The 132,734-nt window shown below is 41.0% G+C and overlaps 1 protein-coding gene and 1 non-coding gene across 8 annotated transcripts; both read right to left on the bottom strand.

Annotated features, from left to right (window-relative positions):
- Positions 1-54,585: 54,585 nt before the first annotated feature.
- Taf1 (TATA-box binding protein associated factor 1) lies at positions 54,586-130,144 on the bottom strand. Of its 7 annotated transcripts, NM_001191723.1 has the most exons (39): positions 129,953-130,144; positions 129,249-129,363; positions 128,873-128,989; positions 124,233-124,352; positions 121,947-122,188; positions 120,267-120,485; positions 119,679-119,897; positions 118,960-119,167; positions 113,971-114,147; positions 112,886-113,013; positions 112,685-112,792; positions 112,420-112,593; positions 111,734-111,907; positions 111,184-111,288; positions 101,310-101,510; positions 101,037-101,178; positions 100,265-100,395; positions 98,746-98,826; positions 96,378-96,527; positions 96,110-96,229; positions 95,686-95,861; positions 93,598-93,776; positions 91,555-91,768; positions 90,895-91,060; positions 90,391-90,602; positions 88,216-88,324; positions 86,798-86,896; positions 85,359-85,536; positions 80,345-80,412; positions 78,162-78,284; positions 76,935-77,027; positions 76,765-76,849; positions 66,812-66,879; positions 66,213-66,329; positions 66,062-66,067; positions 62,649-62,774; positions 61,475-61,631; positions 60,637-60,814; positions 54,586-56,368 (listed from the first exon to the last, which is right to left on the bottom strand). In NM_001191723.1, the coding sequence occupies exons 1-39, from the start codon at positions 130,130-130,132 to the stop codon at positions 56,152-56,154; spliced, it is 5,682 nt and encodes a 1,893-aa protein (NP_001178652.1). In that variant the 5' UTR covers positions 130,133-130,144; the 3' UTR covers positions 54,586-56,151. The 7 variants fall into 7 exon arrangements, 6 of the variants coding, with proteins under 6 accessions (NP_001178652.1, XP_087456059.1, XP_087456060.1 ...); XR_015646289.1 differs by lacking the exon at positions 66,062-66,067 and having other exon boundaries at positions 54,587-56,368; positions 66,213-66,669; positions 129,953-130,143; XM_087599933.1 differs by lacking the exon at positions 66,062-66,067 and having other exon boundaries at positions 54,587-56,368; positions 129,953-130,143.
- On the bottom strand, positions 99,377-99,501 carry LOC120099518 (small nucleolar RNA SNORA26). The gene has a single exon (XR_015647200.1). It is a non-coding gene; the product is annotated as a small nucleolar RNA SNORA26 (small nucleolar RNA).
- Positions 130,145-132,734: the final 2,590 nt, after the last annotated feature.

Genomic DNA, 132,734 nt, shown 5'->3' with positions numbered 1-132,734 from the left:
GAGCAAGGCGGAAGGGCAAAAAATGCCCGTCGATTACATTTTTTTTTTTTTTTTTGGCAAGCGCTAAAGTAGGAGACTACTACCTGGTCAAGGATGTCGATGTTATTTGGAATGTCAGAGCGTCTAGAAAAGTTTAATTAACTACATTCGAAAGAAAATGGGTAGTTTACATGGCCAACGTGTTAGTTCTAAGCAAATAAATGCGAATATTTGCGTTTCAGAGACAGAGCCGTTCAAAACGATGGTGGAGCCGGTTGCGATTTGAATGCTTTTTGATTCAGACTCCACCCATGAATTTAAGTACTTTGATGAGAAAAACCGATACTCTCCATGAACTGAGTGAACCCAAAAGTGTTCGACATATAGCCCGAAAATTCAAAATCATTTGTGAGATTCGGGAGAATAACCGGGTAAATGCTCAATTATTCAGGGACCGGCTAAGAGTTTGCATGCCAAAAGCAACCACAGAAATGTTAAAGAGGATTCGTTCTCCTCAAAATTCCTGATTCTGAATTGTGATTTTGTTTCCCCAGAATCGTTAAGGTATGTGAGTGCTGCTAAGCGTAAGGCAACTCAACAATGCTAAATGTGTTACTTTGCTTTCTGCCTAAAACACACATCTACATTGAATTTCAAATAGCCTTCCTTTGGCAAAACAGCTCTTAGGATTCTCTTGTGGTTTCAAGTCCACCGTTAGGACATTTTTGTCATATTGTTATTAATTTACATCTCCTGCCTTGTTCCTAGAAAATTTTACAATAGCTCATCACATCACTAAGTGATTATTACAAACCACTGGGGACTACAGTTAGATCTCTTAGAGCCTTTCTGTTTCAAAACTCTTTGATCTAGGGAAAATTAATGAGCTTGTGGAAAAATTTCTGCTGTCTAGCCCCTTGGTGAAATAAGAAATAAGAAACAAGTCCTCAAAAGCTGCTTCAATTTCTTGAAATCACCAAACAACCGATGAACTACGGATTATGAATGCAGAGAAAGTAGATAATATTGTTAATTTCTTCTGCTCCCACAGAATCACAACTTCTAGTAAAAACGAAAGTTCACCATACAAACTCTCCTGGACATTGATTGGCCTTATCTTTTCATTTGCTATACCTGGCAAGCCCCTCACCCACCAAGTGCTCCCGCCTTTGGTGAATTCCCTCAGTTTTTCCACATTAAGAGCAGGTGTCTCCGATTCTACTAGCAGATGTTTAGGCCTTCTTGATTAGTGCATGACAGTTAATTAGGAAAACTCGTTCAATGTCAGGTCAGGCTCCCAGTCCGACAGCTTTGACGCATACAACACTGGTCTGAGTCCCTCATCTGAAAGAGAAGTCTCCTGCTGCTTTGAAAGACTTGATAGTGAGGCTCACATAGTGCAGGAAGAAAGCCTCCAATAATAGTACCTTCCAGCATACCTTCTTCAGCCAATAAATTAACACTTACTAAAATCTCTTTATTCAAGGTACTGTGGCAAACATAAAATAAAAAAGACAAAATCTTTGCCCTCGAGGAATTTCAAGTCTGCTTAGGTAGACCCAAAATGTTGCTTAAGAATAATACAGAGGATTATTTTAATGGAGACCACTGGACTCTATTGTCTGGAAAGGGAACTTCAGACTAGAGGGGGTCTGACCATGGCATAGACTGGGCATTGCGGAGAGCCTGGTGCTTTTGTGCTCCTTTTAATTTTTAACTTCTAGTTACTCCTGTTTTCTTTTCCTTTTTTATGCAGCAATTTGAAATGTGGAGTCCTTAGTAAAACACACCAACTGCTTCCCTTCTGATTCCAAACTCTGCTACCCTAATACCATTTACTGTGTAATAGTTTCCCATTCCTTGTAGCATCCCCCAGAAACCCGTTCATTTAAAGCGCACTTTTTGCAACAATGCCATGAGCGCTGGAGATGTGCACCCAGTTGCAAACAGTGGAAGATTGTCCCAAAGGAGAAATGAAGCTGAACAAAGTACATTGACACAGCAGCCCCAGGCTCTCCAGATGCGTGGGGATAATATTCTAAAGCCTCTTGGATTCGGTAACCAGTCACAATAAAGAAAACTGGTCTTGAAACCTCTCAGAAAGAAAGAAAAAAATCTTCCAAAAATATTTTAATATATTTATTAGTTAGGTGGGGGAGAGGGGCGGCAAGTGTGCCACAGTGTGCATGTGACCATATGCGTGTGGAAGTCAAAGGAAAACTTTGTGGAATTCTCTCCACACGTGGGGGTTGAAGGCAGGCCACTAGGCTTGCACAGCAAGCTCCTTTGCCAGCTGAACCATCTCACTGGCCTCCCCCATTTTTTTAACTTGGAATAACATTAAAGAAAGTCAAACTGGTCTGTGGTAGTATAACCAACATAGCCAGTAAACTTGGGAAATGAGAGTTTCCAATTTGGCGGCTGCGGGGAAGAAAACCGTGGCCAGCTGGAAAAACAACAGGGAAACCGGGAGGAAAAAACAACACAGCTGTAACTTCTAAAGCCTTATAGATACATTAGGAAAGGTAACTTTCTGCAAAACAAAAGCGGAAAGGCCTGGGGAAGGCACCCTCCTGAGCTCAGCCCAGGGGGGAGTACTTTTCCTTTCAGGCGCCAGTAGTCTTTAAAGCTGTGAGAAAAATAAAAGATGTCAGGGCTCAAAGGCCAGTTAGGTCTTCCCTCTTCAATTTATCACTTGTTTTCTTGATCTATAACCTCTATGATAAGGCGCATAAAAATGAAGGCAAAACAGCACCTGATCTTGGTCCTTTGGGCCTGGAATCCCAGCACTTCCGAGGTTCAGGTGATCCTCCTGTCTCCACCTAGGGCTACATAAATGAGTTCCAGATTAGGCTGGATTTCAATGTGGGATCCTTTTCAAAAAGAGAACAAAACAAAAAGTGAGAAATCAAGACCTTGACTAGTCCTTCCAATCCAAGTCTACCATGTAATCTTGTCCAAAAAAAGATGTTCACAGTCTACAGCCTGAAACTGTTTACAAAGGGGCGGGGGGAGGGGGACTAAATCCACTGAGAGCTCGGGATCTCAAAATAGAGACTTGAGTCTTCCCCTTAAGGATTATGTGCCTGTGGTACTATTTTCTGTGCTTATGGATAAGAGGCTATTGTCTGCTCAGTTCGTCTCTTCCTGGTTCTTCTCAAGTGGGAGCAAGCTCTTCCCTCAAAAAGAGAATCATGGTATATTTATTTGCAACAAGAATTGTACTGCAGAGCCCTGAAGTGAGTCATGCTGGCCCACTAATCTACCTCCCACTACCTCCAATGCAGAATGGCAAATCCAAAGGAGCTCTGAGGGCTCTCCAGCCCAAAGTCTGTATGTTTGAAAGTAGGTGTTAACCTTTTAATTTTGAGCCTGCTCTCTTCCTGTGATTTCAGTGGAGAGGGGTGATCATATGACACTTCCTGAGGGGCTGAAACTTGTAGAGAAAAGAATAGACGTGGGGACAAATGGCACTAGAAGACAGAGGACAATAGCACAGATGCTAGATAGTTCTTTTGTTATTGTTCTTTCTGGGTGGCTCTGATGAATATTAGTTTTTAAGCTTGAGCTTTAGTGTCCATGGTAAGCACTTCACAGTAGAATGGAACGCTCAAATGGCAGATTTGGTTTTTATGAACAACCAGATGTAGGACAATTGGTTAATCTAATTGAACATTCAACAAGGGGCTCTAGAAATAGGGCTTTTTGTTATTCAAGATCTACTTTGTCTGAATGTAAAATTCCTCTGTTGAATTGACCGATGCAATATCACCGTTCATTTGCATTCTATCAACATATCCTAATAGACTTATTTCCGAAACTACCTCACCAAAGTGAAGGATTTTCTAGCACTGCTGAAAGATTATGGGGGGGGGGGGAACCCCTGTACCTTTCACTTTACGATTTTAAAAAAAGAGATTGAAGCAGAGGTAACAAACTTTCCGTGCTCTAGAAACCTTTTGCTGCTATACCTATTTCAGTTTTATCTGGGAAATTTTAATCGATGTCTCGAGGAACACATTGCTTTGATATGGTTTCGGCTCTTTTTTTCCTGAGACCTGTTCCCTCTGTGTAGCCTGGAACTCACTCTGTAGACCAGGCTAGCCTCCAACTCCAACTACCTCTGTCTCCCAAGCGCTGGCAATAAAGTTATGTGCCACCATACCCAGCTGGCTGTTTTGGCTCTTTACGGAGGAAAGTCTTACGATATTAGAAGTATGAACTATCATTCAGGAATATGCAGAACAAATGATACAGATCACTATATTCTCCTTTATTCACCCTCCTGGTCCTTTCCTCCTCCACCATGATATTTTTTAATTTGTTGAAAGCACATTTCATGGGTATCCAACCAGAAGTTGAATAAAAAATTTAAACGAAACATTGTCTCTTTTAGGTAGCCATATTTATTTATGTATTTTGAGACAGTGTTTCTCTATGTAGTCCTGGCTGTTTAAGAACTTGCTATGTAGCCCTGACTTGCCTCAAACTCAAAGAGATCCTCCCGGTACTGACATTAAAAACTTGTGCAACCACACCAGGCTATAGCCTCTTTTTGTTTTGTTGGGGAGTTGTTTGTTTGTTTATTTGAGACAGGGTTTCTCTGTGTAGCACTGGCTGTTCTAGAACTAGCTCTGTAGATCAGGCTGGCCTAGAACTGTAGATTTTTATCTGCCTACCTCTGCCTCCTGAGTGTTTTTAATATACAGAGCCTAGGCAGGTAGTGGTGGTGCACACTTTTGATCCCAGCACTCAAGAGGCAGAGGCAAGTGGATCTCTGAGTTCGAGACCAGCCAGCCCGGGTTACTGAGTGAGTTCTAGGACAACTAGAGCTACACAGAGGAACCCTGTCTTGAAAAAACAAAAATTAATTAACTAAATTGAATTTAAAAAATAAACAGAATGTTAGTACATACTTGTAATCCTAGTACTTAGGAGGCAGAGGCAGGAGGATCAGGAAATCAAGGTCTTTATCTATGAAAAGCCAGCCTGAGCTACACAGACAGATCCAGTCTCAAAAATAAATAACATGCTTTGAAAAGTTGAATTTTGCTGTACTTTCATTTTCATCTATGTTTTGTGCATTTTTAAAAATAGCTCTACATTTTAAAATCTTGCCAATATGATAAGAAGTATCAGTGATTCCAGAGTTAAAGGACAGAGGCAGTAAGTTAATTGCAAGTTCAAGGCCAGCCTAGCCTTCTAGTGAGTTACAGGCCAGCCCTGGTACACTGCAAGATATTGTCTCAAAAGATATAAATGTATGCCAACAAAATAGCAAATGCTGCTTTTTCTGCTGTTAAACTGAAACAAATGAGCCCAAGGCAGAAAAACAACATGAATTACCTCCCAAGAAACCTGAGATAGCTCTACAGACTGAGGCAATGATGGAGGGGGATTCCAGACTAGCCTGAGCTATGGTGCATGCCTTTAATCCCAACACACAGAAGGTAAAAGCAGGCTCTGAGAGTTCAAGGGTAACTAACCTGGTCTATATAGCAAGTTTCAGGCAAGCCTGGGCTACACAATGAGAGTATTTCAAAAGGGGGCTGGGGAGTAACGGTGGCATTGAAGAAGTGGCTCAGTGGTTATGAGCATGTACTGCTTTTCCAGAGGTCTTGAGTTCAATTCCCAGCCCCCACATCAGGTAGCTCACAGCCATCTGTGTAGCTCCAGCCCCATGGGCTCCAACTCCTCCAGCCTTCATGAACACCTGCACACACATGCACACTTGCATACACAGAATATTTTAAATGTAAATGCATACGTAGATTAAAATTTTAAAAAATAGTTCCTGTTTTTTTTTTCTTTTTTCTGGAGCTGGGAACCGAACCCAGGGCCTTGCGCTTGCTAGGCAAGCGCTCTACCACTGAGCTAAATCCCCAACCAGTTCCTGTTTTTTTAAATTTATTTATCTATTTTAAATACGAATGTAGAAGAGGGCATACAGATGGTTGTGAACCACCATGTGGTTGCTGGGAATTGAACTCAGGACCTCTGGAAGAACAGCCAATGCTCTTAACTGCTGAGTCATCTCTCCAGCCCCCTCCTTTTTTTTTTTAAAGATTTATTTATTTATTATATATAAATACACTGTAGCTGTCTCCAGGTACACCAGAAGAGGGCATCGGATCTCTTTACAGATGGTTGTGAGCCACCGTGTGGTTGCTGGGAATTGAACTAATGACCTCTGGAAGAGCAGTTGGGTGCTCTTAAGCACTGAGCCATCTCTCCAGCCCCCCCCCTTTTTTTAAAGATTTATTCATTATATGTAAGTACACTGTAGCTGTCTTAAGACACACCAGAAGAGGGCATCAGATCTTATTACAGATGGTTGTGAGCCACCATGTGGTTGCTGGGATTTGAACTCAGAACCTCTGGAAGAGAAGTCTGTGCTCTTAAGCACTGAGCCATTTCTCCAGCCCCCCTTTTTTTTAATTTAGTAATTTGAGGTCATTTTTTCCCCCTGAATCAATCATCAGGAGGACAATCAGTTGTTATTTTCAAAAGCGCAGCCTTGCAATTTAGCACTTCGGGAGGCCTTGCCCAGAAATGGTTCTAGTTGCACAGCTTCAAAGCAAAATGTTTCCTTTTTCAGATGGAAAAAATAACTCTGCGATATTTCTTTCCATTCTTCTCCCCCTCCAATCCCTCCCACCCCTCACTCCCAAATCCCAACATAAAAGACTTCTAAGAGGCTAGCTTCCATGAAATGCGATTAAAAAATAATTAACAAAACAGTAACAACAAAAACCCACAACACAGTACTCTAGGTTCTGCTTTATTGTCCTGCAATCCTCTATGTGAGGACGAGCAGACGCTACAGCTGCACTGCCATTGCAGATTTTCCCAAAAGCTATTTAGTATTCCTAGCAATTAATTTGGATAGCCCTTAAGTGAAGAGTCTGAAACACACTCAGGTGGTCCTATTTACTAGCAACAAAAGGAATTTTCTACCAGAAGCCGACTTCTCTGTTCTTTGTTGTATAGTCTGTTATAGTACTTTAATTGTCCATCTGACAATACTGCCTCTTTTATGCTGTGGTCGGAAATTAATCCACTTACAAAATTAAGATTGAATAGCCAAACTTGAATTCTAGCTTTAAAACCGACTGTGAGTTTTACTTCCCCTATATTTACACTCTCCACACCTCAGCTAGGCGGAAAAGGAGTTGATTATATGCCTCTTGTGGTTAAACGCTGGTGATTTAAACAAAAATGTCCGGGTCTATCTTTGCTGTATTTCTAACTTTTAATTTTCAGAGTGTCTCGGGAATTTGGATGCTCCTTCTTTTGGTCTGATTGTCCAAGAACCAGCCCACAATCTTATCATCTCTTCAGAAAGGACCATGCAAACTTAAAAAAATAAAAATAAAATAATAAAAACAGAAAACATTAACCGTTTTTTAATTACTTTCTTAAGATTTAGTTGTATTTTTAATTCAACTGTGTGTGTGTGTGTGCACGCGCGCACGCGCGCGCGCACGCACGCGTGCACACATGTGGCTGTGCCATTTCTTAGAGCTGGTTTTACAGGTGCTTATGAGTCACTTTAGGCTACCGAGAATCGAACCTGGTTCCTCCAAACTCTAGTCCTCTCAAGAGTAGTTCTGTCTGTTAACTGCTGAGTGCTGAGTATCTTTCCACACCCAAAACAAAATCTTTTTTTTTTCAGGCAGTGTCTCACAGTGTAACCCTGGCTGTCCTAGAATTCACTATGCAGACCAGGCTGTCCCGGAACTCATAGTCATCAGCCTGCTTTGGCTTCCTGAGTATGTAAAGAGACTGATAGTCTCTATATAGCAAGGGAATTTGTAGATGACTTACAGTCTGTAGTCCAACTCCCCAACAATGGTCATCTGTGAATGGGATAGCCAAGGACCTAGTAGTTGCTCAGTCCCACTAGGCTAATTGTTTGAGCTGGTCTTCTGTAGAAGTAGATTCCAACAGATGTTCTGGCGAGTAAAATGCAAGCAGATAAAGGAGGGCAAATCTTCCTTCTTCGACTGTCCTCATATTGGCCTCCAGCAGAAGGTGTGGCCCAGATTAAAGGTGTGTACTACCACGCCTAAATCTGGGACTTATTTTGTCCCAGGCAGATCTTGAACTCAGAAATCTCCTAGCCTTAGTCTCCTGAGATTTATAGCCTCTATACCTCAAGATCTCCATGCCAAGATCCAGGTCAGAAACTGTCTTCCAGCCTCAAGATCAGGATCACAGGTGGGCCTTCCAATTCTGGATCGTAGTTCATTCCAGATATAGTCAAGTTGACAACCAGGAATAGCCATTACAGCTGGTTTAGCCATTCTAAATTACATCTACTTATTTCTTTATGAGGGCAGGGGGACACAAGCCACAGTATACTTGTGAAGGTCAGAGGACAACTTTGGGAAGTTAGTTATCTCCCTTCACCATGTGGATCGCAGGGAATCAAACTCAAGCTATGGGTTTAGCTGAAATAGCCTTTACTACCTAAGCCACTTTACCAGACCTTCTTTAAAGATTTTATTTATTTACTGTATGTATGTGAGTACACTGTCACTGTTTTCAGACACACCAGAAGAGGGCATCAGATCTCATTACAGATGGTTGTGAGCCACCATGTGGTTGCTGGGAATTGAACTCAGGACCTCTGGAAGAGCAGACAGTGCTCTTAACCACTGAGCCATCTCTCCAGCCCCCTTTACCAGACCTTCTTAACCTAATTTTGTTTGCTTGTATTTTGAGACAGGGTCTCACTGATTAGTCTTGGCTGGCTTGGAGCTCTCTATGTAGACCATGCTGGCCTCAAACACACAGAGATCTGCCTTACTCTGCCTTCTGAATGCTGGGATAAAAGGCGTGCACTACCACCCCTGACATCTTAACCCTTTTAAGTGTACAGTTCAGGTCTGAGAGATGGCTCAATTGGGTAAAAACAGTCCTCATGGGAATCCAATGACCAGAGTTGTACCCCAGAAACCACAGTTCGGGGAGAAAATTAATCTCACAAATTACCCTCTGACATATGCTGTCACCATGTTTCTCTTGCGGTACTGGCTGGTTTTGTGTGTCAACTTGACACAAGCTGGAGTTAACACAGAGAAAGGAGCCTCCCTTGAGGAAATGTCTCCATGAGATCCAGCTGTAAGGCATTTTCTCAACTAGTGATCAAGCAGGGAGGACCGAGACCATTGCGGGTGGAGCCATCCCTGGGCTGGTAGTCCTAGGTTCTATAAGACAGCAAGCTGAAGGACTGGAGAGATGGCTCTTAAGCACCAACTGCTCTTCCAGAGATCCTGAGTTCAGTTCCCAGCACCTACATGGTGGCTCACAACCATCTGTAATGGGATCTGATGCCCTCTTCTGATGTGTGTCTGAAGACAGTGTACTCATATACATAAAAAATAAATGAAAAGTTGTTGGGGATTTAGCTCAGTGGTAGAGTGCTTGCCTAGCAAACACAAGGCCCTGGGTTCAGTCCTCAGCTCCAAAAAAAAAAAAAAAAAAGAAAAGAAAAGAAAAAGAAAAAAGAAAAAAGGGCTGGGGATTTAGCTCAGTGGTAGAGCGCTTACCTAGGAAGCGCAAGGCCCTGGGTTCGGTCCCCAGCTCCGAAAAAAAGAACCAAAAAAAAAAAAAGAAAAAGAAAAAAGAAAAAAAAAAGCAAGAGGGGCTGGGGATTTAGCTCAGTGGTAGAGCGCTTACCTAGCAAGCACAAGGCCCTGGGTTCGGTCCCCAGGTCCGAAAAAAAAAAAAAGAAAAAAAGAAAAAAAAAAGCAAGCTGAGCAAGCCAGGGGAAGCAATCCAGTAAGTAACCTCCCTCCATGGCCTCTGCATCAGCTCCTGCACCCTGACCTGCTTGAGTTCCAGTCCTGACTTCCTTTGGTGATGAACAGCAACATGGAAGTGTAAGCTGAATAAACCCTTTCCTCCCCAGCTTGCTTCTTGGTCCTGATGTTTGTGCAGGAATAGAAACCCTGACTAAGACATTCACCCAGTATGCTGTGTCTTACACACACACACACACACACACACACACACACACACACACACACACACGAGGTCCAATCTGGGCCAGTTTCCAGGTTGTTGACCTCTTATCCCAAGAACTGAAAATAGGGCTCACCCAGGCTTGCAAAAATTAACAGCATAACTTTATTCAGAGTAAACCTATAGTGTAGATTACAGAGGGCCGCCAAGTGCTAGATTTTGAGGGCCCCAAGCCTGGAGTCTCTTCTTCTGGGATCTCTGGTTACTGGGGCATGCCATTTGGGTTGTTGTCTACCTCGATATGCACGCCCAATTATACAGAGGCAGAAGATGGCATGATAGTTTTGTCAACTTGACACAACCTAGAGTCACCTGGGAAGAATTCCCATGAGGGACTGTCCACATTGAGTTGGCCTGGAGGTATGCCTTTGGGGGGACTGTCTTAGCTAATTGATGAAGAAAGAGCTGGTCCTACACTATATGCAAAGGGAGAAACCAAGTTGAGCAAGCAGGAGACTGTTGATATTCAGGCATTCATTTCTTTCTGCTCCTGATTGTGAGTGGGATGGACTAGTGAAAGATAAAAGTTTTAAAGTTGCCCCCCTAGACACAAAGTTTAGAGCAGAAAAAAAAAAAAAACAGGTTAGGCCCCAGAATTGTATGTTCCAAAAAGCCTCTCCTAGGGTTATAGAATGGATAATTACATTGGCCAGCTCAACAGCTTTCTCCCAGAAACTAGCTGACCATAAATCTTAGAGAACAATCTTGAGAAACAAGGAACAACTTCTCCTAGGAACTAGCGGACCATGAAGTTAAACAATCTGAGAAGTAGGAGACAGCTTCTCCTAGGAAACAATCTTGGGGGACAGAGAGTTCTTCCTTGTGATTTTTCACTGTTATTCTACACACTTTCCAATGACGCCATCCCTGCCCCCTCGGGTTGTGGTTTCTCCCTTTAAATACCTCTTCTCTCAGCCTCTCGGGGTCGAACTCCACTGCCCCTGCGTGGGATACGAGTCTCAACCCCAGTGCACTGGTTGCTATCGATAAACCTCATGTGATTACAACAAGGACGGTCTTGTGTGAGTTCTTGGGGGGTTGCGTCATCCCGAGACTTGAGTGAGGGTCTCCCCACCCCGGGGGTCTTTCACTAGTTGTTTGAAAGTTCCTGCCTTGACTTTCCCACCACAACAGTAGACTGCCACGTGGAATTGTAAACAAACATAAGCCCCATTTACCCCTAAGTCACCTTTGTCAGTCTTTTATTTGTTTTTGAAACGGAGTCCCTCTATGTGGTCCTGGCTGTCCTAGAACTCAATGTAGATCAGGCTGGCCTTGAACTTACAGAGATCTGCCTGTCTCTGTCTCTGGAGTGCTAGAATTTGCCTGGCTTTTAAAACAAATCTGTCACAGCAACAGAGATGAGACTGGAATAGATGGTGAAGAACAGAGGCTGCTCTCTAAACAGTTCTTAAAGAATACAGTTTTGTGTTACTGCACAAGCACCCGAAACAGTCTTTTTATTCTTCCTGCTTGGGAATATACATTTCAATTGAAACTACCTAAATTTCAGCCAGGCGTAGTGGTACCTTTAGTCCCAGTACTCAGGAGCCAAAGGCAGGCAGATCTCTAAGTTTGAGGTCAGCCTGGTCTACATACAGAGCAAATTCCAGGACAGCTTAGGCTATACAGAGAAACCCTGTCCCAGAAAACTAAAATAAATAAATACATACTTTTTGTAAAGAAACATAAGCTGTTGTTTAGAGACACGGAGTATTAGTAGCCTGCTGAGGAACGGGATTCCAAGAGTTCTGAAGTTGCTAGGTGCATTGTTTGGAGAGGTGAATGTGATTAGAGATCTTTTTTTGTCTTTTCTTTTTTGTTTTCTTCCTTTTCTCTTTTCTTTTCTCTTCTTTCTTTCTTTGGAGTTGGGGGGTGGGGTTGGGGTGGGTGGGTAGGGTTCAAGACAGGGTTTCTCTATGTAGCCTTAGGTCCTGGAACTCTGTTTGTAGTCCAGGCTGGCCTCAAACTCAAAGATTCACTTGCCTCTGCCTCCTCAGTGCTTGGATTAAAGGTGTGCACCACCACCATCTAGCTAGCACTTGAAGATCTTTGATGTCAGTATTAGAGACCCCATTCCTAAAGATCCTAACAGCTGCTTCTCGGTAAAGAGCTGGACCATAAAATAGCATCAATGGAAGGAAAAACATACCAGGCTTCATATTGCATGCCGAAAATAGGTGAAAGGGTGTAGAGCCAGAAGAACATGTGGGGTATCAAAATAGCTCTGGAATTCAGCCTGGGCTTCCATCTCAGTGCTGCTCCCTGTGGTCTTCAACTACAACTGCTCTTTATCTCTGGGCACTAGTACCACCTGACAGTTCTTCCACACTTGACCTTAGGCCACCTAAAGTGTGAGCCAAAATGAAGTCGATACCCTGGTGTAGAAGCCCTCCATGGTCATATATCATCTGCTTCATGCACAGATGTCAGCCCTCCTCCTGCTTATGCAGCTGCAGCTGCTGCCACATGTCCTTGTGCTTACACTTAGCATCACTCATGCACATTGCACCTCCCTAAAAAGATCATGCTACTTTCGCTACCTTGTCCTCAAGCCAGAAAGCCCATCCCCTCCGTCCTAGCCTGCTTGACAAATTCTTTAATTTCATTTCTTTTGTTGAGACATGGTTTCCATGCATCCCAAGCTAGCCTCAAACTCGATGGCTTTGAACTTCTGATTCTCCTGTCTTTACCTCCCTAGTTCTTAGATTTTTATAGGTTTAGTCACCACTGTACCTAGTCTTTTTTTATTTTCTTTTTTTAAGTTTTATTTTATTATTTTGTGTGTATGGGTGCTTTGCCTGCATGTATATGTATACACCATAAGAATACAATGTCCTCAGGGCTGGAAAGATGGCTCAGTGGTTTAGAGCACTGACTGCTCTTCCAGAGGTCCTGAGTTCAAGCCCCAGCAACCACATGGTGGCTCACAACCATCTGTAATGAGATCTGACGCCCTCTTCTGGTGTGTCTGAAGACAGCTACAGTGTGCTCATATACATAAAATAAATAAATAAATCTTTTAACAAAAAAAAGAATACAATGTCCCTAGATGCCAGAAAAGAACATATAGTTTTACTGCTGTGAGCCGACACCATGATCAAGACAACATTTAAATGGGGCTGGCTCACAGGTTCAGAGGTTCAAAGGTTCAGTCCATTATCATCAACTCAGGAATCTGGAAGCATCCAGGCAGGCATGGAGCAGGAGGAACTGAGAGTTCTACATCTTCATCTGAAGGCTGCTAGCAGAATATTGGCTTCCAGGCAGCTAGGGTGAGAGATTTATTACCCAGAAGTCAAATAGGATGACCCACACACAGTGACACACATACTCCAACAAGGCCACAACTTCTAATCCTGCCATTCCCTGGGCCAAGCATGTACAAACCATTATCCATACCCTGGAGCTGGAGTTACAGTTGTGAGCTGCCTTGTGGCTACAAGAGCAGTAAGTGCTCTTAACCACTGAGCCATCTCTCCATCTCTCTCTCACAACAGGGTCTCTCTGTGTAATTCTGGCTGTCATGGCTCTCAAGGCTGGCCCCAGAGATCCACCTGCCTTTGCTTCCCAAGTGCTGGGACTAAAGTTGTGCACCACCATTACCTAGCTCTCCTCTGTTTCTTTTTCTTTATTTCAAATATTTATTTAGTTATATAAGTACCCTGTCACTGTCTTCAGACACACCAGAAGAGGGCGTCAGATCTCATTACAGATGGTTGTGAGCCACCATGTGGTTGCTGGGATTTGAACTCAGGACCTCTGTTAGAGCAGTCAATGCTCTTAACCACTGAGCCATCTCTCCAGCCCCCCTCCTCTGTTTCTTAATGTCAGCTCATGCAGTACTTTTTAAATTTCAGAATGGAATTTGCCAATGCAATTAATTTTGAACATAAATATCCATAGTTTTCTCTTAATGAAAAAATATTGTCTGTAATCATTGTTTCTTTTTTTTAACAATAGAAAGAATTTTATTTATAACCATAAGTCATACAGCATTTATAATAGTCTTTCTACTATTTCATAAACATTATTTAAGTATGAAAGTAATGACTGAAGATGTCAGAATCTCATGAGTTATTATGAATTTGCATGATCTAAAGAATCAAAAGAGAGCACAGGGATACTTCTGAATATTTCAAGAGAAGAGATCAGGAGGGAGAAGGTAAAAACTTAATATGTCTTGTGGCCATCTTTCCCAGATCCTGCCCTCTTATATTTGTTATACACTATCATATCATAAAAGCCAGAGGCTCATGAAAAAAATCCCAGCAGATTGTTTGCTGGTTTGGCAAATAATGATTCTTTGTAAATTTTTAGATTCAAATATTTTCTCATTCTCTGAAGATGAATTTTCTCTTTTAACAATGTTTATAGCATTAGCTCTCTGTATTTGTATATGAAGATAGCCTATAAAGCTTCCACCAAGGAAAACTTAAATTCAAAGGTAACCTGCGATTTGGGAAATACTCTCTTGGCTATCTTGTTTCTGAAGATTATGGCATGGAGATCTGAGAACCAGAAAGTAAACAGCATTCGGATTGCACTTCAAGAGAAGTACATTTAAGAGGTAGCTGTACACTCTGTGACCTCTAAAGCTCTTGATAAGGCATGGCCCTCCCAGTGATGTCCAGACCTGCCCTGCCTTTTAAATATACCAAACTGTTTAATATAGTTTTTTCTCTTTTCCAAGTAAAAGAAACCTAGAAGTCCATGTTAATCTCTGCTCTTCATCATTGCTCTTCTCTTCTAGCAACTCCAGGGTTTAGTTTTAGCTGCGCTGGGTGTAGCATGTAATATTGTGAATTAGTGAAAATGACTTAAAATTGACAATAATAATGAATGGGACTTCAGCAGTTTCAAAACAATTGCTAATGATGTTGACTCTCAGTAAATAATATATTTTTGCTTTACTAACAAAAACAAATGATTGTAACCTTTGAGTTTTTAGTATGTACACATTGTCAACTTAAATGTAATTTGTTTAATTATATTTTAATTCAGGCTGTAACTAATAATTATAATTGTTAGACACAGATATATCATTCAAGCCAGAAGTTCACAAATGAACCCTGACAGTCTGTTCCTATAGTCTTACTGAGAATTATTTTTAAAGGGTAAACAAAGGTAATCCTCTTCCATATAAGCAGCTGGAGCCATGGGTCCCTCCATGTGTAGTCTTTAGGTGATAGTTTAGTCCCTGGGAGCTCTGGGGAGTCTGGTTGGTTGATACTGTTGTTCTTCCTATGAGGTGGCAAACCCCTTCAGATACTTCATTCATTCCCTTAACTCCACCATTGCAGTCCCAGTGCTCAGTCTGATAGCTGGCTGCAAGCATCCACATCTGTATTGGTCAGGCTCTGGCAAAGCCTCTCAGGGGACAGCCATACCAGGCTTCTGTCAGCAAGTGCTTCTTGGCATCAGCAATAGTGTCTGCTGTGTTTGGTGTCTGCAGATGAGATGGATCACCAGGTGGGGAAGTCTCGAAATATCATTTTCTTCAGTCTCTGCTCCTTTGTTCCTGCATTTTCATTCAAAGCCAACTGAAGACAGGGTCCCTCAGGCTTAAGTGCTGTACCAGTGTTTTTGGGAACCGGATAAACAGTTCTCTGCACCCAAGTCCCGTGGGAGGGAGAGCTGAACCTTCAGAGAGGCAGACAAGCCTGGGAAACCAGAAGAGACTGCTCTCTGTACATACATCTCGGACGCCAGAGGAAAACACCAAAGGCCATCTGGAACCCTGGTGCACTGAAGCTCCCGGAAGGGGCGGCACAGGTCTTCCTGGTTGCTGCCACCGCAGAGAGCCCTTGGGCAGCACCCCGCGAGCAAACTTGAGCCTCGGGACCACAGGTAAGACCAACTTGTCTGCTGCAAGAGAGCTGCCAGGTGAGATCGGGACACACAGAGGCAGAGTTCATCTAGGACCAGGCACGTCCTGTGTTTGCCGGAGGTCCCACACCCGCGGATCCCGGGCCCGCAGCAGCTCTCTGCTCCCAGACCCTGTGGGAAAGACACCTCACCGCCTGATCAGGTGGGCACTCCTGAGGCTGCAGAGCGGAAGAGACCACCAACACTGCCCACCCCTGCCCACATCCCTGGCCCAAGACGTAATCATTGTTTCTTGAATAGCTGATCAAGTTATTACTATGGAGCATTTTCTAAAATATTTTTACTAGAAAAATATTGTATAAATTGATATTCAAAGTATTAAAACATTGTTATATAACACTGGGCCATTTAAATACAAATGTTTTGTTTTTATATTGCCATTAAGATATTGAGCATTGCTCTTGCTCTTTGCTCTGTTCTTTTCCCTTCTTCCCCTTTGTCCCTTCTCTCCTCATTCCCCTCCCCCCTTCCCTCCATGTGTTCATGGCACGCCTTTACTCCTCTCCTCTTCTACTCTTTTTCTCTCATTAAACCTCTCCAGGTGGAAAAAAACATATTGAGCATTGCCAAGTGTGGCAAATGCCTTTGATTCCTACCTTTAAACCCAGCATTCAGGACACAGAGGCTTGCAGATCTCTGAGAGTTTGAGGCTAGCCTGTATATATAGAGAATTCTAGAAGAGCCAGAGCTACATAGTAGAAAGACCCTGTCTCTGAAAAGAAGATGATATTGAGTATTAGGGGACTCAGTGGTCAAAAGCACTTACTCTTCCAGAAGACCTGACTTCGTTTTGAAGAACACACATGGTGGCTGACAACCATCTTTAACCCCATGTCGTAGTTAGGGTTTTACTGCTGTGAACAGGCACCATGGCCATGGCAAGTCTTATAAAGGACAACATTTAATTGAGTCTGGCTTACAGGTTCAGACTCAAGTTCATTATCATCAAGGTGGGAACAGGGCAGCATTCAGGCAGGCATGGTGTAGGCAGAGCTGAGAGTTCTACATCTGCATCTGAAGGCTGCTAGCAGACTACTGACTCCCAGGCAGCTAGTACTAGGATATTACAGCCCAAGCCCACAGTGACACACCTGTTCCAACAAGGTCACACCTCCAATAGTGTCACTCCCTGGGCTAAGTATATACAAACCATCACATTTCACTCCCTGGCCTCCATAGGCTTGTTCAAACATATGAGTTTATGGGGGCCATACCTAAACTTAGCATAATACATAATACATAATACATTTAACCCAACAAAAAGTCTCCATAGTGTGGAGCACTTTGGGGGCCACTTCTAGGAATTTGGCAGGAATTTGATATCAGGCTGGGACAATGAAGCAGGCTCAAGGCAAATACAGCTGAGGAATGTATTGTATTCCTTGTATCTGGATCATCCTGATAAACCCCTAAACCTGGTGATCTTGGGACTTTGTTTATTGCTTTGGTTTTTGCCCTGATTGTTCCTTGACTACTTTATTTATGCTTTGTTTGTTCCTTAACTGCTTTGTTTATGCCTTGAGGACTGACCATATTCTTTGTATGTACTCGGAATGAAATAAAAGTGGATTGGAAAAAAATTAAACTTGCCTTCAGCCTCAGAACTGGCTGGGGTCATGATACAGTGTTGTCTAAGTGTCTTACTTTCTTTTTTTGGTTCTTTTTTTTTTTCCGGAGCTGGGGACCGAACCCAGGGCCTTGCGCTTCCTAGGCAAGCGCTCTACCACTGTGCTAAATCCCCAACCCCCTTATTTTCTTTTTAATCCTCGATCCTGCCCTGGAAAATCTGTTGACTTACAGAGCTGGCTTGGTCACCGTAGTCTATAACAGTCTTAACAATGTTAAAAGTCCAAAGTTCAAAGTCTCTTCTAAGACTCATTCAGTCACTTAACCGTAATCCCCAAATCAAGACAGGAAAGCAGCTGGGCAAACTCCAAATTGCATCTCTATCTGATGTCAAAAGGAGTCTTCAGACTCCTTTTTCATCTTTATTGACTACAACAAACTCCTTTCACCTGGGCAGGTTCCACTCCCTGTTAGCAGCGCTCCTCAGGAAATATCCTGGGGTTCGAACATCTCAAACATCTTGGGGTCTCCAAGGCAACTCCAAAGTTACAGCTTCTTGTTTCAATGTCTGGGATCCACACATGATCTTCTGAGCTCCTCCAAAGGGCTGGTGCCACTCCTCCAGCTCTGCCCTCTGTAGCACTCTAAACTCAGGTCGATCCCCTCCACTGTTGTTGCTATTCTTGGTGATCATCCCATGTACTGGCATCTCCAAAAACTGCGGCTGGCTTACAGGTTCACTGCTACTAGGCTTCACCAATAGCCAGCCATAGGCCCTCTTCATGGTGCCAAGCCTCAACTCCTTTGCATGACCCCTTCAAGTCCTGGGCCATCAACTACAACTGAGGTGCACCTTCACTAATGGCTTACCACAGCTTCTAACAGTGCCAAGCCTCAGCTGCTCTTCATGATCCCTCCACGCCTTCAAAACCAGTACCACCTGGGTGATTCTTCACAATACCAAGTGCAGCTGCAGTGAGGTACAACCTTGGCTATCTCTGGAACACAGCTTCTTTGTGCTCTCAGAAAACACTTCCCAGAAGATTTCACCTCAGTGATGCTGGTCTTTTCTTAATCACCACTAATTGTCCTAGTAGTCTCCTCCTCTTGACTATAAAGCCAGAGACACATGGTCTAAGCTGCTGTGTTCTGCTGCTTGCTGGGTATGGAGCATGGGCCCCTTGTTCTATTACATTAGCACTTGCTTTCTGTTTTCCAACATCTTTACTGCTTAAACGTAGCTGTCCTAGATCTTGCTCTGTAGATTGACCTTGAACTCATCACCTGGGATTCAAGGTGTGTACCATCATGCCTGGATCTAAATTTAGCTGGGTAGGATCTTGCCCCAAAATCCCACTCCCTTAATTTGTTATCTCCTAGAACACAGGATTCAGGTCCATTTCACTTCCTGGTGCCCCTTTAATACTCAAATCACATGTTTTATATTTTTCCTTTCTTTTTTTCAAAGATTTATTTATTATATATGAGTACACTGTAGCTGTCTTCAGACACACCAGAAGAGGGCATCAGATCGCATTACAGGTGGTTGTGAGCCACCATGTGGTTGCTGGGATTTCAACTCAGGGCCTCTGGAAGAGCAGTCAGTGCTCTTAATCACTGAGCCATCTCTCCAGACCCATATTTTTCCTTTCTATGTTTGCTACACTTGCTCAAAATGCTCATCAGGAGACTTAACCAGAGAACAGTCTCTGATGGGCATTTCTGGGACTTCCTTTGTCAATGTAATTAATCTGAGTCTCTTCACCTTAGCCTCAGGCAGACTCTTCAGACAAGAGCAAATTAGCCACATTCTTTACCAAAATACCACAAAAATGTCTCTAGGCCACAAATTGAAATTCTCCACTGAAACCTCTTAGGCTAGGTCCCCATAATTCAAATCACTCTCAGTAACACAGTCTTCCATATTCCTACTAGGATAGCCCATTAAGCCCCATTTAAAGCACTCCACAGCTTTCTAAATCCAAAGTCCCCAAATCCACATTCTTCCAAACAAAAGCATGGTCAGGCCTATCAAATCAATACCCCATTCCTGGTACCAATTTCTATCTTAGGGTTTTAGTGCTGTGAACAAACACCATGACCATGGCAAGTCTTATAAAAGACAATCAACTGGGCCTGGCTTACAGGTTCAGAGGTTTAGGCCATAATAATCAAGGCAGGAACATGGCAGCATCCAGGCAGGCCTGGTGCAGGAGCAGTTGAGAATTCTACAGTTTCATTTGAAGACTGCTAGCAGAATACTGGCTTCCAGGTAGCTAGGATTAGAGTATTAAAACCTAAGCTCATGGGCTGGAGAGATTGCTCAGTGGTTAAGAGCACTGACTGCTTTTCCAGGGGTCCTGAGTTCAATTCCCAGCAACCACATGGTAGCTCACAACCACCTGTAATGGGATTCAATGACCCTTCTGGTGTGTCTGAAGAGAATGACAGTGTACTCACATAAAATAAACAAATAAAAAAACCCCAAGCCCACAGTGATACACCTACTCCAATAAGGCCACACCAGTTCTGACGAGGTCATACCTCCATATAGTGTCACTCCCTGGGCTAAACATATAAAAACTATCACATTTCAGTTAACCTCTGTGTAAAAAAAAGTTGCCCCAGTGAACTCAGGTTACTCTAAGAAGTGCCAGCTCACACTGCTGAGTGTCCCTGTTAGCATGGTGGTTACTCCCCAAATTATCCTGGCTCGGATGGATGCCTGGGATGAGGTCATTGTCAGTTTGATTGGGAGGTAGGTTTGGAGGAAAGAGAAAAAAGACAACCAGCAAAGAGAAATGCTCACCTGTTGAAGAAAGTGTATTTGAGAATAGCTAAGATCAAAAACTCAGGTGACAGCAGATGCTGGCGAGGATGTGGAGAAAGAGGAACACTCCTCCATTGTTGGTGGGATTGCAGACTGGTAAAACCATTCTGGAAATCAGTCTGGAGGTTCCTCAGAAAATTGGACATTGAACTGCCTGAGGATCCAGCTATACCTCTCTTGGGCATATACCCAAAAGATGCCTCAACATATAAAAGAGACACGTGCTCCACTATGTTCATCGCAGCCTTATTTATAATAGCCAGAAGCTGGAAAGAACCCAGATGCCCTTCAACAGAGGAATGGATACAGAAAATGTAGTACATCTACACAATGGAATACTACTCAGCTATCAAAAACAACGAGTTTATGAAATTCATAGGCAAGTGGAGGGAACTGGAAAATATCATCCTGAGTGAGGTAACCCAGACCCAAGATGACATACATGGAAAAGCAGGGACAAAAGTGGAGCAGAGACTGAAGGAAAGGCCATCCAGAGACTGCCTCTCTTTGCAATCCATTCCATCTGAGTCACTAGACCCTGACACTATTGCTGAGGCCAAGATGTGCTTGCAGACAGGAGCCTTGAATGGCTGTCCTCTGAGAGGCTGTACCAGGACCTGACTAAGATAGATGCAGATATAGTCAACCATTGGACTGAGCCCGGCAACCCCAATAGAAGAGCTAGGGGAAGGACTAAAGGAGCTGAAGGGGTTTGCAACCCCACAGGAAGAACAAAAGTATCAACTGGACCCCACAGAGCTCCCAGGGACTAAACCACCAGCCAAAGAGTATACATGGGCTGCTCCATGGCTCCTGCTATGTATGTAGCAGAGGATGGCCTTATCTGGCATCAGTGGGAGGGGAGGCTCAATGCTCCAGCATAGGGTGAGTTGGGAGTAGGTGGGTCGGTGGAGGAGCACCCTCTTAGAGGCAAAGGAAAAGGAGATGTGGTGGGGGATTCATAAAGGAGAGACCCAGAAGGGAGATAATATTTGAGATGTAAAAGAATAAAATAATTAATAAATAAAAAAGAAGGTGGATTTGTAAGAATAATTGTTCTATCCTCCAACATGATCTGCAACGTTTACCTGGTATTCAAGAGAGAGCCAGCAGGATATTCGAATGTTCACTGCCATTCCAGGTGAGTCCTTCCTCTTCCTCCCTTACCTCTTGCTCCTGCAGCCTACAGGCTCAAAGGCCAGGCAGGACCCAGTGAGAATGTCCCCAGGCCTCCTGCACTCCTAGCCCTACTTAAGGAAGTCATATATCTGACACTTCCTGCTCCTTAAAGAGAGTGGACCTGACCCAGTCTTCTTTGCTGTAATCTAAGGCCATGGATTTAGGTCTAAGGATTTCATTATTCATGGAGATGATAGATGAACAATTTTTCAGTCCTGTTTCACACAGACCCAAAGCACTAGGTCTTGAACTTTCCCATGATCCATAACTGCTCAGCTCTAACACCTCCCAACTCCAGCATACCATCTGACCTGTTTCTTCTCCTTCCCACATTTGCCTGTGCATTAGTGTACACATGCCCTCCAAGGTAAGATGGCGCTGGATCTCAAGACTGGAGTTACGGGCAGTTTTGAACACCTGATGTGGAATCTGAACTCCAGTCCTGTGCAAAAGCTGTACATGTTGTTAACTGGTGAGTCATTTCCTGATGCTGGGGATTGAATTCAAGAGCTCTTTACAGCTAAACTACACCCTCACCTCTTTTCTTTTATATTTTAAATTCCAAAACTAAGTCTGGGTAAATCACCCAGGACAGACTTAAATTTGCCGTATAGGCCAGACAGACTCTAAACTCGCAGTCTTCAGTCTCCCAAGTAGCTGGGATTGCAGGCCTGGGACACCACGTAGCTAACCCCATGCTTGATTGTGGAGAGCTTTCAGGGCTGCTTCTAGGAATTTGGCAGGAATTTGATATCAGGCTGGGACAATGAAGCAGGCTCAAGGCAAATACAGCTGAGGAATGTATTGTATTCCTTGTATCTGGATCATCCTGACAAACCCCTAAACATGGTGTGACCTTGGGACTTTTGTTTATTGCCTTGGTTTTTGCCCTGATTGTTCCTTGACTGCTTTGTTTATGCCTTAAGGACTGGCTATATTCTTTGTATGTACTCGGAATGAAATAAAAGCGGACTGGAAAAAAAATTAAACTCGCCTTCAGCCTCAGAACTGGCTGGGGTCATGATACAGTGTTGTCTAAGTGTCTTTTTTCTTTTTAATCCTCAATCCTGCCCTGGAAAACCTGTTGACTGACTTGAGTGTCGGTCACTTGATTGCCTCAACTACTCTCTTCCCAGCTTCTCCTGTTCCTTCTGCATCCCTGTGCAGCCCACAAACATCAGACTCTGGGTTCACACAACAAATCCCACTCCCTGTTTTCATCTGAATTCTTATATCCCTCTAGAGAAAATTCACCACAGCCTGGAGAGACAGGGTGCTTGCCTAGCTTGCATAAGCCCTTAGGTTCCACTCTGAGTACTACAAAAACTGTTAAGCTACAAACCTAAGCCAAATATTTGGTCACCAACCTCAGCTGAACATCCTCTGTAAACATCATTGCGTGTATGTCCATCCCATTCTCTGTGTTATCTTCCCGTTCAAGTCTCCCGATTTACCCAAGTCTGTCATGCTGTGCCTCCTCAGGACCCTGCTCTATTAGGTATCCTTGCTCTCTCTTGTCTCCACCTGTGACCCCAAACTCAACACACCACCACGATCCTGAATGTTCATTGTCATAAATTGTTCTCCTTACCATCCCATCTTGACTATCTTCAAATCATAGCCTCTTAAACCCAGAGTCATGAATGTGAACAGGTGGGTCACAAAAAGAAAAAAAAATAGCAATGGTAAAAAATGTCGGAGTTTCTCACAACTACAAGTTAACTGAAAAATCAAACCTGAAACAAATCCCAGGTGTTTCTGACGGCACTTGTGGGGGTCACCTCCTGGGACTTGTCTGTATACTTGGTTCTGAATACTGTGCATGCCTGAATTCACACCAAAGGCAACAAATGTTCCCAGAAGCCTGTTAGCCCAGAGTCAGGAATATCATGCTTTGTGATGATGGCACAGGCCTTTAATATCAGCACATGGAGAGGCAGAGATAGGCAGATCTCTGAGTTTGAGGCCAGCCTGGTCTACAGAATAAGGTCCAGGACAGCCAGGGCTGCACAGAGAAATCCTGTCTCAACTCCTTCCCCAAAACACCTCCTCCCCGCAAAATACCGTGAATGGCAGTGTTTTAACTGTTATTTACGTGGTTTTCTGCTCTGTTTCATTATAGAAAACAATGACCTTTACTACTTTTATTCATCATTCCTCAGCATATATCAGATTAGCATATCCTTGTATTGTTAGAAAGTTTGGTTTTAATAACTACTGTTTTGAGTTGCTGATCTAAGTTTTATAAGCAGATTGTTAAATGACTTTTAGCTTAGGACAGTATTTCTAACAATCTCTCAAATTGCCCTAAACATACTGCTGCCATTTTGTACTATGTGTTTATTTATATAAAGTGCTTTCAGCATTAATGATTCTAAAATCAAAATATTGTTCAACTCTGAAGAATGTGGGGGATGCTTTATAGTCTGCAGTATTAAATATTCAGCCAAAGGGCTGGAGGGGGGGCTCACTGATTAATGGTATATTCTGTTCTTGCAGAGGACCTGAATTCAGCTCCCAGCACCTACATAGGGCAGCTCACAACTGCCTGTAACACCAGCTCCGGGAGCTCTGATGATGTTTTCTGGCCTCCTTGGGCATCTTTGCAGGTATGTACATACGTATATAAGTACACACAAGCTTGAAGGCATGCAAGCACACATGCAGGCACGCAGACATGCAGACACGCAGGCACGCAGACACACAGGTACGCAGACACGGAGGCACGCAGACACGCAGGCACGCAGACACGCAGGCACGCAGACACGCAGGCATACAGACACGCAGGCATACAGACACGCAGGCACGCAGACACGGAGGCACGCAGACACGGAGGCACGCAGACACGCAGGCACGCAGACACGCAGGCATACAGACACGCAGGCACGCAGACACGCAGGCACGCAGACGCACTGACACGCTGACACGCAGGCACGCAGGCACGCTGACACATAGGCACGTAGACACGTAGGCACGCAGGCACACACGCAGACACGCAAGCACGTAGGCAAACACGCAGGCACGCAGGCACGCAGACACGCAGGCACGCAGACGCACTGACACGCAGACGCACTGACAGGCACGCAGGCAGGCACGCAGGCAGGCACGCAGGCAGGCACGCAGGCAGGCACGCAGGCAGGCACGCAGGCAGGCACGCAGGCAGGCACGCAGGCAGGCACGCAGGCAGGCACGCAGGCAGGCACGCAGGCAGGCACGCAGGCAGGCACGCAGGCACACAGGCAGGCACGCAGGCACATAGGTGCACAGACACGCAGGCATGCAAGCATGCAGACACGCTGACACGTAGGCGCGCAGACACGCAGGCACACACACAGACATGCAGCAAGTAGGCAGACACGCTAACACGCAGGCACACACGGAGGTGCGCAGGCACTCTGTGTAGCCCTGGCTATCCTGGAACTTGCCTTATAGACCAGGCTATCTTCAAACTCGCAGAGATCCACCTGCCTCTGCCTCCTGAATGCTAGGATTAAAGCCAAGTACCACTATCACCCAACGATGATGGAAAACTTTCTGAGTGACAAATTTTAGCTCATATGAGAGATAGAGGACAATTTCCTCAATTTTATAGAAAAGATAGCCACCCTCCTCCCTTAGGAAAAAGAAAATATTTTGCTCCTTGGAGATGGAACTTAGAGGATCCTCTCTCTGTGTCTCTGTCTCTTTCTGTCCCCACCCCTCACCCCCATCCCTGATTCCAGAGGTCTTATGACTCAGGATTTTACAATTAGAGGTGGAAAGGCTTTGCTCCTCAAGAGTGTGAACACCTAAGGAAACAGCACTAAAGCCTTTCTGTCATAGGAGGGCGTGGTACTCACTGCAACAGTTTGGAGAGCTTTACTGTTGTTTTTCTTTCACGGTGGGGTTTTTCCCTTTGTTTTGCTTTGTGTAGCCCTGGGTGGCCTAGAAGTAGCTATGCAGACCAGACTGGCCTGGAATTTAAGAGATCTGCCTGCCTCTGCTTCCTAGGTGCTAGAAGGAAACATACATGCTACCACACCTGGCCAGTTTTTTTTTTTTTTTTGGTTCTTTTTTTTAGGAGCTGGAGATTGAACCCAGGGCCTTGCGCTTCCTAGGCAAGCGCTCTACCACTGAGCTAAATCCCCAACCCCCAGTTTTTCCTGTTTTATTAGTCGTTTTTCTTGTTGCTTCGACAAAAATTGCCAACAAGAGCAACGTAAGGAAAGAACAGTCCATTTGGCTCACAGTTTGAAGATAAGGTCCATGGTGCTGGGGAAGTTATGGTGGTGGGAACAGGCTAGCCATGGTGGCCACAGCATGAAGCAGCTGTCAGGAAGAAGAGGGGTGGGAGCTACTGCTCTGACTTCTTCTTTCCTTTCTTTTTTTTGTATGTATGTGTCTGTCTGCATGAGTGTGTGTGTGTGTGTGTGTGTGTGTGTGTGTGTGTGTGTGTGTGTGGGTGCATATGTGTGGGGGTGATGGTGGAAGGCTGGAGGTCCGAGTCAGATGCCCTTTTCAATTGTTTACCCCTTATTTGTTTTTTTTCTTTTTTTTAAAGATTTATTTATTTTATTTATATAAGTGCACTGTAGCTGTCTTCAGACACACCAGAAGAGGGCATCAGATCTCATTACAGATGGTTGTGAGCCACCATGTGGTTGCTGGGAATTGAACTCAGGACCTCTGGAAGAGCAGTCAGTGCTCTTAACCACTGAGCCATCTCTCCAGCCCTACCCCTTATTTGTTTATTCATTCAGTTCTTTTGAGACAAGGTCTTTCACTGAACCTGAAGTTCACCAATTCAGCCAAATTGAATGGACAGCAAGCCCCTGGGAACCTTCCTGTTTCCATCTTCCCAGGATTGAGATTACAGGAGCTCATGCTAGATCTGGTTTTTGCATGACCGCAGGGGATCTGAGTCATGTTCTTACCCTAGCAAGAACTTCCTTGACTGGAAACATCTTCCCAGCACTTTTTTTTTGTATGTGTGTATTGTTCTTGTTCACTTTCTGTTGCTGTGATAAAACACTGAATTGGAGAGGAAGGAGTTTATTTTTTTAAGATTTATTTATTTATTTATTTATTATATGTAAGTACACTGTAGCTATCTTCAGACACACCAGAAGAGGGCATCAGATCTCATTACAAATGGTTGTAAGCCACCATGTGGTTGCTGGGATTTGAACTCAGGACCTCTGGAAGAGCAGTCAGTGCTCTTAACCTCTGAGCCATCTCTCCAGCCTGGAAGAGTTTATTTTAGCCTATGATTACAGTATGTCATCAAGGGAAACCTGGGCAGGAACTCAAACCAGGAACCCAAAGGCAGGACCTGAAGTCGAACCATGGAGTGAGTGCTACTTACTGGCTTGCTTGCCATAGTTTACTGTTTGCTTTCTTACATAGCCAAGGACCACTTCCCCAGGGGTGCTACTGCCCACACGCAGTAGGCTGAGCCCTCCCACATCAGTCATTAGTCAAGCAAATGCACCACAGACATGCCCACAGGCCAATCTCACTTCAGATTCTTTCTTCCTGGGCATCTCTAACCTCATCCTATGGGATGAGTGCTGCCCATATTCATGAAGGGTCTTTTTTGTCTCAGTTACATCTCTCTGGAAACAAATTCATGGCAGGCCCAGAGTGGGTCTCCTAGGTGATTCTTTTTTTTTTTTTTATAAAATTGTTTTATATATAATTTTGTGTCTATGAGTATATGGATGTTGTGAATACTGCTGCCCAGGACTCCAGCAGAGGAAACTGGCTCTCCTGGAGTTAGAATAACAGGAGGCTGTGAGCTGCCTGAAATGTGTACTTGGAGTCTAAATTGAGTCCTCTGCAAGAGCACGGAGTACTCTTAGCTGCCAAGCCACCTCGACATCCCTACCTAGGGGGATCTCAATCCAGTGAAGTTGACAATAAAGGTTAACCATCAGAGTTATCCCTTTAGATCTGGACAAATCAATAGAAACAGGACTAGACATGTTGTTCCTTTGGTCAATGAATGTGAAATAGGACTAGAGATTTTTTTCTTTTATTTGATATTTTGTTTATTTACATTTCAAATGTTATTCCCTTTCCCAGTTTCCCAGACATACACCCCCTATCCCATCCCCTCCCTTCTTCTATAAAGGTGTTCCCCCTCCCCAACCACCCCTTCCTGCCTCCCAGATTCCCCTACATTGGGGGGTCCAGCCTTGGCAGGACCAAGGGCTTCTCCTTCCCCTTCTTTTTTTTTTTTTTTTGGTTCTTTTTTTTCGGAGCTGGGGACCGAACCCAGGGCCTTGCGCTTCCTAGGTAAGCGCTCTACCACTGAGCTAAATCCCCAGTCCCTCTCCTTCCCCTTCTTATGGTGTATAAACAGTGAAATGTACCTGAGCAAAGTGAAAGAAAACATTGGCTAGATTATGCATGTGAGCAACTAGGGCTTTTTACAGGGGCACAGAGAATTCCAGGTAACTTTTCTTTCCAAAGTCAGTCTGTCTGTCTGTCTGTCTGTCTGTCTCTCTCTCTCTCTCTCTCTCTCTCTCTCTGATTTATTCATTTATTCTATATAAGTACACTATAGCTGTCTTCAGACACACCAGAAGAGGGCATCAGATCCCATTACAGATGGTTGTGAGCCACCATGTGGTTGCTGGGAATTGAACGCCGGACCTCTGGAAGAGCAGTCAGCCACTGCCATCTGAGCCATTCCTCCAGCTCCAAAGTTGGGATTCTCTTTTCTGTCTTCCCATCTCATCTGTCATGCTAGCCCTGACTCACCCCACATATTCTTGTCTTAACTGCTACCTGAATGCTAAGAACTTCAAATACACTACCACCTGCTAGACATCTGTATTAGTTCTTCAGACTAGTTCTTCAGAAAGAGTACGTGTTTCAAATGAACTCTACACACACACACACACACACACACACACACACACACACACTCCCCAATACAAGGAAAATGCTCTTTGAGAGGGAGATTCTTCTGTCCTCCTCATCCTCCCGCTTCATCAATGAGGAAATTTTGAGTGTTTTCTGTCAGCAACCGAATCAGCAGTTCCCTGCTGTTCTTTGTGTGGGCAAATGTGTGTCATCCATTTTGCCGCCTGCTTCTGCAATGCTTGAGAGCATTCTTCCTGGAAGCTGAGCCTCCAACATGGTTCTCCACAGCTCCCTGCATCCTAGGAACCCACTCACACTCTTTAAAAAATGTCTTTCCTGGTTAGTCAGCCTTTGTCTTTGTTGCTGATAACAAAAAGCTGTGACAAATGTAGATCTCTTCATGAAACAGGAATCTGGACACATTCTCACATATAACCAGTGAGGCCTGGAGCTGTTATTTTTATTTCCCAATCACTTGATTCTTATCCTTCCTGTTTATGTCAATTACCACTTCCCTGCCAGTTTCCTTAGTACTGGAGTCTATGTAGGGCATTAGACAAGCTAAGAAACTTCTCTACCACTAAGCAATATCCATAGATCTCTCCGTTTGCTATTTTCATTATGTTTCTTTGTGCTGGATGTGTGTGCACACACACACTCGTGTGTGTATGTATGTACACCTGTGTATATGTGTGAGTATGCACATGCTGTGGTCCAAATGTGTAAGTTGAAGGACAACCTACAGGAGCTCATTCTCTCGTTCCCCTTATGTGAGTCCCAGGGAAGGAACCCAAATTATCAGGTATATTGATAACTTTTCTGTTGCTGTGCTAAAATAGCATGACTAAGACAACTTATGGAAGAAAGAAAGGCTTATTGGGGCTTACAGTTTCGGAAGGATTGGAGTCAGTCACCATCAGAGCAGGGAGCACACATCAGCCAGGCAGTCATGGCACTGGAGCAGCAGCTAAGAACCCACATCCTGATCCAGAGATGGAAAGCAGAAAGCAGACTGAAAATAGCTCATTTCTTTTGAAACTTGAAAGCCCAACTCCCAGATCCCAGATCCAATTCCAGATCCCCCAGAATTGGAGTTAGAGATGCTTTTGAGCTGCCCTGTGGGTGCTGAGAATCGAAACCAGCTCTCCAAGTCAAATCTCTGGAAAAGCAGCCAGTGCTCTCAACTTCTGAGCCATCTTGCCAGCCTTTAGAATTACAAATTTCCGAGCTACTGTCTGTGTCTGGCTTTTACCTGTATTCTTTGGATCCCAACTCAGGTCAGCAGACACACGTGTCATTTGCTCACTAACTTAGCTCCCTAGCCCAGTAATACTCCTTCTCACAGTTTTTTTTTCAAGGAATTTCAATGCTGCCTTCTACACAGGCTGCTTCTTCTTACATACCCTGCAGCAAAGCATGGACGTGTGGGCTTTCATTTCTCCACACCGTCACCCACACTACCTCGTTTTCTTTCTTCCTCCTCCTGTTTGATTTTTTGCTTTGTTTGCTATGTAGCCCAGGCCAAATTCAAACTGTTACCAGTTCTCCTGTCTCAGCCTCCTGAATAATTTTTTTTTCTTTTTTTCGGAGATGGGGACTGAACCCAGGGCCTTGCGCTCGCTAGGCAAGCGCTGTACCGCTGAGCTAAATCCCCAACCCCCTGAATAATGTTTTAAATTACATTTTAAAATTTTGTGTGTGTGTGTGAGTGAGTGTGTTTGTGTGTGTGTTTGTGCATACATGTGTAGGTCAGAGGACAATTGTCCAGTTTGTTCTTGCTTTCTTTCTGGGTCCTTTGCAGAAATAACAAGTATTTTAACCTCTAGGACATCCCTCTAGCCCTTCTGGTTTTTTGTTTATTTCTTTTGTTTTTGTTTTTTTTTTCAGCATTGTGAACTAAATCTTGATTCTTGCTTAGCATGTGCTCTACCACTGAACTACACCCAGAGCCCTTGTTCCTGGCTGTTTAGTTCTTATTACTGTTGTTTTGTTTTGAAATTGGCATCTTGTTATGGTGCTTGATTTGCCCTCAAACTCCTAGGCTCCAGTAATCCTCTTGCCGTTGTCCCTTGAACAGCTGGGCTTTAGGTGTGTGTCACCATATCCAGCTCAGAAAGGTTAAGCAAATTTTCATGTTGATCATCTGTCTGTCTTCTTTGGAGAAATATCTAGTCAGCCCTTTGTCTATATATTTTAATAAATTTAAGTTTTAAAGCAAAATTTTAGACTTACAGAATAACAAAACAGATATTTTATAGACTCCAGTATACTCAAATAATACGGTATGGAGCAAAGGAAGCAGACTCTGGCAGAGAAACTCTCCTCTATTCAAACAAACAAACAGTAAGTTATTAGGGCTGGAGAGATGGTTTAGAACACACATGTTGGCTCACAACTATCTGTAACTCCAGTTCTAGGGGAACTGCTAATCTCTGTGAGCACTGCACACACGTAGTGCACAGAAAGACATGTTAACAGAACACCTATCTAAATAAATCTTTTAAAATTAAAAGCACACATGCACACATCAAATAGAAAGACATCTGTCATGGTGGCTCACATTTGAGAGGCTGAGGCAAGAGAATTGTTTCAAATTCAAGAGCTATCTGGGCTAAATAATAAGTTCTAGGCTAATCTTAGCTATGGAATAAGACAAGACAAAAGCGCTGTCCCTGGGGACAGGTGTATTGTTGCATTCCTTTAATCCAAGCAGAGGCAGGTGGATGGATCTCTTTGAGTCTGAGGCAAGTGTGGTCTATATAGAAGGTTCTAGGCCAGTTGGGGATACATAGTGAGATACTGTCTCAAAGTGGGGAGGGTTATAAAAACAGAGAGAAAAATCACTTTTCCTGGTTATTAGAGCAACACAATCCAAATTCACAGTGAGACACAACTTCATAACCATTAGAATGGATACACTTTTCAAAAATCATTCAGGGGGTTGGGGATTTAGCTCAGTGGTAGAGCACTTGCCTAGGAAGCGCAAGGCCCTGGGTTCGGTCCCCAGCTCCGAAAAAAAGAACCAAAAAAAAAAAAATCATTCAGGTGCTAGAGGAATGACTCCATGGGGGATATACATGCTCCCAAGCCTGGTGCCCTCGGGTTGATTTCTGGAATTCACGTGTGGGAAGGAGAGCACTGATCTCTAACCTCTCCCTCACATTGCAGCATGCATGCCCCACCACACTAAATAAGTGTTTTAGTGTGTGTGTGTGTGTGTGTGTATCACATGCATGCCAGGAGGAGGGCAGGAGGTCAGAAGAGGATGTCACATTCATTGAGACTGGAGTTAACACCACATAGTTGTTGAGAACTAAACCCAGATCTTCTGCAAGAGAAGCCTGTGCTCTTAAATGCTGGGTCACCTCTCCAGCCCCGATAAATAATTGGTTTTTTTTTTCTTTTTTCTTTTTTCTTTTTTTTTTTTTTCGGAGCTGGGGACCGAACCCAGGGCCTTGCGCTTCCTAGGTAAGCGCTCTACCACTGAGCTAAATCCCCAGCCCCAAATAATTGTTTTAAATGGAGGAAAGTTTCTCTATGAAATGAAGTACTCTCCTTCTGGAGTACTATTTTAAGGGAAGTCACCGTATGCAGCACAGACCTTACGGTCAGTCTCCACAGTTACTTGGAATACCTTTGAATCAGAGATTGTGTCCTTTCTCTCTCTCTCTCTCTCTCTCTCTCTCTCTCTCTCTCTCTCTCTCTCTCTCTGTGTGTGTGTGTGTGTGTGTGTGTGTGTATTAGTTTGGACTCAGATATATTGTTTATTCTCATCAACCAATCAGCTTACAAAGTGGTTCCCTGTGGTAGTGCTGGTACATTGTTCCTGACACTGGAAAACCCTTCCTGGGACCTCCACAAAGTTTTCCTTCTTGTTGGAGTGTTAGAGGCAATGACAGTTCAAGTGCTCCCAAGTACTCATTAAGACTGCTCAGATAAACAGAGTAGATGACATGTTTGAAGAGTGCCACCCCACGCTTATCAGGAGAATAACTGCAGGTTAGATGGTGCAAATGCTTTGAAAGGTGTGTCAGAGGTCTTTCAGAGAAATGAAACTGGCAGAAGACATGCACACATATCCGTGTGTGTGTGTGTGTGTGTGTGTGTGTGTGTGTGCAGGGGCTAGCAGGATGAGTTCCAAGAGCACAGGACAGGGTTAAAAGGGCAGTCTGGAATTCACAGACACAGACTAATGAGGCCATTTACAGGGAGAATATGTCTATTTTTTTTTGGTTCTTTTTTTTTTTTTCAGAGCTGGGAACCGAACCCAGGGCCTTGCGCTTCCTAGGTAAGCGCTCTACCACTGAGCTAAATCCCCAGCCCGAGAATATGTCTTATAAGGCAAACCTTAGCCGGGCTCCAATTTGTAATCCCAGTACTTGGAGGGTATGGCAGGAGCATTGTCACAAGTTTGAGACCAGCCTGAGCTACAGTGTGGATACCCTTGTCTCAAAACAGAAGGAAGAAAGGGAGGATTTGTTCTACAATTCAAGTCTTTCTATAGATTGAGTCAGACACACAGGCATATTCCCAAATAATTTTCTTTACTTAAAATTAACTAGTTAGGAACCAATAACACCTGAAAACTACTCAGGTTTGGAGGTGTAGCTCAGAGATGAGGACAGGACTGAAGCAACAACCAACAATGTCATAGCGAGACCATGCATCACAACTTAAAACAGGCAAGCAAACTACAGAGCAATACCTAGCTTCACTTGATTGAATAGCTTCATCAAGTTGAATCCCAAAGGTGTCAGAAAAGAAGGCAGGCAGGGTTGGGGATTTAGCTCAGTGGTAGAGCGCTTGCCTAGCAAGCACAAGGCCCTGGGTTCGGTCCCCAGCTCTGGACAAAAGAAAGAAAAAAAAAGGCAGGAAAAAAGAAAGGAAAAAAAAAGCAGGCAACGGGAGGAAAGCAAAGAAAAGGTGTGCACGAGGAAGAGAAAAAGGAAAAAGAAGAAAGGCAGAAGGAAGTTACCGTGCAGAAGGTTGGGCGGGGATCAGGGTGAGGACTAGTAGAACAACTGAATTGGAACAGTGTGCTACGACACACAAAGCACTCTCTGTAGAAGATTCGTGCAGCCCCACTACACAAAGGCTGGTCACACTCCAGAGAAAGGGCATGTTCTTCAAGTGGAAAGATTCATCTTCTGCTGCCGAGGGAAGAACTAGTTTCAAGTGTTATGTCAACAATGTCTAAGAGATTATTGGAAGCCTGAAGAGATGACTCATCCAGCAAGAGCACTCCTTGCTCTTACAGAGGAAATGGGCTGGGTTTCTAGCAGCCACATGTTGGCTCACCTGTATTCATAACTCCAGTTCCAGAAGATCCTTCTTTTGACTTCTGCCAGCACTCGTCATGAACCATACTACATAAACATACATGCAGGCAAAATCACTCATTCACACAAAATTGCATCTTAAAAAAGTGGAAAGGAGCAAGATTACCAAATACAGCCACAATCAAAAGTGAATAGTGTTGGTGCTGGAGAGATGGTTCAGCAGGTGTGAGCTTTTTTTTTTTTTTTTTTTACCTTTCTTGCAGACCCAGCACCCATATTAGGCAATTTTCAACATCTTTAACTCCAGCTCCAGAGAATTCAGCACCCTTTTTTTTTCTTCTTTTTTTTCCGGAGCTGGGGACCGAACCCAGGGCCTTGCGCTTGCTAGGCAAGTGCTCTACCACTGAGCTAAATCCCCAACCCCTCAGCAGCACCCTTTTCCAGATTCCATGGGCACCTCTACTCACATAAACACACGTACCACACCCCCAAAAGGACACAGTTAATAAAATAAAGAAAGTAATGGTGTTATGTTCTTCAGTGTAGAAATTCCATATTAACAAATGGGTTTTTCTGGGGCTGGAGAGATGGCTCAGTGTTAAGAGGACTGGCTGCTCTTCCAGAGGTCCTGGCTTCAGTTCTCAGCAACCACATGACAGTTCACAATTGTCTGTACCTACAGTTCCAGTGGGCCTGATGCCCTCTCCTGGCTCCTGAAGGCACTTCATGAACATGACATATATGTGAACAAAACATACATACATACAAAATAAAAGGAAATACTAAAAAATCATTAGTAATAAAGAAAACTCATAACCACAGGGAGGATTTTTGAAAGAGAGCAGTTATCTATTCTATATTTGAAAACAAAACCCCACCATACTGGCATGGTGACTCATATCTGTGATCTTAAGAGACCCAAAGACAGGAACATCTTCTGCGAGCTAGAGGCCAGCCCTGATGTACATTCTGAATCCCAGGTCCATCAGAGCCACACAGTGAGACTTTGTCTCAAAAAGTAACCCCCCCAACCCAAAAGTGTTTAAATCTATCCTATGTGGTGTAAAAGTTATTCTTTTTTTTTTTTTTTTTTGGTTCTTTTTTTCGAAGCTGGGGACCGAACCCAGGGCCTTGCAAAAGTTATTCTTTTACATCTATTCTATATAATCTATGTTATTCTCCATATAGTTTGTAAATAAGTGCTTGAAATGGCACATATACAAAAGTATCCAGTGAACCCTTGTTTTTGACAGTAAACATCTAGCCTCTAAGCTGCAGATTTATAACATTTACATTTTCTTTCTTTCTTTATTAAAGAGTTTGGTAGTAGGAAAGAGAAGGGAGAAAAATTGGCACTGTAAATTAAATTTAAATTAAATTAAATTTATTGAGGGGGGGAAGAGTAACTTGCCTTGAACTTGGATTATAAGAGTGAGATCTTGACTTAAAAATAGTATGTGGGACTGGTTAAGAGCACTAGCTGCTCTTCCAAAGATCATGAGTTCAATTCCCAGCAACCACATGGTACCTCACAATCATCTGTAATGAGATCTGATGCCCTCTTCTGGTGTGTCTGAAGACAGCTACAGTGTGCTTACATATAGTAAATAAGTAAATCTTTAAAAAATAGTTTGTGGGGGCTGGAGAGATGGCTCAGTGGTTAAGAGCACTGACTGCTCTTCCAGAGGTCCTGAGTTCAATTCCCAGCAACCACATGGTGGCTCACAACCATCTGTAATAGGATCTGATGCCTCTTCTGGTGTGTCTGAGGAGAGGAATAGTGTACTCATATATATATAAAATACATAAATAATAATTAAAAATAGTTTGTGACTTATCATCAGTAAACATTTCATTTGTATATGTATTTTATATTTTTAAAAGTTGTTCCAGGACGGTCAAGGATGCACAGAAAGTCTGACTGAAAAACAAAGTTTATTTTAAATTTGAAAATTTGAGGCTAGAGAGGTGGCTCAGCAGTTAGGAGCACTGACTGTTCACTTCCAGAGGTCCTGAGTTAAATTCTCAGCAACCACATGGTGGCTCACAACCATCTATAATAGGATACCATGCATTCTTCTGGCGTGTTTCTGAAGACAGCTACATTATACTCATACAAATAAATGGTATTTTTAAAAATTTTTTGAAAATTTGCTTTATTTTCATGTTGCATGAGTGCTTTGCTTGCATATATGTATATACACCACACTGATGCTTGGTGTCCACAGAGGTCAGAAGAGGGTAACAGATCCACTGGAGCTACAGATGGTTGTGAGCCACCCTGTGGGTGCTTGGAATTGAACCTGAATTCTCTGCAGAAGCAACAAGTGCTCTTAACCATTGAGCCATCTCTCCAGCATGATGTCTTTATATTTTACATCTCAAAAACAGCTAGTCATCAAATGTGTGCAAATCTACTTCCTAAAATCTTCCAAATCCATCCCATCCTCTCCAACCCCACTGCTGTCACTTCAGTTGAATTTCTTGTCAGTTTTCATCTGGACTAACCCAATAACCTAGGAACATATTTTCTTCCCTCAAACTGGATCCCTTTTGTGTATCACCAATTCAACATATACTCTAAAGACAGAGTTAATCTCTCTTAACCTGACTAAATCTAATGGCAGCCTACATCTGTTTACAATTCTGCATAATCCAACAAGATCAAGATAAATTCCAGACTCCTCACTACAGTCTCTGTGGATCTATGGCATGATGTGCTTGCTCTGCCTTCCTTCCCAACGCCTCTCTGCCCTTCCTTATTCAAATATTCAATATTCTAGTTACACTGGGCCCTTTGCACCGTGCATACATTCCATGCTGGGTCTTAGCTTTGAGTTTTACACATATATTTTCTGCCTAGTTTTATACAGGTGTGCTGGGGCTAAACCCATGGCCTTTGACTTGCTAAATACAAGCTTAATCACTGAACTGCATGCCTGACCCTGTACAGTAAACTTGACAAATAAAAACTGAGAAAAGACAGCTGTATTCATGAAAGTCATTACTGTGTTATTTAACATTGAAAGCTCAGCGTAATGACGACTCAGACCTGTAATGCTCAGCACTTGGAGAATGAGACAGGATTCCCATGATTGAGTCTAGCTGAGTCACATGGTGAGCTTTATATTTACATGGTGAGTTGCTTATCCATGTATTACCATGTGTGCATGATGTACACACATAGAGGTTAGAGGGCAAATTTATAATATTAGGTCCAGAGACTAAACTTGGCTCATTAGGCTTTAAGATTTATTTATTTAATGTTTATGAGCATCCTGTCTCTGACACACCAGAAGAGGGCATCAGATCCCGTTACAGATGGTTGTGAGCCACCATGTGGTTGCTGGGAATTAAAATCAGGTCCTCTGGAAGAGCAGACAGGGCTCTTAACCACTGAGCTATCTCTCCAACCCCTCATTAGGCTTTCGAGGCAAGTGCCCTTACCCAGTGAGCCATCTCGCCAGCCTTTAGGCCACTATTAAAAGTGACCATTTGGGAAGGGGTGGGTGGATGGGTGGGGGAACACCCTCATAGAAGAAGGGGGAGGAAGGATGCGATAGGGGGTTTATGGACAGGAAACCAGGAAAGGGGATAACACTTGAATGTAAATAAATAAAAATATATCCAAGCCCTGTGGCAGCACATGCCTTTAATCCCAGCACATGGGAGGCAGAAGCAGGAAGATCTCTAAATTTGAAGACAGCCTGGTGTACAGAGTGAGTTCCAGGACATCCAGGTCTACACAGAGAAACCCTGTCTTGGAAAAAAAGGTGACCATTTGGAGGTTGGAAAGATGGCTGAGCAGGTAAGAGCACTGGCTTCTCCTGCAGTGGACCAGGTTTCTATTCTTAACAACCACATGGTGGCTCACAACTATCTGTAACTCCAGTTCCAGGGCATCAAAAGCACTCATCAGGTTTTGTCTTAGTCAAGGTTTCTATTCCTGCACAAACATCAGAACCAAGAAGCAGTTGGGGAGGAAAGAGTTTATTCAGCTTACACTGTCCACATTGATGTTCAATCACCAAAGGAAGTCAGGACTGGAACTCAAGCAGGTCAGGAAGCAGGAGCTGCTGCAGAGGCCATGGAGAGATGTTACTGGCTTGCTTCCCCTGGTTTGTTCAGCTTGCTGTCTTATAGAACCCAGGACTACCAGCCCAGGGACGGCACCACCCACAATGGGCCGGGTCCTCCCTTGATCACTAATTGAGAAAATGCCTTACAGCTGGGTCTCATGGAGGCATTTCCTCAACTGAGACTCTTTTCTCTGTGATAACTCCATCTTGTGTCAAGTTGACACACAAAACTAGCCAGTACAGACTTCCTTTGACACTGTACATTCAGGGTAACACTCATTCTTGTAACTTTTTTTTTTGAGACAGGACCTCACTATGCATATAGTTTTGGTTAACCTGGAGTTTGCTATACAGACCAAGCTGGCCTTGAACTCACAGAGATTCACCTGCCTCTGCCCTACAAGTAAGTGCCTGGTTAGAGAAGAGTTTTTTGGAGTTTTTGCTTTTGCTGTTTTGTTTTAGAATTTTTTTTCTTTTTTTCGGAGCTGAGGACCGAACCCAGGGCCTTGTCCTTGCTAGGCAAGCACTCTACCACTGAGCTAAATCCCCAACCCCTGTTTTAGATTATTTTAAAGTGTATTGGGAAGCTGCTCTTGGGCGAGTTCACTGGCCCCAAGGATTGCGGCCAGGGGATCCATCATGGGGAGGGGGGAAAGGAGAAGAAAGAGAGAAAGGGCACATACAGAGAGAAGAGAAGGAAAAGGGGAGGAGGAGAGAGGGAGAGGGAAGGGGAGGGGGAGAGAGAGAAGAGAGAAGAGAGTTGCTTTTGCTTTTAATAACACATATATAACACAGGCTGTCTTTGAACTCAAAGTAGTCCTCCTGCCTCAGCCTTCAGAGTTCTGGGATTACACCTGTGCACCATAACATCTGGGTCACTAGGGAAGCTTTTAATACTAGTTCTGGGCAGGTGAGATGTCTTACCCAGTAAAGGTGTTTGCTACCATAGCCTGATGACCCGAGTCCAGTCCTCAGGACTTTGTGGAAGGAGGGAGCCAACTCCCAAAAGCTTTCCTTTGACCTTCACAAGTGTTCCCCTAAATGCATGTACAGCCATGCAATCAGTAAGTGTAAGCATTTTCAAAGATTACATGCCAGACACGCTAAATCTGATTTTCGAGAGGCCTAGAAATCTCAAACAAGTATCGTCACATGGAGTATGATACTCAGACGTGTTGGGGGACGACTCAACAAACGCCTGTGGCTTTCAGGATGTCCAAGACCAGCTAGAGTCCCGTCCATAAGAACTGTAAAGTGGACGTGGTACGTATGGTGTGAGGTCTCCTAGCATGGAAGAAAGACCCCTCCTGGCCGCCTTCAGACAGCTGCTCCAGGTCCACGTCTGCCTGCATGCTGCCATGCTTCCTACCAAGATAATGGGCTGAACCTCTGAACCTGTAAGCCTGACCCAACTAAATATTTGCTTTCTTTTTTCTTTTTTCTTTCTTTTTCTTTTTTTCCGGAGCTGGGGACCGAACCCAGGGCCTTGCGCTTGCTAGGCAAGCGCTCTACCACTGAGCTAAGTCCCCAACCCAAATATTTGCCTTTTGAAAAGTTTCCATGGTCATGGTGTCTCTCCATGCAATGGAACCTTAACTAAGACACCTACAAAATACTTGATATGGACCCTTCCAAAATAAACTAGTCATGAAAGACCCAGTAGATAATGTAATGTGAGATTCCGGATTGGATTCTGCAATAGAAAAGAAGACATTAGTACAAAAAGTAGTAAAACCTGAACAAAGAAACACAGCTCACAAGACTGCCATGGCTCACTTCCTGGCTTTAGTATGAATCATGATTATGTGAGGGGAAGACAGAAAGGGGCTATATAGCAACTCTCTGCTGTCCTTTGTGGGCTTGGTGCACACCCATAATCCTGGCACTTGGGAGGTGGAGGCAGGAAGATCAGGATTTAAAACCCACCCTTAGCGACATAGGAGTTCAAGGCCAGCCTGAACTACATGAAACCTTGTATCAAATGAAGAAGAAAATAAAAACTTCCCTGTGGATCTGAGATTCTTTAAAACTCTCTCTTTTTTTGTTCTTTGATTTATTTATGTATTTCTATGAATTGTTGTTATATCTGTGTAAGGGTGTTGGATCTCCTGGAACTGTAGTTACAGACAGTTGTGATTGTCATGTAAGTGCTGGGAATTGAACCTGGGTCCTCTAGAAGAGCATCCAGTGCTTTTAAAAGCTTGACCATCTTTCTAGCCTGCTGGGTTTTTTTTTTTAAAGAGAGGGTTTCTCTGTATAACAGCCCTGGAACTTGCTTTGTAGACTGAGCTGGCCTCTAACTCAGAGAGATCCACCTGCCTCTGCCTCCCACACACTGGGTTTAAAGGTGTGCAACTCCACACCCAGATTAAAATTACTTTTCTTTCAATAAAACTATTGACGAAAAATAATTTCTCAAAGCATGGTGCGCATCCAGGTTTAAAAATTCTGTTCTAGGCCTGGGGTTCATTGGTAAAGTAGATAAAGTAGATACTGAACATGCAAAGGTCAAAACATACTATAGAGATGACATGGTAGAAGGACTAGGTGCCAGTTTATACCCACCAGGACTGTATAAGAGCACATGTTGGGGATAGCTTGGAGGTAGCACAGTGTTCAGGAAGTCCTGGACTCCAAGCATGCATATGCACATGGAACATGCATGCACACACACAGACACACGCAGACACATAAAGAATCTTTATTGTAAACCAAACATTGTATATGCACTGCACATGCATCCCCCCTGTTTTTGTTTGAGACATGATCTCTATGCTGCCTAGGCTGGCAACTCAGATATTCACTCATTCCTGACTCAGCCTGCCCAAGTAGCTGCGACTATAGACACTCACCAAAGTGCCTTGGACATTCTTGTTTACTGATAAACTAAAGCCCAAGGAATTTGCTAGGTCAGAGTGTGAGAAGAGGCACTTCCCTCCAGGGACATGGCCTCAGGCAGGGAAGCCTAGGGCTTTTATAAAAAAGGTTTTTGGGGGGCTGGTGAGATGGCTCAGTGGTTAAGAGCACTGACTGCTCTTCCAGAGATCCTGAGTTCAATTCCCAGCAACCACATGGTGGCTCACATGGGATCTGACGTGCCCTCTTCTGGTGTGTCTTAAGATAATGACAGTATACAGTGTATTTCCACAAAACAAATAACTACTTCTTTAAGTTTTTTTTGTTGTTGTTGTTTTTGAGACAGGCTCTCTCCTGGCTATCCTAGAGCTTGAAGCTGTCCGGGGACTCACATAGTTGTCACCCTCTGCCGCCCCAAAACGCCTATTAAAATAAAGAATGTGAAGAGTGCCAGTATTTCTATGTTTAAGTGATTTGCTTGCATGTATGTATGTGCACTGCATTTGTGCCTGGTACCTGTGGAGGCCAGAGGGTGTCAGTTCCCCTGGAACTAGAATTAGAGACAGTTCTGAACTGCCATGTGGGTGCTGGGAACGAAACCTAAGTCCTCTGCTAGAGCAGCGAGTGTTCTTAAACATCCTTCTTCTCTTCTCTTTTCTTTCTTTCCCTTCTCCCTTCTTTGTTTTTGTATTTTGCTTTTGTGAGACAAGGCCTCTCTGTATAGCCCTGGCTAACCTGAAAGTTGCTCTGTAGACCAGGTTGGCATCAAACACAGAGTCCACTTGCCTCTGCCTCTGGGGAGCTGGGTAGGCCACTACATGTGACTTAAGTCTTTAAAATATTTCATGTTGATAATAGAATAGCTCCAAGCCAGGCATTATGGTATATAACTGTCATTACAGCATTTGAGGTTGAAAGCAGGAAGATCAGGAGTTCCAGGCCAGCCTCAGCTACATGAACTCTTATTTCAAACAAAACAAAACATGGATAAGCAAGAACAGACTAACTCCCACTGTTCTAAATCTATGAACTTCTGCTTATTCTGAAGAGATAAAAGTTGACAATTACTAGATGCTTACTATATGCCAGTATACTAATGACTAATCAATCTGTCATCACTGTAACAAAATGCATGAAGCTATCTAGTTTTCTAAGAAAACAAGTGTTTTAGTTAGGGTTTTGCTGTTGTGAACAGACACCATGACCAAGGCAACTCTTATAAAGGACAACATTTATTTGAGGCTGGCTTACAGGTTCAGAGGTTTAGTCCATTATCATCAAGGCAGGAACATGGCAGCATCCAGGCAGGCATGGTGCAGGAGGAGCTGAGAGTTCTATATCTTCATCTGGAAGTTGCTAGCAGAATACTGGCTTCCAGGCAGCAAGTATGAGTCTTAAAGCCCACACCCACAGTAACACACCCATTTCAACAAGGCCACACTTCCTAATAGTACTACTCCCTGGACCCAGCACATGCAAACCACCACAAGTTTACTTAGTTCTTTTTTTTTTCTTTTTCTTTTTTTCAGAGCTGGGGACCGAACCCAGGGCCTTGTGCTTGCTAGGCAAGTACACTACCACTGAGCTAAATCCCCAACCCCTACTTAGTTCTTAATTTTGGAAGAAAGGTCAAGCTTGGGTAAAAATATCAATTCCTTCGTTATAAAGGATGGTATCATGCTGACAGTTCATGTGAGAGGTAGAGATTGGTGAGAGAGTTAGTCTTACTCCTTTCTACAAATTCACCACATCAGGTTCTGCCTGGCACTCTAGATAATATTTGAGTCTCTTTTGGGGGCAGCACTCTTAATGAACTAGTAAGCCTCAGTTAAGAATCCACCATCTCCCAACCATGCCCCACTTGGAACCAAGCAGAGAACGTGAGCCCTTTGGGGGCACAAACAAACCACATCTAAATCACAGCAGCTTTAGTCACAGCCAGCTTTACTGACAGTCACCTCTGAAATACTGACCCTGACAGATAGCTGAGGAATGGAACCCCAAGCAAACTGTTCAAGGTCATCAATAGTGAGAGCCACTCAGTTAGACAAAGACTGCAACATCTCACAAGCCTCACATTTCTAAGGCATTTGGATCTGGAATGTGGACTTTTGCTAAAATGTTTTCTTCCTTCTGGTCCAGAAAACACAGGAAGCTGGCATTTCCCTTCCAAGGCTGGAGGAGGTAGAAAGAATGGAAAGGGTACTTCAAGCAAGAAAAATGTGTTGGCCCAGTCTGCAAATTGCTTATGATTCTTAATCTAAAAATACAGGACTATTTAACTATGAATATGTGTATATCTGTTTTTATGTTCACCTAGAACATTAATTCTTGTTTGTTTGTTTGTTTGTTTGTTTTTTTGAGTCAGGGTTTCTTTGTATAACCTTGGCTGTCATGGAACTAGTTCTGTAGACCAGGTTGGCCTTGAACTCAGAGATCTACCTGCCTCTGTCTTCTGAAAACAGGGCATGAAGGCATTCACCACCACTGCTTGGCAGAACATTTGTTCTTCAAATTTGAACAATATTAAGACTTCTGAAGAAAAATTTCTCTTTGTAAAAATATTTTTTAATTGGGCTGGAAAGGTGGTTCAGCGGTTAAGAGCACTGGCAGCTCTTCCAGAGGTTTGGAGTTCAATTCCCAGCAACCACATGGTGGCTCATAACTATTTATAATGAGATCTGGTGCCCTCTTCTGGGGTACAGACACACATGCCGGCAGAAACCTGCATACATAATAAATACATGTTTAAAAAGAGGATGCACTTAGTCCTGCTGCACCTTGATGTACTAGGGTGGGTTGGGACTGGGTGGGGGTACTCCCCTTCTCCGAGGAAAAGGGGAGGGGTTGGGGAAGGGGTGTGAAAATGGGACTGAGAGAAGAGGGAAGGGGCTTCCATCAGGCTGTAAAGTGAATGAATAAGTTTATTTAACTTTAGTTAATTAATTAAATGATTAATTAATGAGAAAATGTTTTTAAAATATTGATTCATTTATTTTATGTATGTGAGTACACTATAGCTGTCTTCAGACACACCAGAAGAGGGCATCAGATCCCATGACAGATGGTTGTGAGCCACCGTGTGGTTGCTGGGAATTGAACTCAGGGCCTCTGGAAGAGCAGTCAGTGCTCCTAACTGCTTAGCCATCTCTTCAGCCCCAGGAAAAAATTTAAACCTTTATTTTTATTTTATATGATGGGTCTTTTTGCCTACATGTGTATCTGTACACCATGGGTTGAATTCTCTGGAAGTGGAGTTACAGACAATGTGAGCTGCCATTTCAGTGCTGGGAATTGAACCCAGCGCCTCTGGAAGAGCAACCAGTATTTTTAACCCCTGAGCCATCTTTTCCTGAAGAAGAATTTCTAGTAACTATTTTTTGTTTGAGACAGGGTCTCTGTGTGTAGCCCTGGCTATCCTAGAACTGTAGGTCAGGCTGGCCTCAAACTCACAACCGCCTATCTTGGCTTCCCAAATGCTAGGATTAAAGACATGCACCGTTATGTCCAGCAATTTTTCTACTTTTGACCACGTATTTACTTCTACTTTTTCAATATAGCTATTTCCTTCTCTTAGGAATCCTAATTTCATAAGAAGATAATACAAGAGCAGGCAATTTTGTCATCATCTATATGATATCCCCCTAGTCACTAAAATGTAAATTAATTCCACTTATTTTGCTATTTAACCACTTCTGAAACATGTTACAGGATTACTGTAAGTAATTACATATGAATCAAGTTGGGCTATGTTCTTTTTTTTTTTTTTTTGAGACAAGGTCTCACTGTAACCATGGCTGGTCACACACACACAGCATACATTCATACAGACACACGAATAAAAATAATAAATTTATTAAAATCTTTAATATTATGAACCAAGACACAAAGGCTTAAATCTTCAGTAAAATGCATCTTACAATTTAAAAGTTATGAGTCTATGGTGCTACAGACCTGGCTTGGTGGGTAAGTGCATACACTGCTCTTCTGAGGATCTCAGTTCAACTTTTTACACCCACATCAGGCACCTTATGACTTCCTGTAACTCCAGTTCCAGGGACATCTAGCACCCCAGGTGTCCACAGAGACACATACATATAAATAAAAATAAACAAAAAGGTACACAAAAATTATGATCTTACATTTTGTTTACTTACCAAAGGGACATTTTTCATCCCACAATGCTTTAGGGATTATCAGCAGCAGAATAACAGGTGTGCATGTTACCAACCACACTCCAAGCCCCCACACACACACTCATGTATCACATCAACTTATGCCCATTGTGATGCCTACTAGAGAAAGAGCAACTTCTCTACAAGATAGTGCTCACTTGGGCGTGCTGCTAAATCAGTTCAGCAAAGTTCTCGAATCACAGTCACCTGGAAGGACATGTTTGCCCAGCAAATGGGAGGCTCTGAGCGTCTGGAACACACAGATCACCACCGTTTTCCCAGACATTCTGACTCAGGAGCTAAATTGGTGACTATCAGTCTCAGTTTCTATCTCTCTGTCTCTCTGTCTCTGTCTCTGTCTCTGTCTCTCTCTCTCTGTGTGTGTGTGTGTGTGTGTGTGTGTGTGTGTGTGTGTGTGTGTGTGTGTTTCTTGAGACAGGGTTGTGTGTACTCCAGGCTAGACTCAAACTTATTGTCCGCCTCAGCCTCCCCAGTGCTGGGATTCCAGGCAGAATCAGTGTTTTTTGTTTGTTTGGTTTTTTTTTTTTTTTTTAGCACAGAGATGAAGAGAGCTTAAGAAAAACAGCATAGGGGCTGGAGAGATGGCTCAGCGGTTAAGAGTACTGACTGCTCTTCCAGAGTTCAAATCCAGCAACCACATGGTGGCTCACAACCATCTTGAATGAGATCTAATGCCTTCTTCTGGTGTGTCTGAAGACAGTGACAGTGTACTTGTATATAATAAATTAATAAATCTTTAAAAAAAAAAGAAAAACAGCATAGATGTCTTTTACCTGCATGGTTAAAATTACCCAAAGATATTTTATATTATTTGAGGCGATTATGAAGGGTGTTGTTTCACTGATTTCTTTCTCAGTCTGATTGTCACTTGTATATAGGAGGGCTACCGATTTTTTTGGAGTTATTTTTGTATCCAGCTACTTTGCTTAACGTTTTTATCAGGTTTAGTAGTTCTCTGGTGGAATTTTTAGGGTCATTTATGTATACTATCATATCATCAGCAAATAAAGATACTTCAACATTTCCCCTTCCTATTTGTATCTCCTTGGTCTTCTTTAAGTTGTCTTATTGCTCTAGCTAAGACTTAAGTACGATTAGGTATGGGTAGAGTGGACAAGCTTGTCCTGTTCTTCACCTGGAGAACAACTGAGCAAAACTCATGAACCCACAGAGACTGAAGCAGCAAGCACAGGGCCCACACAGGTCTGCACTGGGCCCCCTGCATATATATATATATATATATATATATATATATATATATATATATATATATATATATATATTTAATTTTTAAAAGTGATTTCTTTTGGGATGGAAAGATTCTTTTTTTGTTGTTGTTTTTTGTTTTTTGTTTTTGTTTTTTTTGGAGCTGGGGACCGAGGAAAGATTCTTTTAAAAGAGAAAATAGGCTAAGGCTAAAGAGATGGCTCTGCAGTTAAGAACATTGACTGCTCTTCCAGAGGTCCTGAGTTCAATTTCCAGCAACCACATGGTGGCTCACAACCATCTGTAATGGGATCCAATGCCCTCTTCTGGTGTGTCTAAGACAGCTACAGCGTACTCATATATATTAAATAAATAATAAAAAACAAATAAAAATTATTTCTTTTTATTTTATGTACCCTGGTAACTGGTGTTTTGCCTGTATATACCCCTGTATGAGGGTGTTGGATCCCCTGAAACTGGAGTTACAGACAGCTGTGAGCTGCCATGTGGGTGTTGGAATTTGAACCTTGGTCCTCTGGAAGAGCAGTCAATGTTCTTAACTGCAGAGCCATGTCTTTAGCCTTAGCCTATTTTCTTAAAAAACAATTCTCTTTTAAAATGATATGTATGTGGGGGTGGGAAGTTATATGCAGGAAGGCACATGCCTGCAGAGCCAGAGTTACTTGGAGTTGTGAGCTGCCCCGCTGGGGAATCAAACTCTAGTCTTCTCCAAGAGCAAACTATTCTTTTAATCTAAGCCATTCTTCCAGCCCAACCACAGCCATTTCACATCAAATTGCCAACACAAGCTAAAGGTAACCTTTCCAGGTTCTATGCTACAGCTACTGGTTTACCCTTACTTTTAGGATAAAGACAAATCTTACTAGGATTCATAATGTCCAGGAAGCAGGGTTTGTTTCTAGTGAATACAATGTATGAATCTGTCTGTCTTGTCTGTTTCTCTCTCTGTCTCTGTCTCTGTCTCTGTCTCTCTCTGTCTCTGTCTCTGTCTCTCTCTCTGTCTCTCTCTCTGTCTCTGTCTCTGTCTCTCTCTCTCTCACACACATACATACATACATACATACATACATACATACATACATAAAAAAGTAATCCTCCAATCCAAGGCTAATTATTTCTCCTTGTGAAAACATAAATGAGTTTCCTTATTTGCAAAATGGAAATAGTTATTTTCATAAAAAAGTTCACTAATAAGTGGATAATAGCTCCCCACCAAAGGACAGAATACCCAAGATACAGACCACTGAACTCAAAAAGGTCAACAAGCTGATGGGCCCAAGTGAGGATACCTCAGTCCCACTTGGAAAGGAGAAGAAAGCAACCACAAGTGGGGGGAGGAGGGACCTTCGAGGGAAAGGGGATAGGGGGGAGAGGGGAACATGATCTGGTATTGGGGGGGACTGAAGGCCTGAGGGCCAGCAGAAAGAATGGAAACAGGTGACCTCAGGAGGAAGGAGGTTAGGAAGACCCTCTAGAATGTACCAGGGACCTGGAAAGTGAGAGACTCTCAGGACTCAAAGCAGGGGACCCTAGATGAAAGGCCCTCAGTGGGGAGAAGGAACTTGTTGAGCCTAACTCCAGCAGAAAGATTGGGCATCAAGTGAGAGATGGGATTGCTATCCCACAGCCATAGCTCTGACCCATAATTCTTCCTGTCTGAAGGAAATGTAGGGATGGAAATGGAGAAGAGCCTGAGGAAAAGAAGGTCCAGCGACAGGCCCAAAGGGGGATCCAGCTCAAGGGAAGGCCCCAAAACCTGACACCATTACTAAAGCTATGGGGCGCTCCAAAAAGGGACCTATCATACTACCTACCAAAAGATGCAACACGCAGCTGAAAGAGTCAGATGCAGATATGTGCACCCAACCAATGAACAGAAGCTGCTGACCCCTCTGGTTGAATTAGGGGAAAAGCAGGCAGAAGCTAGGGAGGAGGCCAACCCTGTAGGAGGACCAGCAGTCTCAATTAACCTGGACCCTCGAGATCTCTCAGACACTGGATCACCAACCATGCCTGGTGCATGCACACACCAGCTGAGATGAGGCCCCCACCACATATACAGCAGGACTCCTTGGTCTGGGTTCAGTCAGAGAAGATGCACCTGAGCTTCAAGAGACTGGAGGCCCCAGGAAGTTTAGAGGTCTGGTGGGGTAGGTAGGGTGGGGACACACTTATGGAGATGGGGCGGGGGAGAGAGGGGACAGGAAGGAGGTATGGGATGTGGAACTCTTGCGGGGTGGACCAGCAGTGGAATAAAATCTGGAGGGTAAAAAAAAAAAACAGTTCAGGATTGGGTTAGATCAAGTAAACACACCCAAACCAAGCTCCTAGAAATGATACTGCCATCTGGTTTCTGTACTCACAATTCCAAAGAAACTGCTTTCCCTAGGCTCTTCCATTTCCACATCCAAATCATAACTTTCAGGCCTTATGTGACTGGCCATTCATAAGTATCAGAAGCTGCGAACCATCTATCCTTTGAAAGACTCTTCCTTTGGCTTCCCTCAAAACAGTGAATCTTCATTTACACATACTTCTCTGGCCAGTTCCGAAAGTATTCTTTTCATTGCTTATCATAATTTCAAAAGTTGTTTTCCTAGCAGTGGAGAGATGAGATGCAGAGCTTCACATATACTAGGGCATGCATTCTATGGATGGCCATTGGGCTATACCAGTCCTACACCTTCTAATTGTAAAAAGTACTTTGATTTTGCCCAAGTTAATGCATATAGGCCAATGACAGCTATGCCGCAAAACATTAGCTGACCATTAACCTAACACCTTCATTCCCCTCACTTTCACAACACTTTGGACCCGTGTGATAGAAGAGACTCCTGCAGGTTGTCCTTTCATACATACACACGTGTGTAAATATCACAGTGCATATATATATATATATATATATATATATATATATATATATGTGTGTGTGTGTGTGTGTGTGTGTGTGTGTGTGTGTGTGTGTACATAAAACATACAAAATTATTTTTAAGAACGTTTGAGACAGGGAATTGCTAATATAACCCAGGGTAGCCTCAAAACTGCCATCAGTCTCAGAGATGGCTCAGGGGTTAAGAGAACTTATTGTTCTTGCAGAGGAGTTTGACTTGCTTCTAGCCATCCATAATTCCAGTTACAGGGGATCTTATGCCTTCTTCTGCCCATTGCAGGTTCACTTTCATACATAAAGACAAAATATTCATATATAAAAAATAAAATAAAATTGGTGCACTCTTTTAGTTCCAGCACTCAGGAAGCAGAGTCAGGACATCTCTGTGAGTTTGAAGTCAGCCTGGTCTGCATAGTGAGTTCTGGGAGAGCCAGTAGCCAGAGCTATATAGTGAGACCTTATCTCAAAAAAAAAAAAAAAAAAGAGGCAAAACCAAAGATGAATGTGATGTTCTTGCCCCAGACTGCCTTCCAAGTGGAGGTTCTTCACCAACCATCTCTTACGACCAGGAGGACCTTACACTATTTTTTTGACAGAGTCTCTCACTATGTAGCCCTGCCTGGTATTGGACTGAGAAAACTGCCTGCCTCTGTCTCTCCCTCTGCCTCCTGGGCACTGGGATCAAAGATGTGCACCACCTAGCCTGGTACACAATGTATTTTCTACTTCTATACTTTGACAACTGTCTTGCTAAGAACCTCTGGAGAGAAAAAAAAGCACAAATAAATTGTTATCATTTAAAATGAACACTGAGCTGACCCTGGTGGCAAATACCTGTAATCTTAGCACTTAGAAAGCTGGGGCAGGAAGGTAATTGAGTTTGAGGCTAGCCTTGGCTACTTAGTTTGCTCCAGGATAGCCCAGGACTATAAACAGAGTTCCTATCTCTCCTCAAGCCCAAAGATACCAAAATAAAATGAAACAGTACTTCTCTTGTATATCAAATGCCCATTGACTTTGTGATGGAGCTCTAGCCAGCTCTAGCTCCCCTATCCTCAGTGGTCATTTAAAAATATCAAGAAAACCAGGAAGATTGCAAGATGCTTCAGTGGCTAAAACACTTAAGGAGCAAACTGGATAGCCTGAGTTTATTCTCTATAACCCACATCAAGGTGGAAGGCAAGAAACAATTCTTTCCATAAAGTTGTTCTCTGACCTTTGCATAAGTGTGATATGTGTTCACATGTACAAATATCACACACACACACACACACACACACACACACACACACACACACACACTATTGCTGAGTATGATGGCACATTTCTTTAATCCTAGTACTCTAGAGGCAGAGGCAGGTAGATCAGAGTTCAAGGGTAGTCTGGTTTACAGAGAAAGTTCTAGGACAGCCAGGGCTACATAGAGAAACCCTGTCTCAAAACAAAAACAAACATACAAACCAAAACCAAAACTAAACCAACCAACCAACCAACTACAAGAGAGAACAAGCCAGCCTGGATTACCCAGAAATAAATTAGTCTTAACAGACACAACAGGACTGAGCAGATAGTTCTGGCAGTACCTACCTTGTCATCCTGAGGACCTGAGTTTTGATGCCCAGAACCATATTTATCTCACTGGTGTTCTCTTTCTTTCTTTTTTAAAAAAATTGGTTATTTTATTTATTTACATTTCAAATGTTGTCCCCCTTTTCAGTTTCCCCTCTGTAAACCCCCTATCCTATCCCCATCCCCCTGCCTCTATAAAGGGTGCTCCCCACCCACCCACCCAGTCCCACCTCACCACCCTAGCATCTCTATGCTGGGACAACAAGCCTCCACAGGACTAAGGGCCTGATAAGGCCAGATAAGGCAATCCTCTGCTACATATGCAACTGGAACCATGGGTCTATCCATGTGTACTGTCTGGGTGGTGGTTTAGTCCAGTTAGTTGATATTGTTCTTCCTATGGGGTTTCAAACCCCTTCAGCTTCTTCAGTCCTTCCCTGAATATGCATGCATGCCACACCATGTATGTGGAGGTCAAAGGACAACTTTGGGGAGCACTTTTCTCCTACCATTTAGGTGTCAGAGATTGAATTTAGGTCTTTAGGCTTGGCAGGCCCCAGAACCCAGGTAAAAAGCCAGGCATAAGTGGTGCATATCTTTAACCAAGGTGATGGTGGAAAATAGGGTAGAGACAGGAAGATCTTTGGAGTTTTCTGGCCAGCTAGTCTAGCCAAATCAGTGAGCCTCCATTTCACCAAGATACCTTGTCTCAAAAAAAAAAAATAATGTTGGAGCATGATTAGGTAAAGATATCAGACATCAATCTCTGGCCTCCACACAGATTTATACTTTCAAGTACATATAACAAACACACACCAAATTAAAACTAAAACTGAAAAGTTTAGAGTCAAGAATGAACCCTGCCCATTCCATCTCAATCTGAGGTGTCAGCAGTTCAAAGGGCATATTGCTCAATCGTTTTCTACTCTATAAATACATGAGCATAGACTAATATCCTCCTTTGCTCCTTAAATGAAATCAAACCCTATTTTATGATTTATTTTTTCAAGGATCTTTCCATACTAGCACATCATATGTTTTCCTTACTAACAGCTGTGTAGTTTTCCATTGAATGGACATCTTATTATTCAATCCCACTTGCTAATGATAGACACTTTATTTACTTAAAAAAAAAAAAAGACTCTTTCTGGAAACCAGATCACTAGCTATCGTTTAGAGAAGCTTCCTCCTATAGCAGATGAGAATAGAGACCCACACCCAGACATGACATCACACACACACACACACACACACACACACACACACACACACACACTTTGGAACACACAACTCTAAATAGGATGTCACCATCAAATCTGTCCCCTCAGAGCCTCAGAACTTAGGTATCCCTAAGTAAGAGGAGGGGAAAGAGTGTAAGTGTCAGAGAGAATAGAGGACACCAGGAAAACAAAGACCTCTAAAACAACAGCTCGGATGAACACACAGAGACTGAAGTACTATGCATAGGGCCTGCATACCAGGCCTTTTGTGTATATATTATGGTTTCCAGCTTTGTGATTTTTATGGGACTCATGAGTGTGTGAATGAGTGGGTCTCTGATTCTCATGGCTTCTCTTGGGGGACCTTTCCTTCTGTTGATTTGCCTTATCCAGGCAAATGATTGATGTAGTTTTTTCCCCCTCTTATTACATTTTATTTTGTTTTGTTATCTCCTAGAAGCCTGGTTTTTTCTAATGACACAAAGTGTGTAAATCCAGATGGGAAGGGAAGTGGAGAGGAACTGGGAGAAGAAACCATAGTCAGGACATATTGTTTGAGAAAAAGAATCTATTTTTAATAAAAGGGAAAATTTTTTCTAAAAGAAGAATTAAAAAATAAAGAGGCCATTTTGCTTTAAAGTATTTTTTTATTTTGTAAGTGTGCACCTGAGTGTAGGTACTCAAAGTTTCAGAAGGGTCCCAAGAATCAAATTCGGGTCCTCTTCAAAAGCAGTGCATACTCTTCAGCGCTGAACCACCTCTCCAGTCCCCAAAGGCATCTTAGCTTGTTTCTAGTTTCTCGGTGTTTCTCTAAAGACTCAACACATCAGATTCCCACACTATTTTCACCTTTGTCACAAAGACAACCTTACCTATTTCAGAGCAAAAGGCCTCTCTGTATAAGGGAATTTTTCCTATTATAGCTATCACCCCTTTCTATTTACACAAGTCTTTCTAACAAATAATCCTTCAGTCTTCTAACCCTTACTATATGGTATTCCCCTCTAGGTCTATGTAAGCCTACTTAATTGCCTTCCATTTTGACTTTCTTTCAGAACTTCTCATCCTCCTGATCCAAGAGCCAGGATTACGGCCATGTGCCATCACTTTATTTGGTGCTGGAGATTGAAGCCAGGGCTTTGTCTTTTCCAGGCAATCACTTTATCAAATGAACCCCAATCCTAACTAGATTGTTTGCCTTTTGAGACATGTTCTAATTCTAGCTCCTGCTGGCACGGTATGAATAAGGCTCTTAAAAGTTCCTTTCTGGGGTTGGGGATTTAGCTCAGTGGTAGAGCGCTTGCCTAGCAAGTGCAAGGCCCTGGGTTCGGTCCCCAGCTCCGAAAAAAAAGAAAAAAAAAAAAGAAAGAAAAAGTTCCTTTCTTGGTTGAGACATCAGACTTTTCAGGTTTTCTATTTCTGACATTACCTAAATTCTGGTTTTCACCAAGAATCTGTCTTCCATCTTATTCTATGTTTCCCAGTTTTGTCTACTGTCTACATAGCATAAATCCTAAGCTTTTTACATGCATATATGTTAAACTCATCTGCTTCTGACTGAAACTGAAGAGCCACTTCTCAGTGACTAGAAACTCCTAAGTCAGAAACACAGGTTCCACTCTCTTTATTTCCCATTATCCAGTCATTAAGACAAAAGTCTTATTTTATCCCTACTACCAATGATTCAGTCACGGCTTAGACCTTAATCATCTACCATCTGGCTCCCCTTCTCTCTATCCAGAATCATACAGAATGATTACTCTAAAATAACCATTTGACCCTAAAGCTGGCAATCTTTTTTTTTTGTTTTTTTTTTTGGTTCTTTTTTTCGGAGCTGGGGACCGAACCCAGGGCCTTGCGCTTCCTAGGTAAGCGCTCTACCACTGAGCTAAATCCCCAGCCCCGCTGGCAATCTTAATACCATAACTGGAACCTGTCATTTCATGTCCCCAAACATTTGCTCAGCCTAGAGTGTTCTCTCACTTGTGGCCCCTATGGCTAACCACTAAACTCCTGCCTACTCTTTTTTTTTTTAAGATTTATTTATTTTATGTATACAAGTACACTGTAGCTGTCTTCAGACCAGAAGAGGGCATCGGATCCCATTACAGATGGTTGTGAGCCACCATGTGGTTGCTGGGATTTGAACTCAGGACCTCTGGAAGAGTAGTCAGTGCTCTTAACCACTGGGCCATCTCTCCAGCCCTCCTGCCTACTCTTTAACTGTTTTTTTTTTCCTAAGTTAGGGTCTTGTAGTCCAGGCTGACCTCAATTCAGAAGCATCCTTTGCCTCAGCCTCCCAAGCATTGGGATTACAGGTGTAACCACCATGCCTGGCTTTATGATCTAGCTTTTTAGTCTTCTCTGTGGAGCATTCCTGTACATACTTGGCAAGCAGAGTTCAGTCTTCTCGTTGTAAATGTTTTTCCCCTCAAGGACCACTTTTTAATACACCGGTATTTACAAGTCTCTTATTCTAGATCTCAAGATCCTTGCAATCAGAAACTACATATTCTCTATTAGTTTTTAACTCAAGTGGTAAAATCAAAAGAGGCCATGAATTTGAGAGAGGGGAGATTGGGAAGGATTGGAGGGAGGAGATGGAGTGAAAAATTATGTAATTATATTTTAATGAAAAATAAAATAAATATGGACAATATAAAAATAAATATCATGTACCTATTTAATCTCCCAAGTTAAAATTCTAGAAACCCATTCTAGTCCTCCTTTGGAGTCTCAAGTGCCATCGCTTCTCGGCCTTTTGGCTAAGATCAAGTGTGGAGTCTCAAGTGCCAATTGGTTATGAAGTCCTGTTGCTCACACCTCTTTCTGAAGATGTCTCAAAGCCACTCCCCTTTTCTCCATTCCAGTGGCACCATCAAACTTTAGGTTCCACTCCCCTTAGTTTGAACTACATTTGCTCTCCACTCAAAATAACTCTCCATTGAATCTCTGTTAAATTAAAGTTTTATTTAAAAAAAAATACACATTATAAAATTGAGATACAGAAATAAAAGCGTAACACTTACCTACTGTATATAAACTAAATAAACCACCTCCTCTCTATTCCCATCCTTCAGAGGTTATCATTGCTAATACTTTAATGTATATTCTTTCATATCTTTTTGAAAACTTTGCACATACAAGTATATATAAACATATCATATACATCCAGTTTTTGAGTCTTACATAAACTGAATCATACATGTCTATTATTTGACTCAATTTCTGTCTTCATTCAACATTCTGAAAACTTCTTAAACAAATCTAATCCTCGAGACTTTATATTCTTAAATATAACATTTACTCACTGTTATCTATCTCTCTCTTTTGATTTTCTGAGACAGGGTTTCTTTTTTACAGCCCTGGCTGTCCTGGAACTCACTCTGCAGACCAGGCTGGCCTCGAACTCAAGAGATTCACCTGCCTCTGCCTCTGCCTCCCGAGTGCTGGGATTAAAGGTGTGCGCCACCACGCCTAGCTCAAATGCAAAGCTCTTGAAGATATGCTTCCTGTCCGTCTTTCAGTGTCATGTCTAGTCACTTCAGCATCCTTTCTGAAACAAGGCAGGTACAAACAAGGAACACGTTCTGTCATATCTAGACTGTGAACTGTTAACACCCTGCCTGAACTTTTTGAGATAGTACTTATCTACGACTTCTCAACAGTCAGCTTTCAGGCGGCCTCTGGAAGACTTCTCTGCTTTCCAAACATGACCTCTTCTAATTCTTTTCTTTGTACTTTACACCTAGTTTCTTAATTGTACTTACATTCTATGATTTATTAACATGGCTTGAATTCCAGTCTCACTGCCCCAACTTGATGGCAAGCTCTTATTTAACCTTTGCACTCCAAGGATATGATAGAGTGCTTAGCATGAGTCAGGTACACAGTAACATATTTGTTGGGATTTTGTGATTTTTAAGACCATCTACTGAGTAGCTACTTTGCATAAAACCATATCCTAAGCATAAAAAAGAAACAAAAGACAGTCATTGCCCTAAGGAACCGTTTTCCTATAATTTTTTCTAGGATGGGAGAGAGCACGTTTACATGGATACATAGGCTGTTTCACAGATTTATAGCTACATCCCTGTAATCTATTTAGCAACAAGGCATTGTCCATCCAAGTAAGTAATACATGAACAATCAGTTTGTTCGAGAGGATTACATTTTAAGTGTGACACAGAGCCAGCCCATCAGGACCTAATTCTCTAAACCAGCAGAAGGGTTTTCGTCTATTCTAGTCTACCAATTAGAAAATAAAATGGTGGCATGTTTATACACCAAAAACAATAAATGCCATTAAAGGAGTATAATGAGGAAGAGGGAGTCTGCTCTCTCTTAGGGAAAAGAACTTGCTACTCTATGATCTAGAGAAATAATTACTATTTTACTTATTACTAAAACTGAGGTGTTAATCTAGTGATATCATTATTAGCTACTATATACACATAAACAAGCTGGGGGAAAGGTAACAGGCCTAGGCTGATTGAAGAGGCTTAAAGGAAGCCTCATTCATCAGAGTCCAAGTCACTGTCTCCAGCAATGGAGTGGAGATCCTCACTGTCCTCCTCGTCCTCTGAGAGTTGGACCTGGCTTAGAACGCTGGGCCCAGAGCGCTGCTCTTCCTCATCTTCTTCCTCCTCTGATACCTCATACCCACCGATGCTGCTGAAGCTTGTATCCTGGGTGTTCGACTTGGGATCAGGCTCCTCATAGCTCCCATAACTGAGAAGAGAAACAACATTTCTCAAGCTTGGGCACCACCCCCTAGCCAATCATTTGCATGCTTTATACTGTCAAGGGATCAGTCCATCTCACCTCCCCTGGACACAAACAGGCTGTTAACTGTTTCATGTGCCCCTAAGAAAAATGATCCCATTCAAAAACATCAACTTGTCAACTTCATATACACGAGAACCTGAAACTGACCAATACTCACTACTGACTAACATGACCATACACACTGTCAAGCCCCACTCTTTCATTGTATTTAGTTTCACTCATTTATGTATCCAAAATTAGTTAACAGTCCTGAATAATTTCTCTAACATACAGTGTCTCTATTACTTCCTTTCTATTCCTGCTTTGTTTATTGTCACTTAGTCCTGTGTGTTTAAGGTGCCTGGCTGGCACTACTGAAAAGTCTTCAGGGCTCTAGGATTGAGTTCCTTCAACTAATTCTTCACATTTCTGCAAGTGTATTCTATTTTCTGTTTATCCTAATTTTATTTCACAAAAACCCACAAATGACATTTGCTATTAAAAAAATTACAACATACACTAGAAAAAAAGGAGGGAGGAGATTAGCAGTATCTTTACAGAGATTAGCAGAGATAATGTTCTTTTTTTTTTTTAAGATTTATTTATTTACTTCATGTATGTGGGTACACTGTCGCTGACTTCAGACACACTTAGAAGAGGGCATTGGGTCCCATTACAGATGGTTGTGAGCCACCATGTGGTTGCTGGGGATTGAACTCAGGACCTCTGGAAGAGCAGTCAGTGCTCTTAACCACTAAGCCATCTCTCCATCCCCCAGAGATAATATTCTTATATATGACTTTTTTCTATGCATTTTAGATACTTAAATATTTTATATTTAGAAAAATACAATGCTTTGGGCTGGAGAGATGGCTTAGCGGTTAAGAGCACTGACTGCAGCATTGACTGCTCTTCGAGAGGTCTTGAGCTCAAATCCCAGCAACCACATGGTGGTTCACAACCATCTGTAATGGGATCTGATGCCCTCTTCTGGTGTGTCTGAAGACAGCTACAGTGTACTTATATATAATGGATAAATCTTTTTTTTAAAAAAAATACGCTTGCCAGGAGTAGTGGCACATGCCTTTGATCTCAACCCTTGGGAAGTAGAAGCAGGCAATCTCCACGTTTGAGACTAGCCTAGTCTACATAGCAAGTTCCAGGACAGCCTGGATTACAGAGAAATCTGTCTTAAAAGAAATAAGTCAATTAACTTAAACATTAAAAAAAACTGAAAAAGATGTTTGTTCCTCAGAAATGTGCTTTTTTTCCAATAATGACTACAATGACTATTCTTCTGTGTCAATACAAGTCTCCAGCATAATTCTCTGGGTAGTTTTTGTAGCCAGAGTCTCACTATTCAGTTCAGGCTAGCCTTAAATTTGCGATCCTCCTATTTCATCCTCCTAAGTGCAGGGTTTACAATGTGCCAGACTTAACAGCTGTATGATATTCTGGTATATGGCTATAACATGATTTATTTAATAGTCTCTCACTTGTATGTAGACCAGGTTGCCCCAGGCTCCCTAGAGTGCTGGGGTAAACGGTATGCATTATCACATCTGGCTACTCAAACATCTTAATAAAAGACTTCTCATAGGAAAACTTCCTAGATGAAGAACTTTAGAACCAATGGGAATACAGATTTAAATTTTTTTTTACTTAGAGTGACATAATTGTTATACTTCACTCTCACCTACCCTATCTGTTTACATTTATTACTAGCCATTTAGGAATGTCGTTTTTCCTCAAACCCTTTCCCCAAATCATCACAAACCTGTTAAGTAAGAAAGTATATCACATTGTTTATCATACTTCTAAAATACAGTTATTGACCATTTGAACTTGTGAATTTCTTAGTTCACATCTTTTATCCTTTGTTCTTTTTTTAAAAAGATTTTACTTATTTTAGGTAAGCACACTGTAGCTATCATCAGACACACCAGAAAGAGGGCATCAGATCCCATTACAGATGGTTGTGAACTACCATGTGGTTGCTGGGAATTGAACTCAGGACCTCTGGAGGAGCAGACAGTGCTCTTAACCACTGAGCCATCTCCCCAGCCCGTATCCTTTGTTCTTTAGGGCATAAAATACTTTTCTAAAACACAAAGTAGATCATACACTATTCCCATTTAATACCTGCCCACCCCACATTTGTGTCCTTCATAACTTGGTCTTACCTACTTCTTTAAAAACTTAAAAGAACCTTATTTAAGATATTCTTTGTGGTTTTTTTTTTTTTTTTTCGGAGCTGGGGACCGAACCCAGGGCCTTGCGCTTCCTAGGCAAGCGCTCTACCACTGAGCTAAATCCCCAACCCCTATTTAAGATATTCTTAACTACTTCTTTAATAATTTCTACTACATAGATCAATCAAAAGCTCTAGTCTACTTATATTCTTTAAAACTGTCCCATAGTGGCTCACGGAAACTGAACTGGCAATCAGGGAGCCTGCATGGGACTGACCAAGCTAGGCCCTCTGCACATGTTACAGTTGTGTAACTTGGTTTTCAAGTTGAGATCCTAACGGCAGTAGCAGAGCCTGTCTCTGACTCTTGTTGCCTGCCTTTGGGACACTTTCCTCCTACTGCCTGCCTTGCCTAGCCTCAATAGCAGAGGATGTGTCTAGTTTTACTGCAACTTCATAAGCCAGGCTGGTTGACACCCCTGGGAGACTTCCTCTTTTCTAAAGGGAAAGGGAGGAGGAGCAGATGCAGGGAAGGGAGGTGAAGGAAAAGACTGGGAGGAAAGGAGGAAGAGGAAATGGTGGTCAGGATGGGAAGAAAATAAATAAATAAATTTTAGTAAGTGTCTCATGTCTCTGGGTTTTTACAATGCTGTTCCAAGTCTCTGGGATACTGTATGTTTCTTACCCTATAAACCTACTACTTATATTTGATTCAGTTTCCTTCTCTTATCAGCTTCCTTCCCCACCCTTCTCCTCCCTGTGGTTACCTGTCATGTCTTTCATGTTCCACTGCCTGCTAACCTGTTTCATAATTCCTGAGAGGCAGTGAGTGCTCCTTAAAGGAATCCTGTATCTTACTTGTGTTTTCACTTAGGACAAAATACTTGCAGAATAAAAAAATAAAGATTTCTACCTACTTGCTGGATTTCATATGTAGTAAATCCAACATGTTTGAAACGAAAATCATGTTCCTATCCTGTTTTTCTTCTTTCTTCAATGAAATTCTCGTTATTAGATTTAATCCCCAAATTCAACTGAATGCTGCTGTTATCTGTCCCTACTGCCCTTAAAAGTTATCTAGCACACATATTTGATATTACTTTCTCTTCCTCGTATTTTTTTCCAGTATCTCATATAGTTCTAGCTGGCTTTGAACTCACCTTATAGCTGAGGATTACCTCCACCTTGAAAGTATGCATAGGAACACATCACCACACCCATATCTTCTGTATTTTTTTCCTAGATAGGATCTTAATACATAGCCCAGATTTGTGGTTTTCTTCTCTCCCCACTCTCCACCTCTCTCTCGGGTGGGGTAGGGCTCAGAGTTTTACTGCCTGGACCTCACTGTGTAGACCATGCTGGCCTTGAATTCAGAGATCCACTGTCTCTTTTTAGGCATGCAGCACCTCACCTGGCTAGCCTTAAACTCAGGATACTCCTACTCATACCTTCTTAAGAACTGAGATTACAGAAGTGTGCCAGCATACCTAACAACTTCCTTTTCTTGAAAGTATTAACTCCTAATAGAACAAAATAAAAGTGCCTTGGGATGTTACTTATCGTCCTCCATAATATAGTCTGTTCCTATTTCAAAAGTCTTATTCTTCAACCACTCCCTTTACTCATGTTGTTATTTTTATGCCTCTGACATACTATTTCATCAATAAAGACCTCCTTGCTGCCATTGTAAATGCTTAGCAGACTCCTATCCATCCTGTAAAGCATAGTTCAAATACTTCTACATGAAATTGACCGATTACTTAAAAGTCACAGTAAGACACCCCCTTTTGGGGATACCCCAGCACTTTATACTTACTTATGGTTCGGTACTTAGAACATCATATCTACAATGATTTGTGTCAATCTTCCCACTAGAAGAGCTCCTCAAGAGGAGGTTATGTCTTATTCCTCTGTGTATCCCCAGAGGCTAGACAATGCTTGGCCCAAGTAGAGGTGCTCAGGAAATGTTTGACAGATGAAAGCTATCTGATGCTAGCCCCTTGTTACCACAGCCTCAGAGCATATTGCTGCCCATTACCTGATGTTGCTATCCTCCAAACCACGGGAAGCCTCCCCACCATCTCCCTCATAGGACATCATGCTTTCTTCATTTTCCATGCCCATCCTTGTATTCTCTTGAAGCATGCGGGGCTGTTTGGGTCTTATGCTGCCAGATTCCACATCAGAGTCACTTCCACTTTCACTTAGCTGAATAGCTGTAAAAGCACAGATTGTGTTTCATTAAGAGATAAGCTTGATGGACTAGGATTATGGCTCAGTGCTACAGTGTTTGCTTAGCATACAGGAGACAGTATATTCAAAATAACAAAACAAGAATGAGAGAAAGAAAAAGTAATTTTTGTCATAATTAGCATCTTCAGTCTAGTATTCCAAAAGTAGTCTACACAGACTTCATTTGTGCCTATAGTCCTCACATCTAAGGCATCTCTTTTAACTACCAAAGGTCAACAGTGGTAGTAAGATCTATTGTTTAGAAACTGAATTCAAGCAACTTATTTCCTCTCAGTCTAATGTACCTGTTTTCTATCATTGCCAATACTTTTAGTTTACCATTTCTATTATTTTGCTTAATTTTCCTTTCCTGCTCCCAAACACAACCCTTCAAAGGTGCTACTTGGGCATTGCCTTTTCTGCTATTATCTTTATGCCTGTGTTCATCCTCACTTCTCCTAAGGCTAATTGACATGATCATCCTCTAAGTGTATGTTCAGTACTCTCAGGTCCACTAATAGGACTCTAATATAAGAGATAGATTTTTTTATAATAGCACATAGTAAGTAGCAAAGAGGCTACCACTCAGTCCTGAGGTACAACAGTGAACTATATAACAACAGAACCAAAGGAGGAAGACTCACCAGAGAAAGGGTTATCTCCTTCTTCATCACTCCCAGCATCTTCTTCATCATCTTCACCTTCAGACATAAGCAAATCCTCATACAGGACACTGGCTTGGGGCTGTTGTACAGTTCCTTCCTCTTCATCTGCAAGATCACCATCTCCGTCTCCACCTTCCTAAACAAGTCCAGGTGGCCGTCAATCACTGACCGAGAGACCAGAACACTTTCCCCCACATCCCATTTGCTGCCACACAAGAAATTAATTATAGTGGATAGCTTTGTTTAGCTTATTTCAAGGATTCAAGTTAGACTGAGGCTCAGTATCAGGAGACTCTATGATATCACCTTGGGATTTGATCTGCCCTGCACTACTGGGGCTCCTATCATATAAATGTGCAATGTAACCATAAGCTGTCTGTATGCATATTCACTTGAGCTGGAGTCTTAGGTTTCCTATCCCCCTCCTCCTCATACCCTTCAATATCTACACCAGAGTATTCCTCACCCAGCTTACCTCGCCAAGTCTGCCAAGTCTGAGTAAGGAACACAAACAGCACATCATTGAGGGATGTGCCTGTAGGAGCTAACCAAGGATTCTTTACCTTGGGCAGATGCTCTTCCTTGATATCCCAGCCAACCGCACTGCTAGTGGAAGCTGTTTACACAGCGCGAGGCATGTGTATTTTTCCCAGTCATTCTTTGGAAGACAGGGCAAGAAAACCCAAAGAACAGGGAAGTTTTTGGTCCACTCTTAACTGTTATCAGAAGGGAATGTTTCCTTTCTAACCCAAACTTTTGAGATAGAAAATTCTTCTGGGTTTTGTTCTCTCTTGTGAAACCTTGAGAATAGCATTAGATGTGGATTATATTTTGATGCCTCTGGCAAAGGCCAATTAAAATTACACATGTTTTAAATTTGGTTTATAACATAAAATACATAAAATACTACCCCAATTGGTGTGAACTCTGTCTCTGAATGTAGCTGGTCTTCCTAGTCAGTCACTTTCTAGGCTGTTCTGATGCCTCAGATACTTTCCCTGAAGGTCTGTTGTGTTTCAATCTGCCAACCATTCACCAGACAGCACATTTCAAACCTTGTTTTCAGGGCCAAAGGATCCATAGGATCACTCCATCCCTGCACATTCAGTCACCAGGCAGACCTCCAATCTCACAAAGAAGAATAACATTCTACCTGTGTTAGCTGCTTTTCTGAAGTAGCACTGGGAATATCCAAGACAGACAGATTGCTCTCATCTTGATACACCGAAGCATCTCGAGAAACACTGAGGGATGTGCTGTTATCATATAAATCAGGAGGCTGTAGCATAAAACATACAACTTAGCTTCTACCAAGGAAAGCAGCTAGAAGAATACAAAGAATTCTTCTTTATAAAATTCACTGAAGAAAAAGGACATGCAAAACAACCCAGTTAAAGAGGAACCACAGCCTGGTACAGCTTTGTATACAAATTTTTAGAATCCTTCAAATAACATTTACTCTAGCAGACGGGCATCTATTGTATATGTTCAAAAACTAAAGCAGAAATGCATAAAATGTAGGGACGTTTATGTATTAACAATCTTTCTAGTCAGTAACCTACTTTTTTCTTCTAAGCCTTGCCTTGCTGTTTTTAAGCTCAGGGATATTAGTAATAGTTTTACTGACTTAGAGACATGAAAGGAAACTGGATACAGGAATTAAATTTCAAAAAGAGCACGGAATGGTTTGATAGTTCATAAGCTTGAGGATGATACTTCAAAGCAAAATGGCATGGTTAAAAAAAAAAAAACATGGGCTTTGGAGTAAACAGCCCTGGGACAGAGTCTTGGCTCTACCATCATTAACCACCCTGTTTTCCTCAACTGTAAAACATGGATGATAAATCTACCTCACGGGGTTGTTGTGAGAATTTAGAGCTTGTGTACTCAATATATAGTATTCAATAAATGATAGCTCCTTTCCCTCTTACCATCCCTGAAAAGAGCAGGAATTTAGCAAATGGATTCAACTTAATAAGAGAGACTAGATAAAATATTCACAAAGTAAATATGATGAGAAAATAACATTCATTAATTTCACTTTTAAAGTATATTTACAGACATAAATACACATATCACAGATATGAAAGCTCAAAATATTCAGAAGTTGATGTTATGAAAATGGAATTGATAAGTAATACTTATTTGTATCTTTCAATAATTTTTAAAAAATGATTTCATTTCTTCATTTTAAAAATTATGTGGGGGCTGGGGATTTAGCTCAGTGGTAGAGCGCTTACCTAGGAAGCGCAAGGCCCTGGGTTCGATCCCCAGCTCCGAAAAAAAGAACCAAAAAAAAAAAAAAATTATGTGGCTGGGTGGTGATGGTGCCTGCCTTTAAATCCCAGCACCTGGGAAGCACAGGTGGGCAGATACCTGTGAGTCCAAGGCCAGTCTGGTCTACAGCCAAGACTATAGAGAGAAACCCTCTATATATACACAACAACGAAATATATATACATTCATATATATGTCTGAGTGTGGGCTTGTGCATGTGAGTACAGTGTCTGTAGAGGCCAGAAGGTGTCAGAACCACTGGAGCTGAAGTTAAAACAGCAAGTCACAGAACGTGTGTGTTAGAAACCAAAGTCAGGTCCTCTGAAAGAGCAGCGAGCACTCTTAACTGCTGAGCCATCTCTCTAGCCCTATCTTCTAATTCTCCCCAATAATGATATTTCTTTCATCAATACAAAACTTGCTTATGAGCAAGGAATAGTGGCAAAAGCCTATAGCCCCAGCACCAGGAAAGTTCAATCAGGAACATCACAGTCTAGACCACAAAGCCAGATCCTGTCTCAAAGAAACAAGTACATACCCGTATAAGTATTGTAAACAAGCAAGCAAACAAGATTGACTGAGATTTGATTTTCCATAATAGAAGCAAAATAGATTTCAAAATATTACATTACAAATAAACTTTCTGCAAATTTTGAAACGTATGAAAATAAAGAGCATTGTGGGAAACTGTAAAATGATTCCAAAGTATTAAACTCAATGCAAGTTTCAGTATAAGTATCCAGATGCAAATACATTACTGACTATCACAATTTGGAAGTTGAAAATGATGTGATTAATGCTGTGCTTCTATACAATCAAAACTGTATTATGACAGGTTAATCTAATACAGATACTTTCTAATAATGTTTTGATTTTTCATATTAATGAGTTTGGATGGTCACACACATGGGGATCTATCTTCCTTGAGTTAACAGGCAATGACTCTGGCTATCTTAAAATTTATACACATAAATGAAGGGAAAGATGAGAGTGTGAACTGAAAAGAATGAAGCAGTACAACCCATACCATACTCTCCAAAGGAAACTCACTAAGTATACCAAAGCAGCTACTGCTCAGGAAGGACACTTTGATTCATCAATAGCCTAGGTTTATGACTGTCTAAGACCCGAAAAAAGACATACTAATTGGTGGTTAGATTCTGCTAGAGAATGATAGCTAGTATCCAAGCTTTAACTTACCAGAAAGTACCTTGTGGACACTGAGTCTATTAGCAAACAAGGCCTTCCTGGGCAATATCACTCACCCAAGCCCCCTTGACCCAATCTGCCCATACAACTCCAAGAGCCTTTCCTTGTTCTGGACCTTGAAGAAGTATCTGAGGGTTCTTTATACCTGGCCCCTCAGTAACCTATGTTTTGGGATGAAAGAAAGAGTAAAAGATAGATAGAGAAAGTGTACCAATAAGAAAGACAGCAAAATCCAACAGAGATCATGTATGGTGCATATAAGTTTGAAGTGAAACCTGAGAAGAATGAAAAGTAACCCTATAGAATTGGAAGGAATTCTGCATTAAAGCATTCAGTTAAATTTGAAAAAGCCTCTGGAACTTTACCAAAAAAAATCCTTCATATATACAAGGAAACAAATATTTACCAAATGCCTATAGTGTGCCATACAAATTAACCCATTTAATGTTGGAAAGCATGTCTTAGAGAAATGGAAATAGAAATGTTAATTTCCCAATATCACGAAACTAGATTCTAGCAGAGCTAAGACTCACACTCAGACCTGTTTTACATCAAACCTCATGTTCTTTCTGTTCCACCACTGTGTCTCCAATATAGACCAAGGACCTGTTAATATTCTACTTCAAGTCTATTTTCAAATATGCCAACTTTCTAAGACTAGAGGAAATAATCAGCAGATTCAGTTAGACCAGAAAGAACTAAAAATTCCTTATTCATCCTTCTTTCTAGTCTTTTAACATATAAACTTAAAACAGTCTTCATGTAGTAGGAAAGGAATTAACCCTGGAAATTAAGTGATAAAAGCTATACTGACATACTGCTAAAATAATGGGTAATCAGATATCTAGAAGGCACGAGAACAATTGGCCCCTATCTGTTAACTGAGCAGCCTGCATTCTAGGATGTCCTAGAACCCCAAAATTTACCAACAAAACAACTAGAGACCTAGAGGATGTCTCTGGCTATAGTAGTCAGGAATCTGGTATTCTCACACACTATAAACAACCACCCAACTCATTCATCCCATAGTTGCCTCTTCTGGATTCAACAAGGCCACAAAGACCCATGGCCCTCACTCACCTTAGCCTTTGAGAAGACAAGAAAGCACACGAAAGGCATATGAAGAGGAAGGACAGAGAAGAATGGTATCTCAGTAAACAGATCTGTTAACATGCTCCCAATTTCCCAAACCATAAGACGATCATAAGAAGCTCCTAATCCTTCGGCTTACCTGAGGGGTATAAGGTCCTGGAGTCATTGGGTCTAGACTTTCTAATTCTGCTTCCTCCAGAGCTGCTTCTTTAGCTGTACAAATATCTTTCTCAAGTTGAGTCAAATGTTCATCATACTGGCAAACAAATGAAATTAATGAATTCATTCAACATTTAGGTAATGCGCATGCAAAAATAAAACACACACACAAAAATTCCTGTCTTCGAAGCTGGAGAGATAGATGGCTCAGTGGTTAAGAGCACTGGCAGCTCTTCCAGAGGTCCTGAATTCAACTGCCAGCAACCACATGGTGGCTCACAACCATCTGTAATGGGATCTGATGCCCTCTTCTGGTGTACATGAAGATAAGAGCACTCATATACAAAAAAAAAAAAAAAAAAAACCCATAAATACATTTTTAGAAAATTGCAGTCTTCATAGTATTTCTATTCTAAGAGCAGAACACAGCTGATAACCTAAAGAAAGCAGAGAAAGAAATAATGGAATGAGGGTAGAAGGTGGAATATTATATTTGAAAGTAAATAGGGTAGTGAGGTAAAGTTTCAAACTCAAGGACACAACAAAGGTTTCAGGAGCTAGATCTTCACTACCACCTACCTCAGTTAATGTCTGGTGACAAACGTTCACAATCTCCTGAGCAGTCTTAGTATACTGACTCTCAGGCCCTACAAAAGAAGTAAAATGCCATTACCTTTGTAACTTCAAGAATTTTGCATTTCTCCAACATACTGATTTAATAAATCCACTGCAATTTATTTATTAAAATAATCATTAAAGTTTGTTTGTTTGTTTGTTTATTAAGGAGTTTCTTTGTATAGCCCTCGCTGTCCTGGAACTAGTTATGTAGATTAGGCTGGTCTTGAACTCACAGACATCTGCCTACCTCTGCCTTCTGAGTGCAGTGATTAAAACTGTTAAAAAACCCACCACCTTGCTAAAGTTTTTTTTTTTTTTTATGTTATGTTTGTGGATGTTTTACCCATGTGTATTTCTGCACACCCTATACATACCTGGTGCCCAAAGAGGGCAGAAGAGGCTGTTGGACTGGAGTTACAAATAAATGATTTGGGCTGCCATGTACATGCTGGGAAGCCAACCCAGGTCCTCTGGAAGAGTAACCAGTGCTCTTAATAATTGAACAATCACTCTAGCCTCATACATTGCAATTTAAAAACAAAATCCTTGATAATTTTTTTTACCCAATAATATGTATCATTATTCAAGATTCAGAAAACCTATGTTTAATCCTTAAACTTCTGCTTAACTTTTTTAAATGAAAATTTTTGTTTGAATTTTGTATTTTTTTTTCCTTTTTAAAGGCATGGTCTCATTATATAGTCCTGGCTGTCCTGGAAATCATTATGTAGAGCAAGCTGGCCTCAACCTCAGAGACCCACCTGCCTCTGCCACCACACTTAGCTTTAAGTGGAAAAACTTCAAACATACAAAATCAGACTAATTAGTACTCCAATTAGCCTAATTAGTCAGTCTTAACAATTATCAACACATGGCTAGTCTTGTTTCACTTATATTTTAATTTTTCAGACTCTCCTCAAATCATTTTGGATATAAGATCTCATTATGTGTTGTTCTACACTGGCTTCAAACACATGATCCCTTGGCCTCTGCCTCCTGAGTGCTGGGATTATAGGCATCCACCACTCTATCTCTACACAATAAGTTCTAAGCTACGCTTAGAGACCCTACCCAAAATAAACAAAGGAGAGTCCTTATGTAAACTATAGTTGCAGGTGATATGGAGTGTCAATGGAGGTTCATCTATGAATAGAATAGTACCAGTTTGGTATAAGGGAGTAGGGAGTATATTGGACCTCTGTAACTTCAATTTTGCCATAAACCGGAACTACCCTAAAATATAAAGACTACTTACAAAATAAGAACTACTTTTCAAGCCAAACTCTATCAAATCTAAAATAATAATCCCTTGAGCCAGGTGTGTTGGCACATGTTTTTAATTCCAGAGAAAGAGACAGGTGAATCTCTGTAAATCCAAGGCCAGCTTGGCTTACACAGTTCCAGGCCCGCCAGATCTACATACTAAAGACATTGTCACAGTAAAGAATGAATGAATGAATGAATGAATTCTTAAGATAAATGAAGAGCTAGTCAATGTTCAAATTACAGGTCCACAGCACTATGACTAGTTGATGTTTTCCTAGCAATTGAACCCAGAGCTTTATGTATGCTAGGCACTCTACAAACTAAGATTCATCTTCAGCTCCTATATGCATTTTCCTATAGTAACTAATATCTCAATGAAAACTTTTTAAAAAACTAATGCACAACATGTACTACAAGAGTTCAGATAAAAACCCAATGGTTGATGTTTCGTAAAATTTAAGATAGGCTAATGGTCAGGCATTGTGGCACATGCCTTTAATCCAAGAACTCGGGAGGCAGAGGCAGGAAGATATATAGTGTGTTCCAGGCAATCCAAAACTGCACAGTGAGGCCATGTTTAATAAAAACAACAAAAATTAAGATATGGCAAGAGAGAGAATCTACAGGTCTATTAAAACAGAGTTGCTACTAGCCACAAGAACACCCTGATTTACTCTTTCCTGACTCCTATTTAACCATTGTCCATTTCCATTTTCCTAAGTACAAATGTTTTAGAAACAGCAGCTTCTCTTTTTATCTTTAATTTATTGTTTTAAGACAGGGTCTCTGTATGTAGCCCAGGTTGGCCTTGGAATTTATAGAGATCTGACTGCCTCTTCCTGAGTGCTGAGATTACAGACATGCGCCACCACATCCAGTTTATCTGGTGTTGGGTATTGACCCCGGTCTACTTTGATTCTAGGAAAGTTCTCTGAAATATATTCCCAGACCAATAAGAAAAGTTTTCACAGATGTAATCCATGAAATTTACCTACTGTTTATCATGATATAATAATAAAAAGTATACCATATATTGGGGGAAGGAGGACTTGAGATATAGCTTAGTAGTATAGTTTACCTGCCATGCACAAGGCTCTGGGTTTGGCAATATAGCACCACAAAAAGTATACCATATATATACTTGTGAAGCTTTCTAGCCATATCTACTATAATTATTACAAGCCACTATATGGATAACAAAGTCCTTTTCAAGGGCTGAAGAGTGGGCTCAGAAGGTAAGAGCACTTGTTCTTGTAGAGGATTCCTGGGCATTTTCCAACACTCACATGGTGGTCCACAACCATCTGTAACTCCAGTTCCAGAAGATCCGACACCCTCTCTGACCTCCTTGGGTACCAGGCATGCATGTGATGTAGAGAAATATATAGCGCAAAACATTCATACACATAAAATGAAGCTAAAAAATGATTCCTTTTCAAGTAAAACATCTCCTAAGTCTATACAATCTATTTTTTAACTATGTGAAATGGAGCCAGGCACACTTGTGCCTGCATCTCAGTGCTGTGGAGGCTAAGGCAGCAGATCATGAACTACAGGCTAACCTGGACTATAGCTAAATTTGAGGTTGGCATGTAAAACTTAGAGACCTTCTATCTTATATCCAAACTCCAGGGTAGCTCAGTAGTTAAGAATGCTCTCTGTTCTTACACAGACCCCCACCTCAGGTGGCTCATAGTCATCTGTTTTAGGAGATCCAATGTCCTCTTTTGACCTCTAAGGGCACCCATGATCATTCTCTCTGTCTCTCTCTCACACATACATATACCACAAACATGAATAAAAATCTTTTTATTTTTTCAGATAGGATCTCTCTAAGTAGCACTGGCTATCTATCCTGAAATGTGCTATGTAGACCAGGGTGGCCTCCGACACACAGAGATCTTCCTGCCTCTGTCTCCCATGTACTGGGATTAAAGGTATGCATCACCATATAAAGTAAAATCTTTAGAAAAAAATGAGACAATGCTGGGGATATAGTTTGATTGGAGAGTACATTCCTGGCATGTGCAAGACTCTGGCTTCAGTCTTTACCACACGCACACACAAAAATTATACAAAATTAAATAAAATAAAATAAAATAAAATTCACTAGGCAGTGGTGACACATGCCTTTAATCCCAGCACTTGGGAAGCAGGGGCAGGCCGATCTTTGTGGGTTTGAGGCCACAGTCTTAGAGCAAGTTCTAGGACAAGCCAGGGCTACACAGAGAAACCCTGTCTGGGAAAACAAAAATGATGATGATGATGTATCCTTATGCCAGATACAAACCAGAAAGAAAGTTTAAGCCAATCATCAAAAGGATACACATAATTAAGAACAGTGTAGTGGCACTGACCTTTTATCTCAGTACTACAGAGGCTGAGGCAGGAGGCCAGTACAACTTGTAACAGCAAGATACTGTGTCACCTATCCTCCTCCCCAACATGCACAAAGTACAGCTATAGCTTATTTCTGGATTTTTGATCTCCTAGTTTTTTTTTGTTTGTTTGTTTTTTTAAGAGGATTTCTCTGTAGTCCTGGCTCCCAAAACTTGCTCTATAGACCAGGCTGGCCTCAAACTCAGAAATCCACCTGCCTCTTCCTCCCGAGTGCATGCATAGTGCTGCATAGTTTGTTTTTCTGTTTTGGTTATTTTTGAATCTCCTAGTTCTAATCAATCAGTAGTTTGATATTCAAAATATTGACAGAAAGGAGACTATATACAAAGGTTCTCAGCCAAGCCATGCATGGTGGCTTATGCCTATAATTCCAGCACTTTGGGAGACTGAGGCAGGATAATGACAAGTTCTTGCCCAGTCTATAGAGCAAGACTCTTGCCCCTGTTCCCCAAGACAGGGTTTCCCTGTGTAGCCCTGGCTGTCCTGGAACTCACTCTGTAGACCAGGCTGGCCTTGAACTCAAGAGATCTACCTGCCTCTGCCTCCAGAGTGCTGGGATTAAAGGCATGCACCACCACTACCCGGTGAGACTCTGTCTTAATAAAAATTTATTGCAGACCCAGAATGATGGCTCAGTGCTTAAGAGCACTTGCTCTGCAATTATAGAGACTAGAGTCAGATCCCAGCACACACATAATAAGCTGGACATTCTCCAAAATACCTGTATCCCCAGATTTGAGCAGAACAGACACAGGAGGATTGCTGGGGCTTGCTGGATTCATGCCTAGCAAGACCAGGTTGCAGGTTCAGGAGTAGAACCTGCCTTAAAGGAATAGGCAGAGAATGAGAGAAAAGGATATCCAACACCTCTAGTCTGTGTCTGCACAGAGACAGATGAACAAGCGTTCATGTGGAGATTATCTAATGATACAGACAAATCAAGGCTGCAGGTAGGCTACAGGTTTAAAATGAACTAATAGAACACCAGTTCTTTTTATACTGGCTCTTATGCCTACAAGAACATGGATTAGGAATCCAGCCTTTATTTGATTTCAATTTGGACATGTAAACACAGATGAAATTCTCACCATGCCAATTATAATATGAAGGCAATTAGTTTTATATGTTTGCAATGTTTCTCTATGGAAATCATTTTTAAAACATCTCTTCCAACTTCCTTTGAAACCAATACCTCTAAAGAAATATTCACTAATAATGCCTCTAGAATATAAAAAATTAATTTACAAATGATATCCCTTGCCTATGTTTTTATCACTAGCTATCTTTAACTACTACTAATTTTAGACAGCCTATGTTCAACAGTTAGAGTTTCCAGTTATTTAATTCCATTATGATATTATGTAAGAAAATTAGCATTTAAGTCTTTATAATGAAATATGCTAGAGCTGGTAAACCACTGTTAAGTGTATACAATTACTCAGACATTTTCTTACTGATATTTATAGCAGCAGTTCTTGAATGAAGAATAATGATTACCCAATAGATTCACAAACTTCCTGAACAAAATTCCCTATATATCTTTTTTTCTGGGTAGAATAAAATTATCCAAAGGTCTATATCCACCTCCATAAAGCTAAAATTACTACTCTGTATTTTGAAATACACCAGGAACTTACTAAAAGTAGGCTGATCAGCTGTAGCTTTGGAAAAAAAAAAAGATAGACATGTGAAGGTAACAGGGCCTCTCCAGGAACAATCAAAGTGTTGAGTCTGCCAGGAGGGAGAATTAAACAGAAATAGAAGTCCAATTCCCTAGACCCTACAAAGAAATACACACACACACACACACACACACACACACACACATGCGCGCGCGAGCGCGCGCGCGTTTCCAAAATGATTCCATAATTACCAGGAAAGATAAATTATCATTCTACCTAACAGATTAAGTTACCCATTAACAAAAAGAAAGAAAGAAAAAGAAAACCTGTGATTATATTTCACTTTTTTATTAAATCATGACCAGAGGGACTTTAACTGTTTTACTGGGGGGAAATGCATTTCCTTAGAGTTTACCCAATTTAGTAAGAATTTGCAGAGCCTAAAGAATCATGTTCTTAAGTAGTGGTAATTTCAATGACTTCTTTAGGAAACCAGTATGTTATTAAGATAAAAAGTCCCTTTTTTCCTGTATTTGCAGTGATATAAGGAGAAGCAAACAAAGCAGGGAGAGGAGAAAACAAGCAAGCATTGCTACTACTAGACAGCTGTAAACTTACAAAGACAAGCACCTGTTCACTAGGTAAACAGGTTTGCTATTACTCTTAGGCTTACAGTTCCTTACTACTACTTCTACCGTACTAGAAATAACTCTCTCCTAAGAAAATAAATATCACACTCACACACATACACATGCAGAAAACAATACCAACACTTAGGAAGCAGAGGCCAGCTTTGTCTACATAATCAAGTCTAGGTAAGCTGAATGTGGTGGCATATGCTTTTAATTATAGCACTCAGGAGGCGGAAGCAGGCTGGTCTTTATGAGTTTAAGGTTAGCCAAGAGTGAGACCCTGTCTTCAACAAACAAAATAACAATGTTTTTTTAAAAAGAGGTTATTACTACTTATGTTTGCTTTTATTGTTTGAGACAGAGTCCTACATATATCCGTGGGGGTCTGAAACTCAGAGATCCTCCTATCTATGTCTCCTAAGTGCTGGGATTAAAAGCAAGTGTTACCAACACTCAGATAAAAAGTACATTGGTCTACATAGGGAATTCCAGGTTATCCAGGGCTATACAATGAGAAAGAATCTTACCATGCAACACTAGCTAGTCTGGCCTGGAACTCACCATCATGTTGGCCTCAAACTCTCAGAGATCTGCCTGCCTTTGCTTAGAGTGTGCTGGAATTAAATTTATGCCCAGCCCAAATTTCAAATTTCAATAAAACATACAGTACTACAAAAGTGTCCTGATAAAGAGCGACAAGCAACACTTATTGAACTTTTATTCAGTAAGTGATGAAACACTGCCAAACCCAACTCTCCAGACCTGATCCTGACAAGCTTTCTTATACTTCTTGTCATTCTATCGCATCACCTCACTTTCCAGGCACTGTGCTTTTATCTTTGGCCCTTTGGCCTTTCTTTCTAATACTTATTTTATAAGACCAAAGAGGTGCTCAATGGTTAAGAGCACTGGCTTCTCTTGCAGAGGACCAGCATCCACATGTCCATGTCGTAGCTCATAACTAATTTATCCTCCCCACCTCCAGCCTCAGAGAATCTAAATCTGATGTTCTCTTCTGGCCTTTGTAGATGCTGTATGTACATGGTATACAGACATGTAGTCATGATTTTAAAAAAAGAACATTTTAAAGCAGGTGGTTGGAGACATAAAACTTTGTTTACAATAGTGTCATCAAGAAAGAGATGATAGTTGAATATTCAGTAAGGAGACAGAAAAGGTTTAAAAAGGAGGACAGCTGTCACCACAGTAGTTTCAAGAAAGGGAGTCTAACTCTCTCAGAGCAAGATCAAGATAAGGACTGTAAAGTTTCTATTATCGAGAAGAATTATGTGACCTTGTTCACTTAGGCTATACTTGGCATAGTAGAAGCTATATTGGAGTAAAAACCTGGGCACAGAGGCATAAATCTATACTATCCTAGCACTGAGGAAGTTGAGGAAAATGACCAATTTGAGGTTAGCCTAAGCAACACAGCAAGACCATCTCAAAAGCTCTAAGCGAAACATGAATGGGAAACAAAAAGATGGAGAAATATTGCATATTCAAAGAAATTTGGCTATCATTAAAAAAGAATGAAAATTTGAAATTCTATGGAAATAGTCTTGTATATAATGGACCTAAAATTAAATAAAAACTGGATATTGGGATGTAAAATAAATAAATAAATGAAAAAAAGTTGAATGAAAAATTAAAATAAGGGTAAAGTATGGCTGTGTGTACCTGTATTAGAGAGCTGAGACAGAAGGATCACTCAAGGACAAGATTTGTAGGCCAGTCTGAGCAACACACTAAGACCCTCCCTCATCTCAAAAAACAGTTTTAAAATGTAAGTGCTAAGACAAAACTCACTGTGATACTTCATGTTAAATAGTTTATACCCCCATTCTAGCAGAACATATCCTAGGTTAACATCTATAACATTGTCTCTTTGATGTTTGCTTTTGAGACAGGGTCTCGCTATGTAATTATGGCTGGCCTAGAACTCTATGTAAAACTCAAAAAGACTTGTGATCTGATTGTCTCTGCTTCCTGAGTGCTAGAAATAACAGTGTGAGTCACACACTTGGCCCACAAGGCTCTCCTTGTATAGTTCAACTATAATGTCCTACTTAAAACACAGACACACAGAGCATTTTATGAAAGTATCAATCGTGGTCCAATTATGAAGCATCAATTCTGCTTTCCTACTGTCTATACAATCTGTCCTACTTTTTCATTTTTCCATGCCTATTGCTGCTTCTTTTCTTTTTCTTTTTTGTTTCTTTTTTCTGTTTTGTTATTCGCTGTCCTGGACCTTGTTATATAGAGCAGGCTGGCCTCAAACTCACAGAGATCCACCTGCCTCTGCCTCCCAAGTGCTGGGATCAAAGGGATGTACCACCATTGCAAAGGCATGCACCACCATTGCCCATGTTGTTTTTGTTTTTATGAAACAGAGTCTCTCTTTGGAGCCCTGGCTATCCTGGAATTTACCATGTAGACCAAGTAGGCTGTCCTCGAACTCACTGCATGCCACTGCCTCCTGAGAGCTAGGACTAAGGGCATGTGCAACCATGTACTTTGTACTGCATCTTAACTGTTTTTCAGCATGCGTAGTGTTGAAACTTTCTTTACTAGTCTCCAAATCTCATTCCCCTCCACTTTATTATTTAGTTAACTTCCCGAGTGGTATTTACTAAAACTCTGGCCTCCACAGGCCCCTTGCCTCACACACCCAACCACCCCCACATAATTAAAATATAAATATTAAGGTTTTTTGTTTTTTTCCAAGATAGGGTTTCTCTGTGTAACTAAGCCCTGGCTGTCCTGGACTCACAATGTAGACCAGACTGGCTTCAAACTCAGAGACCCATCTGCTTCTATCTTCCAAGTGCTGGGATTAAAGGTGTGTACCATCACACCTGGTTCTAAAAAAGGTTTTTTAATTATAATAATTGTTTTGGATTGAGTGTGGTGGCACAGACCTTTAATCCTAACAGAGGCCAGTCTCTGTGAGCTCTACATGGTAAGACTCTGTCTCCAAAAAAAAAAAAAAAAAAAAAAAAAATGAGCCACGCTTGGCGCCACACAAACATGAAAGGTGGGAACAGGCCTCAAGTGTAGAGCAGGCTCAAGGTCAGTCTATGATACATGAGACCATGTAAAAATCTTTAACTTTTACTAGTTTATGAAGTCTTTCCTAGCCCTCAGATTAAAGAGTTGTTTTTCCACTTGGGCAGTTTGTATATCTATTTATAGCCCTTGTCAAGATGCATTTTGTTTATATCAATTGAAGTTTAAAGCACTTGAACACAGAGACCATCTTTACTATCAAAAGATTAAGCAGCTAGTAAAGCATTTAGCACATATTATCCCATCAACTCAGGTGCTAAGCAAAATTACACACAGCAAAGTTTGCCATGGTCTATAGCCAGCTAAACATTTCAGTCTCAGCACCATGTAACGTTGGGATATACCTTTTCAAAGCTTATGAAAACACAATGATGACTCGCAGAACAGAGAATATCCATTTGATTTTCATTAATGCCTCCTTTTCCTATGCTTTACACAATTTCAAATGTAAGGATAGACTGATTTCCATAATTCTTTAATAGTGATTCTTACAGAACACGCACTAAAATATGTACCTACTTTAAAAAAAAAAAACAAGGGGTTGGGGATTTAGCTCGGTGGTAGAGCGCTTGCCTAGGAAGCGCAAGGCCCTGGGTTCGGTCCCCAGCTCCGGAAAAAAAAAAAAAAAACAAATTGAGCAGATTAAAGGGTTCAGCCCCAAACCTGACAACCTAGGTTCCAAACCACATGGTGTTAACAGAGAACCAATTCTTTCAGTTGTCCTCTACCCTCCAAAAGCATACCAGGATAGCACTCCCACCCTTACAACAAATACATAAATGTAGAAACAAAAATTTAAAAAGTAACTGAGTTACTTGATTTAGCTATCACTGCTCAAATCTGCTTAAGCCTTAGAATTTTAGTAATGTAAATTAATGCTGGAGAGGTAAGACTGATGATAGAGATAAAAATAAATACCTACCATTGTACTTAACACTGTTGGCCAGAATCAGGTTTACATCATCTAAAAAGCTCTCTCGACTCTGGTATTTGTGCTTGGAGATATTCTATGATAAAAACAATCAGGCACTCAGTTATACATATAAAAATATTTATTATAAAAAGCCACTGATTATAAAAAAAATTACTCACCTTACGTATAGTCTCCAAATCCATTGGATTGACAATCACTTTGTAATAATCTGGAACAAACTTCTTATTAACTGGGTGATGAAATGGCCAAGACTAGTAAAAAGAAAGGATGGGAAGTCAAATGAAAACCATTACTTATACCAAAGAGGCCCAATTTTCATTGAGTTATAAATATTTTTGATGAAAAGTTCAGACTCCTTACACAGAAATACACATCCACACACAAAATTATATGTAATTTCAGGATCTCATTAAGGACACCCAGATAAAGTGAGAATCCCTCCTCTAAATTTACAACTAAAATCTTATTTCTGTGTTAAAGACTAAGTTTCGCAAATGAGAATAAAATTCCTTACCCTATAGATCCATCAAGAAAGTTTTTAACAGTGCAGCATAGAACATTATAACTATATGAAACAGAAAATTTAATTAAAAATTTCTGGGCGAACCAATAGATAAAATGGCCCACAGAACTACTGGGATAGATGCTAACCTTGTCATAAAAGGTTAAAAAAGAAAAGTTAAGGGCTGGAGAGATGGCTCAGTGGTTAAAAACACCGATTACTCTTCCAGAGGTCCTGAGTTCAATTCCCAGCAACCACATGGTGGCTCACAACCATCTGTAATGGGATCTGATGCTCTCTTCTGGTGTGTCTGAAGACAGCTACAGTGTACCCATATAGAACAAATGAATAAATTAAAAAAAAAAAAGAGAGAGATCCGATGCCCTCTTCTGGTGTATCTGAAGACAGCTACAGTGTAATAAATGAATAAATCTTTAAAAACAAATTAAAAAGGACAACAAACAATGAGTAATTGTTGAGGGTTTTTTTTTGTGAATAGGCAAGATGGCTTAGTGGGTAGAGGTGCTTACCAACAAACCCACTGACCTGAAATTAATTCCTGGAACCCACAAGTTAGAAAGGAAGCCCAATTCCCCAGGGGCTTGAAAGAAAAAAAAAAAACAAAAAAAAAAAAAGGGGGTCCTATTGTGTAGCCCTAGCTTGCCTTGTATTCACAGGTCCACCTGCTTTTTGCCTCCTAAGTTTTGGGATGAAAGGTTGTACCACCACACCCCACCAAATTGTTTTGACCATACATAAAACATGACTTGTGCCTTCCTCCCCAACATGCACAAATAAATAAATATACACACATGCTTGCTCTATGCACTTCTTTGCATCCTCTACTAATATCCTCTCAATATTTGACATGAAAATTACTTACATCTGGAACTGCCATCATTTTCTGAGTGACAATGTTATCCAGAATAAAAGAAAATGCTACTTGATCATCATCATCAAGCAAGGGGTTGATAGCTTTCTCTAAACGTGCCAACTTATCCTCTTTCTGAAATAAAGCAAAACAAAATGAAAGCGGTTTTTCTGAAGTATGATATTCACATAAAAGCTAAAGATACTTTAAAGTTCAGCTAGCTGTCTATGACTTTAGTCCCCAAAAATTTACCTCTGAATTATCTACTCCAGTCTTAGGTCAATCTAGATAAATTATACTTAGGCTAAAAGATCACAAAGGAACATGTCAGCAAATCCCATATTCTACATCCCATTCTTGTATAGCATCAAGAATAGAAAGGTAAAGACATCATTAGTTTAGCTGCAACAAGAGTATATTTGGCAAATTTGGCTTTTATAACAATGTCTTTCACATAAAATGAACACCAAGGGGGTTGGGGATTTAGCTCAGTAGTAGAGCGCTTGCCTAGCAAGCGCAAGGCCCTGGGTTCAGTCCCCAGCTCTGAAAAAAAAAAAATGAACACCAAGAATACAAAACAACATTACCATTAGTTAATGGCTCTTTTTGTTTGTTTTTCTAATAGGTTATATATCCTATGTAGCCCAGGCTGACTTCACATTTAATATACAACTCCAGCTTGATTAGTGACTTATACAAGGAAACTTAATTAAACAAATTCATTTCAGTCTGTGTACTCCAAAAATCTCTATGTTCTTATTGCCTGTATTCTGTGTTCTCATTGTCTGTATCCTCAATCCTTAGTCTCACAGCCCTTTTTTTTTTGGTTTGGAGACAGTCTAACTGAAAGTAATACTGAAAGTCACAGGCTAACCTTGAACTTTCAGTATTGAAACAAATTACCTTGAATTTCTGATCCTCTTACCTATACCTCCCTTGTGTACCAATACTGAATCTCCATACTGTATATAAGACTTTAGCATTCTAACAGATACAGAGAGGAAGCTAATTAGGGGAGGATGGTTTTGTTTTGTTTTTTTTTTTTTTTTATAATTTTGAGACAGGGTCTCAATATATAGCCCAGGCTGGCTCAGAACTTGTGCTCATCCTGCCTCTGCCTCTCAAGTGCTACGATTACAGGTATATATTACTATGCCCAGCTAACTGTGGCTTAAACATGCATTTTTAAAATTTTACTTATTTATCTCAACCAAGGTGATAAAAATTTCCATGTTTATCAATCATGTTCTCTTTTGTGAAGCCATCTATGTCAGTATCAAACTTCATTATCACCTGTGATTTTATAATTTTTTTTTTTTTTGGAGCTGAGGACGGAACCCAGGGCCTTGCGCTTGCTAAGCAAGTGCTCTACCACTGAGCTAAATCCCCAACCCCATAAATTTTTTAAGGTACCACAATCTTCTTCTTGGGTAAGAAAAGGGATTTGTAGAGGGATAGGGCTGTAACTTAGTGGTAGAGTGCTTACTTAGTAAGGCAAGAAGACCCTGGGTTCAGTTTCAAGCACACAGGGAAACAAACAAAACAGCCCAGAAGATTTTCCTTAAATTTTTTAGATTAGTTTTTAAAAATTAAGCTGTTTCTAGCCCTAGTGACTCAGTCAGCCCTATAATCCTAGAACTCAGGAGGCTGAGGGGGTTCTAAGACAGCCTGAGCTAGATACAGCAGTATCTCATTGCTTTTTCAGTATGTTTCTCTGGGATAGCAACAAGCTGAAATGTAAGCTATAGGAGGTCTCCTGGGAAGTCATTTTCCATCATCCTTTCCAAAGTTACTACATTCTGGATCTTATATCCTACATGATTCCAAATCAAGTAATTTTCTTCTTTGGACTTGGCTTTCCCATGTATAGAGGATAGTGCCTATATAATTTCTAAATCCTTACCCCTCAAATACACCAAGATTTGTCATTCCCTTGGTACTGTTCCTTCTGTTAAATACTCTAGTTCCTAAACTCCACTATTCTTCACCTTCATATACCACAGCATTTTTCACTTTTAAAATTTTATTTATTTTGATTTTTAAGTCAAAGTCCTAATAGCTTAGGCTCTTTTTGAACTCAATATGTAGCTGAGGATGACATTACACCTCTGATCCTCCTGTCTCCAACTCCCAAGTGCTAGGATTCTAGGTGAATGTCACTATGCCCACTACTTTGCCTTATCTTTAATTCTTACCTCTTTGAGTTTTTCATCACAGAGATCCAGCATGGATTGAGAAATCTGAGTCAGTGAATGTTTTGGCCCTACAGAGGAATAAGAAATAGCCATTATACCCTTGGCAGGGAATAGAGAAGCAAAGATTAAAACAGAGACAAAAGGAACACCCATTCAGAGCCTGCCCCACATGTGGCCCATACATATACAGCCACCCAATTAGACAAGATGGATGAAGCAAAGAAGTGCAGGCCGACAGGAGCCGGATGTAGATCTCTCCTGAGAGACACAGCCAGAATACAGCAAATACAGAGGCGAATGCCAGCAGCAAACCACTGAACTGAGAATAGGACCCCCGTTGAAGGAATCAGAGAAAGAACTGGAAGAGCTTGAAGGGGCTCGAGACCCCATATGAACAACAATGCCAAGCAACCAGAGCTTCCAGGGACTAAGCCACTACCTAAAGACTATACATGAGGGGCTGGGGATTTAGCTCAGTGGTAGAGCGCTTACCTAGGAAGCGCAAGGCCCTGGGTTCGGTCCCCAGCTCCGAAAAAAAAGAACCAAAAAAAAAAAAAAAAAAAAAGACTATACATGGACTGACCCTGGACTCTGACCTCATAGGTAGCAATGAATATCCTAGTAAGATCACCAGTGGAAGGGGAAGCCCTTGGTCCTGCCAAGACTGAACCCCCAGTGAACGTGATTGTTGGGGGGAGGGCAGCAATGGGGGGAGGGTGGGGAGGGGAACACCCATAAAGAAGGGGAGGGGGAGGGATTAGGGGGATGTTTGCCCGGAAACCGGGAAAGGGAATAACATTCGAAATGTAAATAAGAAATACTCAAGTTAATAAAAAAAAATAGCCATTATAAATTGAAGTTGCCACATGTTTCCAATACTTCATACATTACTAAAGAACCTAAAAGGTCCCAGGTAGCAGTCTAGTAACTGAAGTCTAGCAGTCTTTTCGTTTTTTATTTTTCTAAAACAAAGTCTCATTTATCCTAGGCTGGTCTTGAACTCATTATGTAGCTGAGAATGACCTTAACTTCAAATTCTTCTGCCTTTACCTCCTTGGGATTACAGGTATGTGCTACCATATAAGGTACAGACACTACCGTCTTTACTCCATTTTTCAGTGCCTATATCAATGGGTAAACAATATGAAAGAATTTTAACTATTTTTTATTTGTGACCATACATTCTTGTATTATAGCTGCTTTTTTGGTCACTTTTGTTTTTTGAGACAGGGTCTCATTATGTAGCTCTGGCTAGCCAGGAACTGTTTATGTACACAAGGCTAACCTCAAACTTAAGAGATTCACTTGCCTCTGTCTCCCTAGTGCTGGGAGTGAAGGCATGAGCCAGCTTTAATGCTGCTTTTTAATATCTTGAAAATTAGTCTACGGATGGAGAACAATGTGTTTAAGAATGGTAAAGAGATCAATGAACATCTTTTTTAATTTTTTCTGCTTAGTAGACAGATTATCCAGCATACAGTCTATTATTTCAGTTTCTCAGAAATCCTCACCAAGAGCTTCAGACAATTCTTGAACTATCTGACCTCTCTTGTACATCCTCTGCTTATAGCTGCTTCATTTAAGCTCATCTTTGGAATAATGAAAACATTTTAAGCTGGGAGTCGGGGATACACACTTATAATCACAGCACTTGAGATGCTTCAACCAGAGGACTAGGAGATCCAGGGTAGCCAAGACTACATAATTAAACCATCTCAAAGCTAAAAAGAAACCCCCAAAACTTTTTTCATCTAAATAGGATTTCTTTTTGTTCTTTTCTTTCTGCTTTTGTTTTTTATAAAACAGGGTTTCTCTGTGTAGCCTTGGTTGTCCTGGAATTCGCTCTGTAGACCAGGCTGGCCTCAAATCCAGAGATATATCTGATCTGCCTCTGCCTCCCAAGTGCTGGGATTAAAGCCTACACCACCACCGATCTCTAAATCGCATATCTGACCACTTCTTTTCAGTATCATTTACTAGATGATTGTCCTTGTTAGTGTCCCCCCAGAGCCTTAACCTCAGCCCTAGTATTTATTTTAGCATTTGGTTATTCATTCAAATGTTTTATGCCTTGTCTAAGACAAGGTCAATGATGGGAATATAAGGATAATTAAGAGTTCCTATTATAGAAAGATCTTGGATTAGTTAAAGAAAATGACTTGAGAAGAAATCATTGCAGGACAGTGTAATTCTATCAAATATCTATGACTGAAATGATACAGTCAGAAAATCTATAAAAACAAGACTCACCATAAACAAACTGTTAAGTCCAGTAGGTACACTAAAGTTTATTCATCTTAGTTTCCATAAGAGTTAAAAAAACAGGGGTTGGGGATTTAGCTCAGCGGTAGAGCGCTTGCCTAGCGAGCGCAAGGCCCTGGGTTCGGTCCCCAGCCCCGGAAAAAAAAGAAAAGAAAAAAAAAAAAAGAGTTAAAAAAAACCTATCAGTATAAATGAAATAAATTGATCACATATAAACTACATTCTATTTCACTGTATATCAAGTCTGCTAATTGGAAACCAAGACTGGTGGTACAGGCTGGTAATTATAGCTACTCAGGAGGCTGAGGCATAGGTTGCAAGTTTAAATTCAGGCTGGTGTACAAGAAAAGTTCAAGACTAGCCTGTGCAACTTAGTAAGGCCTCATTCCAAAATAAAAACTAAAAGCGAGGCTGGTCTATAGCTAAGAGGTAGAGTACTTGCCTACCATGCTAGAGGTCCTGGGCTCAATCTTTAGTACAATAAAATGAAAGCAAAAAAGTCTGCTTTCCGGGGGAGTAGGGAAGGCTTGTTCTAACTCACATTTAGGTAGTTATAAAGAATAGAGGTTTAATGGGCATAAAATAGGGAAGGACATTCCAGAGAGAAGGAACAAAGACACAGAAGTAATTAGTCAAATTCATATAAACATGCATTTCATCAGGGACCACATTAGACAATTTTATAGGTACTAGAAAGCTACTGAGTATTCTAAACTCATTTTTTTTTTGGTTCTTTTTTTCGGAGCTGGGGACCGAACCCAGGGCCTTGCGCTTCCTAGGTAAGCGCTCTACCACTAAGCTAAATCCCCAGCTCCCTAAACTCATTTTAAAATGATGCTTCTTTCCTTTGTTCACTTTTTTTAAATGATATTTGTATATCAAACATGCTAACCAAGTGCTCTACCTCTGTGCTACACCCACTCAGATAGTAATTTCCTAAATTTGAGTTCTAGGGGAGAATCCACCCCCATCAACAATAGAAAGAATTAAAGCAAAAACACTATTTGGAAACTGCTGAAAGAGGTTAAACAAGAAATATCAGGGGCTCCAATTAACCAAGTAACAAGAATGATAAAAAAGGAAAGGGACAAGTTCAAAAAATGCAGATAGTATTGTTTATAGGACTTAGTTATAAGTGTGAGAAAAGGAGCATGGGATCAATTGGGACTAAAATTTCTAGACTGTACTAGACAGCCAGCAAAACTATTTATCTACATAGGCAATCAGATAATGAACTGCCAGTAGGACAATGAGAACTGTCATGTCTAGCAAATACCTGGAAGCAAAGCTATGAAGCCTTGAATAGATGAAGAGACAAAAGATGGGGCATCACTGGACATATAGGAGCTGAAGTAGTAAGAAAAGAATAAGAGCTAGAGAGATAGTTCAGTGATTAAAAGTGTCCCAGTATCCATATCAGGTAACTCACTTATAACTCTTGCTTCAGGGTGAGCCAAAGCCTCCAATCTGTGTAGATACTTGCAATCACATGCATACACCCAAACAAGTAAAGTAAATCTTTAAAGTAGAAGTTAAAAATGCTATATAAAATACTCCTGGAGGGGTTGGGGATTTAGCTCAGTGGTAGAGCACTAGCCTAGGAAGCACAAGGCTCTGGGTTGGGGCCCCAGCTCTGAAAAAATGAAAAAAAAAAAAAACACTCCTGGAAAGGAGACAAGAGCATCAAGAAGGAAAGGGTTGGCAATATCCAAAGTACACACAAAGATTCTCAGTGTCATTAAGGAGCTGTAAATATACATGATATGCCACTTTAAACAAACTAGGGTGACTACAATAAAACGGCTAACGTGTTGGTGAGGATAAGAAGGTAGAATGTGTAGGAAATTATGTTACATTTTTGGTAGAACTACAAAATGATACAGCTACTCTAGAAACTGGGAAAGAAGTGGGTTTTCAAGATGCTGATCAAAGCTACCCCATAAATTCAGCAATTCCTCTCCTATGTATATACCAAAGAGAAAAGAAAGCAAATGTCTACATAAAAGTTTAAACATAAATGTTCACAACTGTTTATGTTAGTTTTAAAGTGGACAAACCCAAAATATTTATTAACTGAATTTCTAAAAACTTATTATCCATAAAAGAAGTTAAGTTAGCTATGGTGGTACAACTCTGCAGTCACAGTAATCAAGAGGGCAAAGCACTTGAAAGCAAGTTCTTCCTTCCCACCATTCCTATTTTTCTTTTTTAAACAAAAGGGACATCTAGCCCTTGTAACAAAAATGCAGTCTGAGTTAAAATACACAAAATATGGCTGTAAGAAGTCTTTTGTAGTTTCCACCCACACCCAATACCTCAAATTCACCAGAGAATATATGAAAAATTAAATAGGAGAATGGGTGTGGTAGAACATGGTTTTAATTCTAGCACTAATTTGGGAGAAGAGGTCAAAGTGTTTCTATGATTTTGAGACTGGTCTGGTCTGCATAGTTAGTTCCAGGCCAGCCAGAGCTACATAGTGAGACCATGTCTCAAAAAACAAAAAAGATTAAATAATAAAACTAAAAACAATCCCCAGCTCCGAAAAAAAGAAAAGAAAAAAAAAAAAGAAAAAAAAAAAACTAAAAACAAGTAACACTTATTATATAACTAAAATGAATACTATCCTGATGTTCATACTAAAAAATGCATATTATAATCTTTTCATTCATTCTCATCTACTCTGAACTTAGAACAAGGGGATAAGAATCTGAAAGATGACCTTTGCAGTCAAGGAACAAGGGACTATTACCATTATAAGTTGCACTATTTTTCACAATTAATTCCAAATGTTCTCTGAATTCTTCTCGAGATGGATAAAGACGTTTGCGCACATTTTCACGGAGTGTTTGTAGATCCATTGGCCGAGTGATGATTTTGTAGTAATCCTTTACAACTTTTGCATTAACTGGAGTATGGAAAGGGTATGTCTGTAGAAACAAGAGTCAACACCATTTGTGAACAAGAACACTCGACACAGCCAATTATATCTTACTGGTTTACCAACTATACAGGATTTTTCAGATGTAGTAATTCTGTTTCTTGATTAAACCATTTTCTTCTTCTCCTCCTCTTCTTCCTCTTCCTCCTCCTCCTTCTTCTTCTTCCTCCTCCTCCCCCCTCCCCGTCTCTCTCTCTCCCTCTCTCTCTCTCTCTCTCTCCCTCCCTCTCTCCCTTCCCTATTGGCTTTTCAAGACAGGGTTTCTTTGTGTAGCCTAGGACTAGCTTTGTAGACCAGACTGACCTCAAAATCAGAGATCTGTCTGCTTCTGCCTCCCAAGTGCTGGGATTAAAGGCATAAGCCACCATATATGGCAAGGTGTTGAATTCTTTGGAGCTAGAGTTACAGGTGACTGAGAGCACATGAATGCTGAGAACAGAGCATCAAGCATGATCCTCTGTAAGTGCGGTACATATTATTTTTTAATTAATTTTGAATTTATTTTTATTATTTTTTGTATATGAGTGTTTTGCCAATAAGTAGTCTGTGCACCTCATATGTGCCTGGTGTCTGAGGAGGTGGGGAGCTTCCATGGGTGCTGGAAAGGTACAAAGAACCTGGGTCCTTTGCAACAAGTGTTCTTAACCACTGAGCCAACTATCCAGCCCCAATAGTATGTACTCTTAACCATTAAACTGTCTTTCTAGTTCCACATAAGTTAGACACTCATGGAACGTAAAATTTATTCTTGTAAGACATACAATTTGGAGGCTAGAGAGATGCTCTGTGGTTATAAATAGCACAGTATGCTCTTCCAGAGGACCTAAATTCGGTTCCCAGTTCCTATGCCTGGGGACTCACAACCTCCTGTAATTTTGGTTCCAGGTAATCCAATGCCTCTGGCTTCTAAGGAAACTTGCAAATGCATAGACATACAATTTTTAAAAAAAGATTCTTTCTGCTTTAATACCCAGAAATTTGAATTCACATATTCATCACAAAAAAAATTGAGTTGAAATTAGAAAAAAAATGAGCTTTATTTATATCCTCATATAATTCATGTGTCCTTCTGCCTACATTCTGTCCTTCATCACTTAATAGTCTATTAAATAATTTAAAAACAGACAAATATCCCAAAGAATTAAGAGTTCCAGAACAAAGGTATACACACTACTGCCATCTAGCTGAAGTAACAGAAAAAGCAAAGGGCCTTTGATTTTCTATTATATGTATCTACTGAATGAACTCACATTTGGAAGATCTCTCATGTCATTGATAATAGATTCCAAGATAGAAGACAGTGTCACCATAGGGTCTGTCCGGCGTCGGTGGATGGATTTATGAGGTCTCTAGAAAACAAGAAATCAGAATGCTTTAGAGAAACAAAAAATACACAGTATTTTCAAATATACTAATATATTTTAGAAATCTTCAATAATACCAGACTTTGAGGACTTAAGTCAATAATCTGAGCAACTAGGAGGCTGAGGTAGGAGAATTGCTGTAAATTCAAGGCCAGCTTAGATTACATAGTAAGTTGTAGACAAGCCTGGAGTAGAGGGAAACCAATCTTTTTTTTTTTTTTTTTTTTTTTTTTGGTCTTTTTTTCGGAGCTGGGGACCGAACCCAGGGCCTTGTGCTTCCTAGGCAAGCGCTCTACCACTGAGCTAAATCCCCAGCCCCGAGGGAAACCAATCTTAAAAGCAAAGCTAGGGGACAGGAGTTGGGGAGATGGTAATTTGAAGAGATGGCTTAGTAGTTAAGATACCTTGCAGCTTTTACAAAGGCCCTGGGTTTAGTTCCCAGCATCCACATAATGGCTCACAACTAACTCTGTAGTGCACCCTCTTCTGGCATCAGGCATGCATCTAGTCAACTTATTTATACACACATAGGCAAAATAATCATGTACACCACAGAGGGTCAGACAGTAAGATGGCTCAGGGAATAATGACACTTGCCATACAAGACAGTGACCATAATTTGAATTTGATCTCCAGACTCCAGGTAAAGAAGTAGAAAACTGATTCCATATGTCTCTGACTTCCACATGTGCATCATGGCACATGCACACACACTTGCATACACACACAATGTGTGTGTGTCTTTCTCTGTGTGTGTGTGTGTGTGTGTGTGTGTGTGTGTGTGTGTGTGTTATGTTAAAGCTAGGTGTGATAGCACATGCCTTTAAGCCAGTACTGTGGAGGCAGAGGCAAGCAGATTCCATATGTCTCTGACTTCCACATGTGCATCATGGCACATGCACACACACTTGCATACACACACAATGTGTGTGTGTCTTTCTGTGTGTGTGTGTGTGTGTGCATGTGTGTGTGTGTGTGTGTGTGTGTGTATGTGTATTATGTTAAAGCTAGGTGTGATAGCACATGCCTTTAAGCCAGTACTGTGGAGGCAGAGGCAAGCAGATTTCTGAGTTCAAGATCAGCTTTGGTCTACAGAGTGAGTTCCAAAAAAGTCTCAAGGCTACCTAGAGAAACCCTATCTTAAAAAAAACAAAAAATAAGACAACATTTTAATAAGTTGTATAATGAACAGTATATATAATGCTCAAGGAATAGACATAAGGAACATCTGACACTGACAGAACCATGTTACAGAAGGGTAGCAGAATTAATGAGAATCCATCTGATAAGAAGAAAATACTCACATTCAAATAGTCACAGTGAACAGTGGTTCCAACCCGACGCTTTTTCTTGGGAGGAAGTTGTTGTTTAGGGAACTTCAGAACCAGAGATTTTCTGCGTACTTCATCCGCACTGCAATCAGTAACATTGTCATAGTGTGTTATTTATAGTTCACAGAAATAAGGGTGTAAAGATGGCTCAGTGCTTAAGAGTACTTTCTACTTTAACAAAGAAGACCCTGGTTCACCTCTAAGCACCTAAACGGTAGCTCGAAACTACACAGTAACTCCAGTTCCAGTGGATCTGACAGCCTCTTCTGACTTTTGTGGGTGCCAGGCGCACACAATGGTTCACTTACATGTATGCAGGCAAAATACTCAAACACACAGAATATATCATATAACTCATATAATATAAACCATATAACATTTTCATATTTTTATATATGTGAGTACACTGTCACTGTCTTCAGACACACCAGAAGAGGGCACCAGATCCCATTACAGATGCTGTGAACCTATTTTTTTTTTTTTTGGTTCTTTTTTTTCGGAGCTGGGGATCGAACCCAGGGCCTTGCGCTTCCTAGGCAAGCATTCTACCACTGAGCTAAATCCCCAACCCCGCTGTGAACCTATTTTATAGAATTTTTGTGTGTGTGTTTGTGTGTGTGTGTGTGTGTGTGTGTTAATAATAGTATAGTAATTTTGAAACTATTTTATACTTCAAGTCAGAGAAAAGGGACAAATATATTGATATTAACATTCAGAAAAGGGGCTGGCTCAGTGGTTAAGAGCACTGCCTGCTCTTCCAGAGGTCCTGAGTTCAAATCCCAGCAACCACATGGTGGCTCACAACCATCTGTAATGGGATCTGATGCCCTCTTCTGGTGTGTCTGAGGACAGCTATAGTGTACTTATATGTAATAAAGAAATCTTTAAAAAAAAAAGAATCAGAAAAGGATGTGAATATGAAATGGGATGATAAGAATAATGTGAATTAAAGCATTAGTATGAAGTCACAATGTAAAATACACATATACTTACTAGTTCTATCCACTAAAAAAAAACAGAATCAAGGATAACCCAGTGCTAACAAACATATGCAACACCAAGATCTTGATTTCTTTTTCTGTTTGTTTTTTAAGATTTACTTTTTATTATTTTTATTTATGTGTAAGAAGTATATATAGTGGTATGTATAGTAAAGCCTTTATGTTTGGCCACTATAACCCAGCTTGGTTTATAATTTTTAAAATGGGAAAATCTTTAACATCTCCATTTTTAAAAATTTATTTATTTTTACTTTATGTATATTTTGTTTTGACTACATGTATGTCTGTGGGAGGGAGTCACATCCCCTGGAACAGATGGTTGTGAGCTGCCATGTGGATGCTAGGAATTAAACCTGGGTCCTTTAGAAAAACAGCCAGTGCTCTTAACTACTGAAGCATCTCTCCAGTCCCAAACATCTCCATTCACTAAATTCTAAGGGCAAGAAGATTGGGCATAAGTATACTTTGCTTTATAGTCTCTCATTTAATCTTAACTACCCTCATGTGCAAGGTATGGTGTTCCATGCCTATAATCCTAGCTATGTGGGAGGCTGAGAAAGAAAGATTCAGTTTGAGGTTAACATGGCTAATTTAGCAAAACCTTAAAAAAAAAGTGCAAGAATTTGAGAATGTAGCTCAGTGATAGAACACTTACTTTCCTACTGTGCCTACCAGTACCACAAAAACAAGCAAACCAAAACAGAACAAAAAACTACTCCAGTAAGGGTATTTGTATAAATATTAAGACTTATCGTGGCTTGGTGGCAAAAGCCTTTAATCCCAGCACTCCAGAGGAAGAGGCAGGAGGATCTCTGAGTTCACGGCCAGCCTGGTCTACAGAGTGAGTTCCAAGATAGTTAGGGTTATGTAGAATCTCTGTTTTGAAACAAAAGAAAACAAAACAAAACCAACCAAACAAAACCAGAAGAAAAATACTGAGTCAGAAAAAATAGTATGTACAAAGGCAAGTAGTAAGCCCCAATCATTAGGTTTTCATTACCAGCAAAAATTACTTGTGATAATTCAAAGTTCCTACAACCCCCAGTTCCACTTCAAAGAACAATCACACCACATTTAGCCCTGCCAGCCATAATCATCAACCTTGAACAGGTCTTTGCTACAGCACTCCCTGCCTGGTATCCCTTACCTCTCAATTAGCTGTTTTCCCAAAACGATCTTGGTCCCTTCGACCTTGATAAGTTCTTCATTATCATTGTGAATGACTGTCTTTTCCAGCTCTTCTTCCTGTTCCTCTGTCATTGCAACAGGATTAGAAGGTGGTGCATTTGTTTGATAATAAAGAGGGCAGAATTTATTTGTCCTCATGTGTCCAATTGCACCACATGCTCCACATTTTAGCTGCAACAAAAAAAGATATCGTGTTAAAGGTACACGGGGTGAAGTGTGTCAAAATGAAAAAAATATATATATACACACACACATACACACAGCAGGGGAGAAACAAAAACAGACATCATTGGGGATTGGGGGAGAAGTTGAGACAGGGTTTCCCTATGTAGCCCTGGCTGTCCTGGAACTCACTCTGTAGATTAGGCTAGCCTAAAACTCAGGGATCCACCCGCCTCTGTCTCCGCCTCCCGAGTCCTGGGATTAAAGGCATGTGCTACCATGCCTGGCTTAATATACTTACTTTTAAGTCAGGACGTTCCTTCATCTTTTTGGGCTTTTTCTCAGGAGGACCCTTCAGTTTCTCCTTTTCCTGGTTTCGTTTAAGTCTCCTCAGTTGCTCCTGAATCCTCCGCCGTTCTTTTCTCATCTCTTCTCGGTGTTGCTCATCAAAAAGGGCAAATTTTCGACTGAGTAACAGGGAAAAAAGACAAAACCACAAGCAGCTTAAGTCAAGGTGACTATCCTGAAAGCTACCATCTCAGAATATTAGTAATTTATCCAGGATGAAGTGAAATAAACTGTCTGCCATCTTCATCTTCTTTGTTAGTCAGTCCCCCACATGTATAGAATAACATTTCTCGATCTAAGTCCTGAATAATCATTAAGGTTTTGCTGTTGATTTTTGAGACAATGTTTTACAACCCAGACCGGTCTAGAACCTGAATCCCCCCTGCCAAAATCTCCCATTATAGGAGTAACTTTTGTATAAGATTTTTGCAGAGCCAAACTACCACAATCCAAATGTAGTAAACATGGTTATTTCTCTAGTGATATGGCTCTGTTCAAATCCAAACATCTAAAGACAAAAAGGCTTTAAATAATAGTAGATTTCTAGGGATAGTGGTGTATATTCCCATCACTATAACTCACATACACACTTCTCAATCACTATCAAACTCACATGAATTCTTCATCTTTTGTGGTCCGTATGCGTACATAAGCATCAATAACAGCTGCTTTTCGGACTGTCTCACAACGAACATATTCCTTCCCCTCCTCATCTCGAAATGTTCGATAAATCTTGAGACAGCGGCCAGTGGCAGAAGAGTTAAGGCTAGTCACCGAGGCTGTGTCATCATCTCTGTGGTTGTTTCCTCCTGCTGCCGAGCCTGCTGCTACAAGGTAAAAAACAATTTCCAAACATACCCTCTAACACTCAAATAGCCACTTCTTGGGGTTGAACAGAGATGTTCAACATACCACTAAACTACAATTCTACTAAAAACAAAGTTGCTACTAGCTGCAAGAACACCCTGATTTACTTTTTCCAGACTCCTTTTTAACCACTGCCCATTTCCATTTTACTAAATACAAATGTTCTAGAAATACCTCGGAGTATTGAGCTTCCTATTAGAGACAGAGAAGCAATAGTTAAGTACTGCTATTCCACTAAATAGCAGGGTGACAGAAAACTTCCAGCAGCAAATAGTTGATGAAAACATCCAAGCAAATACTCAAGAGGAAGGAATTAAGCCCAGTCTTAAGACCTACCTAACATATAATATGCTGCTAAAACCTTAATATGAATAGGTACCCCCTAGAGATCTTGTAGAAATGTAAGACTAAACTCAATAGGTATGGAGAGCTCAGGCTCGAGATGATTCTGCCTTTCTAACAAATGTCCATGTAATATAGATACTGTTCTAGGATCATATTAGCAAAGAACTGGAGGACTACAATGGTAAAAGAGTCACCTATCTTTACAAAGTAGCCAGAAACACAAAATTTTTCAAAGCTTCATAGAGATGGACAACAAAGATAAGACCAGTATGAATGAAAATGGTCATGCTAATGTTCATCCTCAGACTTCATCCTCTTTGTATCTATATTCATTGCCTGCTTGATGATATCTGTAATTGGAAGCATCATGGAGACCTTGTTATCCATCACCCTTATCATCAGCTTCTGAAACTTTTGGTGGATGGCTTTTAGTTCATTTTAGGATCTAAGACTTCTTTAAGAATCTTCTGCAAGCCATAGATCTTAGAATCTTATGCATACAACTTAGAGAGTTCAAAGACAATCTGGCAAATTCACCCAGAGATTCTGTACTTTATTTTTTTTTTTTCTTTTTCTTTTTTTTTTTTTTTATTAACTTGAGTATTTCTTATATACATTTCGAGTGTTATTCCCTTTCCCGGTTTCCGGGCAAACATCCCCCATGTACTTTATTTTTTAAAGATAGGGTCTTACTATGTAGCCATGGTTGGCCTGGAAGTCAAGAGCTTCCTTCCTCAGCCTCCCAAGTGTTAGGATTAAAAATATTTGCCACCATACCTAAGGTAGCCAGATACTTCAAAGATCAACAGAGTCAACCAACCTGGACCCTTGAGGCTCCCAAAGACTGAACCACCAACAAAAAAGTGAGCATGGACTGGATATAGGCCCCCCACACATATGTAGCAGATGTGCAGCTTGGTCTTTATGCGGGTCTCTCAACAAGTAGATCTGGGACCTGTCCCTGAATCTGTTGCCTGTCTGTGGATCCCATTCCCCTAACTGGGCCTCCTTGTCTTGCTTGCCTTAGTGGGAGAGGATGTGCCAGGGTAGGGTGATATCCAGAGGGGCCTCCGCTTTTTCAGAGAAGGGGAATGGGGAATGGGGGGATGAGCACCTGGTATTGGGATGAAAAGTGAGTGGATGGATGGATGGAAAAAGCCTGTTACTTTGGAGGATCAAAGCCTAGAAAGCTGATTTGATTTTATGTACAGTATTGGTAGCCTGGTTTAGGCAAATACCTGATACAGAAAAAGGAAGCAGTAATCTGGCAGCATCTATTCAATTTCTTCCCCACAGACTACAGTCATTTGTAGAAATCTTGCTATCTCATCTACAAATTTCTGTATATTCATTCCCTTTTTGGTCTTCAGCTTAGGCTCAGTTATAGTCTGCAGTTAGCCATGTTCCATTTTTGATCCTTCTCTTATCTGAGAAGTCCGCTCACCCAGTAGCATCCGCTGGAGTTCCTTTCGTTCCTGCTCCTCCCGTTCCCTGGACAGCTGAGAGCTTGTTTTCTTGTTCTGCAGCATATTCTCAATGTTTTTTCCCATTTCTTCAAAGTCACTGTCTTCAGCTGAGCTGCTGTCTGTGTCAGTTGATAAGACCTCTGTTGAAGACAAAACCCTAGCAAAAGAGGAAAAAAAGTTAAAGACGAGGGAAATACAAGTACACAAAGAAGAAGGACCAGAGAAGAAAACTGAGAAATCAACCTTAAAAAAGATACATGCAAGGGGTTGGGGATTTAGCTCAGTGGTAGAGCACTTGCCTAGCAAGCGCAAGGCCCTGGGTTCGGTCCCCAGCTCCGAAAAAAAAAGAAAAAAAAAAAGATACATGCTGAATCCACAGACACGAAACCCATAACAGAAAAACTACATCTTGCTAGACATTTCACAAATTTGCAAAATTGCAGTAATTTTTTTTCAGAATTCCTGGAGAAAAGCTGAGAAAACAGCACACAGGTCATTTTCATTTATTTTCCTGAAAGAGACTCTCACTGTTTGTTTCTCTTCTGCCCCTAGGTATGCCTTGAATTGTTTAGTCCTCTTGCCTCAGCCTCCCAAGCAATGCTCAGCTCTCTAGTACACCACAACATTTAGATTCATGGATCATTACAATAGCACACTATTATTCTTTCGTAAGTCACTATAAGAAAAAATATAGCCATTACCACACTTAAAACTATTAGGCCAGCTCTAGTAAGTCATAAGAACTGTTACAGAACTAAGTGCTCAAGCTTAGCAGTCTATGATATTCAAAGCCTTTGCTTAATTGAAAACAGCAGGTTCAACAGTTTTGGTGGTACATGCTTATAATCCCAGCACTTGGGAGGCAAAGACAAGCCAAAGGCTTGAAACTCATATAGGCTACATTGCAAGACCCTGTCTTAGAAAAAAGAGCATTAAAAAAGAGTTGTGCATGGTGGTATGTGCCTTTAATCCTAGCACACAGGAAGCAAAAAGGCAGGTTATAGGTTCAGTGCTGAAGGATATTTGATCACACTGTGAACCCCACGATTGTGTTATAGTGTAGCTCGGCCTTTAGCACACACCTTTAGTCCCAAACAATAAAGATAAAGTTACTTGGTAGAAGGCACCCATGTTTGAAAGTGATATCTAATTGAGTGGCAGACAAAGTGACAAATCGGAGAAAGATCTGAAAGAATAGGATATGACCAACTCCCATGAAAAGAGAGGAAAGGGAAGCTACTTAAGGGGCTGTGAGAAAGGAAGGAGGCATTTTATCTGGGAGAGTTTTACAGAGACAGGTTGAAGATACACAGGTAAAGATAGACATGGCAAAGAATAAGAAGATTAGAACATACTGCCAAAGTTAGTATGAGGCCAAGCAGAGTAATTCAGGAGAGGCCAAGAGAGAGAAGCCAGATTGAATCAGTCAGCTTGGAGAAGAGTTTAAGTCAGAACAGCTGAGTTGAACTAGCAAGTGAGAGCTCAGAACTAGAAAGGGTGAACTCGTTCAGCTAGGTAGGATTGTAAAGAGGCTAGAAGGCCTGGGTTAGCAGACTGAAGCAATAAACTTCTGAGACAATAATTCCATCAGGTAAATAAAAGATACTTTTACAATTCAGGGCCAGCTGGGTGTCCATGGTGAGTTCAAGGCCAGCCAGAGTTCCACAGTAAAACCTTGTCTTCAAAAACAGGCCTAGGTACTCTAGCAGTATTATTACAGACAGTGCCTGATATTCCAGATACCCTACCACCTAATTACATTTTTTTAGGTGACATCCTCTTCATTTGCAATATCTGGTAGAGCATGGATACCTGTGGCCCAGCATATAGGAGATGGATACAGGAGGACTATCAAAAGTTTGAGGCCAGTGTACCCCCACATAGCAAGTTCAAGATTAGCAGGGCTACCTCATTCCAAAATACAAAAATAATATCTGAGTGCTGGAGACAGAGTTTAATGATAAAGTATTAGTCTTGCATGTCCAAGACCACTAGTTCAAAATAAAACATGTCCAGGAAACCTTCCTATTCTAGCTTAAACTTTCTACAGTACTGAGTCAACATACTTGTTCTGTAGGTCAAAGATGCGCTGACATTCCTCTTTGTAACGTTCTTGATGCTCAGCCACAGAAAACCTTGATCCACGAGCAAATTTACTCATGGGCCCCTCTCCGGAACGAGCCTGTTCTGTTGACATTGTGCGTACCACATCAATAACTTCCCAGCGGGACAACTTTTTAATCTGAGAGAAACACAGAACTATATATATAACACATTCAAGGATGTTAAAGGACAAAACAGGGCCATAATTAGAAACATAGGGGAAAAAAACCAAAGCCTAAAAAAAATTTAGAAAGTTTTGGTAACGTATTTAGGACCTATCACGATCTACACCATATAAAAACCCCAAATGGTTCTTTGCAACACCTTCCTACCTGTTCTATCTGCATACAAAGCCTCTTATTACGAATCTTCCTCTTCTAAACCTACCTCTTCCTCAGGCACACCAAATTTACGAAGAAGTTGCTTGGCATTTTTCAAAGATAGGCGACGAAGGTCTGCATCTGTTCCTGTGACTGTTTTCTTCACTGGCTGAGGCTCCTTATCATCCTGTGTCAAACAGAAACAAGTAAGAATCTGAGCTGACCTCCTAACAGTAAGCTTTGATGCCATTCTGGAAAATGAAGCATTTCCATGCCCTCCACTCTTCATTTCTACTTCTCAAACCTCATTCCTTCCTTGATTTCTAGACTCTCACCTTCTGCTGTGTTGGTTTGTTTGGAATCTTCACATAGGAGAACCCTTCACCACAACCTGTAGGATCTGCTACTCCAGTCACCTCCAGGAGACATTTGCCCTTCATGGCAGCAATGAAAGCCCTTGTAGTATTCCAAGGAGCAGTACGAACCTGAGATAAAGGAAAGGATTCTCAGGGTTGTGGGAAACAATGTTCCATACCTACTACCTAAAAAGATTTTCAGGATTCTTAAATTATCAATGTAAATATAGTGGCTATCCAATTATCGGCTCTTTTCTATGGTACTTATATCATGATATTAAATAGAGACTCAGAGTGTAATCAGGATAGGGAATATGAGGAAATGATGTTCTTCAGTCCATTATCCATATAGGACAGTGTAGTGTTGTACCCACACTCATAATGCTCATAGTTAGAAGGACAATTGCATTTGATTGTAATTCAGATGGCTTCCTTATTCTGATTTTTTATAATAGGGTCTCTAGCCCAGGTTGGCCTGAAACTCCCTCAGGAGGAAAGCTTATCCTTAAATATCTGATCTCCCTGCTTTGAGAGTGATGGGATTACAGATGTGTGCCATCTTGCTAGCCCAAAACCTTCCTTTTAAAAGAGATAATGGGCTGGAGAGATGGCTCAGTGGTTAGGAGCACCGACTGCTCTTCCTGAGGTCCTGAGTTCAAATCCCAGCAACCACATGGTGGCTCACAACCATCTGAAATGAGATCTGATGCCCTCTTCTGGTGTGTCTGAAGATAGCAACAATGTAATCATAATATATAATAAATAAATAAAATATTTAAAAAAAATAAAAGAGATAACGAGAAGCACTGATTAAAAAAGAGTGTTGAGGGGCTGGGGATTTAGCTCAGTGGTAGAGCGCTTGCCTAGCAAGCACAAGGCCCTGGGTTCGGTCCCCAGCTCCGAAAAAAAAGAAAAAAAAGAAAAAGAAAAAAAGAGTGTTGAGAGCCAGAGATGGCTCAGTGACTAAAAGCATTTGGTGTACAATAACAAGGACTAGAAATTGGATCCAAGCACCCACATAAGAAGCCCCATGTTCACAAACACCTGAAACTTCAGCTCTAAGGGATCTATGTGATCCCCTCTTTTGTATTCTGTACAGAAGCACACACATACATACACTAATAAATAAATCTTTAAAAGTTTTCTTTGAATTAAGAAAAAGTACAGAGCTGGGTATGGTGGTGGCACACCTTTAATCCAAGCACTTGGGAAGCAGAGGCAGAGAGATCTCTGTGAGTTCTAGGCCAGCCTGGTCTACGTCTAAGTTCCAGAAAACAGCAAGGATGACATAAAGCAAACCCCTGCTGAAAGAAGGGAGGGAGGGAGGGAAGAGAAGAAGGAAGGAAAGAAGGAAGGAAGAGGGAGAAGGGGGAAAGGAGAAAAATAAAGAAAAGGGAAGAAAAATATAATGCAAGCTGGAGATAAGGTTCAGACGTTAAGAAACTTACTGCTTTCAGAAGGCCTGGGTTCAGTTACAAATGCCCACATAAGGGCTGGAGAGATGGCTCAGCGGTTAAGAGCACTGACTGTTCTTCCAGAGGTCCTGAGTTCAATTCCCAGCAACCACATGGTGGCTCACAACCATCTGTAATAAAGTCTGATACCCTTTTCTAGTGTGTCTGAAGACAGCTACAGTGTATCCATATACATTAAATAAATAAATCTTTAAAAAAAAAAAAAACAAATGCCCACATAAGGTAGCTTACAACTAGCTACCTGTAAAAGTCCACCTACAGAGAGATCCAATGTTGCTAATCTTCAACAGGCACCTACACTCACCTACTTTAAAAAAAAAAGATTTATCTTATATATGTGAGTACACTGTTACTCTCTTCAGAGACAACAGAATAGGGCATCAGATTCCATTACAGACATTACAGATGGTTGTGAGCCACCATGGGGTTGCTGGGAAATTGAACTCAGGATCTTTGGAAGAGCAGTCAGTGTTCTTAACTGCTGAGCCATCTCTCCAGTCCCAACATTCACCTACTTATGTGCACATACCCACACACAGACATATAATTAACAATAAAAAATCTATAAGCTGGGCAGCGGTGGTATACTCCTTTAATCCCAGCACTCAGGAAGCAGAGAGGCAGGCAAAGCTCTGAGTTCCAGGCCAGCCAGGTCTACAGGGTGAGTTTCAGGACAGCCAAGGCTACACAGAGAAACACTGTCTCAAAAACAAGCTAACCAAACCAAACAAACAAACAAATAAGAGTTACTGCGCATGTTGGTATGTCTGTACTTTCAACACTTGGGAGACAGAGGTAGGAAGATTTAAAATTCTAGGCTAGACTGGGTTACTAGCAACATTCTGTCTCAGAAAAAAAAAGTAAAATCTTACTTCATCATCAATCTTCATCTGGAAATCTTCTTCATTTTCTTCCTCAGGAGCAAAAAAGGACTTCTCTCCATAGCCAGCATCCTAAAGGAAGACAATTCTATGCATAAATATGGTCAAATGAACAAAACATAAGTTTTTTTTCCAAAAACAGTTTTTCTGAATAACAAATATAAACTACCAAAAAATATTCTGCACAGAAAATAGATTCTGTAATTTTTAATGTATATATTACTGTTGAGCAGCCTTGATAACTTTGAACTACTAGAAGACAGACCAAATTCCAAGGAATTTGCTGCTTTAGTTCAGAGGCAAAATTCTTGCTTAACATGTGCATGGTCCTAGATACAAACAAGTTTTTTTTTCCTAGAATCTTTTAAAAAATTAATTTATTTTTTATCGTATGTGCATCGGTGTTTGTCCTGCATGTATGCCCTGTGTGAAGGCATCAAATCCCTGGAACAGTAATTGTGAGCTGCCATGTGGGTGCTGGGAACCCACGTCCTTTGGAGAAGCAGTCAGTGCTCTTAACCATTGAGCCATCCCTACATTCCCCACACAAAAAAGTTTTCAAGGAACTTATGTGGACATGTAGATAGCTTAGGGCACGTTTTCTTTTTTTTTTTTTCTCTTCATCTGTGACTCCAGTCAGACAGGATCCAAAGAGGAAGTGCAGTTTTCCTCTCTGGGTTTTATGGAGACTTCCTTTATCCTTCTGTGTTAGCCTCTTAAAGTACTGCAACAACCTTAAAAGGGCACATGAAAGGGCATAGGGCACATTTTCAAACCAAACAGTCTAAAGTAAAGATAAAGAGAAATTCTAACTATGGAATTTTCTGTTTTGGCCTTTGTGGTGGTTTGGATGAAAACGACCTCCATAAGCACACAGGGAGTGGCACTATTAGATGTGGCTGTATTAGAGGTGTGGCCTTGTTGGAGAAAATGAGTCAGTGGAAGTGGGCTTTGAGGTCTCAAATGCTGAAGCCAACCCCAGTGTCATGCTGTCTTCCTATTGTCTGCCAACCTGGATATAGAACTTCCGGCTACCTCTTTAGCGCCTGTATGCCACCATGCTTCCTGCCATGATGACAACGGACTAAACCTCTGAACTGTAAGTCAGCCCCAATTACTCATTGTCCTTTATAAATGTTTCCATGGTCATGGTATCCCTGCAGAGCAGCAGAAGCCCTAAGACAGCCTTCCTTATGTGCGTGCATCTCTAAACCATACTTTCAGCTATCACCTCTGCCTACCTGGAAATCTATAAAGGCCTTTCCCTGCTTGTTTTCCACAACAGTTATCACTCAAATGTGCTATCATTTTCAAAGCAAGGCAGTATGATTTAAGTCCCTCACAGGGCCTCACATTGCCATTTAGGTACATTTAGCTTTCCTTAGAATCCATTAACACACAGGAAGTACCTAATACAGTTTAATAATAGTAACTATCATCTCTACAGTACTCTTCTTTCTTTAAGAAAAGAAATATAGACATAAGCAGTGCCTAACAAGAAGAGGTTTACCTTTAGTCTCTGTTCTGCAGCTATCATGCTATAATAAGCACAGCACTGTTCTGGAGAGACCATAGCTCTGATCTCCTCTTCCGTTGGTAAACGAAAATCAGACTTCAGCACCCACCAGTTTGAATCCATCCCTGGAAAAGATTCAGGGAAAACTGTTCTGAATTCTAAAGACCCCAAAATAACAGTATAGTTAACTGACACTGAAACAAGAAATGCCCTAGATATGACACTGCTGCCAGGTTTCTTACATCTTTCTTTTTTTAAAAGATTTATTTTATTTATTATATATAAGTACACTATAGCTGTCTTCAGACACACCAGAAGAGGGCATCAGAACCCATTACAGTTGGTTATGAGCCGCCATGTGTTGCTGGAAATTTAACTCAGGACCTCTAGAAGAGCAGCCAGTGCTCTTAACTGCTAAGTCATCTCTGCAGCCCAGTTTCTCACATCTTAAGACATGCAAATACTCACGTGGACTATACTAGCAACCAATTATCATCAAATTATCAAAGTCTCTAGTTACAAGGTTTAGTACCTTCTCCTTTTAACAGACATCAATTTATATTCTATTAGCTATGATTTCTTTTAACTGAATGTCATTAATTCTTTTTTTTTTTTTTTTTGGTTCTTTTTTTCGGAGCTGGGGACTGAACCCAGGGCCTTGCGCTTCCTAGGCAAGTGCTCTACCACTGAGCTAAATCCCCAGCCCCGTCATTAATTCTTTAGGATTATGAGAGCATCAGAGAAGACAAGAAGTCACACTGATGACCTGTACGTTTGAAGTCAGCACAGAGCTTTAGCCTCTTCCGGATGCTGCTTTCTGAATGTGAAGGAAAGGCTTTCTTTATATCTTCCATCCGTATCCTCCGTGGCCTATCTTTACTCTTCCAAAAGAGCCGGTAAATAAAAACCTGTCCAATAAGCCAAATACATTTTATTATATAAAGGATAAAAACCCTCACCAGGGTGCCTTCTCCAACTCAAATATGTTTTCATCTATTAGCATGTGCATCTTAGCCCAACTCCCATACTCCCACCTTACCTGCAGAAAGTCTCTGATGTGTGTATTGGCCCTTTTGGAATTAGGACCAGGAACTTCAAACAAGGGACACTGCTGGCCCACAACAAAAATATCCACCAATTCTCGAATATAGTAACCCTGCCTTGTGCGAATGATCAGGAAGTCAGACTCTGGCATCTTATGAAGATAAATTGGAGCACGAAAAAGGTTGTTTTCAAATGCCTAATGAAGGTAAACCACAGAAGTTATTTACAGAGATTCCACAAAAAATTTAGTCAATGATTAAAAATGGAAAAGCTTACTTTGATCTATATGCATTAGCTCTAAAGTCTGTTAAGATGAGCAAAATATGGAATATCAAAGTTTTTTTTTTTTTTAGTTTTTTTAATGCACTGTCTTTTAGAACCTAACAGATAAAAAGGAAGAAAAACTTTTAAAATATAGTCAGGAATGGTAGTGTGTGCTTATAATCCCAGCATTCCAGAGGCTGAGGCAGGAGAATCAAAGCCATCCATGGCTACACAGTGAGTTCCAGGCCATCCTGAGCTATGGCGGGAAACTGTCTCTCAAAAAAAATTGAGTCAAAGCTTGATATAGTAACATATTCTGTAATTCTAGCCCTTGTTAGAAACAGGAAGATTAGGATTCAAGATCAGCCTTGACTACACAGTGAATCTGAGGCCAGCCTGACTATTTGAGGACTCTCCCTCTCCCACAAAAAGAAAAAAAAAATGGGGCTGGGTGATGGTTCAGCAGGTAAAGTGCTTATTGCACAAGCATGAAGACCAGCACTCACATAAAAAGCTGAGCACAGAGGTATATGCCTATAATCCCAGTGGTAGCAAGGAATGGAATAGTGGGGACAAGACGACCCTATAAAGCCTGCCGTACAACTCTTCTATGCAAAACTGCACTCCAAGATCTATGAGAGGCAGATGGTATCTCAAGAATAAGCAGCAAGTAATAGAAGGAGACAACTGACAATGATCTCTGGCTTCCATACATGGATATAAAATATGTACATATACACACAAACTAATTAACTAGCTAACTAATTAATTAGTGGTATTGGAGGAAAAAGTATTGGACACATAAGTTCCAGCACTTGAAAAGCAGAAGTGGGCTGGAGAGATGACTCAGTGGTTAAGAGCACTGACTGCTCTTCCAGAGGTCCCGAGTTCAATTCCTAGCAACCACATGGTGGCTCACAACCATTTGTAGTGAGATCTGGTGCCCTCTTCTGTGTGTCTGACGACAGCGACAGTGGATTCACATACATAAAATCAATAAATTTTAAAGGAAATACAAAGAAAAGCAGAAGCAAGGGGATCAAGAGTTCAAGGCCATCCTTGACCACAAAGCAAATTTGAAGGCAACAGAGGCTATATGAAAGAGACCTTGACTCAAAAGAAGAAGTGAAGACAGGTGGGTGTCGGAGCACCCTCATAGAAGCAGGGGGAGGGGAGATGGGATAGTGGGGAACCAGGAAAGGAGATAAAATTTGAAACGTAAATACATAAAATATCCAAGGGAAAAAAAGAAAAAAAGAAGTGAAAAAAATTATACAGTTTAAATTCAGAAGAAATAACCTTTGCCAGTCACTGTATGAAGTCATAAAAGTCAAAGTTTCTGAGCTTAAGTTTCCTTAGCTGTAAAATGCAGGATATTTAAAATGCCTATACTTCATAGGACTATTATGAAAAGTTTTAAAAATACAATAATATATTCTTAACCTGCAGTTTCACTTACAAGAGGTGATGACAAAATAATTTAGGGGAATAAGGTCTCACAGAAGCCCAGGGAGGCATCTTTCCTGTATCACTCAAACTGTTGAGTACTAGGATTATAGGCATGTACCATCATACCTGGCTTCAGAATATTTTTTACAAATTAGTTAATTAATTATAAATGAAACAAAAACAATGAAGCAAAGTATGCTAAGGGGACAGAATAAACAAAAACATAGGAGAGCAGAGGATGTAAATATTTGAGATAGAAGCAGAAGCTAGATAGGAAATCAACTATTACAAGCTTTGAATCTAAAGAAAAGTAACCACCACCACCAAAAAGTCCTAAGAGTCAGAGAGATGGCTAAGCAGTTAAGCAATTGCTGCTCTATTCTAAGGTCTGGAGTTCTAATTAATCTTAGCCTCCACATCTGACAGCTAACAAATACCCATAACTTTAGATAAAGAATCAGAAACATCCTCTTCTGCCTCCACAGGTGAACTCACAGGTGTGTACTCTTTTGTTGTTTTGTTATTAAGACAGGGGTTCTCTGTGTAACAGCCCTGGAAGTCACAAATTTTAGACCAGGCTGGTCTTGAATTCTGAGATCTACCTGCCTCTGCCTCCTAAATGCTGGGATTAAACACATGAGCCACCACTGCCTAGCTTAAAATAAATTGTTTAAGATTCCTAATAATGGGGGTTGGGGATTTAGCTCAGTGGTAGAGCGCTTGCCTAGCAAGTGCAAGGCCCTGGGTTCGGTCCCCAGCTCCAAAAAAAAAAAAAAAAAAAGGAAAAAAAAAAGATTCCTAATAATGGATGTTGTAGCGATAGCTCAGTGGTTAAGAGCACTTGCTGATTTTCCAGAGGTCCCAAGTTTAATTTCCAATACACACTGGGAGTTCACAACTGTCTATAACTCCAATTCCAGGGGATCTGACACCCTCACACAGATGTAACAACAATACACAGAAAAAGTAAAAACTCAATTAAATCAGTTTTTAAAAACTCTAATGACACTAAAAAGAAAGATTTCTACACTGGTGGAAAAATTAAATTCTTTGGTTGAGGGGCTTGAGATACAGTTTCTCTATGTAGCCCTGGCCATCCTGAAAGTAGCTCTGTAGATCAGGGTGGCCTGAAAATCAGTGATCCGTCTGCCTCTTTTGCTTCTTATATTCTGGGACTTAAATGTGTGCCATGTCTAGGCTAAGAAATTAAATTCTCAACATTTACTGTAGATAAAATAACAAAAGATAGTAAATATTTCTTAAAACTTTAAGTACTTTATTTATTTATTTATTTATTTATTTATAGACAAAGACAGAGACAGACAGAGAGACAGAGAGTGAGTGAGTGAGTGAGTATGTGCACATTTGTGGGCACGTGTGTGTTACGGGGTACTCATAGAACTTAAGAGGACAACCTGCATGAGTCAATTCTCTTTCTATCATGTATATCCTGGTGTGTCCTGGTACTTTATCACAAAAAATAGAAATCCTAAGATAGAAACTTGCACAGGATCATGAGATATTGCTGTTAAATAATGATTGTGGTTTTTGGAGGACTGTAAAAGGAGTTTGGAAAATTAAACTGGGGAAGCCATTGAGTCTAATCAGCTGTTCTATGGAAACATTGAAGATAATGCTTCAAACAGTGCAGATGATGGAGACATGGCTTGTGACATTTTAGACAGAAGTGTGGGAGTTCCTCAAAGACTATCAGAGCCATTTGTGTGATATTTTGAACGAAGAACCACAAAATTCAAACATCCTGCTAACCCCTGCATGCACATGTACATGTATCCACACACTCATGTGATCATACACATGTGCATGTATAAACACTCATGACAAAAATAAGTTGGGCATGATAGTGGTATACACCTATAATCACTGCACTTGGTAAGCAGTGTAAAGAAGATGAGGAAGGAGTTCAAGGCCCCTCTGTGCTACATGAGACTTCCATTTCAAAGGGAAGAATTAAAAAACAAAAAGAGCTATCAAGACACGCCTGGGAAACTAGAGGAGACTACTCTCTGCCCAAAATTCTGACTCTAGAGGAAAACACCTAGTGCCATCTGGGCCCCCTATGCACAGGGACCCAGGAGAAGTAGGGGCAGGCCCTTCTGGTTGCTGCCCTCACAGACAGCTGAAATCTAGCGCTAAGGAGTGACTTCAGGCCCGAGACCGGAGGTAAGACCAACTTTTCTGCTCCAAGTGACCTGCCTGGTGGGCTCAGGACACACAAAGGCAAAATTCCTCTGGGAATGCACACTTCCAGTTTCTAGCTGGCGCCCGAACCCCACTGATCCCGGCCCACAGCTCCCTGCTCCCAAACCCCGTGGGAGAGAGAGCTGATCAGTCAGAAGTGTGGACAATCCTGAGACTGCAGGGTAGGAGAGACCGCCAGTACTGTCCACCCTTGCCCACATCCCTGGCCCAAGAGGAAACTATATAGGGCGTCTGGGAACAGGAAGATAGGGATACTCAAGCGGCAGGTACCCTGTGGTTCAGACACTGCGCTCCCTGCACCCAAATCCCATGAGAGGGAGAGCTAGACCTTCAGAGGGGCAGACACACCTGGGAAACCAGAGGAGACTACTCTCTGCCCACATTTCTGACTCTAGAGGAAAATGCCTAGTGCCACCTGGGCCCCGTGTGCACAGGGACCCAGGAGAAGTAGGGGCAGGCCCTTCTGGTTCACGTCCAAAGGGACAGCTGAAATCCAGTAGACAGAAAAGACTACACGCCTGAGAGCGGAATACTCTGTTCCCATAACTGGCTGAAAGAAAACAGGAAAACAGGTCTACAGCACTCCTGACACACAGGCTTATAGGATGGTCAAGCTACTGTCAGAAATAGCAAAACGAGGTAACACCAGAGACAACCTGATGGCGAGAGACAAGCACAGGAACCCAAGCAACAGAAACCAAGACTACATGGCATAATCAGAGCCCAATTCTCCCACCAAAGCAAACACTGAATATCCAAACACACCAGAAAAGCAAGATCTAGATTCAAAATCACATTTTATCATGATGATGGAGGACTTTAAGAAGGTCATAAATAACTCCCTTAAGGAAATACAGGACAACACAAGTAAACAACTAGAAGCCATGGGGTTGGGGATTTAGCTCAGTGGTAGAGCGCTTGCCTAGGAAGCGCAAGGCCCTGGGTTCGGTCCCCAGCTCCGAAAAAAAAAAACAACTAGAAGCCTTTAAAGAGGAAACACAAAAACCCTTAAAGAATTACAGGAAAACACAACCAAACAGGAGAAGGAAATGAACAAAACCGTCCAGGAGTTAAAAAATGGAAATAGAAACAATAAAGAAAGCACAAAGGGAGAGAACCCTGGAGACAGAAAACCAAAGGAAGAGACAAGGAGTCACAGATGCAAGCATCACCAACAGAATACAAGAGATGGAAGAGAGAATCTCAGGAGCAGAAGATTCCATAGAAATCATCGACTCAACTGTCAAAGATAATGTAAAGCGGAAAAAGCTACTAGCCCAAAACATACAGGAAATCCAGGACTCAATGAGAAGATCAAACCTAAGGACAGTAGGTATAGAAGAGAGTGAAGACTCCCAACTCAAAGGACCAGTAAATATCTTCAACAAAATCATAGAAGAAAACTTCCCTAACCTAAAGAAAGAGATGCCCATAAACATAAAAGCAGCCTACAGAACTCCAAATAGATTGGACCAGAAAAGAAACTCCTCTTGTCACATAATAGTCAAGACATCAAATGCACAAAACAAAGAAAGATTATTAAAAGCAGTAAGGGAAAAAGGTCAAGTAACATATAAAGGCAGACCTATCAGAATTACACCAGACTTCTCACCAGAGACCGTGAAAGCCAGAAGATCCTGGACAGATGTCATACAGACTCTAAGAGAACACAAATGCCAGCCCAGGTTACTGTATCCAGCAAAACTCTCAATTAACATAGATGGAGAAACCAAGATATTCCATGACAAAACCAAATTTACACAGTACCTTTCTATAAATCCAGCCCTACGAAGGATAATAAATGGTAAAGCCCAACACAAGGAGGCACGCTACACCCTAGAAAAAGCAAGAAACTAATCATTTTGCAACAAAACAAAGAGAAGACAAGCACAAAAAATAATTTCGTCTCCAAATACGAAGATAACAGGAAGCCTCAATCACTATTCCTTAATATCTCTCAACATCAATGGACTCAATTCCCCGATAAAAAGACACAGATTAAAAAACTGGATACGTAATGAGGACCCAGGATTTTGCTACCTACAGGAAACACACCTCAGAGACAAAGACAGACACTACCTCAGAGTAAAAGGCTGGAAAACAACTTTCCAAGCAAATGGTCTGAAGAAGCAAGCTGGAGTAGCCATTCTAATATCGAATAAAATCGATTTTCAATCAAAAGTCATCAAAAAAGATAAGGAAAGACACTTCATATTCATCAAAAGAAAAATCCATGAAGATGAACTCTCAATCCTAAATATCTATGCTCCAAATACAAGGGCACCTATATACATAAAAGAAACCTTACTAGAGCTCAAAGCACACATTGCACCTCACACAATAATAGTAGGAGATTTCAACACACCACTCTCATCAATGGACAGATCATGGAAACAGAAATTAAACTGAGACATAGACAGACTAATACAAATTATGAACCAAATGGACTTAACAGATATTTATAGAACATTCTATCCTAAAACAAAAGAATATAACTTCTTTTCACCACCTCATGGTACTTTCTCCAAAATTGACCATATAATCAGGCACAAAACAGGCCTCAACAGACATAGAAAGATAGAAATAATCCCATGCGTCCTATCAGACCACCACGGGCTAAAGCTGGTCTTCAATAACAGTAAGAAAAGAACGCCCACATATACATGGAAGTTGAACAATGCTCTACTCAATGATAACCAGGTCAAGGAAGAAATAAAGAAAGAAATTAAAGACTTCTTAGAATTTAATGAAAACGAAGGTACAACATACCCAAACTTATGGGACACAATGAAAGCTGTGCTAAGAGGAAAACTCATAGCTCTAAGTGCCTGCAGAAAGAAACAGGAGAGAGCATAGATCAGGAGCTTGACAGCACACCTAAAAGTTCTAGAATTAAAAGAAGGAAATATACCCAGGAGGAGTAGAAGGCAGGAAATAATCAAACTCAGAGCTGAAATCAACCAAGTAGAAACAAAAAGGACTATACAAAGAATAAACAGAACCAAAAGCTGGTTCTTTGAGAAAATAAAAAAGATAGATAAACTCTTAGCAGACTAACCAGAGGACACAGAGAGTGTGTACAAATTAAGAAAATCAGAAATGAAAAGGGAGACATAACAACAGAAACAGAGTAAATTCAAAAAATCATCAGATCCTACTATAAAAGCCTATATTCAACAAAACTTGAAAATCTGCAGGAAATGGACAATTTCCTAGACAGATACCAGGTACCAAAGTTAAATCAGGAACAGATAAACCATTTAAACAACCCCATAACGCCTAAAGAAATAGAAGCAGTCATTAAAAGTCTCCCAACCAAAAAGAGCCCAGGTCCAGAAGGGTTTAGTGCAGAATTCTATCAGACCTTCATAGAAGACCTCATACCAATATTATCCAAACTATTCCACAAAATTGAAACAGATGGAGCACTACCGAATTCCTTCTATGAAGCCACAATTACTCTTATACCTAAACCACACAAAGACCCAACAAAGAAAGAGAACTTCAGACCAATTTCCCTTATGAATACTGATGCAAAAATACTCAATAAAATTCTTGCAAACCGAATCCAAGAGCACATCAAAACAATCATCCACCATAATCAAGTAGGCTTCATCCCAGGTATGAAGGGATGGTTTAATACACAGAAAACCATCAACGTAATCCACTATATAAACAAACTGAAAGATAAAAACCACATGATCATTTCATTAGATGCTGAGAAAGCATTTGACAAAATTCAACACCCCTTCATGATAAAAGTCCTAGAAAGAACAGGAATTCAAGGCCCATACCTAAACATAGTAAAAGCCATATACAGCAAACCAGTTGCTAACATTAAACTAAATGGAGAGAAACTTGAAGCAATCCCACTAAAATCAGGGACTAGACAAGGCTGCCCACTCTCTCCCTACTTATTCAATATAGTTCTTGAAGTTCTAGCCAGAGCAATCAGACAACAAAAGGAGATCAAAGGGATACAGATTGGAAAGGAAGAAGTCAAAATATCACTATTTGCAGATGATATGATAGTATACTTAAGTGATCCCAAAAGTTCCACCAGAGAACTACTAAACCTGATAAACACCTTCAGCAAAGTGGCTTGGTATAAAATTAACTCAAATAAATCAGTGGCCTTCCTCTACAAAAAAAGAGAAACAAGCCGAGAAAGAAATTAGGGAAAAGAAACTATAAAAATAGTGACAAAAGAAGGAGATGGTTTGGTTTAAAACCAACAAGAAACCAGAAAGAAAGTTTGAAGAGGAAAGCCAATGATAATCAGAATCTGGTGAGAGCTTGCTGAAAGGATTGGACTGTAGCTGCTGGTTCATGCCTGGTGTCTGCCTGCCTAGAGGACTGGTCTGCAGCTGCTGTGTCATATTTGGTGTTTGCTATGGGACTGAACTGCTGAGAAATATCAAGCTTGCCCCTAAAGAACTATTGCTGAACAAGTCCAATTCCCCCATCCTAATAACTTTTCTCTTTTCTCTTCCACTACCTCTACTGGGTGGTAAGCTAGAGAAGAGATTGAACCCTTATTAAAAAGAGGTTGCCAAAAAAAAAGAGGTTGCCAAAAAATGTATATCTACACTTTACTATGACAAGACTATAACATTCAAGTATGATTCATTATTCACGATCGCCATAACAAATTATCATAAAAATATGCCACTATTTTGCAGTGGTAGATACAAACCCAGGACCTTGAACAAGCTAGGTGAGTACCACCAAGCTTCATCTCTAGTCCCTCAAACAAATTTTACATGAAGAATTTAAAACACTTATAACCTATATTAATTCTAGGTAGACTTCCTAATGTATTTTTGGTTTTTTTTTTTTTTTTTTTTGAGACATGGTCTTGCTGTACAGCCAAGGCTCACCTCAAACTTATAATCTTCCTGCCTGTGCCTTCCTAGTACTGGGATTATAAGCCGGCATAACAATACCTTTGCCTGTCCTGGAATTCACTCTGTAAACCAGGCTGGCCTTGAACTCACAGAGATCCACCTCCCTCTGCCTCCCTAGAGTTAAAGGTGTGCATCGCCACACCCAACCAGTGTGTACTTTTAAATAGCAGTTTTATAGTAGCTCATGGTCATATATGCAATCCAAGCACTCATAAGGCTGAGGACTGCCCCAAAAGTTTGAGGCCAGTGTGAGGCCACTCTGGACTAAATAGTAACTTTCAGGTCAGCCTGTGGTATAAAGATCCTAACTCAAAACACACATCCCCACACATACAAACCTCCACAAATCAAACAATAAACAACCCCATTCTTCTATATTTAGACCAAAAATCTAAAATAACACAGAATTATTTTCAAGGAACTATCTTGCCTTAAATTTTGTTTTACTGGTTTTGTTTTTGGAGACAGTCTCCTGTTTACCAAACTAGACAGAAACTTGCTACATAGCAATCCTCCTGCCCTCCATATCCAGTGAATTATACTAAGCTTTTATTTTTAATTCTTTTTTATTTTTTAAAATATGCATGCCTTTATCTATCTTATCTGTGCACGACATGGATAAAGTGCTCAATGATACTAGAAGACGGTTCAGATCTCCTGAAACTAGAGTTACAGATGTTTGTGAGCTGCTGTGTAGGAGCTGAGAAATCAAATTCAGTCCTATAGATGTTCTTAGCTACTCAGCCATCTCTCCAGATCCCTCCCCTTTTTGAGACACGGTCTTTCTACATAGCCCTGGATGACCTGGAACTCAATATATAGACCAAGCTAGTCTCAAATTCTGTCTCCCAAGTGCTGAGATTAATGGTGTCCACCACTACACCCATAATTACTCCCAGTGATTATACTAACTTATACCTAATACATGAACGCCTCAATCAACCAAAATTGTTCTTTTCTGGGAAAACTTGTTCCTTATCTGTCAACTTCCTTAGAAGAGAATAAAGACAGGAAAGAATTCTTCACCTGCAGTAACTGGCCAGGATGAAGAGAACCCAGGAAAGGTGATGTATGACAATAAACAGTTTCTCCATATTTGCAATCTGGGGCTCCAGGATCTTTTCCAGGTTTCTAGAAGAAACATAGCAAACTCAGACTCACAGAATAAAACCAATAAACATACATGTAATTTTCCATAAGCATAGCATTTGCTATAAACAAGAATGCTAGTCCTTTCCCCCAAGAAACGTACATGGTAAAATACATGTTCACAGAGTATCATTACATACCTAATTAGAGTTATAGTGATAACAAAAATTTCAGGGCCTGGAGAGATGGCTCCATGGTTAAGAATATTAGTTGTTTTTACAGAGGACCCAGGTTTGGTTCTCAGCACTCATATAGTGGCTCACAACCATCCATACTTCCAGGAAACACACTCTTCTGGCCTCCTCAGGCACATGTATGTGGTGTGCATCCATATATACATGCAGCAAAACACTCATACACATAAAATATATATTTAAAAAACATACACATATAAAAAACCACAAAAATTATTTGAGTACAGTCTCACCCGTTTATAGTAGTTTTTTATCTTAGTTGCCATGCCAACTTGCATCATTAATGGTCCATTTTCTTCACTGTATTCAGCAAGAATAAGGTCTCCATCTTTGCCTGTAAGGTCCTGAGGTGTACGCATAAAAAACATCTCTCCACCACCCGAGGCTTGTCTCTCTTGTTCTCTCATCTGTCCAAAATGAAGACAATATAGATAAACTACACACACTCATAGCCAATCTGAGACAATACCAAAACTTTTTTACATGTTATTTTTTTCAATTTTATTGTGAAAACTTTCAAACATATCTCTAAAACTGAAAAATAGCATTCTGAACATCTTTTCTCTCACTGTTTAAGCATTTTCCCTATTTAATCTGTAAATTTTCTACAGATTTTAGTAAACTAGTTATGAAAGCTGCAATATTTTAGCCTGAGGTATATTCATATACATCTACTATAGGTTAGGGATTTAGCTCAGTGGTAGAGTGCTTGCCTAGCAAGCTCAAAGCCCTGAGTTCAATCCTCAGCTTCTAAAAAAAAAAAACTTCTAAGAATAAAGACATTCTTCTAAATAACCAAAATAAAATTGTATCACATCTGAGAAAATAATTCCCTAAGATAATCTAATATCTAGTATAACTCCAAAATTTGTACCAATTATCTTACAGAACATTTTTCATAACCAGGATTCATTTATACCTTGGCCTTCTTTTTGATATGCTTCAACAAAGGCTGGACTGAGTGTGGGCCTGGCTGAGATAGTGCCCCAAAGGAGTACTTTTTTAGAGGTGGGCGATGGAACTGCCGGAGTTTGATGGGTCCCATGTGGGTGGGAAAGAAGGGCTGCCGTAATTCTACAGCTGGAATTGAGTGCTAAACAGGAAACAGAAGAGTTAAAATTAAATACTACTTCCCAGGCAATCTTTACCCATACCCTCCAACAAAACAAAGCAGCAATTTGTACCTGGATAATATTCCCTCCGAAAGTACCTCGAAGACCCTGTTGCTTGGGATAGTAATACTCATCATTGGAGAGATTCCATGGATCTTTCACTTCTGGCTGAGACATGTTCTAATGATAGATCAAATAAGTATTGGTCAGATTATCCTTTCCTAATACCTTTCTTTGTTCTTCTAAATACCAAGTCCTTTTCTTTTCACAAACCTGCTGTGGCTCTTCCTTGATAACTCCTGTTTTTCCCAAGAGAATTCGACTCTTCTTCAGAGATGATTCTTTCTTATTCTCCTTAGAAGGGGAATTAGAAGTAGCTTCTTCCTTCTCATCGGGGATCTCTGAGGATATAACAAGAAATGACTTTGGAATTGCTATCCCTAAATGCTCAATTTTGTTTTTTCCTCCTGTTTTCTCCTCTTCTTCTTCCCTTTCTCCTACCCTCTTCCCCACTCCTCTGTACAATACGAAGGATTGGTAAGGATTCTATCACTGAGCTACATCTCCAACCCTCTAACTCTTTTCCCATTATTTTTAGATACAATCTCACTAAATTGCTAAAGCTGTCCTGAAACACACTCTGCAGCCTAGACAGCCTGGAATTACAGTCTTCTTAACTCAGCCTCCTAAGTAGCTGGGATCCATGCTACCAGGCACAGCTAAAACTCACCTTTCCACTGATATTTTTGGAGTTTCTAAGTAGATTTTTCACTCTACTTCCAGACTTTTGTCAGTAATTCCAGCTAGACTATATCTGATATCATTTGTTTGTTTGTTTTAAGAGTTTCTGTGTGTATTCCTGACTGTCCTGGAACTCTGTATACCAGGCTGGCCACAAACTCTGGGATCTGCCTGCCTCTGCCTCCCAAGGTGTTTACCACCACTGCCTAGCCATGTCTAATGATGTCTTGAAGATACAATTTTTCAACATTTCTTTTTTTTTTCTTTTTTTCGGAGCTGGGGACCGAACCCAGGGCCTTGCGCTTCCTAGGCAAGCGCTCTACCACTGAGCTAAATCCCCAACCCCTGAGCTAAATCCCCAACCCCCTGAGCTAAATCACCAACCCCTCTGAGCTAAATCCCCAACCCCTCTGAGATAAACCCCCAACCCCTCAACATTTCTACATGAGTTTTTCCTAAACCATACTCAAACTCTGGAAGCTACAGCTTTTCTTTTAAAAAAGCATCACCTAAGTTTCTAGTTTTTGCCTTCTTTAACATTTTTATATCCTCTTGCCCTTTGACATCAATAATAAGATGTCAAAGATAAAGAGCATTGACTTTGGCTATTAACATACCCAAAATCAAGTTCTCATCATTGGGATCAAGTGTCAAAACAGGAGGCTCCAAAATCCTAGGCATGTTCTGAGCATCCCAAATGATATTGTCCTCCCAACGTCCATATACCAGATCTTCATTATCAATGGGGAAAATGGAGTACCATGGTTTATCATCATCCAATGTAGCTGTAAAACCTGACCAGAACAAGAAGAGAGAAGAGTAACAAAGCGTTAATGCTCCTTTTAGTTATGATTCAAGCAAAAAGAAAAAGAAAAAATTAGTGCAGGTACTCATATAACTATTCAAAAGAAAGCTACTAGATATCATATATATCTCACTTTAACAGAAAACACTGCTAACAAAATATTCATGGCAATATTGTTTATAATATTTAAAACTTAATCAGACTACTTACTAAGGGACTAGCTAAATAATTATGGTAAGGGGCTGGAGGAATGGCTCAGCAGGCAAGAGCACTGGTTGGTTGCTTTTCCAGAGGACCCAGGTTCAATTCCCAGCACCCACCTAGGACCTTACACCTGTAACTCCAGTTCCAGGGAATCTGACACCCTCACAGAGACATACATGCAGGCAAAAACTCCAAAACACACAAAATAAAAATAAGTAAATGAAGCAAAGAAGTGCAGACCGACAGGAGCCGGATGTAGATCGCTCCTAAGAGACACAGCCAGAATACAGCAAATACAGAGGCGAATGTCAGCAGCAAACCACTGAACTGAGAATAGGACCCCCGTTGAAGGAATCAGAGAAAGAACTGGAAGAGCTTGAAGGGGCTCGAGACCCCATATGTACAACAATGCCAAGCAACCAGAGCTTCCAGGGACTAAGCCCCTACCCAAAGACTATACATGGACTGACCCTGGACTCTGACCTCATAGGTAGCAATGCATATCCTAGTAAGAGCACCAGTGGAAGGGGAAGCCCTGGGTCCTGCTAAGACTGAACCCCCAGTGAACTAGACTGGTGGGGGGAGGGCGGCAATGGGGGGAGGGTTGGGAGGGGAACACCCATAAGGAAGGGGAGGGGGGAGGGGGATGTTTGCCCGGATACCGGGAAAGGGAATAACACTTGAAATGTATATAAGAAATACTCAAGTTAATAAAAAAAAATAAGTAAATCATTTAAAAAATTACAGTGATCAATATTGATATTAAGCTATGTTAGCAAATAAAACGATTATCAGTAAGGAAAACGTGCTTCTAAATAAGAACAAGAATAATTAATTAAGAATACTATGCATTCAGGAAGACAGAGAGAAGGATTATAAGCCTGAGGCCTGACAAGATGGCTACACACCAAGATCTTATATCAAAACACTATGTTACTGAGTTGGATATGGTAGCATTCTCCTTTAATCCTAGAACTTGGGAAGCAGAGATAGGAAGAGACTAGCCAGAGTTGCCCAGCAAGACTTTGTCTCAAAAAAACACAAAAATTTAGAAAAGAAACTGAGCAACTGAAAAGTGGATATTAGCCAAAAAAACCAACCCAAAACAAACAAACAAAAGAAAACCAAAACAACAACAACAACAACAAAGACAGAATACCCAAGATACAGTCCACAGAACTCAAAAAGGTCAACAAGCTGAAGGGCCCAAGTGAAGACGCCTCAGTCCCACTTGAGTGGGAGAAGAAAGCAACCACAAGGGGTGGGGGAAGGGACAGGGGAGAGACAGGGAATTGGGGGTGAAGGGACTAAAGCCCTGAGGGCCAGCAGAAAGAATGGAAACAGGCGACCCTGGGAGGAAGGAGATTGGGAAAACCCTCTGGAATGTACCAGAGACCCAGAAAGTGAGAGACTCTCAGGACTCAAAGCAGGGGACCCTAGATGAAAGGCCCTACATTGGGGAGAGGGAACTTTTTGAGCCCATCTCCAGCAGACAGACAGGGTATCAAGTGAGGGATGAGGTTGCTATCCCACAGTCAAAAACTGACCCGTAATTGTTCCTATCTCAAAGAAATGCAGGGATGGAAATGGAGAAGAGCCTGAGGAAAAGAAGGTCCAGTGACAGGCCCAGAGGGGAATCAAGCTCAAGGGGAGGCCCCAAGACCTAACACCATTACTGAAGCTATGGAGTGTTCCCAAAAAGGGACCTATCATGACTGCTCTCCAAAAGACCCAACAAGCAACTGACCAATGAACAGAAGCTGCTGACCCCTCTGGTTGAATTAGGGAAAAAGCTGAAGGAAGCTAAGGAGGAGGGCGACCCTGTAGGAGGACCAACCAACAGTCTCAGTTAACCTGGACCCCTGAGATGTCTCAGGCACTGGATCACCAACCAGGCAGCACACACCAGCTGAGATGAGGCCCTCAACACACATACAACAGTGGATTCCTCAGTCTGGGTTCAGTCAGAGAAGATGAACCTAACCCTCAAGAGACTGGAGGCCCCAGGAAGTTTAGAGGTCTGGGGTGGGTGGGGTGGGGACATCCTTGTGGAGACAGGGGTGGAGAGAAGTGCGCAGGTTGGGGGGAGTGTATGTGGGATGTGAAACTCTGGGGGGTGGGACCTGGAGGGGAATAAAATCTGGAGTATAAAAATAATAAAAAAAAAAATCCCTAAAAAAAGTATTTAACAAAACTAAAGAGAAAATTCTTTTCAAATGACTTCTTAAATTAAGGCCATTTTTAGTCAGGTGGTGATGGCACACACTTTTAATCCCAGAACTCAAGAAGCAGGTGAATCTCTTGAGTTTGAGGCCAACCTGGTCTACAGAGAGCTCAAAGACATCCCTGTCTTGAAAAAAACAAAAACAAAATTAAGGCTTTTTTTTTTTGAGTTGGGTGTAGTGATGTATCAGTATAATCAGTACTCAACAGGTAAGGGCTTAGAATACTGAGTCCAAGGGCAACCTCAGTTACATATAGTAAGACTTGCTGAAAAGAAAAATCAACCGGGGTGGGGGGGTGCTATGTGGCCTAAATTGTAAAATAAATCCAGAGTTACTGAGAAAATGTGGAGAATACAGAATGGTATAAAGAAAACTGAAGAAACTAAAATAACCACTGCAGATACTTTAATATATTTTTGCCAGATTTTTGTTTTATAGTTCAACTGGTTTTTTTTTTTTATTTTTTACAAATAAAATACCAAATATGCTGTCTCATATTTCCTTTTCCTTCATTTTAAATATTTCCTGGCATTTACTTGTCCATCACAGTACTCAAGAGGCTAAGTTAGAAGGATTCCTTCAAGTTCAAGGCAAGTCTGAACTATATACATGACAAGTACTAGGCCAGCAAGGGATACAGAGTGAAATCCTGTCTCAAAAAAATCCAATAAATCAAGGTGATTTTTAAATATACCCCTCTGACCTCAGTGTTGGTCAAAGGGTTATCAAAATGTTCAAGAATAATTTAGAGATTGCCAAGAACTTGTTAAAAAGTGCTTTCAAGTCTGACTGATGGCTCTCACATAGAAATACTTAAAACCACTTTTCTTCTAAAAATTCATGTTTCCTATGTCATTAACATTTATATACACAACTTTGAAAACTTACATATAAAATTACATTTTAAGAGAAAATTAACAAGGAGTAGTAGCAAATACCTTTAATTCCAACAGTTGGGAGGCAGTGGCAGGCAGATCTCTGTAAATTTCAGGCTAGCATGGTCTACACATAACCCAGGACTACACAGTGAAAACTTATCTCAAAAACAAAAACAACCAAACAAAAGCAAAAGAAAAACCACAGTATAGAAGGTTGTAATGGCTTACACATGTAATTGTGCACTTGTGAGACCAAGGTAGGAAGACTGCAGTAAATCTGATGCCAACCCGAAGGACAAGATTCACAAGACTCTATCTCCAAAAACACTGCCACCATAGCACTCAGGAGACAGAGTCAGGATCTCTGTGAGTTGAGCCAGCTTACTCTACATAAAAACCCTAGCTTAAAACAAACAAACAAAACAAAAACAGCATTGTAACACTGAACTCAAATGGCATGGCACCTGTACTGTAGTACTTAGGAAGATGGTGAGTTTAAGGAGAACCTGAGCTAAACAGTGAGTGCCAGTTTAGCTTCAGGTACAGAGCAAGACCTTGTCTCAACATTAATTAAGCTTACCATATACTTGCAGAAAACAAAATATCAAAAAAGTTAATAATTGATAATTTTTTAGGACTCTCATTTCCTTTACTTGTATAACATTTGTATAACATTTGTATAACAGAGCACCCCAAAGCTGACTATCTTTAAATGATAACCATTTTTTTAGTTGTGATTTAGAGATATTTGTTCTCTAGTGTTCTTTTTTTCCCATTTTTTATTGGATACCTTCTTTATCTACATTTCAAATGTTATCCCCCTTCCGTTTCCCCTCCAGAAACCCCCTATCCCATCCTCCCACCCCCTGCCTCCATGAAGGTGCTCCTCCACTGACCCCTTCCTTCCCACCTCCCTGCCCTGGCATTTTCCTACACTGGGGCATCGAGTCTTCACAGGACCAAGGGCCTCCCCTCCCATTGATGCCCAACAAGGTCCATCCTCTGCTACATATGCAGCTGGGGCAATGGGTACATTCCTGTGTACTCTTTGGTTGGTGGTTATCAGAATTTTCCTTTCTGACACTATTTTCATGCTGTTAAGCACAGTTTTGTGTATGTAATTTTGATTTATTTGTTTGGTTGGTTCTTTAATATAGGGTCTCTCTGTAGCCCTCACTGTCCCAATATTCACTCTATAGGCTGACTTCACACTCAGAGATCAAGTCTGCCTATGCCTCCTGAGTGCTGAGATTAGAGGCGTGCACTACCACTGTTCAGCTAAGCACAGTATTTTTATTTTAACCTCGTTGAGAAAAAAAATTATAAAATGATAAATATAAAGTACCTTTATGAACAAAAAAAAAAGAAAAAAATCAGAGACTAGATTTGAAGTATTTCACTGTTCCTCTGACGCTTAAAAGACCACAACTAGGATTACTTATAATGACTGAAATGAAAGCCTGTGTGTTAGAAATTGCTGGCACAGAGGCATACCTTGCTGAACATTGTAGGCCATGGCATTCCTAGTCATACTGGAGGGAAGCCAACCTGCCAAACTTGCACGCTGAGGTTTTGTTCCTTTGTGTTTGACATCCTCCCCATCCCAGATGATATCATCTTCCCAATGCAGTTGTGTCACCATTAGGAAGTTTTCATCTGCCAGAAGATCAACGCCATTGTTTTCCTCAAGTTTTCTTAGTTTCTATATAAGTAGAAAGAATAATAAATCAATCAGTCACTGGTTAAAGTTTCTAATCTAGATCCTAAATGATTCATAAAGTGGTGCTTTGCCAGGCTTAGTGTCAAATAGCTGCAATCCTAGCACTTAGGAGACTGAAAGGAGAATTCCAATTTGAAGTCAGCCCAGGATACAAAGTGTGACTGTCTCAAAAGCCAAGGACTGGGAATGTAGCCCTGTGATAAGAGTGCTACCCCAGCATATGCGAGACCTTGGAATCACTCTCCAGCACAGAGAAAATGACATTTTACTTGTGCAAACTACCTGATAATGGAAAAAAAAATCTGCCTCCTCTCCCACTCCAACAGCATGAATTTCAAAAACAGAATTGTTAGAACAGGGCCTAGTTAGATGATACTCTACTATGCAAATTTCCTACTAAAGATCCTACTCAAGAAATCCCCAGCTAAGTAGTAAAAATGATAGACCCCTATGCACACTGATGATTCCTCTCTCATAAACCAAGTTTGCTTACCTTCATTATGTTATATTTCATTGTAGAGTCATGTTCAGTCTTCTTCATTTTGAAGCCATAGTCAAAGCCACTGCCATCTTCAGGAACACCTAGCATATCATACCATAGCCGGGCAGGTCCATAACGCCATTCTGCCACTCTTGGTTTGGTATCCATTACTTTATCTGTATCTCCAGTTGACTGGGAAAACTTGGACTCCACAGGAGCCATCATTGTGATCTGTAATAAAGTGAGAGATGTAGAGGTCGGGGGTTCCCTATTCCAAATGATCTAAGGCTACAGAGAATTAACAATTATAAGGTTAGAGAGAGGGACCACAAGGATGATTCCTGAACAGGAATTTTTACCTGGATATAACATGACATGTTCTGTCCATGAGTAATGGCTTTATATTTAGCAATGTATCACCATCTACCCTGCCCTGCCCCACCAAACATTTTTCTGTTACAACAGGAAAAGTGAAACCATTAGATTTAGCTCATTATTAGTCACTGACAATTACAAAGAACTCTTAACACTAAAGTGTTAGTTACAACTTTGACATAAGCTAGAGAGCTTTCTACATGCGCCCTTGTAGACTTTGCCTACTTCATCATCAGAGAGACACTGCTCTGGAAGTGGTGGTGGAGCATAGTCATAGTTCCACAGAGATTTCTGGTTGACTTCTAATTCTACTGAACACTCCTCTTCCTGGATCTGCTCTTCCTGTATAAGTTCACGGTGCTTCTTTTTCCTCTTTCTCCGAGCACTCCTCCAAACAGATGGGACATTCTTCCCTGGTCCAAAAAGCCGTAAAAAGCGTAACACCTAGAACACAGAACATAGTATTATGTCAGAGATTCAGTGTCTGAAAAACTCTCAAGTGATCTATTCAACTGCAGAGGTAAAAAATGAAGGTGTGTTAAATTGAGACCACAGAAGTATTATCCCTGAATAGGACAATTATCTCTTCTTTGTTCTTTTTTGGTGTGGTACTGAGATTCGAACCTAGGGACTTGCGCTCTATCAATGAGCTACATTCTCAATCCTTAGTTTTGTTTTATGTTTTCTGAGACAGGGTCTCATTATGTAGGCATGGCCTGGAACTCTATGTAGAACAGGCTGGCCTCAAACTCAGAGATCCATTTTCTTTGCCTGAGTTTAAAGGCAAACACCACCAAACCTGGCTAGTCTTTACCTTCTTGAGTCAAGGTCTCACTAAGTTGCCTAGGTTGCTCTTGAACTCACTCTTAAGCCTAGGAAGCTTTGAACTAATGATTCCCCCCCGCCTTAGCCTCCATAGTAGCTAGAGTCAAAGGTCTACACTACTAGGTTTGATCCATAGACTCATATATTTGAATGTTGTGTTCCCAGTTAATAGAACTGCTTGAAAAGGATCAAAGGGTATGGCCTTACTGGAGAAGGTGTGTAACTGGGGGGTGGTCTTTGAGTTTCAAAAGCCCAGGCCAGCCCCAGTCTCACTGTCTGCCTGTCAATTCACATATAAGCTTTCAGCTACCGCTTAGGTACCATGCCTGCCACTATGCTCTCTGCCATACTGTTCTGGATTGATTAACCCTCTGAAATGGTAAGCAAGCATCCAATTAAATGCCTTCCTTTATAGGTTGCATTGGTCATGCTGTCTATAGCAATAGAATAATAACTAATATACTTGGTTTACTGTTTATTCTAACAGGAAACTTATTTTATTTAGTCACGTGTTTATGTATGTATGCAGATGTACATGCCATAATGCATGTGTGGAGGTCAGAGGATAAGTCTCAGGAGTTGGTTCTCTCTGATCAACTTGTGGGATCTACAGAGCAAATGAAGATCCTCAGGCCTGCATGCAAGTGCTTCTACCCAATGAACCATCTCACCGGCCACCAACAGGACAACTTTGTTGCTGTTATTGTTTGAGGCAGGTCTCTCTACATAGCCTTGGCTATCCTGGAACTCACTATGTAGACCAAATTGGCTTGAAACTCACTAAGACATACCTGCCTCTACCTCTCAAGTGCTGGGATTGAAGGCATGCACAACCATACTTGGCAACAGGATACACATTTCCTATATACAACTTCAAAAAAAGAAAAACCAAGATCTAATACAGCATAAAAAGTTCCTATATAAACAATTATCTGCCACTGAATAAGAACATCACTAAGACTTATATTCATGCCAGTGGTAAATATCATGACTCATAACTGTATACTTAGCATTATAACAACAGAACTTGGAATCTGGAAAAAGTCAGTTTTCATTATGGACATTATTCGTACAAAGTACCTTTCCAGGTCTAAATTCTGGAAAAAGTTCTGTGACACTTGGCAACAGCTTGGTGGCATCATGCTGCATAATCCCAGCCAATGGTAGGGTCAGCTTTCCATCCTTAGATTCTGACTGTGTTGCTTCCTGAGGTCCCATCTCAGATTCTGAGTCAGAGGAACTACTGAAGTCCACTTTCTCTGAGGCCAAAGAGGAAGGGGCAATGATGGAGGGCAAGATGATGCCTTCTCCATCTTCAGACACTGCAACAAGGAAAAGAAACCCCTTTGGCATGTAACTATGAACACATTTCCTCAAATTCAGCCAACACCCCGTTCTAAGCTAATATGCATGGTTCTGTGGCAGGAGATATAGTCCCAAGCACCCAGGTTACTAGTATGCAGGCCAGAAAACTCATCCTACTTATTATTTCCCAACATCCCCAAACTCACCTTGTACCTGGTACCCTAGGGTTGTGATGAGAGAAAATAAACACTATTACTACATTTACTACTTTCCATAAATGAGCAGTACTGTGCCCAATATTGTGAATAATAACAAAATTATATCAATACTTCACATTAATCAGGCCCTGTTATGTTCAGTTCGGAGATCTATAAGATGAAGAATTGTTAAAGCCCACAGAAAAAAAATAAATTCTATACTATAAGTCAAATAACATTTACTTTGCAAACTAAAGAAAATGGCTCAAAGTACCAACTGAAGGAATTAAGTTAACATAGTCTCAAAATATAAAAGACCAGGGCCAGGCATGGTGGCATACACCTTTGATCCCAGCACTCAGCAAGCAGAGGCAAGTAAATCTCTATGAATTTAAGGCCAAACCCATTTACATAAAGTTCCAGGCCAGCCAGGAATACACAGTGAAGCCCTGTTTGAAAAAACAAGACAGGGGGGCTGGGGATTTAGCTCAGTGGTAGAGCGCTTACCTAGGAAGCGCAAGGCCCGGGGTTCGGTCCCCAGCTCCGAAAAAAAGAACCAAAAAAAAAAAAAAAAAAGAAAAAACAAGACAGATGCTGTTCTTCATCTAACCTATGGCAGGATTATTACTGTTACAGGGTTAAGAATGGTGAGATAACAACTCAAGAGCTCATAAATCTTTATAATCTCAGAATATGAGTGATGCTACATCCCTGAAAGTTGCTTTATTGTTGAGACAGTCCTTTGTTACATAGTCCTAGCTAGCCCCAATCTAGCAGTCATCCTCCTGTCTTCAGAGTACTGGGAATATAGGCATACACTACCATGACCGATTAAAAGTTTTTTTTTTTTTTAAAAAAAAGATAAGTTCTAAATATGAGTATATAAATTAGTTATTGGGGCTGGGGATTTGGCTCAGTGGTAGAGCGCTTACCTAGGAAGCGCAAGGCCCTGGGTTCGGTCCCCAGCTCCGAAAAAAAGAACCAAAAAAAAAAAATAATAAAAAATAAATTAGTTACATCAGAAAGTCTTGGGGGTACAGAGTATGGTAGGTAGCTCATACATATAATCCCAGCACTAAGAAGGCAGAAACAGAAGGATTGCTACAGGTTTAAAATCTGGCCTATTATAGAAAATTTCAGCGAGGTGCTTGATGGTAAGACCCTGTCTCAAAAAAAAAAAGTTCTAGGGGTTGGGGATTTAGCTCAGTGGTAGAGCGCTTGCCTAGCAAGCGCAAGGCCACCCTGGGTTCGGTCCCCAGCTCCAGAAAAAACAAAAACAAAAACAAAAAAAAAGTTCTAGGGAAACTCTTCTGAGTCAAGCACTCCTATAACTGTGATGGCAAACTAATTTGAGGAGGGAGCAATAAATTAAATTGCTATTTCTTAACTGTGTGTTTCTGAACATTTTATAAAGAAAATTTCTATTCAATAGCAGAATTTGACACTTATATAATTTTTTAAGAAGACCAATCCTTTTCTTTTTTTTTTTTTTTTTTTGGTTCTTTTTTTCTTGCGCTTCCTAGGCAAGTGCTCTACCACTGAGCTAAATCCCCAACCCCGACCAATCCTTTTCTAACATATTTTTTCAGATTTACTTTCATGTGCATTGGGGTTTTGCCTGCATGTATGTCTATCTGAGGGCATCATATTCTTTGGATTGGGAGTTACAGATAGCTGTGAGCTGTCATAGGGGTGCTAGGAATTGAAACCAGGTCCTCTGGAAGAGTAACCACTGCTCTTAACCACTGAGCAATCTCTCCAGCCCTATAACAGGTCATTTTTGAAAGCCCCTTAAGCATGCCAAAAGCCTGGTTTTATGAGTAGACACTCATTCCTAAAAGGAAGTAGACCTTGTTTTACTTACCACCAGTAATACCATCTTGGTCCCTCTCTTTCTTCACTGGTCCTGGGGGTGGAGGTGGGGGAGGCATCAATTTGCAATCAATATCTTCACAATCAGCATCATAGTCATCTTCATCATAATCTGTTAAAACCAAGATGATCTCCTTAATATGAAGAATGCTATACAATACCCTTGAGCTTCCTTCAAATCTCAAGAATTTATAGCACCACAGAATAACAGAAGAGCCTTCTCTGTGTGGCACATGACTTTAATCTCAACAGTCAGGAGACAGAAGCAGGTAGATCTCTGAGTTTGAGAACCAGGGCTACATAGTAAGAACCTATCTCAAAAACCAAATAATATATTAAAAACGTAGCTCTGCCTTAAAAAAGCCGTGGTATAGCCAAATGTTCATTCTCACACAAGAGTAGGAGAGCTTCTGGGAACTGTCTGAAACTTTTTCATTATCATACTGGGTTTTGTTTTTCACATTGTTCAATCTCCTAATTGAATATTCTTCCTCAGTTTCTAAAATTAAAAAAAAAATCTGAACTAAATTTTCTTCACAGTTTCAAAGTCCTAGGTATACTTTTTCTGTCTATATTTTAAGTAGTTGATCATTCTTTTCAGTGCTTTTTAACTATTGGCAATACTCAATAATCAGTCCTGAACAACTTATTTTAGGTTGGTTTGGTTTTTCAAGATAAGGTTTCTGTGTAATCCTGGCTGTCCTAAAACTTGTTCTTTTGTACATGAGGGTGGCCTAGAACTCAAAGATCTACCTGCCTCTGCCTCCCAAGTGCTGGGATTAACACCCCACCTGGCTAAAGGTCTGTTATTTATTTTATGTGTATTGGCACTTGCTCTGCATGTACATCTGTACAATATAAGATGGCATTAGATCCCAATATAAATGGTTGTAAATCACCATGTGATTGCTAGAAATTAAACTTGGGACTTAGAGCTTAACTAGTGAGTCATCTCTCCAGTCCCCCATATTTTATTTTCAATGTTTTGATATAAAATTTCATGCAACGTAAGTACTGGGATTACAGGCATGTACTATTTTCCCTGCCCAAATATTCTTTTGTTCTACACACCTCCTTTCTTCAACCATCACCCTTACCAGCCAATATAGTGGAACATGCTTGTAGTCCCAACTTGCAGTCAGGCTAGATGATTAGGAGTTCGAGCCATGTTTAACTAACATACCAAATTCAAGATTGCTCTGGATTATGCTGCCTGAAGATAGCAACGAAAAAGCCCTCAAGGGAGCTGGTAAAATAGCTCAGTGGATAAAGACAACTACCACCAATTCTAACAACTTCAGTTTGATTCTCGGAACCCACATGGTAGAAGAAAAGAACTGATTCCTTCAAGTTATCCTCTGACCTGTGTGTTGGGACATAAGCTTCCACACACAAAACAAATAAATGTAATTTTAAAAATAAACAAAAATAGAGGCTGGACCAATGGTTCAGCAGATAAAGCAACTTTTGTTCTTGCAGAAGACTTAGAGCAGCTCACAATCTTCCATAACTTCGTAACTCCAATTCCAGAAGATCTAACATGTTCTTGACTTCCATGAGAACCAGGCACACACGTGGTATAGATACATACATGTAGGCACAAAACACCCACACCCACCCAAATAAATACATCTTTTAAAAATATGATAAAAATACAACTATTTTAAAAGGCAGGGGTTGGAGAGATGGTTCAGTCATTAAAAGTACTGGCTTATTCTTCCTGACAACCTGAATTTGATTTGCAGTAGTGACATGGTGACTCACAACCATCAGCACACCCAATTGGCATCTGTGGACAATGCAGACACATATGCAGGCAGAAACATCATTACACATAAAATAAAATAAATCTAAACAAAAAGCCCCCAAGGGCCAATGAGACAGCTTATTAGATAAATGAGTTTGCTGCACACAGGTTTGGCCACTTGAGTTCAATCCCTAGAATTCGAGTAGAGATGGAAGGAAACAACCAACTCTACAAAGTTGTCTTCTGACCTCTACACATGTGCTGTGGTGCACATACAAAATATTATCTGTATCAATCTTTTTTTCCAGGTGTGTGATGATCTGTATATGCTTGGGCCAAGGAGTGTCACTATTAGGAAATGTATCCTTGTTGGAGTAGGTATGTCACTGTGGGTGCCAGCTTTAATACCCTAATTCTAGCTGCCTGGAAGTCAGTATTCTGCTAGCAGCCTTCAGATGAAGATGTAGATCTCTCAGCTCTGCCTGCACCATGCCTGCCTGGATGCTGCCATGCTCCTGCCTTGATGATAATGGACCGAACCTCTGAAACTGTAAAGCCAGTCCCAATTAAATGTTGTCCTTTATAAGACAACACAGCAGTGGGGTTGGGGATTTAGCTCAGTGGTAGAGCGCTTGCCTAGGAAGCACAAGGCCCTGGGTTCGGTCCCCAGCTCTGAAAAAAAGAACCAAAAAAAAAAAAAAAAAGACAACACAGCAGTACAACCCTAACTAAGACAAGGTCCCTCTACATATTCCTGGCTGTCATAGAACTTTCTATATAGACATAGCTAGCCTAAAACTCAGAAGTACATCTACTTCTGTTTCCCACTCGATTAATTTAAATCCAAATATATACATTTTGCCCTAACCTTATTTCTACAATTTTAACACATCTTGGTTGCCTAAAGGAACCTTCCCAGAAAGATATCAAGACTCTTTTTCTTGGGTTTACTAGATGCTTTCCCATCATGTAAACACAAACTTAAATCCCCCAAAAGACATTAATAATTTTATTGATTTCAGAAAAAACTGGGGATTACTACAAATGACAAATTCAAGTGAAATATGAAGCTGGGATTGAACGTTTAGTATTCTGACCCAGAAATCTATTCTGTCCATTCTATCACACTATTTTACAGTCAGGTTGACTACTAACTTGTTATGGCATCAAATCTCAAATAATGTATACATAAAAAATCTACAAATTTTGTTTTATTGGCTTATGACTTATGAAATAATTAAACAGAAATAACTAGTCTACAGAGTTATTTCTAGGATAATCAAGGCAACACAAAGAAACACTGTTTTAGAAAACAAAACACATCCCCAGTAGTGCCCAAATAAACCACTATGGCAAGTTGGTACCCTATCATGGCCAGAATGTTTGAAGAGGTCTGAATATAGCACCCAGTGATGAAGTCCTCCATCCTCAGGTGATTTCCTTTAGTGGAGGATAGTCCTCAGATCATTCACCTTGTCCTTTGTCCCTCAAGACAACCTCCAGAAAATGTTTCAGTTTCTGCTTTTTGTCCAAGACAGGTTCCTCTAGACAATTCAAACCTCAAGACCCAGAACCACCTTCCCCAGAAAAAGACTCACAATTTGAAGCCCCACTTCTGTATATATGGTTATTGTGAGAAATCTTTCACAAAGCCTTATTTTCTCAGAGACCATCTGAGAACACAAATTGGGGAGAAGCCCTATGTGTGCAGTGAGCTGGGATTCTAATGGAAATTCTACCTTTTAGATATGCTTGTCAGACATGGGGAGAAGCACACTGGGGAGCGCCCCTACCAGTGTATATACTGCAAGCAATGGTTTTCCAAATTGGATAACTTCAAGCAGCATTTCAAATGCCAATCTCAACTTTCACCCAGCACTGCAACCTGACTATCCTCCTAATATCTTCCCTAATAAAATTTTATTTCTTCTTAACACACAACTTTGAGCACTCCTACTAATGTTGTTGTTCTTAAAACACTAAATTAATAAAAATTATAAATATGAAACAAAAAACAAACAAAAAAAGAAATAATAAAATCTTTTCCACGTCAAGCATGATGGTACATGCCTATAATCCCAAAACTCGATAGGTAGAGGCAGGAATATCAGGAGTTCAAAACTAACCTCAGCTACATAATCAATTTTAAGGCCTAAATCATTCAAAAATTAAAAAAAGAGTATAATGTGGTAGTATAAGACTTTAATCCCAACACTCTAGAGGCAGAGGCCAAACAAACAATCCTCTTTCAATTCTGGGATTGTTATTCTAAAATACAGCAGTGAATACATTTGTTTTGAACATGAAGAAGTGTAATAGGGAAATGATTTGAGCCAAAATATATTTGATTGTTAACATAAGATTGTAAACTTAATCCTTCTTAATCTAAAATCTTTAAGGGCAAAGACTGGGTTTGTTTTAACCTCTAACTTTGAAGAGCATCTAAGAATAGTTATCTCAAACCTACAGGTACTTAAATATATGAGATGACAAGAAATCATTATCACCCTTGTTATTAATCAACAATTTGAGATTAAACACTGTAAGATTAAAAGCCTGAATCTGGTAAGAGGATAACTACTTTCTGGCACTAAAATGACAATGAAATCAGCAGGGAGAGCAAATGTACACACATTCAAGAACAATGGCAGAAATCAAATATAGAAGTCAGAGTCCAAAACAGACTTATTCAGGAAGAAAATGCACCACACTACCAATTTTACAACATTAAAGAATGTTCGGCATAGTGGGGAACACTTGGGAAACAGAGACAGGTGGATCTTTCTGAGTTTGAGACCACCTGACATGCATAGTGAGTTCCAAGACAGGCAGGGCTATGTCGAGAGACCCCATTGCTAGAAAACAAGAGAGAGAGAGAGAATCACCTGTGTGGCAAAGGGGTTGCAAGCTCCCCATTGTCTGCTGATATCTTCGACTTTCATCTTCTGCCACCTCGTTGATGTCTGAGTAGTCCACAGCATCTTCTCTACTCCTAATCCATCCTATGGATAAAAAGAGGGATGTCTCAAGAGAAAGCAAGTAATTATCACTTCCTTAGATAATCCCCAACTTGGGCTGGGGATTTAGCTCAGTGGTAGAGCGCTTACCTAGGAAGCGCAAGGCCCTGGGTTCGGTCCCCAGCTCCGAAAAGAAGAACCAAAAAAAAAAAAAAAAAAGATAATCCCCAACTTAAAAGTAAGTGTACAATAGTTAATCTCCTCCCCACGAGCCACAGTGTCCTCCCCAGGACCCAGACTTCACCTTCATCATTTACCAGGGTACCATCAGTCCCAGACAATTCTTCATTTGCTGTGAGTTCAGTGATCAGGCTACCAAGGCCCAATGCCCCCAAGCCTGCAAGATGCTTCTTGCACTCCTGAAAAAGGGACAGCATGAGAGTCGAAAGTAACAACTGAACCTGAAGGTCCTACACAAAGTTTATTTCCCTTGCTCATAACAAAGTCACAAATCCATCTGAGAAATGATTCCATGATGTGCTCAGAGAAACATCACATTCAAGAACTGTATAGGAAATCTACTAAATTCCATTTAGATCAGATCCAAACAACACAGAGTCCATCCATAGTCCTGGCTTTGGAGCCATTCCCGATCACCGAAAGCCAGAAAAGCAGAGTTCCAAGACTCTTTAAGGTCTTACACAGTAGCCGTTCTGATAACCTTACTAGAGTTTACTATTACTTTTCCTATGAGGCAAGGAGAATGTTACCTTCAAGCCAAACACGTCTACATCAGTGACTGGCACTTAACCATTTTCCTCTTCTCTTCATTCTTCCTTAAAGTTGAGCCCTCTCGCTCTCCACTATACCTCAAACCCAAAAGAAGGGGGATCCTCTGTGCCCCCAAAATGAGTTAAAACGCCCTCTATTACCGGCTCCTAAACAGCTTCCACTCTGTCAGTGGTTTCCCCTAGCCACACCACCCTCAGCCCCAGGCCCACGCCTCACATCGTCCAAGACGCTTTCACCCTCCAGCTGCCCTGCTCCATTTATGTTGCCGAACAGGAACCCAGTCAAAGAAAACGGGCCTCCACCAGCAGAATCTTCATCGCTGTCTGTGTCTGACATGACGGCGGAAGGGCTACCAGAACCGTCTTCGGGCAGCAGTCCAGCCCACCCTGGCCCCATGGGCCGGAAACAAAAAACGTCAGTCGCACACTAGTGACTTGCAGTGCTCCCTGACCCAACCAGAGAATACCGGAAGTTGAAAAAACGGAAAGGACGGGCAGTCCTACGTGATCCTTTGATCTCAGGATGACTGCTTCATTCGGTGTTTTTGATTGGGCTGCCCAACATCAGTCTGGATAAATGGAAGGTGGTTGGTCAAACCAACTTCAGTCCCGCCCATCAACTGCGCGGGTCCGTTCCGGTTGCTATGGTAAGAGCGGCAGATTTTTCACCAATAAGCAAGTAGAGTCCGCATGACCTATGACCGCAGGAATCCGCGGGTCAGCGGCTACAATACCTTGAACCCTGTTTTCCGGTTTGTGCCGTTCTCCTAAGGAACGTTGCTATGAATTCTGATAAGGATAGGATTCCTACTTACTTATTTTGAATTTACATCTTCCCATCGTAAAATGTGAAGCTTAGTAACATAAACAACCGAAACTTCAAGATTCACAAACATTAAACATTTTCATATTTTCACGGTGTTTTTTAGCATTCATATTTGATTCCCAGCACCCAAAATAAATATTTAAAAGCCTGGGTAGAAGAAAGAAACCGAGCGGGAGAAATGGCGGTGAAGGGGAAGCGGGGGGGGGGGGGGGGGGAAGAAATTGAAAGTGAGAGACAGAAAGTAAGTGTACAGGGCTGGAATACAGCTCACTGGCTGTATGTTCAACTCCCTGTACTTTAAAAAAAAAAAACTTATTTTGCTTGGTATAGAAAGGTGAGGTAGAAATATCTCTCAATTCAAGACCAGCCTAGTATACATAGTTAAGTTCCAGGCTACTCGGGGAAACCCTGTCAGGGAAACACATTTTTAAAGTATTTTACATATTTGTCTAAAAATAGACATATTGAACCAGCGAGATGCCTCACTGAGTAATATATCTGCCACCAACCCAACCTGAGTCCTATCCTGAGGATATATTTTTTTGTTTCACACAAAGAATTGGTGGAATTGGAGCATCTTTGTTGCCAAATCTAGGATTTATTCAGGGTTCCTACTTTGCATTTTTGTATGTTTCCTTGTACATGTTTAGTTTGTTTTTTTTTTAAAAAAAGATTTATTTATCTTATGTATGTGATTACACTGTAGCTGTCTTCAGACACGCAGAAGAGGTCATCAGATCCCATTACAGATGGCTGTGAGCTACCAGGTGGTTGCTGGGATTTGAACTCAGGACCTCTGGAAAAGCAGTCAGTGTTCTTAACCGCTGGGCCATCTCTCCAGCTCTAGTTTGTTTGTTTCCTAGGCCTGGCCTTGAATTTTCTATTCTTTGCCTCCCAACTAACTGAAGTTATAGGTCTTTGCTACCAAGTTCAGCCCTGTGATGATATTTGATCACCCCTCTTTAGTATATGTATGCGGACATTTTCTACGATTTCGTTTTTAAATTATCTGTATATGTCTGTGCATGGGTATATGCACTGCAGTGTAGTTGTTCACAGAGGCCAGAGGTGTTGACTGCCCCTAGAGTTGGAGTTAACAGTTGGAACTGCTTGAGTGAGTGTGTACTGGGAACTGAATTCAGGTCCTCAGGAAGGGCAGTGTGTCAGATCCCCTGGAACTGGAATTACAGACAGTTGTGAGCTGCCATGTGTGTGGTGGAACTAAACCCTGTCTCAAAAAACAAAATAGGGCTGGAGAGATGGCTCAGTGGTTAGGAGCACTGACTGCTCTTCCAGAGGTCCTGAGTTCAATTCCCAGCAACCACATGGTGGCTCACAACCATCTGTAATGGGATGCTCTCTTCTGAAGTGCCTGAAGAGAACTACAGTGTACTAACATAAATTAAATAAATAAATCTTTAAAAAAAACAAAATAATAATGATAATAGATTAAAACTCATACTGTGCCCCTTCCTAACACTCTTATTCAAGATTTACTTATTTTTATTTTATGCGTATGGATATGTTGTCACATATATGGTTAGGCACTGTGTATGTGTACCCAGGGATTTCAGAGGTCAGAGGAAGGCATTAGATCCCCTGTAACTAGAGTTATAGGTAGCTGGAAGTTGGCCTATGCTGGAAAGTGAACTGAGGGCCTCTGCAAGAACAAGCGCTCTTTACCACTAAGCCAGCTCTCCAGCCCCTTTCTTTTTATTTTTGTGTTTTGTTTCTTTGCTTTTTGTAAAGAGATTTCTTTTTACATATATTTGTGTGTATGCATAGTTTGTGTGTACTAAGTGTATAAAGGATGCCACTGAGGTCAGAATAAGTTGTCCGATCACATGGAACTGGAGTTATAGGTAGTAGCCCATCATGTCAGTGCTGGCTACTGATAGAAGGCCCTGTGCCAGAGGTCCTCAGCAGTAAGCATTCTTAGTCACTAACCCATTCTTCCACTCCATATTATTATTTCATTTTAATCACACACACACACACACACACACACACACACACACACGCAAACACACATACGCGCGAGTATTTTGCCACATGTATTTCTGTGTGCCTTATGCATGCCTGAGGCTCTCAGAAGCAAGAAGATCCCAGGGAACTGAAGATGTTTGTGAGCCATGTGGATGCTGAGAAATGTAACCTGGGTCCTCTGGAAAAG

Source organism: Rattus norvegicus, chromosome X (genome assembly GCF_021556685.1).
Source record: "Rattus norvegicus strain SHRSP/BbbUtx chromosome X, alternate assembly SHRSP_T2T, whole genome shotgun sequence".
Classification (NCBI taxonomy): domain Eukaryota; kingdom Metazoa; phylum Chordata; class Mammalia; order Rodentia; family Muridae; genus Rattus; species Rattus norvegicus.
This window is presented reverse-complemented; position numbering and strand designations above follow the sequence as displayed.

Excerpts from the sequence above, each read along its gene's own strand:
- Taf1 (NM_001191723.1), bottom strand. The coding sequence starts at position 130,132 with ATGGGGCCAGGGTGGGCTGGACTGCTGCCCGAAGACGGTTCTGGTAGC. Across the intron at positions 119,898-120,266 it reads AGTGTCTCTCTGATGATGAA|ATCACAATGATGGCTCCTGT; the intron begins GTAGGCAAAGTC and ends ACTTTATTACAG. Across the intron at positions 88,325-90,390 it reads GGAAAACAGCTAATTGAGAG|TGCGGATGAAGTACGCAGAA; the intron begins GTAAGGGATACC and ends TACTGATTGCAG.